The sequence below is a fragment of the Rhinoderma darwinii genome, chromosome 4 (assembly GCF_050947455.1).
Source record: "Rhinoderma darwinii isolate aRhiDar2 chromosome 4, aRhiDar2.hap1, whole genome shotgun sequence".
Classification (NCBI taxonomy): Eukaryota; Metazoa; Chordata; class Amphibia; order Anura; family Rhinodermatidae; genus Rhinoderma; species Rhinoderma darwinii.
In genome coordinates, this window is record NC_134690.1 from 84,125,051 (window position 1) to 84,269,229 (window position 144,179).

The 144,179-nt window shown below is 43.7% G+C and overlaps 1 protein-coding gene across 1 annotated transcript; it reads left to right on the forward strand.

Annotated features, from left to right (window-relative positions):
• The first annotated feature begins 7,249 nt into the window (after positions 1 to 7,249).
• LOC142760763 (G-protein coupled receptor 35-like) lies at positions 7,250 to 110,826 on the forward strand. Its single transcript, XM_075863942.1, has 2 exons — positions 7,250 to 7,379; positions 109,673 to 110,826. The coding sequence occupies exon 2, from the start codon at positions 109,848 to 109,850 to the stop codon at positions 110,769 to 110,771; it is 924 nt and encodes a 307-aa protein (XP_075720057.1). The 5' UTR covers positions 7,250 to 7,379; positions 109,673 to 109,847; the 3' UTR covers positions 110,772 to 110,826.
• The last annotated feature ends 33,353 nt before the right edge of the window (positions 110,827 to 144,179 follow it).

Consider the following 144,179-nt stretch of genomic DNA (forward strand, 5'->3'; position numbering starts at 1 on the left):
TTGTTGGTACCCAGATGCATAATTTTACATTTATCTAGATTAAACTTCATTTGCCAACTGGACGCCCAAACACTTAGTTTGTTTAAATCCGCTTGCAATTCACGAACATCTTCCATAGACTGAACTACATTACATAGCTTGGTATCATCTGCAAAAATAGAAATAGTGCTATTAATCCCATCCTCTATATCATTAACCCCTTCAGGACCCAGCCTGTTTTGGCCTTAAGGACACAGCCGATTTTTTCAAATCGGACATGTGTTACTTTATGTGGTAATAACATTGGAGTGCTTTTACCTATCCAAACGATTCTGAGACTGTTTTCTCGTGACATGTTGTACTTTAGGTTAGTGAAAAAATTTGGTCGATAATTTTGGTGTTCATTTCTGAAAAACACCAAAATTTAGAAAAAAATTGCAAAAATTTGCATTTTTCTAAATTGTAACATATCTGCTTGTAAAACAAATAGTAATACCACGCAAAATAGTTACTAGTTAACATTTCCCATATGTGTACTTTATGTTTGCATTGTTTTTTGAACGTCCTTTTATTTTTCTAGGACGTTACAAGGCTTAGAACTTTAGCAGCAATTTCTCATATTTTAAAGAAAATTTCAAATGGCCATTCTTTCAGGGACCAGTTCAGTTCTGAAGTGGCTTTGAGAGCCTTATATATTAGAAAATCACCAGAAGTCAACCCATTTTGAAAACTGCACCCCTCAAGGTATTCGAATCAGCATTCACAAAGTGTTTTAACCCTTTAGGCATTTCATAGGAATTAAAGCAAAGTAGAGGTGAAATTTACAAATTAATTTTTTTTTGCCAAAATTCATTATTAATAAAAATAAATTTGTAACACAGAAGGTTTTACCCGAGAAATGCAACTCAATATTTTATTGCCCAGATTCTGCAGTTTTTAGAAATATCCCACATGTGGCCCTAGTGTGCTAATGGACTGAAGCACCGCTCTCAGAATCAAAGGAGCACCCAGTGGATTTTGGGCCTGAAAAAGCATCGAAATTTTACATTTTTAAAAGGAATAAAGGAAAAAAAGAACCACAACATTTGTAAAGCATTTTCTTCTGATTACGGCAATACCCCATATGTGGTAATAAACTGCTGATTGGACCGATGGCAGCGCTCAGAAGTGAAGGAGCGCCATTTGGATTTTGGAGCATGGATTTTGCTGGATTGGTTTTCGGTGCCATGTCGCGTTTGCAACGCCCTGCAGGGACCAAAACAGTGGAAATCCCCCAAGTTACCCCATTTTGGAAACACCCCTCAAGGAATTTTTCAAGAGGTCTAGTAAGCATTTAGACCCCACGGGTCTTTTGCAGGATTTATTAGAATTAGGCCGCGAAAATTAATTTCAGAATTTTTTTCCACTAAAATGTTGAATTTTCTCATTTTCATAAGGGATAAAGGAGAAAAAAAACAACCAATATTTGTAAAGCAATTTCTCCCGAGTACGGAAATACCCCACATGGGGTCATACATTTTTTTTCATTAGAAATTAATTAACCCTTTCAGGACTGATCCATTTTTTGCTTTGTTTTCACTCCCCGCCTTCCAAGGGCCATAACTTTTTAATTTTTCCGTGTGAGTGCTTATTAGGAATTGAAGTTTCTATTGACACCATTTAAAGTGGCATAAAATGTACTGGGAAACTGAAAAATAATTATTTGCGGGCTGATATAGGAAAAAAATCTGATTCCATTTTTTGGGGTTTTCATTTTTACAGCCTTCACCGTGCGGTAAAAACAAAAACTTTTTACTTTATTCTGCGGCTCAATACATGCGACTTTTTGTTCACTTTTTTTCTCTATGTTGGGAGGGGTGGTGAACATAAAATAGCGATTCTGGTGTAGTTTTTTATTGCTTTTTTTGGGGTGTTCATCGTGTGGGAAAAATAACATTATAGTTTTATAGTTTGGGTCGTTACGAACGCGGCGATACCAAATATGTGTACTTTTTTTAACGTGTTCATTTTTTTCCTTTGATGAAAGTCTTATTATAGGAAAAAAAAACATTTTTTGTTTATATAACTTATAACTTTTATTTTTACACTTTTTTTAAAACATTTTTATTACTTTTTTTTTACTTTTTATCTTGTCCCACTAGGGGACATTTAGACTTGCAGATTTGATCGCTGCTAGAGTACATTACACTACCTACATTGTGTAATGTATTCTAACTGTAATTGTGACGTGACAGTCACACTGACAGGAAGCCTCGAGGCTGCTCCTCCGAGGCTTCCGTACATGGCAACCCGGAGGTCATTGTCTGGCCTCCGATTGCCACGACAAGCATCGGCAGCCCCAACAATCACTTTGTGGGGGCTGCCGATGTTCTTCAAACCCCTTAAATGCGGCGATCGCAATCAGTCGCCGAATTTATGGGGTTAATTGCCGAAATCAGCAGCAATGGTCCGCGGACCGGCAATACTGGAGTGTCAGCTGTCGGGAACCGCTCCGCAACTGTACGTCCTGGTGCGAGAAGCAAGCCCTCTGCAGGACGTACAGTTGCGGCGCAGCGCATGAAGAGGTTAATAAATAAGTTGAATAATAGTGGTCCCAGCACTGAACCCTGGGGTACACCACTTATAACCGGGGACCTATTAAAAGACCTAATCCCGCGAGGTCTTAGAATCCAAATTTTCCCCTCCTTTTTGATTGAGGATTCGACTTTTAAACAAAGGTGGGAAGAATCGTGCAGAGTGTGCTCTAGGAATTTCTTAGAGTTATTGATTGGGTTGGACGTGGCCACTCTGAAATCTGTTGAAACAGAGATAGAGATCCTCCAAGAGAGATTGAAAGGTGAATTAACCGAGAACTCACTTAAAGAATTTGAAAGTGAGCTTGATCAAGAATTTAAAAAGTGGGAGAGTGAAGTACAGGCCAATAAGGTGAATAAACTCAAAAGAGATATCTCGGATTATCAGACCAATACAGTATACAAATGGCAGAAAACTGGAAGATTATATTCTTCGTCACGATCTTCCTCTGTGTCATCGGTCAGAAGTACCCAAGGGGATCATTTTTTAGACAGACAGACCCCCGTACTAGATCGGGAAGGAATTATAGAACAACCCCAAATATACACTCGGAGTCAGTACAACAAAAAGAAATATGGAGGGGTCAGAGAGACCAAGAAAAGGACAAAGAAATATTAGAGGTAATCAATCTTTCCAAACGACAGTTCACGGTTAATGAATTATCAGTTTTGCAAAGGGGGTTGACATTTTGCCCTACAGCTAATTTTGATCTTTTTGAAACTGTAAAAGATGTGCATTTGTTTGCTAGAAGGTTGTTACTAAAACGACACTTTTGGAACCCAGACCAATTTAATCCCGGTAGTTACATTGAAAGGGAAGCACTGGTGGCATTGGAGTCTTTATTAGACGAGAATCAAGGGGTGGATGAGTCTGAATCTACGTTCCCATCATGTATAAAGAAAAAATCCAACACTTTTCCAGCTTTGTCCCTTTGTCCGCAGGTTGATATTTTTGTGCGGTTGGTTACTAAAGATTTGAGAAATATACAAACAAATTTTGGTGACAATTTGAGTCAGGGTGAACGAAAGGCCTTGAAAGATCTTAAACAGATGAAAGACATTATATTTAAACCTGCGGACAAAGGGGGAAACATTGTAGCATGGCCGTGTGACATGTATGAAAAAGAGGCCAACAGACAGTTAAATGATGTACAAACCTATAGGATCCTAGATCATAATCCTACCTCCATATTCAGGAACCAACTTGAAGAAATACTAGATAGGGCTTTCCTAAAGGGAATCATCACCAAGGGTGTATATGAGGGACTGATGGTGAAGGAACCAAAAATCCCCACCTTATACCTTTTACCAAAGGTTCATAAGGATGTTCAATGCCCCCCAGGTAGACCAATTATCTCCGGGATAGGAGGTTTAAGTGAGGTCTCATGTAGATTCATAGACTTCTATCTTAGACCTCATGTTGAGACCCTCCCCTCCTATACCCGTGACTCCACTGATATTTTGTTATCCCTTGAGGGCTTAAAATTTGAACATGACATGTACATAGTCACAAGTGATGTCGAGTCCCTTTATACCTGTATCCATCATAGCCATGGCCTGCGGGCATGTAAATTTTATTTAGAGGCTGGGAATCTGGCATCTGATCTTGTCGAACTTGTCCTTGAGTTACTGGAGTTTGTGCTTTGTCACAATTTTTTTGTTTTCAAGGACAAATACTATCTCCAGACCCGTGGCACGGCAATGGGGGCCACTTGTGCCCCATCTTATGCCAACCTATTTATGGGTTTCTGGGAACGGCATATGATTCAGGATGAACAGAACCCTTATGAGCTCTCTGTTATATCATGGAGGAGATTTATAGATGATGTTTTGTTTATATGGCAGGGTTGTGAGAGGGACTTGACATCATTTCTTGACTATTTGAACACCAATGACATGAATGTTAAACTCATCAGTAAATATAGCCAAACAGAGATTGACTTTTTGGACTTGAAGATCTCTATCACATCAGATGGTCAGGTGGTTACCGATATTTTTAGGAAAGATACCTCTGTAAACTCCTATTTGAAGGCTGACTCCTCACATCCTAAACATGTGATCAAAGCCATTCCACGGGGACAATTTATACGTGCAAGACGTATTTGTTCTTCCGATACATGTTTTGATAACAGATCTAGGGATCTAACTGACAGGTTTCTTAGAAGAGGCTATGATAATACCCATGTCAAACGGGAATATGAGTATGTGAGAACTTTGAATAGAAATGATCTTTTAAAACCTAAAATAAAAGAAAAATCCAACACTACTGTGAGATTTATCTCTAGATATAATAAAAATTGGAATTCCATTTGTGATATTTTTCAGAAACACTGGTCTGTATTACATACAGATAAAAGATTAAGTAAAATATTGACCGATAATCCGGCTATGACACCACGTCGGTGTTCTAATCTGCGGGATATGCTAGTCCGAAGCCATTATGTTCCTCCAATGAATAAATACATATTTGGCTCCAGGGGACCCAGATGGGGTAACGTACCCTGTGGATCCTGTGGGGCTTGTCCAGTGATGGAGAGGGCTAATTCCTTTATGGGCTCGGATTTAGGTAGGTCATACAAGATAGTGCATTTTGTAAACTGTAATGTCCGGAATGTGATCTATCACGCGCAATGTCCCTGTAATAAAATCTATGTGGGGATGACCACAAGGGAGTTGAAAGTGCGCGTGATGGAACACATTCGTGACATTAAAGGGATAACCAACAGTGATCATGAAGAATGTTTTGGTGATCGGAGCAAACCTTTGGCTAGACACTTTAGGGATCACCATGACAGGAATTGGAGGCTACTTAAGGTGAAGGGGATTGATCGGATCTATCAGGGGAACCGTGGGGGTGATATCTTTAGGGACCTTTTGCGGAAGGAGACTAAATGGATTGTTATTTTAGATACTATGTCTCCGAAAGGCTTAAATGAATCTCAAAGCTTTGCATCCTTCTTGTAAGTATTGTTCTATGTTTTTTAACTTTTTATATTTGACTCTACTCTGATTAGATCCGGTGTGACCATTTCTGATCTGAATCGTATCTTCAATGATTAAAATAAACGTGTGACCATCTAAACGAAGGATATCATGGATGATGAAAATTGCCATTATGAATCTACATCAACAATGTGTATTTATTGAATGACTATATATGCACAAGATTTGTTATTATTATTTTCTAATTATAATTTATAATTTTGTATTAGCACATATATGTATTATGTATAATAATCTTTGTTTGAATTATTATTTTTATTGGTGTTCATGTTTCCATGTATGTATATGTTTGTATTTGTAATGGGTCATGTATATATATATATATATATATTATTTTATATATATTTTCACTCTTTTATATTAACCATGACATTGGTCTGAATATATTTAATAGCACAATTGTTATTTATTATATATATATATTTTTTATATAGGTGTTGGGATTATTAAATATATATATTTTCTGGATATATGTTATAGGGTTTTTGAATATATTCTTTATATGTGTTTAGGTATGTCCATATGTGTGTGTATATATATATATATATATTATTTATTTTTATTATTTTTTATTATATTTTTTATTTTTTATTATTCATTACACATTATATATTCACGGTGTAATCTTGGCGAAGGCTTGGTTTGTCTTGCGTTGGGCAGGACTCGGTGTACTTTCCAGAGTGGAGGGCCCCCGCTCGGTTTGTGCCCTGTGTGTCCGCCCCTCGTCTGACTTACATGTGCTTTCGCTTTGATAATTATTAGTTTTAATTAACATATATAATAATTTTTATTATGGATCACTTCATTTTTTGGTGATCCCTTATTCATCACATATAATCAATTAGTTTAATATGTTTTGCACGCACATATGGATGTATATATGGATATATATACATGCTCTTCAAGTATGATTGGGTTCTTATAATTAATGTATATGTATATGTAATTTGTGTATGTCTCTCATGTATTGTTATATATTCTTTATAGATGTATATATATATATATGTATACGTTTTCTACTGGATATTGGTTATATGGATATTTGGTAATATATTTGTTGGTGTGCAAGTGTATTGTGCAGGTATTCATGGCACAAAGGAGATGTGGATTGACATTTGGTTTCTGTTGAATTATGTTCGCGATATGAATTTGTTTTGTTTATGATAAATGATTCAGTTCAGTTACTTAACCTACTAAGTGTTTTTGGGTAACACTGTTTATGTGTAATGCGATACTCACTACTCCCTGGCCGGGATTTATCCAGTTAAACTTTTTTTGCTTTACTGATGCCTTTGACACGCATTGTTAATGTGCCTGACACGCAGTGATGCGTGACCAGATGTCAGGGGGTGTGAATGGCCTGCTATACATCATAGGTTTAAGTGCTGTGCACTGTGATATCCACTACTCCCTGGCTGGGATCAATCCAGTTAAACTTTTTTGTTTTGCTGATGCCGTTGACACGCATCGCTAATGTGCTTGACACGCAGCGATGCGTGTCATGATTTCTAAGATCAGATGTCAGGGGGTGTGAGTGGCCTGCGACACACCATAGGTTTAGATGATTTGTTGCCTCCCTGATTGGCTTGACGTGCATCTCTATTATGTTTGACACGCAGCGATGCGTGCCACGACCTTGATGATTGAACGTCAGGGGGTGTGAGCAGCTTGGTGCACACTATTGGTCTATGACTTCCCTCTAACACCGTATTTAAACTTGAGTCTTCAGAGTAGTTATTACACCTCCTGACGAAGGTTGCGAAACGCGCGTCGAGGTGCTTGGTGTCCAGGTGTCCTATCCCACCAGTATCATGTCCTCAACAGGTATTTTGTTCTATTTTTAACTGCCTATAGCTTGTTTCTGATTAGGTCTCCATTATCTTAAGCATGGTTGCTATACTTTACTGTTTGGAGGGACCTGTCAGTCTGATACTCATATACATGATATAAGCTATTACTTACCTGGGATGTGATTCTCTATTGGGAGGAATTATTCTCTATATATAACTATTTTTGATACTGTATTCTGTGAACCTGGTACATTTTCTTTTAATTATTTTTTATATGTCTATAGTATATACTTGGGAGGGGGTTAATTTTGTATGTTTTGTATTTATTGATGTTTAATAAAGTAAAAATAAAAATATTTTGATATAATATTATTATGTCGAGATTTTTCTTTTCGGTTTAAAAAAAAAAAAAAAAAAAAAAAAAAAAACCGTTCAGAGTAGGAATCATTGACCACAACTCTCTGGATACGGTCCTTGAGCCAATTCCCAATCCAATTACAAACTATACTATCTAAAGCTATAGTCCTTAATTTACCCATTAGACGTCTATGAGGGACAGTGTCAAATGCCTTTGCAAAGTCCAAAAATACTATATCCACAGCGGCCCCTCTGTCTAGGCTTCTGCTCATCTCTTCATAAAAATAGATCAGGTTAGTTTGACAACTTTTGTCCCTAGTAAATCCGTGCTGGCTGTCACTTACAATGCTATTTTTTGTCACATAATACTGTATATAGTCCCTCAATAGCCCCTCAAGCATTTTCCCCACGATGCATGTTAAGCTTACTGGTCTATAATTACCCAGGGAAGACGTAGAGCCATTTTTGAAAATAGGCACCACATTTGCCCTGCGCCAGTCCCTTGGCACTATTCCAGTCACTAGAGAATCTCGGAATATTATGAAGAGGGGGACTGAAATAACTGAACTAAGCTCTTTAACCCCTTCCCGCTCCTGGACGTACTATTAGGTCATGGTAACTGTATCGTTCGCGCTCCATGACCTAATAGTACATCGCGGGAGTAACGGCCATTTCGGCCGTCTTCCCGACACAAACAGGAGCTGTGAGAGCTGCTGTCTCGTACAGCAGTTGCCGCAGCTCCTATAGCAGGGACCGATTGCTGTGCCCCCGCTGATTAACCCCTTTAAAGCCGCGTTCAATAGCGATCGCGGCTTTTTAGGGGTTAAACCACCATCGCCGGCCCGCTACATGATAGCGGGCAGCGATGGTTGCTATGGCAACCGAACGCCTAATAATGGCGTCCGGCTATGCCATCTACGGAAGCCTAGTGGGTCCTGACTTTTCAGGACCCACCATTCTTGCTGTCAGTGAGTAGATGACAGCTCTAATACGCTGCACTACGCATGTAGTGCAGTGTATTAGAATTGTGATTAGGGCCTCCTGCCCTCAAGTTCCCTAGTGGGACAAAGTAATAAAGTAAAAAAAAGTAAAAAAAAGTTGTGAAAAAATAAGAAAATAAAAGTTTTAAAAGTAATAAAAGTAAAAATCCCCCTTTTTCCCTTATCAGTCCTTTATTATTAATAAAAATAAATAAATAAACGAATAAACCATACATAATTGGTATCGCCGCGTCCGTAACGGCCTGAACTACAAAATTGTTTTGTTATTTATCCCGCGCGGTGAACGCCAGAAAAAGAAATAACACTAAACCATACCAGAATCACAATTGTTTCGTCACTTCACCCCCCAAAAAATTGAATAAAAAGAGATCAAAAAGTCGCATGTACCTAAAAATGGTTCTGATCTAAACTACAGTTCGTTACGCAAGAAAAAACTCCTCGCACGGCTTTCTTGATGGAAAAATAAAAAAGTTGTGGCTCTTAGAATATGGCAACACAAAAAGAAAATGATTTTTTACAAAAAGTATTTTATTGTGCAAACCTTCATAAAAAAACTATAAACATATGGTATCGCCGTAATCGTATCGCCCCCCAGAATAAAGTGAATATGTCATTTATAGCGCACGGTGAACGCTGTAAAAAAAATAGAATAAAAAACAATAGTAGAATTGCTGTTTTTTAGTCACCACGCCACTTAAAAATAGAATAAAAGCTGATCAAAAAGTCGTATGCACCCCATGAAAACTGCAATGAATTCCTCAAGGTGTCTAGTTTCCAAAATAGGGTCACTTTTGGGGGGTTTCTACTGTTTTGGTACCACAAGACCTCTTCAAACCGCACATGGTGCCTAATAAAAAGGAGGCTTCAAAATCCACTATGTGCTCCTTTGCTTCGGAGGCTGGTGCTTCAGTCCATTACTCCACTAGGGTCACATGTGGGATATTTCTCAAAACTGCAGAATCTGGGCAATAAGTATTGAGTTGCGTTTCTCTGGTAAAACCTTCTGTTTTACAGAAAAAAATGTAATAAAAAGGATTTTCTGGGAGGGCGTGGCTGGGCGCGCAACGAGACTGGTCGCATGATACAGTAGCTCCGTACTGAGCCCATGATTTCTTGATCCTGCTGACATCCTACCTGTACTATAATATATCCGGACGGTCGCAGGTCGATCTACTATCCAGAGAGACGGTAATGGGTCCTACACGAGGTCAGTCGGCGGCGGAAAAGCTGCAGGAGTTTGCACGAGGCGAGGGCCAAGATGGCGGGCGCTCGCCGATGCCACAGCGTGCGCGAGGGGCGGACAAGCCGGCGGCAGTGGGAAGCTCCACTTCTGTGGAGCCTGTGGCGCCTGAACTCACCCTGAAGGAGGTCTCTGACAAGCTGCTGCAGGCAATTTCATCCTGCAAAACCTCGCTCACAGGTAAGCTGGAGGAGGTTAAGATTGATATAGGCCTCATAAGGCACGACATGCAAGCCATGAGGGAGCGCATATCTCACGCTGAGGAACGAATTTCTGGCCTGGAAGACCGGCTTGATCCGATACCCCGGACCCTGTCCGCCTTAGAGGAAGCAGCCGAAATATGGAAGCAGAAATCCGATGACCTAGAAAATCGCCTGCGCAGAAACAACATCAGAATATTGGGACTGCCTGAGAAAGTGGAAGGTCAGGACTCTATTGGCTTTATGGTCAAATGGCTGCACAAGCTGTTTCCTGATGCGGTATTTTCTGCAGCTTTCGCGGTGGAGAGGGCTCATAGGGTGCCGGCGCGTCCCTTACCACCTGGGGCGCCTCCTAGGCCTATGCTGGCGCGCTTATTGAACAGCAATGACCGGGATTTGATTCTAAGGCAGGCTCGGAAGAAGCAGGATATCAGATATAATGGAGCTGCAGTGTCAATATTTCCTGACTTCAGCGCGGAGTTACAGAAAAGGCGCGCTTCATTCATGTCGGTGAAACGGAGGCTTCGGGATCTACAAATCCCATATTCCATGGCGTATCCTGCTAGGCTGCGAATCGTGGATGGAGATCGGTCGCTTTTCTTTGCAACCCCGAAGGACGCAGACGACTGGGTGAACCGCCAGAGACCTCAGCCGCGGAACTGAGATTCTCCATTGTGCTATGGGCTGCTGATATGCTGATCACCGGAGAGATGGCTGAGTGAGCTTCTACGCCCTAATTATTTGTATCCTTGAACTGGTTATTATCATTGTGTCAAGATGGACGCTGCGCTGCATTGCATTGCCTGTGTTTTACTTCTCTCTGTCATATTCTAGATAATGTTCAAGGTTTACAAGGCTCCTGCTAACCGTCACAACATACATTTTCTTTCATGTTTTAAATATCTTGCTTATATAGATACTAGGTGTATATTCATATACTGACACATGGGTTCTCCCCCGTATATGTTAAGCCACTACGGCACAGGTACAAAGTCGTCACTGTTGACGCTAAATTGCCTTCTTGAGTGCTGCACTCATATGTTATCTGGTACGTGTGTTCCATTTCCGTACCACAGCTTTGAAAAGGTTCATAGTTTAAGTCTTACACACCTATATCGGCTCAGTCCGCAGCATGACCATAAGTCTTTAGGGGGCCCTCCCCTCACTCACCATATATGTAACATGTATAATGGCTAATATAACGGTAATGTCATGGAATGTGAGAGGGTTGGGTACGGCTAGGAAAAGGGCAATGGTCTTTACACAGGTTAGGAAATACTCCCCGCATATTTTGTGTATACAGGAGACTCACCTAACCATAGATAAACTACGTGTGTTGAACAGACAGTGGGTTCAATGGTCCTGTCACTCCTGTTATTCGTCCTACTCACGTGGGGTATCCATATTTGTGCAAAAGTCTCTCAGGTGGGAGGTGGATACAGTACGGATTGATGATAATGGGAGATATGTGTTTGTACATGCCTATATAAATAATGTTTCTTATGTACTGCTAGGGGTGTACATCCCCCCCCCCCAGCTTCAGTGTCGGTAATGCACCAGGCGGTTGCTTTTTCTGCGGCATATCCGGGTGCTAGGCTGCTTTGTATGGGGGACTTTAATATGACCATGGATAGTGACATGGATAGACTTCGACACAGCCAGAGGCCGGTGACTCCACATTCTTCAGACACCCACCTTCGCGTACTGATGGAGGAGGTGGGATGGACTGATATTTATCGGTCTCTATTTCCCTACACCAGAGTATACTCATGCTCCTCCTTGGGGCACAGCTCATTGTCACGGATAGATTATATGTTTGGCAACGCCCTGTTAATGGTAATGTCACCCCAAATTGTGTACAAGCCTAGGGGGGTGTCAGATCACTCTCCTGTCTTGGCTCATTTTCAACTCCCTGATATCCTTAGACCCAGAGGGTGGAAGATTCACCCCTTTTGGTTGACGGCTATGGGAACAAACGATAGAATACCCGACCAACTACAGGTCTTTTTGCAGGATCACCAGGATTTTGAGAATGCGGGTGTTCTGTGGGATACGTCTAAGGCCTATCTTAGGGGCTGCCTCAAGTCATCCATATCGTATGTAAAGCGCTCTGCTTCTAAAATGGAGGATGATCTAGCTGGGAGGTGCTCGGATCTGGAGGCGATTTATGTGGCAGATCCTACAGATGCCAATAGGCAGACTTGGCTAGACTCTGGGAGACAATATTTGCTACTATTGCAGGAACGTGCACAGCATAAACAATTCTTCTACAAACAGACTCAGTTTGAACTTGGGGGTCAGTCCAGTAAGCTTCTGGCGTACCTAGTGCGGCAGAATTCCCAATCTCCTTCTATTCTTAAAATTAAAGGGCCAGATGGTGATATTATAATGGATAATAAGGGAATTGCGGATAGGTTTGCGCAATACTATAGAGAGCTGTATTCCACTAAGATGCAGTATGACATGGGGGAACTCTCGGGTTACCTGGATGGAATTACTTTTCCCACTTTGTCTGACCATGATAGACAGTCCCTAGAGGCAGACATTACAGAGGAGGAAGTCACTCGGGCACTCCAGGATATGGCGAAGGGCAAGTCCCCGGGCCCTGATGGGATACCTGTGGAGGTCTATTGTAAATATTCTGAAGAATTGACCCCAGTGCTGCATAACATGTTTTTACATTCCCATTCTCAGGGTTGTCTGCCTGAATCGCTCAATGACGCCACGGTTGTGATATTACTCAAACCAGATAAGGACCCTATGGAGTGTGGGTCATATCGGCCAATATCGCTATTGAACAGCGACTATAAAGTATTGACTAAAATACTGGCGAATAGATTGAACGCTGTAATTCTAAGCATAATCCACCCTGATCAATCAGGCTTTATGCCTGGAAAGTCGACATCTGACAATATTCGAAGAGCACAAGTTATAATGCAAGTTGGACTGGCATTGGAAGAGAAGTGGGCCATGGCTTCACTAGACGCAGCTAAGGCCTTTGACTCGGTCGAATGGCCATACCTGCTGGCAGTACTGCAGAGATTTGGTCCCGGGTTCATCGGATGGATATCCACGTTATATAGATCCCCTAGAGCTCAAATTTTGGTTAATGGACTCTTGTCCCCATATTTTCACTTGGCAAGGAGAACCAGACAGGGATGCCCTTTATCCCCCCTCCTGTTTGCAATAGCAATTGAACCACTGGCACTGGTCATAAGGCAACATCAGTCGTACCAGGGCATACAGCTGGGTGGTAGAGAAGACAGAATCGGCTTGTATGCTGACGATATGATCCTATTCATGTCTAAACCTAAGGATACTTTGCCGGTTGCGATAGAATCGATAGACAGGTTTGGGAGGTATTCTGGACTATGCATCAACTGGACTAAGTCCTATTTTCTTCCCTTGCAGGAAGCGGGTTGGGCTCTGGTGGAAAGTGGGCTGAAGGTGGTACCGAGTTTCAAATACCTGGGCATAGTAATAAGTAAAGTTCACGGCTCAGATTTGCAAAATAACATCTATCCTCTATTGGATTATATCAAGGATAAATTTAAAGTGTGGGGCTCACTTCCTTTGGCAGTGGTGGGTCGCATTAATCTGGTCAAAATGATTATACTCCTTAAATGTCTCTATTTGCTAGAACATATAGCGGCACCAATACCACTGTCCTTTTTTAAGGCCGTACATGCTCTTTTACCTTCCTTCATTTGGGGATCCGGTAGGCCGAAACTCAAGCTAACTTCTTTACAGAGACCTAAATTAATGGGGGGCACATCCCTTCCAGACTTCTACCTGTATTACTTATCTGGTCAACTGCGATATCTTACCACATGGGTGAATATGGAGGCATTGCCTAATAGAGAATACTATCTAGCATTCTACTTAGATTTACCTAACCTTTGGCCTGTACTGGAGGGTATGCCTCTCTCACGTAGGAAGCTCTTACCTCTACATAGAGTGGCTGCGCAGGTCTGGCAGGCAACCAAAAAACTCATATCATTCACGGAGGTGGTGGCTGAACAATCTTTATGGCATAATCCATCATTGATACACCTGACAGCCTCGCTGGATCCACAATTCTGGATAGGACATGGAGTCACGTGTGTGGGGGACTTATATATAGAGGGGGATGTCATGTAATTTACACAAATACAGGAGGCATTTGCTATTCCTAGGAACGCTTTTTACAAGTTTTTACAAGTTAGACATGCGCTTCGCTCTCAATTTCCTCACACTGGGAGGAGCATATCAAAATTCCCTCTCATAGGAGTTTTTAAATCACAAGGCCCTAGGGGTTTAATTTCTGCTATATACTCCTTCCTCATACAGGCGAAATTAACGGGTGCTCCGCTGGCAGTCGAAGATAAATGGAAAGGTCTTATCCCTAATTTGGACAACGAGATGTGGAACGATATTTTACAATCTCACTTAATGGTGTCTCCGGCCGCCAATAACAGAATGACGCAGCTGTTCATAATACATCAGAGCTATTTAACTCCGGTTAGACTCCATAGGATGGGTAGGTGTCCTACGGCTGATTGCCACAGATGCGGTGCCGGGGACTCTGATTTCTGGCACATGATATGGATGTGTCCAAGGATTCAAACATTTTGGAAAGAGGTTATAGATTTACTTGATGGGATTATACAGTTTCCACTACCACTCTTGCCTGAATTGTGTCTGTTCGGACTTACGTCTGAGGAAATATGGTCAAGCCACACTAGAACATTCTTGAGGGAAGTGTTGTTCATGGCCCGCAAGTCAATTGCCCTTCGATGGATGGGCCCTAAGCCCCCTACTTTATCCCAATGGAAGGCCTTGGTAATCTCCACACTAGCCTACGCTAAAGTGGTGTACCGACATAGGGGTTGCGCAGAAAAATTTATGAAGGTATGGGGTCCTTGGTGTGAGTCACCACTTACACCACATAGATATACTGACTTACGTGACTCCTTGCTGTTGACACAGTGATAACCTTGTACTGTTAAGATATATATTGTTTCTGGTGTAACATGCTGTGTATAGTAACAATGTAACGATACCAAGGCTGATTTCCCTCGGTTTCCAATCTCAAGTATTGTAAAAAGCGGACTGTAAATTACCGAATTGTGAATGCAATGTCAATGTATATTTTATAATTTCATAATGATACGCTTTATTTTAATATGTAAGACTATGTTACTCTTTAATAAAACGAGTTTAAAAAAAAAAAAAAAGGATTTTCTGACAAAAAAAAAAAGAAATATGTCAATTTCACCTCTACTTTGCTCTAATTTCCTGTGAAACACCTAAAGGGTTAATAAACTTTCTAAATGCTGTTGTGAATAACTTGAGGGGTCTAGTTTCTAAAATGGGGTGTTTAATAGGGGTTTCTAATATATAGGCCCCACAAAGCAACTTCAGAAGTGAACTGGAACCTAAAAAAATAATAATTAGGCAATACTTTGCTTCTTACATTATACTGATAATAAGCCGTGCCCACCCCTAGATGACCCCAGTTTTGACCGTTTGTATAAACTGAGACCCCTATTAGACTGTTTCAGTGCCCGGTTTTCCCAAACATACACCCCCGAGAAGTTTATTTCTATTGATGAGTCCTTGGTAGATTTTAAAGAGAGGCTTCAATTCTGTCAGTACCTGCCGAGTAAGAGGGCAAGGTATGACGGGAAGATGTATAAGCTGTGAGAGAGTGCATCAGGGTATACCTACAGATTTAGGATATATGAAGGAAAGGACACCAGTATTCAGCCCCCAGAATGCCCCCCTTACTGGGAGTTAATGCAAAAATTGTGTGGGATTTGGTGCACCCACTGCTGGACCAAGGTTACCACCTCTATCTGGATAATTTTTATACCAGCGTCCCACTCTTCAAGTGCCTCACTTCCAGAAGTACTGCGGCATGCGGCACTGCTAGAAGAAATCTGAGAGGCCTCCCTAAGACTCTGCTTGGGCACACACTCAGAAGGGGTGAGCGCAGGTCACAATCTAGCAGCAACATATTGTGTGTCACGTACAAGGACAAGAGAGATGTCCTTGTATTGACAACAATACATGGCCACACCAGTACCCATCTACCTGTACGAGGTACCAGTACAGAGACCCCCAAATCAGACTGCCTCATTGACTACAATAGGTACATGGGAGGGGTGGACTTGTCAGATCAAGTCCTGAAGCCCTACAGCGACATGCAGTGTGGTATAAGAAGATGGCCGTGCACATCATACAGATGGTATTGTACAATGCGTACGTGCTACATCGATGTAAAGGCCAGAGGGGAACTTTCCTGGAATTTCAAGAGTTGGTTATCAAAAACCTAATCTTTAGGGACCAAGAAGGGGGGGCATCCAAGACTTCTGGAAGCGAGGCCACACGCTTCGTACCGGAGCCGCACTTTCTAGCAGAAGTTCCCCAGACTGGCAAGAAGGGAAAAAGTCAAAAGAGGTGTAAAGTCTGCCCAAAGAGATTTAGAGATCGCGGTATAGTGTATTCCATGATGTATCCGGCTCGTTTACGCATTCTGCATGGTGGATCATCCGTGTTTTTCAATACTCCTGGGGAGGCCATGGACTGGCTCCAATTTCATTCACACCCACCAAGAACTTAACCAGCAGGGGATATATGCTCGAGACGGCTTCTTCAACATATCCTTTTGACTTTTTATTTTTATCTGTTTTGCTTCTTCAATGTATATGCTGCATTCATATTGTGTCTACACAGATATAAATCGCTTGATATGCCTAAGGACGGGAGCTCCGGATATCGTCCATATGTGCATCTTTACCTCCCGTTATCTATAGCGGTGGTAACCCCTGTATTTCTAAGATGGTCCTTTCTGTAAAGGATACTGTTACTTTTCGCAATGTTGCGAGTTATATTTGTTTCTGTGATGTTTTCCCTTTTCTACAGGACCTAGGTGCTCATGAGCAGTGCTCTGAGGGAGCTTCTTCCCTCCATATTTCACATACGGTACTACTACTGGTATTTTGTTTCAGCACGGGGTATCAGGGCGGTGCCGTGATCCTCACATTGTCTATATACTCCAATGACTGATAACATTGTATGTATGTCCTGGAATGTCAGGGGGTTAGGTACACCACTTAAGCGAGTGAAGGTATTTTCTCATATTAGGCGATTTTCACCTCATATCCTCAGTCTTCAGGAAACACATTTGACGTTGGAATCGGCTAGATGGCTGAATAAGCCGTGGGTTCAGTGGTCTGCACATTCATTTCATACATGTTACTCTAGAGGGGTGTCCCTGCTGGTTCACAGATCGCTGCGCTGGGAGGCTAAGGTGACTCGTAGAGACTCTGAAGGGAGGTTTATCTTTACCTATGCGGAGATTGACTCTAAGGGCTATGTCATTATATGTATTTATAACCCACCTTCGGCCTCTTTGGAAATTTTACATTGGGCGATTAGTTTTGCCCTTGACTACCCAGACGCTTCTGTTATTTGCATGGGGAACTTCAATCTCTTAATGGATAGCAATTTAGACAGATTTCGTGATTCCATGCCGTCTAGTGTGGGCAGCGTGACAAATACCACTTTATTCACATTCATAAATGGTACTGGATGGGTTGACCTATGGCGCTTTAAATGTCCTGATTTGTTCGAATATACCCGCCATTCCTCAACAAGACGTACACTGTCACGCCTGGATTATATATTTGGGACACCTGATTTGGTATTGCGCATGGCCTCTATAACACATGGTCCCCGGGGAATATCGGATCACAATCCAGTTATTCTCACTCTCCGATCTCTGTCCAGTAGAAGTAGGCCCCTGTGGAGGGTGAGCCCCTTCTGGTTATCTTTAATCGGCCCATCAGATAGGATCCCAGATCAACTAGATTGCTTTATATCCACTAATGATATACAGATGGGTGCCTCTATTTTTTGGGATACCCTTAAAGCATACTTGCGGGGCTGTTTATCCTCTACTATTTCTTACATTAAACGCACGTCAGCCCAGGATGAGGAAATTCTGACAAATAGGCTAGCATTAGCTGAAAGGTCCTATGTCTCTGACCCTTCTGATGCACACAGGTCTGAATGGTTGAGCTTTTAGAGATCATACTCCCAACAACAACACGTTAAATCTAAACGGAAGTTATTTTTTTCTAGACAGTCATACTTTGAACTGGGGAATCAGTCCAGCAAACTATTAGCATTCATGGTAAAGCAAAACTCTGCCTCGAATGCGTTCTTGAAGCTTAGGGCCCCTTCCGGGGATATACTTGTGGAAGCAGAACTTTTGACTCAATGCTTTCAGGATTATTATACTTCCCTTTATAAGACTACATTGGCTATAACTGATATGGATATTTCTGCTTATCTCTCAGATTTATCTTTCCCGCAGCTCACAGACACTCAACGAGCATTTTTGGATGCTGATATAACAATAGACGAAATCACCCTGGCCATCAAAGCTATGGCTAAAGGTAAAGCCTCCGGTCCAGATGGCCTGCCTATAGAGATCTATAGTAAATACAGCGACCATTTAACACCCCAGTTACAGAAGGTCTTTGAGTCTGCCATTGCTTCTGGGGCATTGCCATCCACATTTTATGATGCCACCATAGTGGTTCTGCTTAAACCCGGAAAGGACCCCTTGGACTGTAGTTCATACCGGCCCATATCATTGGTAAATGCCGATTATAAGATCCTGACTAAAATCCTTGCTCAAATACTGAATACGGTCATCTTGGATTTGATACACCCGGATCAAACCGGCTTTATGCCGGGCAAAAGCACATCTATAAGTATTAGAAGGGTTCAGACGATAGTCCAATATAGTGCATTGCAGGACAACACTTGGGCTTTGGCGTCCCTGGACGCAACAAAGGCTTTTGATTCCATTGAATGGCCCTTTTTATTTGCTTGCCTAGAAAACTTTGGTTTCGGTCCCGTTTTTTGTAAATGGATACAAATAATATATGCTTCACCCCGGGCTAATGTCTTGGTGAATAATATACTATCCCCGTCATTTGCTCTTCAAAGGGGTACACGTCAGGGATGCCCCCTCTTGCCCGCTTTATTTAGTTTGGCAATTGAGGCTTTAGCATTGCGGATACGCTCCTCTCCACATATTACAGGTATAACCATAGCAGACCGTACGGACACCATTGGTCTCTATGCAGATGATATGGTGCTTTTTATGGATAGAGTGCAGGATACCCTTCCCTCTGTAATTAATATAATTGAACGTTTTGGACAATATTCCGGTCTTTCTATTAATTGGGGGAAATCATCTCTTATGTCCCTGTCCAAAGTACAGCCCCCGGGCCTGTCTGAGCTGTCGCCGTTGCCTCTAGTAGATAATTTCAAATATCTGGGCATATTCATCACTAAACTTCCAAATGTTGACCTTTCCTTAAATATGTTACCGCTATTGGGCTTCACACGGTCTAAATTTCATGCATGGGGTAAACTGCCTTTATCAGTATCTGGCCGTATAAACCTGGTTAAAATGATTTTGTTGCCTAAATTTCTATATGACCTTCAGCACAGTCCGGTTGTCGTACCTAAATCCTTTTTTAAACAGCTCAACTCCTTGTTATCACCGTTTATATGGGGGAATTCTAGACATAAACTTAGGTTGTCCACTCTCCAAAGGCCTAAGGCACTGGCAGGGACGGCTCTACCAGATTTCTTTGTATATTATTTAGCAGGTCAACTGAAAACTTTAAGTTCCTGGATGCCTGAAAAGGACCTTCCCAACTCAGAGCACCATTTGGCACATGTACTTGGGAGTCAATGTTTGCTCGGCTCCCTTGATGTAAATGCTCTCCCTGCTCATATTAAACCCCTGCCCTTATACAAGTTGGCCCGTGTGGTTTGGAGACAAGCGAAAAAGCAGCTGGGTTACAATGATAATGTGTCTGAAATGCCTCTATGGAATAATGCTTCTTACTTTCCTTTAATGCCCCCACGGTTATCTCCAGCTATTGGAACTATAGGGGACCTATATGAGGATAATGTCCTACTTTCATTCACTCAGCTGCAGACTAAGTATGACATACCACGCACCCATTTTCATAGGCATCTACGGACCCGACATATTTTACAAACCCAATTCCATCACTTGAGAAATAACTTAACAATCTCTTCCTTTCCACTGATAGGGATTCTTAACTCCCAGGGTCCACGAGGCCTGATATCCGCTCTATATACCCATTTGTTATCCGTCACGGTGAATTCCACTCCACTAGCTATAGAGAGTAGATGGAAACGATGGATTCCTACCATTCAGACAGATGAGTGGGATGATATTTTGGAGTCTCATCTTCAGGTTTCCCCATCCGCAAACAATAAAATGATCCAGCTATATATAATACACCAGGCATACTTGACCCCGGTTAGGATATACAAAATGGGATGTTTGCCTTCTTCAGAATGTCTGAGATGCCATGTTCCAGAGGCAGATTTTTGGCATATGATATGGTCATGCACGGTCATAAGGGACTTCTGGAACGACATACTATCCCTGTTATCGTCCTTATTGCATGTAGGCATCCCTTTATGTCCTAAGATATGTTTGTTTGGTATACTGGATGGGGAGACATGGAATCACCACACTAGAATTTTCTTGAGAGAAACTCTGTTTCTAGCACGGAAAACAATAGCACAACATTGGATGAATGATCGACCTCCATCCATTGGTCATTGGAAGGGATTGGTAAACCAGATACTGTGAGATAGTAATATAGGTGACCCACAAATTTTTATTATGTATCTCCATGAACTTGATATACCAGATTTATCAGTTGCTCGTGGGTTACATGGGTCCTAGGTTGTTTTGTTTTCCTTTATATCTGTTTTTGGTTTTTGTCTTTTTGTTGCAATTGTCATACATACGTCCTAGCAAACCAGTCTAAGTGCCATTATTTGTGGGAAATCATCTTTTTGAAATGCTTTATATGTACTCATTACTTGACTTGCTATTTGTACATCTCCTTGATCCAATATGCCATATATTGTAATTAGTGATGTGTGACTGATTTTTTACTTGTTACTGTAACAGTTCTTAATAAAACGAGTTAAAAAAAAAAAAGTCTGCCCAAAGAGGGGGATAAGGGAGGACACAATGTATCAATGTGACACGTGTCCCGAAAAACCAGGGCTCTGTATGAAAGAGTGTTTTAAAATTTATCATGCATCCCTTAAATTATTAATCTACCCTGATGCACTCCGCACAGTTTATCCCCCTCATCCTTCCCTTCTGAGCCCTGCTGTGTGCCCAGGCGGCTGATTAAAGCCACATGTAGGGTATTGCCGTACCCAGGAGAACCCACATTACAGTTTAAGGGGTGTATATCTCCGGTGGCGCATGCTGGGCACAATATATTGGACACTGAAATGGCATAGATATACAGTGAAGGAAATAAGTATTTGATCCCTTGCTGATTTTGTAAGTTTGCCCACTGTCAAAGACATGAACAGTCTAGAATTTTTAGGCTAGGTAAATTTTACCAGTGAGAGATAGATTATATTTAAAAAAAAACAGAAAAACACATAGTCAAAATTATATATATTTATTTGCATTGTGCACAGAGAAATAAGTATTTGATCCCTTTGGCAAGCAAGACTTAATACTTGGTGGCAAAACCCTTGTTGGCAAGCACAGCAGTCAGACGTTTTTTGTAGTTGATGATGAGGTTTGCACACATGTTAGATGGAATTTTGGCCCACTCCTCTTTGCAGATCATCTGTAAATCATTAAGATTTCGAGGCTGTCGCTTGGCAACTCGGATCTTCAGCTCCCTCCATAAGTTTTCGATGGGATAAAGGTCTGGAGACTGGCTAGGGCACTCCATGACCTTAATGTGCTTCTTTTTGAGCCACTCCTTTGTTGCCTTGGCTGTATGTTTCGGGTCATTGTCGTGCTGGAAGACCCATCCACGAGACATTTTTAATGTCCTGGTGGAGGGAAGGAGGTTGTCACTCAGGATTTGACGGTACATGGCTCCATCCATTCTCCCATTGATGCGGTGAAGTAATCCTGTGCCCTTAGCAGAGAAACACCCCCAAAACATAATGTTTCCACCTCCATGCTTGACAGTGGGGACGGTGTTCTTTGGGTCATAGGCAGCATTTCTCTTCCTCCAAACACGGCGAGTTGAGTTAATGCCAAAGAGCTCAATTTTAGTCTCATCTGACCACAGCACCTTCTCCCAATCATTCTCAGAATCATCCAGATATTCATTTGCAAACTTCAGACGGGCCTGTACATGTGCCTTCTTGAGCAGGGGGACCTTGCGGGCACTGCAGGATTTTAATCCATTACGGCGTAATGTGTTACCAATGGTTTTCTTGGTGACTGTGGACCCAGCTGCCTTGAGATCATTAACAAGTTCCCCCCGTGTAGTTTTCGGCTGAGCTCTCACCTTCCTCAGGATGAAGGATACCCCACGAGGTGAGATTTTGCATGGAGCCCCAGATCGATGTCGATTGACAGTCATTTTGTATGTCTTCCATTTTCTTACTATTGCACCAACAGTTGTCTCTCTCTCACCCAGCGTCTTACTTATGGTTTTGTAGCCCATTCCAGCCTTGTGCAGGTCTATGATCTTGTCCCTGACATCCTTAGAAAGCTCTTTGGTCTTGCCCATGTTGTAGAGGTTAGAGTCAGACTGATTAATTGAGTCTGTGGACAGGAGTCTTTTTGTACAAGTGACCATTTAAGACAGCTGTCTTTTATACAGGCACCAAGTTGATTTGGAGCGTGTAACTGGTCTGGAGGAGGCCGAACTCTTAATGGTTGGTAGGGGATCAAATACTTTTTTCTCTGTGCACAATTCAAATAAATATATATAATTTTGACTATGTGATTTTCTGTTTTTGTTTTTTTATATAATCTATGTCTCACTGGTAAAATTAACCTAGCCTAAAAATTCTAGACTGTTCATGTCTTTGACAATGGGCAAACTTACAAAATCAGCAAGGGATCAAATACTTATTTCCTTCACTGTATATAAAATTGCAAATCTCAAACGGCACCATCTGCGGCGCGTTACCTTTCGGACAGTACCTGTGGGGTCAAAATGCTCACTACACCTCTAGATGAATGCCTTAAGGGGTGTAGATTTTAAAATGTTGTCACTTCTATGGGGTTTCAACTGTACTGGTACCTCAGGGGCGTCTGCATTCATGACTTAGCACCACAAATGCTCTAGTAGGCCAGATTGTGGTCCTTCCCTTCTATGCGCTGCCATGTGCCCAGGCAGCAGATAACAGCCACATGTAGGGTATTGCCGTACCCAGGAGAACCCACATTACAATTTATAGGGTTTATATCTCCGGTGGCGCATGCTGGGCACAATATATTGGACACTGAAATGGCATAGATATATAGAAAATTGCAAATCTCACACTGCACCATCTGCTGCGCATTACCTTTTAGACAATACCTGTGGGATCAAAATGCCCACTACACCTCTAGATGAATGCCTTAAAGGGTGTAGATTTTAAAATGGGGTCGTATCTTGGGGGTTTCCATTGCTTAGATACCTCTGGTTTTCCGCAAATGCAACATGGCACCCGAAAACCAATCCAGCAAAATCTGGACTCCAAAGAACACATAGCACTCCTTTCCTTCTGAGCCCTCCCATGGGCCCAAATGGCAGTTTATCACCACAAATGGGGTATTGCCACACTCAGGACAAATTGAGCAACAAAATGAGGTATTTTATTTCTTGTGAAAATAAGAAATTGTGAGCCAAAACTACATATTATTGGGAAAAATGTCATTTTTTTTAATTTACAGCCCAATTCAAATAAGTTCTGTGAAAAAACTGTGGTGTCTAAGTGCTCACAACACCCATAAATAAATTCCTTGAGGGGTTTAGTATCCAAAATGGGGTCACTTCTGCTGGGTTTCCATTGCTTTGATACCTCTGGGGCTCTGCAAATGCGACATGGCACCCGAAAACCAATCCAGCAAAATCTGGACTCCAAAGATCACATAGCACTTTTTTTCTTCTGCGCCCCCATGGGCCCAAACGACAGTTTATCACCTTAAATGGGGTACTGCCACACTCAGGACAAATTGGGCAACAAAATGGGGTATTTTAATTCTTGTGAAAATAAGAAATTTTGATCAAAAATGACATCATATTGGAAAAAATGTAATCTTTTAAATTTCACAGCCCAATTCAAATACATGCTGTGAAAAAACTGTGGGGTTAAATTGGTATCAACAACCATACATGATTTCCATGAGGGGTGTAGTTTCCAAAATGGGGTCACTTTTGGGGGATTACTACTGTTTTGGCACCTCAACACCTCTTCATACCTGGCATGCTGCCTAAAATATATTCTAATAAAAAAAGAGGCCCAAAAATGCACTAGGTTCTCTATTGCTTCTGAGGCTTGTGTTTTAGTCCACGAGCACACTAGAGCCACATGTGAGACATTTCTAAAAACTGCAGAATCTGGACAATACATATTTAGTAGTGTTTCTCTGGTAAAACCTTCTGTGTTACAGAAAAAAAATGGAATAAAATTGAAATTCAGCAAGAAAAATGAAATTTGCAAATTTCACCTCCACTTTGCTTTAATTCCTGTGAAATGCCTAAATGATTAAAAAAAACTTTCTAAATGCTATTTTGAATACTTTGAGGGGCCTACTTTTTAAAATAGGGTGATTTATGGGGGTTTCTAATAAATAGGCCCCTCAAAGCCACTTCAGATCTGAACAGGTACCTTAAAAAAAAGGCTTTTGAAATTTTCTTAAAAATGTGAGAAATTGCTGTTTATGTTCTAAGCCTTGTAACGTCCAAGAAAAATAAAAGAATGTTCAAAAAACTATGCTAATCTAAAGTAGACATATGGGAAATGTGAACTAGTAACTATTTTGGGTGGTATAACCATCTGTTTTACAAGCTGATGCATTTAAATTCTGAAAATGCTATTTTTTCTAAATTTTCTCTACATTTTGAAATTTTTCACAAATAAACACTGAATATATCAACCAAATTTTACCACTAACATAAAGCCCAATGTCTCAAGAGAAAACTATCTCATAATCGCTTAAATAGGTTTAAGCATTCAGAAGTTCTTACCGCATAAAGTGAAATATGTCAGATTTCAAAAATGGGCTCTGAGCCTTAAGGGCAAAACAAGGCTGAGTCCTTAACCCCTTAATGACCAGCCTATTTTAGACGTTAATGACAAAGCCATTTTTTAAGTTTTTCCATCGTCTCATTCAAAGAGCTATACACTTTTTATTTTTGCGTCGACATAGCTGTATAAGGTCTTGTTTTTTGCGGGAGAAGTTGTACTTTTTAATAGCACCATTTTGGGGTACATAGAATTTATTGATTAACTTTTATTAACTTTTTTTTGGGGGTAATAGAAAAAAACCCAGCAATTTCGCCACTCTTTTTGCATCCTAAATTTATGGCGTTTACCGTGTGGTATAAATAACACAATAACTTTATTCAGCGGGTTGTTGTGATTGCAACAATATTACTTTTAGGGGGGATTCACACGAGCGTGATTTGGCAGCGTGTAGGCCGCGTGGTTTTCGCGCGGCACGCAATGCCCTATAGAAGTCTATGGGGCAGTACACACAGTCCGTGTATTTTGCGCAGCGTTTGTTCGCTGCGCAAAATACGCGACAGGTTCAATAACTCTGCGTATTTCACGCATCACGCACCCATTGAAGTCAATGGGTGCGTGAAAACCAGGCAGGTCGCACGGAAGCACTTCCGTGCGAACCGACTGAAACAGCGCACGAGCTGTCAAAAGGATGAATGGAAACAGAAAAGCACCACGTGCTTTTCTGTTTCCAAGCATCCAAACGGAGTGTCTTTGCGTGGAGCGAACCCCGACAACCGAAGCTAACTTCACCGGGTTCGGCCAAACTCGTTTTGGCCGAACCCGGCAAAAAAATTTCCGGTCCGCGACGTCGGGAGACATTCACTGTGCATGGTGCTGAAAGAGTTAAACTGTTTCAGCACCATGGACAGTGACTTGCGATCCCAAAATACATGAACCTGTAAAAAAACCCGAAGTTCTAACTTACCGATTACTCCTGTCTCCTTCCTGCAGTCCGACCTCCTGGGATGACACTTCAGTTCAAGTGACAGCTCCAGCCAATCACAGGCCAAGCACAGGCTGCAGCCAATCACAGGCTGCAGCGGTCACTTGGACTGCCGCGTCATCCAGGGAGGTGGGGCCCGATGTCAAGAGAGGCGCGTCACCAAGGACGCGTCACCAAGGACGCGTCACCAAGGCAACGGCCGGGAAGTTCTCGGTAAGTAGGAACTTTATCTTTTTTTTTTACAGGTTTTTCGCTGTTGTGTTCGGCATTCACTGTCGAGGGTGCTGAAAGATTTAGCTCTTTCAGCACCTTGGACAGTGACGGGCGTCGACAAGCCTCATCTCTATGATGCCGGCTGCGCGAAAATCACGCAGCCGCGCATCAGACACGCATGACACACGCAGCTGTCAAATGTTTTTTGCGCTAGCAAAACGCTGCGTTGTTTGCGCGCGCAAAAACGCAACGTTCGTGTGAATCTGCCCTTACACAGTGAAAACACTTTGTTTTCAAACTTATTTGTTTTTGTGTCTCCATGTTTGAAGAACCATAACGTTTTTATTTTTTCGCCGATGCAATTGTAGGAAGGCTTTTTTTCGCGGGACGACTTGTAGTTTTTATCGGTACCATTTTGGAGTAGATGCGACTTTTTGATCACTTTTTATCACATTTTTTTTAAGGCTGGATTCAAAGAAAACAGCAATTTTTGCATGTTTTTTTATTTGATTTTTTACGACGTTCCACGTGCGGGTTAAATGATGTAATAAGTTTATAGTTGGGGTCGTTACGGACGCGGCGATACCAAATATGTGTAACTTTTTTACTTTATTTTGTTTGTTAATAATAAAGCAGTCTGTAAGGGGGAAAAAGTGGGTTTTTAATTTTTTTTTCACTTTTTTTTTTATCACTTTTTATTCAACTTTTTTTTCACTTTTTTACTAGTCCCACTAGGGGACTTCACTATGCGATAATCCGATCGCATTTATAATGCACTGCAATACTTCTGTATTGCAGTGTATTATGCCTGTCCGTGTAAAACGGACAGGCATCTGCTAGGTCATGACCTGGCAGGCATTCGCCACAGTCAGACCTGGGGGCCTTTATTAGGCCCCCGGCTGCCATCGGAGAAACAGACACTTGGCGATCTTATCGCCGGGTGTCATTTAGATGAGAGGGAGCTCCCTCCCTCTCTGCAAAACCACTCAGATGCGGTGCACGCTATAGTCTGAGGGGTATAGTCAGAGGCTACAGTTGATTCTGCAGCAGTATCGGTGTTTGCAGGTAAGCGACTTACCTGCTAACGCCGATGCTGCTGCAGAATCAACTGAAGCCTCTGGTGCCGATTTGTCCTCGCTCGTCTGACACGATGCAGGACCTGTGAGTGACGTCACAGCGTGATCTGGCAGAAGCGTTCTGAAGAGAAGTGGATGATACTTCTCATCAGAATGCCCAGCTAGTAAAAGTATTAAAAACGCCCCGATGTACGCACATAATACACACCCACTTGGACTTTTGCAAGCCTCATTTGCATAACTACAAAAATGGTCATAACTTGGCCAAAAATGCTCGTTTTTTTAAAATAAAAACGTTACTGTAATCTACATTGCAGCGCCTATCTGCTGCAATTGCAGATAGGGGTTGCAAAATCTGGTGACAGAGCCTCTTTAAAGCCGAACCAAGACACCAATTAATATCTCGGTAATTAAAATCTCCCATTATCACTACCGTACAAGCCTGTGCAGCCCGCTCCATCTGTTTATATAGCTGACCTTCCATCTCCTCATTTATATTGGGAGGTCTATAGATTACACCAAAAGTAATTTTTTCAATGTTTACCTACCTTTCTAGTTCCAAGCAGCAGGGTTTAGAACACCTCACAATCTTCACCCTCTAATGTCTCTTTCACAATCGCCTACATATCACTTCTCACATACAGACAAACACCACCGCCTTTCCTGTTTGTCCTGTCTTTCCAAAAAAGTGTAAAACCCTGTAGATTTACAGCCCAGTCATGAGAAGAGTCTAGCCATGTTTCAGCAACACCAACTATATCTATATTTTCTTCCAGTATCAAGGCCTCTAGCTCCCCCATTTTGCTTGTTAGACTTCTAGCATTTGTGAACATACACTTTAACTTGCCTTTCAATTTTTCACTTTCAGTATCAGAAATGTGATTATTTGGGCATCTTTATTTTCATATTCCTTGCTGTTTTGTAAGAAAAGGATCTAGTTGTCTAGTTCTCTCCCCACAGTCTGTGTCCCCCCCCCCCACCAATATAGTCTGACCCCTCTCTATCCTGACTACCCCTTTATTTTCTATATTGACCTCCCTCCTCAGCCCTAGTTTAAATACTCCACCACCCCAGCTAGAATTCTCTCCCCCAGCACAGCGGACCCCCTTCCATTTAGGTGCAAATCATCTGCAGAATACAGTTTGTACCCCAATGAATAGTCAGATCAGTGCTCTAGGAACCCAAAGCCTTCTCCTCTACACCAAGACTTAAGCCATGCATTTAACTCCCTGAGCTCCCGCTGTCTTTCCTGTGATGCGCATGGCACAGGCAGTATTCCTGAGAATACAACCTTGGAGGTCCTTCCCTTCAGCTTGTAGCCTAGTTCTTTAAAATTATTCTTAAGGCTCCTCCACCTACCATTTATTCTGTCATTGGTACCCACATGGACCACGACAGCTGGATCATCACCAGCCCCTCCCAGTAGTCTATCCTCCCGTTCCACCACATGCCGAACCCTGGCACCAGGGACAGAAAACCATTCGGTTGAGGCGGTATTGGCGACAAATTATTCTCTCCGTCTTCCTGATTATAGAATCCTCTACAACTACCAATTGTCTTGCCTTACTTGCATTTCCATCCCACCGACTACTAGCTGGGCTGTTCTCCTGGCTGTTAGGAAGATCAGTATCCACTAGGCCTCCATTTCTGAGACCGACACCCTTCCATCATCACACAAATAGGCAATTTTGCTTGGAATATCAGAAACAGGATTGGTGTAATGGCAGGAAGGAGGTGAAGGGAAAGTGAGCCCTAATCTACCCACCGCCCTGTCCCTGCCTACTTGCAACGACCCGCCCTAGGCGACGGGGTACAACTGGGCGGCGGTCCCTACGCTGTCTAAGTGCATGGGAGAAAAAACAGGGAACACGCAAGGGAAGGGGCAGTAGCCCACGGAACGCCGCGAGGAAACGGAGCGGTGAATGAGTAGTAGGACCAGGATGAAGTGGAGTATACCAACGTGAGCACGGAGAAGGAAGCAAGCCAGGGGCAAAGCGAAGCAGGTTAAGCGGAACTGCAGCAAGGCAGAAGCACGGCAGAAGCAGGCTGGAGCAAGCAGCAGTGGGGCCAGGAATCCAGAAGAATTACAAGCACTGAGGAAGAGAACACGGCAGGTAATAATGGACAGGGGGCGGAGCTAACTCCGACTGACCAGGCCGCGATAGGCTCTCCCACTCCTGAGCCTGCCACCCTGGTTGGTGGGAGCCGGTGTCAGTCTAAGAGGTCTGGCCTCAGGTGTGGATTGATTAATCCCAGGAGTATACCTAGACGTAGTACCTGGCAGATCCCTAACAGTACTCCCCCTTTTATGAGGGGCCACCGGACCCTTACTAAGAGGACCCGGTTTAGTAGGGAAGAGAAGGTGGAACCTCCTGATCAATACCCCAGCGTGAACATCACGAGCAGGTACCCAAGTCCTCTCCTCCGGCCCGTATCCTCTCCAATGGACCAGGTACTGGAGGGAGCCCTGGACCATCCTACTGTCCATAATCTTGGCCACCTCGAATTCCACCCCCTCAGGGGTGAGAACGGGAACAGGAGGTTTCCTCGAGGGGGACCAGGACGGGGAGCAGCGTTTAAGGAGGGAGGCATGGAAGACGTCATGTATGCGAAAGGATGGGGGCAGCTCCAGACGGAAGGATACAGGGTTGAGGACTTCAATGATCTTATAAGGTCCAATAAATCGGGGAGCAAACTTCCTGGACGGGAGCTTAAGGCGCAAGTTCCTGGACGACAACCAGACCAAATCCCCGACGACAAACCGGGGGTTAGCAGAACGTCTACTATCAGCCTGAATCTTTTGTGCGCTCTGGGACGCCTCTAGGTTCTTCTGAACCTGGGCCCAGACTGTGCACAGTTCCCGATGAACATCCTCTACCTCAGGATTATTTGAACAACCAGGGGAAACGGAGGAGAACCTTGGGTTAAACCCGAAATTACAGAAAAACGGGGAGACCCCTGACGAGTTACTGACCCGTTTATTCAGGGAAAATTCAGCAAGGGGAAGGAATGAGACCCAATCGAATTGACAGTCAGAGATGAAACACCTTAAATATTGTTCCAGGGATTGGTTAGTCCTTTCCGTTTGGCCATTAGTTTCGGGATGGAAGGCGGAGGAGAAGGACAGATCAATCTCCAACTTTTTACAAAAAGCTCTCCAAAATAAGGAAACAAATTGTACCCCTCTGTCAGAAACGATATTGACTGGGGCCCCATGGAGACGCAGGATGTGTTTCACAAACAAAGAAGCTAACGTCTTGGCGTTAGGTAGCTTCTTAAGGGGCACAAAGTGGCACATCTTGCTGAAGCGGTCTACTACCACCCACACCACCGACTTGCCCTGAGATGGGGGCAAATCGGTGATAAAATCCATGGAGATATGGGTCCAAGGTCTCTGGGGAATGGGCAAGGAACGTAGCAGGCCCGCAGGTCGGGACCTAGGGGTTTTGGACCTAGCGCAAACCTCACAAGCGGCGACGTAAGCCCTAACGTCTTTAGGCAACCCAGGCCACCAATAGTTTCTGGTAATGAGGTGTTTGGTGTCCAAGATGCCAGGATGACCAGATAGAGCGGAGTCATGGTTTTCCCTGAGTACCCTTAGCCGGTATTGCAGGGGAACAAACAGTTTGTCCCCAGGGACGTTCCCGGGAGCTGAACCCTGATCAGCCGCGATATCAGAAGCTAAATCAGAATCCGTGGCAGAAACGATTATACCAGGGGGTAAAATACAAGCAGGATCCTTCTCGGAAGGAGGATTGGCCATGAAACTACGTGACAGAGCATCAGCCTTAATATTCTTGGACCCAGCCCTATAGGTAACCAAGAAATTAAATCTGGTAAAGAATCGTGCCCACCGAGCTTGTCTAGGATTAAGCCTCCGGGCCGATTCTAGGAAAACCAGATACTTGTGATCCGTAAGGACCGTTACCTGGTGTCTGGCCCCCTCCAGGAAGTGCCGCCACTCTTCAAAAGCCCATTTAATGGCTAGAAGTTCGCGGTTGCCAATATCATAGTTACTCTCCGTGGGCGAAAACTTCCTAGAGAAGTAAGCACAGGGGCGGAGATGGGTGAGGGAGCTGGTACCCTGGGACAAGACGGCCCCCACTCCCACCTCGGATGCGTCAACCTCCACAATAAATGGCTCCTCTTGGTTGGGCTGAATCAGCACGGGGGCCGAGATAAAGCACTTCTTGAGGGTCTCAAAGGCCTGGACGGCCTCAGGGGGCCAATGGAGGACATCAGCACCCTTGCGAGTAAGGTCCGTAAGAGGCTTAGCGACGACCGAGAAGTTGGCAATAAATCTCCTGTAATAGTTGGCGAACCCTAAAAAACACTGTAACGCCTTAAGGGAGGCAGGTTGGACCCATTCCGCCACAGCCTGAACCTTGGCAGGGTCCATGCGGAATTCATGAGGAGTGAGGATTTGACCTAAAAATGGTATCTCCTGTACCCCAAATACACATTTTTCAGTCTTAGCAAACAGATTATTCTCCCGAAGGACCTGGAGCACCTTCCTGACATGCTCCACGTGGGAGGACCAGTCCTTGGAAAACACCAGTATGTCATCAAGGTACACAACAAGAAAATTACCCAGGTAATCTCTCAGGATTTCATTAATAAAATTCTGGAAGACAGCAGGGGCATTACACAACCCAAAGGGCATGACCAGGTATTCGAAATGACCCTCGGGTGTGTTGAACGCAGTTTTCCACTCATCCCCCTCTTTGATGCGGATAAGGTTATATGCCTCCCGTAGATCGAACTTAGAAAACCATTGGGCTCCCTGAACCTGATTAAAAAGATCCGGAATCAAAGGAAGTGTGTACTGGTTCCTTACGGTGACCTTATTCAGGTTACGATAATCAATGCACGGCCTAAGACCACCATCCTTCTTCCCCACGAAGAAGAAACCAGCACCTACAGGAGAAGTCGAGGGGCGAATGAAACCCTTGGCCAGGCATTCTTGGATATACCCCCTCATAGCTTCACGTTCAGGACATGAAAGATTAAATATCCTACCCTTAGGAAGCTTGGCACCAGGCACCAAATCGATGGCGCAATCGTAATCTCTATGGGGGGGCAACACCTCGGAGGCCTCCTTAGAAAACACATCGGCGAAGTCCTGAACAAACTCAGGAAGCGTGTTTACCTCCTCCCGGGGAGAAATAGAGTTAACAGAAAGACATGACATCAGACATTCACTACCCCATTTGGTGAGATCCCCAGTATTCCAATCAAACGTGGGATTATGCAACTGCAACCAGGGAAGACCTAATACCAGATCAGACGATAATCCCTGCATCACCAGTACAGAGCACTGCTCCAAATGCATGGAGCCAACCAGGAGTTCAAAAACAGGAGTATGCTGAGTAAAATAACCATTAGCAAGGGGAGTGGAGTCGATACCTACTACAGGGATAGGATAAGGTAAATCAATAAAAGGCATTTTTAGAGACATAGCAAATTCCACAGACATGATATTAGCAGATGAGCCAGAATCCACGAAAGCACTGCCCGTGGCAGACCGGCCAGCAAACGAGACCTGAAAGGGAAGCAAAATTTTATTGCGTTTCACATTAACGGGAAATACCTGTGCGCCCAAGTGACCTCCCCGATGATCACTTAGGCGCAGAAGTTTTCCGGCTTTTTATTCTTGCGCCTGGGACAGGTGTTCAGTAGATGCTTGTCGTCCCCACAGTAGAAGCAGAGACCATTCATTTTGCGAAACTGCCTACGTTGTCGAGGGGACATGGAGGCCCCGAGTTGCATAGGTACCTCCGAGTCCTCCGTGGAGGGGCGAGGAGACGGGACCTCGGGGGGGATCGCAGAAAAGTCAGAGGGGAGCACATTGAAACGTTCAAGCTGACGTTCCCTGAGACGTCGGTCAAGTCGCACTGCTAGGGCCATAACCTGGTCAAGGGAGTCAGAAGAGGGGTAGCTAACCAGCAGATCCTTCAGGGCGTCAGATAATCCTAACCTAAACTGGCACCTTAGGGCCGGGTCGTTCCACCGAGAAGCTACGCACCACTTTCTAAAATCAGAACAGTATTCCTCAACCGGTCTCCTACCCTGACGTAAGGTCACCAGCTGACTCTCGGCTAAAGCAGTCCTGTCAGTCTCGTCGTAAATGAGTCCGAGGGCAGAGAAAAAACGATCCACAGAGGAAAGTTCAGGGGCGTCAGGAGCCAAGGAGAAGGCCCACTCTTGGGGCCCTTCCTGGAGTCGGGATATGATGATACCCACCCGCTGGTTCTCGGAACCTGAGGAGTGGGGTTTTAGGCGGAAATACAGTCTGCATCTCTCCCGGAAGGAGAGAAACGTCTTACGGTCCCCTGAGAACCGGTCAGGTAACTTGAGGTCGGGTTCTAGAGGTGAGGTGAGGGGTACTACCAAGGCAGCGTCACCCTGGTTGACCCTCTGGGCCAGGGCCTGGACCTGTAGGGAGAGACCCTGCATATGCTGGGTCAGGGTCTCAAGGGGGTCCATGATAGCGTCAGCGTAGGAGAAATGGTAGACTAGGTATGGGCTTGTAATTATGTAATGGCAGGAAGGAGGTGAAGGGAAAGTGAGCCCTAATCTACCCACCGCCCTGTCCCTGCCTACTTGCAACGACCCGCCCTAGGCGACGGGGTACAACTGGGCGGCGGTCCCTACGCTGTCTAAGTGCACGGGAGAACAAACAGGGAACACGCAAGGGAAGGGGCAGTAGCCCACGGAACGCCGCGAGGAAACGGAGCGGTGAATGAGTAGTAGGACCAGGATGAAGTGGAGTATACCAACGTGAGCACGGAGAAGGAAGCAAGCCAGGGGCAAAGCGAAGCAGGTTAAGCGGAACTGCAGCAAGGCAGAAGCATGGCAGAAGCAGGCTGGAGCAAGCAGCAGTGGGGCCAGGAATGCAGAAGAATTACAAGCACTGAGGAAGAGAACACGGCAGGTAATAATGGACAGGGGCGGAGCTAACTCCGACTGACCAGGCCGCGATAGGCTCTCCCACTCCTGAGCCTGCCACCCTGGTTGGTGGGAGCCGGTGTCAGTCTAAGAGGTCTGGCCTCAGGTGTGGATTGATTAATCCCAGGAGTATACCTAGACGTAGTACCTGGCAGATCCCTAACAATTGGCCTTCCTTTTCTTTGACCCCTTTCTACTGCCCCTAACTACAATAACCCAGCTACTTGCCTGATCCTGCTGACCCATGTCTTCACCCTCCAGTTCTACCCCACTAACTGCTTGATCATTCAGCAGGATGCTCCGCTCAAGAGTGTCTATCGCCCTCAGTGTTGCATTTTGCTCCTCCAGATCCCTAATGCGAGCTTCCAGACGAACAACATGCTCACATCTGCCACAGAAGTATGTTGCACATGATAGTTATAGCGCATTTCCTTCTGAAATACAGGTGAAAACCCAGACATTGTTCTGATGAAAAACCTACTTTGATTAAAAAGTACAATCAGAAGACGATTAACTGAAGCCAAGCTACCAGCAAGGTCACCACAAAGTCCCATTGTTGGGAAAAAAGACGTCCTGAATAGCTTAAAATTTGCCAAGGAAAACATTGACTGGCCCAAAGAGAAATGGAGCAACATTTTGTGGACTGATGAAAGCCAAAATTGTTCTTTTTGTTACAGTATGTCAGATGACCCTGAGCACTGAAGTTAAGCCACAGTACACTGTGAAGACAGTAAAGTGTGGTGGTGTAAAAATTATGATATGGGGATGTTTCTCATACCATGGTGTTGGGCCTATTTATCGCATACAAGGGATTATGGATCAGTTGGCATATATAAAAATACTTGACGAGAACATGTTACCCTATGCTGAAGAAGAAATGCCCTTGAAATGGGCGTTTCAATTCTCTGACCTTAATCCCATAAAGAACTTGTGGGGTGACACAAAAAATGTAGCAAACCCCAAAAATGCAGAACTGTGTAATGGTGAGGTAGGGTGAGGTAGAAAAAAGAAACACGGCGCCGCAAATAAGATTCTGATAAATAGTAATAAAATTGGGTCGATGAGACAATTCCGCTCACCTCGGGTGATGGACACCAAAGTGGTGTCGACAAAACTTAGGAAGCTGCAGCCAGGTCCACAACACAGCCAAACGAGGTTTGCTGTCGGTTTGTAGTAGTTTAGGAGTAGGAAAACGGAACCACCGGCGCTGCTTGAATTTTTGGTCGATACAAAATACACAACCAGCGAAATGGGTTAAGTGTATAGAGTTTAATGTTGATAGGCTACGCGTTTCGACGTCGAACTGACGTCTTCCTCAGGCCAATACAGACTGTGCGGTTCCTGCCTTATTTAAGCATCAGGGCCAGGAAAAAGACCGCCAGTTATAATGGGTCAAAGGTCACATGAGATACAGAAATAAAAAAACAGAAGGAAGAAGCAGCATTAAAAGCAATTACAAGTATCATAATACGATAAGAATGAACGGGATTAACAACATGTTTAGAAACTGTTTTAAAACTCTTAGTTCCACTGACAGATCAGTACCGTATTTTCAAAGAGAAATTTATATAACAGCCAAAACCTCTATTTATGTATAGGACTGTGGGTGAATAAACGATAATATATTAAATATTTGCTTATGTCTGAGTTTTAATGTGTTTTAACTAATGTTAACGGAAGAACCAAATGAAGCCCAAGAACTGCTGAGTCATAGCGTCCTTGGTTACTAGGAGTAAGAGAAAACTACGGGGAGCCGTAGGGGAACAAAAAGGTTTCAATGGACCGCATATTTGGACCGCACGGGTATACAATAATGGTTGGGAGCATCCTTGGTTACTGGTAGTCAGGAACACAAAGATGTCAAGGGGGAAAGAAAGGCTTACGCTGGATCGCACAGTAAGCTACATCAGGTCACGGGACTCCGCGCTAAGAACATTGAAAGAGGCACCTGCATCGGAGCTGGTGAGTGACAGGACGTCATGTTAATGGGATATTGGTTATTAGTGATTACTATGGATCTCTTTCATTAATATCCGATTAGGTAAATGGTTATTACTTAAAAACCATCTAAAAGGTTAAAAAGGTGGCAAATAGGTCTGAATTGGTATCGATTAAATTGATTTTGTATGCCGATATCATATATGTTTATAGAAGTTTGTAGATAGACCGACAAATTCTTTTTATATAAATAAAAATAAAAATAAAATAAAATAACCTTTTAAGAGAATTTGTACATACACTGAGGAACGGGGGTCAATCTCATTAATATTATGGACTAGAGTTATTCTAATCATAGATGTCAAAGGTAGATAGTTAAAGAACCTCTTAAAGTTGCGGTAATGTTTGCTGATTGGTTATTTATTTATTTTTATTTTTATTCTAAAGATGACTCAGTAAGGTCATTCAGACCATTTGGATGTAGGGTTTCCAATTTAAAAATCCAATAATTCTCCCTTTGCTTTAGCTTGATAAATCTATTTGGTAGGTCCACTGATATCTGTTCGATTGGGGTGACCTTAATCTCGGAAAAATTGCACTTATGTTTATACAAACAGTGACGGGACACACTTTGTTTTAAAAAAACCCTCGTGACATTAAACCTGTGGTTATTAATTCGGTTCCTTAGGGTTTGCGTGGTTCGGCCCACATATTGCAGATTGCAAGTGCACTGCAGTAGATAAATGACATAGGAGCTACCGCAATTTAAAAAATCTTTAATCATAAATTTTTCCCCTGTTTTTATGGAGTAATAATCCCTGCAATTGTTTGAGATGTTATTACAACATAGGCATCTGTTTTGGCCGCATCTAAAGGAACCTTTCAGATTTGGGAGTAAACCGTGATTTATTATTTTGACATTCCGCAGTTTGCTCGGGGCTATTAGGTTTTTTATTGTTTTAGCCCGTCTATATGTAATAATAGGTTTCCCTGGTATTAGGGGTTTTAAAAGAGGGTCGTTTGTTAAGATATGCCAATGTTTTTTAAAAACGGTGGCTATGGTCTTACTCTCTTTATTGAATGTGGTTATAAAATTGGTTTTAGCCCTCTCACTACTTGATTTTGGCTTAGCATTTGTAAGTTTCAATTCGATACATTCTTTTTGTGTTAGACTTTGGGCTTTTAGTTCGGCACCTTTGATGAGACTTTTTGGAAAACCTTTTTCATGGAATCTCTGCTTTAAAATCCCACATTCCTGGTTAAAGGTTAGATTGTCTGAGCAGTTCTTTCTAATTCTTCTATATTGTCCGAACGGGATATTTTTGAGCCACGGGGGGTAATGGGCACTTTTAAAATCGAGATAACTATTCACGTCCACCATTTTGAAATGGGTTTTGGTTGTAAAAAGGCCATTTTTCTTACCAATTGTCAGATCTAAAAAGTCAATGTTTGTGTCTGAGAAATTATGAGTGAATGAAAGGCCAAAAGTGTTATTATTTAAAACATCCATAAAATCATTGGCTGTACTGGCGTCGCCATTCCATATAAAAAACAGGTCATCAATGAATCGCTTATAAAATAGAATTCTGTCTCTAAAAGCATGCTTACTTAGAATGAGGGCTTCCTCGAAAGCCCCCATATACAAGTTTGCATAAGAGGGTGCGAATCTTGTCCCCATTGCACATCCCTTTATTTGTTTGTAAAATTTCCCATCAGAATTAAAAGTATTATGGGTTAATATAAACTCTACGCATTCCATGATAAAATTAATTTGTGTGTTGGGATACCGTAGATCAGTTGCAAGGTAGTCTAGGGTGACTTGTGTACCCTGTGTGTGTGGGATATTGGTGTATAAAGACGATACGTCCGCCGTGAGAAAGTTGATATTAGAAATATCGCAGGTTGACTGTAATTGGAAGAGATCTCTTATGAGATGTGTTGAATCTTTCAAAAAAGATGGCAATTTGGAAACTAGGGGTTGGAGGTGGATGTCTACGAAATGTGATAGGTTGCTTGTTAAGGAACCTATTCCTGAAATTATTGGTCGGCCGGGCGGATTATGAAGAACTTTATGGATTTTGGGAAGATGATACATGAATGGGATGGATGGAAACGGAACGGTCAAAAACATTTTTTCTTTTTTGCATATCAGGTTTTCGGTGAATGCAGTTTCGATCAAGGCTTTATATTCTATTTCAAATTCAGGGATTGGATTGTGTTTAAGTTCCTCGTAATATAAAGTGTCTGATATTAATCTCTGTGCTTCCTTCAAATAATCGGATCGGTCTTGTATGACAATGCCTCCCCCTTTATCTGCGGACCTAATTACTATGTCCTGGTTGTTCTGTAGATTTTTTAGAGCTCTACGTTGGGAAAAGGATAGGTTGTCCCTTGAAGTGCTAGTCTGTTGGATGGTTTTCAAATCAGAGCTTACCAGGTTGGAGAAGGTTTCTATGGCTGGACCCCTATGATGGAGGGGATAGAAAGAAGATTTAGGACGAAGATCAGTTGTAACAGGTGCGACAATATCTGATATAATTTGATTTGGTACAGTTACTGATGGGGTGATGGCAAAATGACGTAGTAGGGTTATTTTCCTCATGAATTTATTTAGATCCATGAATAGATCAAAACTGTCGTGTGATGAGGTGGGACAAAAGGAAAGTCCCTTAGATAATAGGCTGATTTCGTCTATATTCGGGACAAATTTAGATAGATTGAAAATTTTGGTTAGATTATTTTGTGTTTTTTCTTTAGTGATAGCGGTGGAATTCTTGGTGTGGTGTCTACCTCCTCTACACCCTCTATGTCTAACCCTAATTTTCTTTTGGATTGTGTTCTTTGTATAGGTAGGAAATAAGAGTGGATGGTTTGGGACGGAGTAAGATTCTTCTCTTGGGACTGACGAAGGGACATAATAGGAGGCATTGTAGGGGCAAGGGGACGGTCTAAAAAAGGAGGGAGGGGGTTGTTACTACTGGTTGACCTTAGGGAAGGAGGATAAATTTGGGGGGTTAAGACCGGGGAGGATCCAACGAAATGGGTGGTAAGATCCAAAAGAGAGGGTGAATGGTCAGGGGTAATGGTTGTGTTGGTAGATCCATTAAAAAAGGACTGGTTTGGGGAGCGATCAAGGGGGGAAGAGGGAAGGAGGTTGTGAAGAAGGAGATGTGCATCTAGATCGCAGGATTTGAAGGCAAATTGTGGGATAGGGCCTGGGGGTTTATGATTGGGTGTGATGATATGGGGGGAATCGAAGGTCGGAGGTATAGGGGTGGTAGGGACTGCGGTGGGTGGCCTATATTGGGTTGGTAATAATGGGTTGGAAGTTTTTGGATGAGCAATGTTTAGGGGTGGGTTTGGGCCGCGATGCGAAGGAGTGTGGATAACGGATTGTGTGCCCAGGAGACTCGTGGGTAATAGTTTGGACCTAGAGGCTAATTTTGTGGAGTGTAATGGGAGAAAAGTTGTTTTATTCAAATTGGTATTACTGTTACTTTGGGGTTGAATCGATGTCCAACCTCCAAATTTGTTGATAGTGTAGTCATTTCTATCTCGTGTGAGTTTGCGCAATTTTTTGGAGATGGTTGTTTTTTCAAATAATTTCAAACGATCAAATGTGGATTTTTCAAGTTTCTTGAAATCCGAGTGTGGGAGAAAAGGAATAAGCTGGTCATTGAGACTTTCGATAGTGGATGCTGAGGATAATATTAATTCTGATCTTTTGTAAATTAAGCGGTCAATGAAACCTAGGTTACAATTTTCCAAATATTTGAACCAATTGGTGCTAAAATCAATATCTGTTGGAAAGGGGGAATCAAAAATTATTCTGAGGCCTCTAGGGGCCATTCCCTCACATACATAGACATTTAAAAAATGACAATCGATGCTCTGGAAAGCTTCCTCTTTAAGGACGTCCTCCAAACGTAGAAAGAGATCAGTCATAGTTCTAGTCTGTTCCTCATTAAAAAGGTTGTTCAGACTAGTCGGAATATCCTTTACTGAATTCCTATTTGTCATTTCAGACAGTAGGGATTCACGGGATTTGGTCCTTTCCGATATTAATTCCATCATCGTTGATGTGTAGGATGACTACCACAGGTAGGGATGAGCTTTGTGGCAGCAACTGTCTGAAGTGCCTATTCGATACAACCGTAAGGTGGCAAGGTAATGACAGGAGTAGTAGGGCAGCCAATGTCCGAGGTTCCCAAACAGTAAGGATACTGTGTCCAATGTGGGAAATACTCGATTGCCAGCACACGGACACTTCAAAGGACTGCGTGTCCACGTCCAGCCAGATTGCTAGGTGAGGTAGAAAAAAGAAACACGGCGCCGCAAATAAGATTCTGATAAATAGTAATAAAATTGGGTCGATGAGACAATTCCGCTCACCTCGGGTGATGGACACCAAAGTGGTGTCGAAAAAACTTAGGAAGCTGCAGCCAGGTCCACAACACAGCCAAACGAGGTTTGCTGTCGGTTTGTAGTAGTTTAGGAGTAGGAAAACGGAACCACCGGCGCTGCTTGAATCTTTGGTCGATACAAAATACACAACCAGCGAAATGGGTTATGTAGTCCAATATTCCTGGACTGCAATAAATGTGCCAGAAGTTGGTTGACTCCATCAGTGATGGATTAAGTAGACCATAGGCCCTGGGCTGTTACCCAAACTTGGGCCCGCTTCTCTGTTGCGCCGTAACTATTGTTAACACTACCGTTTTGTGCAAGCATTAACAAATGTGTGTTACGATACCCCTTGTATCTCACTGTGCAGGGACACATTCTCCTGTCAAGGGGAATGGTAACACACATTTGTCTATCAGTCCTGGACTGCACAAAGACTTTTTGTGAAATACAAGGTTTTCCTATAATAAACATGTCAGGAGAGGTGACAGATTCTCTATAAATCTAGTGACTCACAGGTGACGACGTCTGAGATTCTAGTAGTTTTTTTTCCTCTTTTCTTCTCCATCCGGTCCAGACTTCATGACGACTTCTCCCGGCCATACCCCATTTCTGCAGAATTTGCTGCTCAGATGTCTTTGACTCCTCACTTGTCTAACATTTCCTCACCTATAAACACAGATAAAATGATCATGGTGCCACACACTGTGCCCCTAAATATAATAGCACCATACACTGTGCCCCTGAATAAAATAGTACCAAACACTGTGCCTCTGAATATAATAGTGTCAAACACTGTATAGTAAAGCACCACATACACACAGCCCCCTGTAGATAGCTCCACACACTGCCCCCTGTAGATAGACTCACACAGCCCCTGTAGATAGCGCCATACACCCCCCCTGTAGATAGCACCACATACAGCCCGTGTTGATAGCAACACACACACTCAACCTGTAGATAGTGCCACACACACTCCCCCTGTAGATAGTGCCACACACACGCCCCCTGTAGATTGAGCCACAACACCCCCTGTAGATAGCATCACACATAGCCCCCCTATAGATAGCGCCACACAGCCTCCATGTAGATAGCGCCACACACAGCTCCGTTAGATAGCATCACACATAGCCCCCTATAGATAGCGTCACACAGCTTCCCTGTAGATAGTGCCACACACAGCCCCTGTAGATAGCATTACACACACTCCCCCTGTAGATAGTGCCACACTCCACCTGTAGATAGTGCCACACACAGCTCCCTGTAGTTAGCGCCACATACAGCTCCCTGTAGATAGCGCCACACACAGCCCCCTGTAGATATCGCCCCACACAGCCCCTGTAGATAGCATCACACACAGCCCCCTGTATATAGCATCATACACAGCCCCCCTGGTATATAGCGCCACCCCCCCTGTAGATAGCATCAAACACACCCCTGTAGATAGCACCACACACACCCCCTCTAGATAGCGCCATACACACCCCCTGTAGATAGCGCCACACACAGCCCCCTGTAGATTGCACCACACACTGCCCCCTGTAGATAGCATCACACACAGCCCCCTGTAAATAGCGCCACACACAGCCGCCCTGTAGATAGCATCACATACAGCCCCTGGTAGATAGTGCCACACACAGCCCCCCTGTAGATAGTACCACACGCAAGCCCCCTGTAGATAGCGCCACCACACCCCCCGTAGAGAGCATCACACATAGCCCCCCTATAGCTAGTGCCACACAGCCCCCTGTAGATAGCGCCACACACAGCCATGGGCCGTCTGGGAGCCTTGGGCCCCGGGCGGCCGCTTGAACCGCCCTAATCATGATCCACCACTGGACTCCATGCAACACAGATGTCAAGCAGTTCTCAGAAACAATGGTTATGCCACTAAGTATTAATTCAGTAAAGTGAAATTTGAATTTTTTTTTTCCGTTTATAAATTACATTTTTGAGTTGTTAATGAAAAATGCTGGCACTGCTATTTTTTTTTTAATAGCTTAATATTCCTTTTTCTGTACTTTCTGTAAAGGATTTACACAAACTGGATACATTTTGTTATTGTTTTGCTTTGGAATTGAATGTGTAGTATTTCCAGAGCATTTGCATTTAGGCAAATAGAAGTTATTAAAATGATTTTGCTCTTTTTTTGATTTTTAAATTCACTACTTTTTTTTTTTTTTTTAAATTGTATGTTTTTATTTTCATTTGCAACAACATAAAAATACAAAACAGTAGCAAATACAGACGTGTAGGTACAACTTGAATGAGCAAAAGAAAAATTTGTACATTACATTGATCATCCATACATAAGTCACCACATTATTACCACAATGTAGTACAAGGACTGAATGGGCGGACTGTCCACTGTCTGTTTATACATTATGAAGGCGTTGATGAGGCTACTGTCCGCTCGGAATATGCAGTAAGAAATACGAAGCTTATCTTTATGTCATTTCACATCTGCATCCACCGCCTACACGAGTTAAGAGATGATTCTAACAATAATAACATGACAATAGACAGATACACTAGGGTAGGGAGAGGGTAAGGTAAAGATGGATCTTAGGAGATATCATATTCTATACATTAGACTTAAATGTACTTTGGGAGCAATGATCCCTATCATGGTGGTCTAGAGGAGTCATACATGTCCCAAAGCCTCCACACACTTGTAAAGCGATCTACGCAGTTATTCAATGAGGCCGTCAGTGATTCCATTCTCTTGACTTCCCTAATTCTGTTATGAAGGGTATTCAACGTAGGAGGAGTATTGCGTTTCCAATTGGCCGCAATAAGACATTTTGCAGCTGTAAGTATATGGAGAAGCAATCGGGATTGGACCTTCCCCCACCCCCTCGGTGGCACATTTAGAAGATAGGTCAACGCTTGCTTCGGGGGCCTAACCCCCAAGACCTCCTGAATAAGGTTTTCCACTTCCCCCAGAAGGGTTTTATTAGTTGGCAGTCCCAAAAGATATGAGGAAGTGACCCCACGTCGCTGTGGCATCTCCAACACCTATCCGATACCAACGGGAAAATGCGATGGAGGAATTCCGGTGTATGATACCAATGCATCAAAATTTTATATTGGTTTTCTTTATAAGCCGCACATATAGAGGATTTCGCTGCCTGGGACCAGATGATTTGCCACAACGACATGGGGAGCTCCCTGCCCAGGTATGCCTCCCACCTGGCCACATATCCTTGTCTGGCCGTCTCCTGGAGGGGTGAAATAGCAAGAATAGCATATATCCCCGATATTAACCCCCTAGTTGAGACAATCGTTTTACAGAGCCTTTCAAGGGCTGTGGGTTTAGAAAAACACGGTTCCGCTCGCATAGAGTTAGCAAAGTGTGTGATTTGCATATAACTGAAGTAGGAGTTTTTTGGTAAGTTATATTTAGCTTGCAACGTCGGGAACGGTAAAATAGTTAGTTGACAGGGATCTACTATATCAGCAAAGTAAAATAATGCGGCTCTCGACCATGGCTGGGACATTTTTGTAGTAAGGCTCACCGGTAAGGAAGGGTTATATGGGAAGGGTGTCATTAGGGATTTTGAGGAAGACAGTGCATATTTCGCTGTTGATATCCTCCAAATATTCCTAGTGAAGGTCATTGTGTGTAGGAGGGGGGTCGCTAGGGTGTCCGCCGTTCCAGACCACAACAAAGCATTTGGGTGTGTAGGTGCGATCCATAATTTCTCAATCTCAGTCCATTTATTATATGCCCTTAGTGAGGTCCAGCATGGGATCCTTCTTAAATGTACCGCCAGATAGTACCGATAAACGTCTGGGACAGCCAATCCACCCGCCGTAACGGACGAGAGCATGACTGAGCTTGGGATTCTATGTCGTTTACCCGCCCAAATGTATTTTAACAGGGTCGTTTGAAATTTGCATAGGTCTTTTTGTGGTATAGGGACCGGGAGGGTTTCCAAAAGGTATAAATACTTTGGTAGGATAGTCATTTTAACCGCCGATATTCTACCGAAAAAAGACAAGGGCAGGACAGACCATCTGGACATGAGTTTGTTTATGTCTTGAAAGAAGGGGACATAATTATGTTTGTACAGGGAGGCATATGAACTAGAAATCTGAGTGCCTAAGTATTTTATTGTATCTGTCTTCCAAGTATATTTAAAGGAAGACTGCAGGGTCGCTATAAGTGATGGGGCCAGATTGATCGGTAAGGCTTCTGTTTTAGAGTTGTTTATTTTATAACCCGAATGTCGACTATATTCCTTTAGGACCGAATGTAGGTTGGGCAAGGAGATTTGTGGGTTGCGCAGAGTCAGGAGGACATCATCGGCAAAGAGGCATATTTTAAATTCCCTATCTCTTACCATGATACCTTGAATGTCCGGATTACTCCTGATATAGGAAGCCAGTGGCTCTACGCAAAGCACAAAAAGGAGGGGAGAGAGCGGGCACCCCTGACGGGTACCATTGAAGATAGAAAGGGTTTGAGATGTAGCATGTGGCAATTTTACCGTTGCGTTCGGGGAGGAGTATAGTGCTCGTATCGCTTGAAGGAAAGGGCCAGAAATGCCAATCGTCTCTAGGGTGGCGAAGAGGAAGGACCAGTCTAATCGGTCAAATGCTTTCTCAGCATCCAGGCTCAAGAGTAGGCCCGATGTTTCTGATTTATTGATAACATCTATAAGATCTATAGTTCTTCTAGTATTATCCCCCGCCTGTCTATGCATGACAAATCCCACTTGATCCTTTTGGATCAACCCGGGTAGAAGGGAACCCAGCCTATTGGCTAAAATCTTGGTGAATATTTTTAAATCTGCGTTCAGCAGCGATATCGGTCTATAGTTAGAACAATCAGAATGGTCCTTCCCCGGTTTAGGAATGACCGTGATAAAAGAATGAAGCATTGAGGAGGGTATCCGCTCCCCCATCAGGAAGGAATTAAAAAGTTCTATCATTTGTGGAGTTAGAGAATCCTGAAAGACTTTGTAGTAAAGATAAGAGAAGCCATCAGGGCCCGGCGATTTACCATTAGGGAGTTCTTTGATCGTGTCTTGTAATTCCTCTAACAAGATGGGTGCGTTGAGCATGTCAATGTCCGATGTTGTAAGAGTGGGGAGAGAGCAGGGTTTTAGATATTCCACGAGACACTGGGTTCGGGTCGTGGGGTCGGTAGGGAGTTGAGACGGTAGGGAATATAATTTTGTATAATATTGGTGGAATAGATCGGCCTGTTGCTTAGGGTCAAAGAGGAGCTGACCTTGTGAATCTTTAAGCGCCGATGGGGTCGAGTTTAGTTGGTTGTTACGTAATTGCGCTGCCAGTAGTGAGTGTGCCTTATTTCCCCGCTCGTAGTACTTCTGTTTAGTATATAATAATAATCGTTCCACCTTGGCTATGGAAAGATCTTTCAACTTACCCCGCGCCTCAATAATGCGACGGAGATTGGATGTAGAGGGAGACATGGCCATTCTACGCTCCAGCGAAGTAAGAGTCGCTGTCAAGTCTATCTGTTGTTGTTTCGTGTCTCGCTTGAGACGGGAGGATATGGAGATACAATGCCCCCGGAGAACTGCTTTATGGGCTTCCCATATTGTAGATAACGTAGGGACTGAGTTCTTGTTAAGGGTAAAATATGAGTCAATGTGGTTCTTAAGAGCATCTCGGTGTATCGGGTATTTAAGCAGCCTTTCGTTTAATCTCCAGTGGCATTTTCTTGTAGTCCGTAAATCTGAACGGAGGTCAAGCATGATCGGGGCATGGTCCGACCATGTGATAAGGCCAATGTCCGCCGAGGATGTAGAGCGTAAGCTCGGCATGTTACCCAGAAAGAGGTCTATCCGTGTATGAGTATTGTGTGGATGGGAATAGAAAGTGTATTGTTTAGCCGAAGGATTAGCAACCCTCCATAGGTCATATAGATTATATTTACGGATCAGGCGACGAAAGGCTAAGGTATGTCTGCGTAGGTCTGATGATGGTGTGGGCGTAGTGAGGGACTGTCTGTCCCTTATGTCGGACACCGGGAGATTAAAGTCCCCACCTATGATGAGAGTGTTAGACGGAAGGCGCGAGAGTTTGGCAAACACTTTCTCTAGAAAAGGGATCTGCAAGGTATTCGGGGCATATATATTACATAGCGTGAGAGGGACACCTCTCATTGTCCCCACCAGGATAACATACCGACCCATTGGGTCCATAATGGACTTACTAACTTGCAGGGGGCAATCTCTAGAAACCAGAATCGCAACTCCCGCTTTTTTCTTAGTTTGTGTCGCCGTGTATACCATAGGAAAGTGGGGCCGGGCAAATTTAAAGGAACCTGATCTGTCATGGTGCGTTTCCTGGAGAAATGCAATATCCGCTTTCAAGTATTTTAATTCTTTGAGCGCTAATCTCCGTTTGACATTGGGGTTCAGGCCCTTAACATTTAGAGAAACTATGCGCACCATGACAGATCTATAGTCAGCAGATCAAACATAAATATAAACCCCCATAAGGGGCCCAACCTGCCTCTATGATGGGACGGTAAGAGACCGTAGTTCCTCTTCATCTCTCCAGAGCCATGTTCTCGAAGATATCTCCTAATAGACGACCAGATTCCGAGGAAAGAAGGGGGAGTATAGGGGAGACATAGACATAAAAACACGTAAAGTAAAAGCAATAAACATATACAGTAACGGTGCATTATCAAGTCATACGATTGACTATGAATGGAAAGTGCCTTCCATATGGAGACATAATAATTCAAGTGATTGTTATGCATAAAGAACAGTGAAAACACTAGGTGCATAAAATGCCCTAGGAAAATGAGTCGTCTCCGTAGGGAATAATTGTCCCTAGAAGTCGACGTAGCCGGAACCCATCCTAGCAACTTCTGCTCCAGGGTCAGCCAAATCTGGTGACTCGGTCTGGGAGCCCCCCACCACCACCTATATGGGTGTAATACAGTTTAAAAGAAATTAACACATAACATAAGAATAATGAAAACATTCAATGCGGCTTGTGCACTAGATAGTGCATATACGATTAGTAGCCTCCCGCAACAGATTCTTTTATCTTCGGATTGGAGACTTGCGACCTCTGCCGATAGTAGGGTCCCCCGTTGAGGTGGATTTCTTTTTTTGCAGGACTATGTGCCAGACGGGCGGAGGAGGTGGGGGGGGGGGGTAGAACAAGATCCCAACTAGGCAATTTTCGGTGCAGGAATATCCAGTATGGCACAAAATGCTTGTACATCCATAGGCGACCTTAGGACTGCGGAGCGTCCCTCTCTTCTGACTGTAAGACTGAAAGGAAAGCCCCAGCGGTACAGGATGTTAGCATCTCTCAGGATGGAGAGTAGCGGGCGCAGTTGGCGCCGCTTATGTAGGGTTATCCAAGATAAATGAGGTAGAAGTTGAATCGTAGCATTTCCATATTCAATGGCCCGTTGGGTTCTGGCCTTGGTAATTATGGTTTCCTTCAGCTCAAAGTCCGTAACACAGCAGATGATATCTCGTGGCAGGGTATTGGCCCCTTTTGGTCGTAGGGCTCTGTGAGCTCTGTCCAATTTAATAGGATGATCCATGGCTGCGCCTATAACTTTGTTAAAAATGGTCGTCAGGATCTGTTTCACATTTTCGTCTTGTTTAGGTTCAGGTACACCCCTGATTCTAATGTTGTGGCGTCGACCCCGATTATCAAGATCTTCCAGATGGTTATGGTAATCGCTGAGAGCCGTGTTTTGGGCCACTACCGTAGACTGCAGCTGGGAAATATATTGGCGGGTGGAGTCGTGATCGTCCTCCAACGTCTCCACTCTATTTGCTACATATTGTATGTCCTGCCGTACAGCTGCAATGGCGGCGTTACAAGTATCCTTTACCTCCGCTATAAGAACCTTAAAGTCCTCTCTAGTAGGAAGCTGACAGAGGATGGAATGCAGGTCTGTCCTTTTAGGTGTAGGGGACTCGGAGTCAGAGGATGAGAGCTCTGCCTGGGGATCCAGGCTTCGGTCACATGAGGATGATTGTGCCAAAATGGAGGGAGCTTCCAGCTCCGCGTCACATGTCTCCCTTCTCCGGTCTCTAGAACGTTTCGAGGAGGGAGAGGGGATCTCGTCCCTCAGGGGCCTCGGAGCCATGGCCGGCCTTAACTATGTTCGACCAGTGCGGTTGCACAGGGCGCCAGCCGCCACACGGCAAGAGGGGCGCCAGCAGGTGTGTGTATCCCCGCGCCGTTGCAACTACCAGCGGGGATACAGACACTAACTGCAGTCGCACTCGGGCGCTTCTTCACTTAGTGGCTACCGCTGCAGCAGCCATAGCGGCTGCTAGCGGTGACACCTGGCATGAGGGCGGTGGCGCCGCTAGCAGCTGCTGTGGCTACTATAGCGGTAGCGACGGCACTATAGCAGAGCAGGGACATATCTCCCTGCTCTGCTGTCTACTAGTGCCACTGTAGCTCCCGTCAGCTACAGCGGCGCTAGTAGACAGCAGAGCAGGGAGACACCTCCCTTGCTCTGCTATAGTGCCCCCTGTAGATATCAACCCCCCCCTTCCAGGATAGCGCCACCGTAGCTCCCTGAAGGAGCGGAATCCCCGTGTGGCCAGGGATTCCGGTCCTGGAGCGCTGCTTGATGCCTCTGTCCATATATGGACAGTGACATCAGGGAAAACTCCTGAAGCGGAATCCCCGGTCACAGCGTTGCAGACGCTATGATCGGGGATTCCACTTCAGGAGAAGCCAATGACGTCATGGACACAGACGTCAGGAGCTTCTCCTGGAGTGGAATCGACGGTCATAGCGTCTGCAACGCTGTGACCGGGGATTCCGCTTCAGGAGTTTTCCCTGATGTCACTGTCCATATATGGACAGAGGCATCAAGCAGCGCTCCAGGACCGGAATCCCTGGTCACACGGGGATTCCGCTCCTTCAGGGAGCTACAGTGGCGCTATCTATACTGGAAGGGGGGGGGTTGCTATCTACAGGGGGGGGGCACTATAGCAGAGCAGGGAGGTATCTCCCTGCTCTGCTGTCTACTAGCGCCACAGTAGCTCCCTGAAGGAGCGGAATCCCCGTGTGGCCGGGGATTCCGCTCCTGTAGCGCTGCTTGATGTTTCTGTCCATATATGGACAGTGACATCAGGGGAAACTCCTGAAGCAGAATCCCCGGTCACAGCATTGCAGACTCTATGATCGGGGATTCCACTCCAGGAGAAGCCAATGACGTCATGGACATAGACGACAGGAGCTTCTCCTGGAGTGGAATCGACGGTCATAGCGTCTGCAACGCTGTGGACGCTCAGGAGTTTTCCCTGATGTCACTGTCCATATATGGACAGAGGCATCAAGCAGCGCTCCAGGACCGGAATCCACGGCCACACGGGGATTCCGCTCCTTCAGGGAGCTACAGTGGCGTTATCTTTACTGGAAGGGGGGGGTTGCTATCTACAGGGGGGCTGTGGGCTTTGTGGCACTACCTACAAATGACAACTGTGCAGGAGCACACAAAATACCCAGCTTTCCCGGGTATAAAAAAAAAAAGTGTGGAAATAAACTTAGATATAACTTTTATTTAATCTAGCTAAAAGGATTAATCCTTTACTCAGACTAAATAAAAGTTATAATTTAGTTTATTTCCACACATTTATTTGATAGCTGGGAAAGCTGGGTATTTTGTGTGCTCCTGCACAGTTGTCCTTTTTTTAATCCTTTTTTTCACTCCCTACCAGGGGGCTGTGGGCTGTGTGACACTTCCTACCAGGGGTCTTTGCGACACTTCATAATAGGGGCCTGTGTGGCACTCCCTACAGGGGGCTCTGCGGCACTCCCTACAGGGGGCTGTGCGGCACTCCCTACAGGGGGCTGTGCGGCACTCCCTACAGGGGGCTGTGCGGCACTCCCTACAGGGGGCTGTGCGGCACTCCCTACAGGGGGCTGTGCGGCACTCCCTACAGGGGGCTGTGTGGCGCTATCTACAAGGGGGCTGTGTGGCGCTATCTACAAGGGGGCTGTGTGGCGCCTTCTACAAGGGGGCTGTGAGGCGCCATCTACAAGGGGGCTGTGTGGCGCTACCTACAAGGGGGCTGTCTGGCGCTACCCACAAGGGGGCTGTCTGGCGCTACCCACAAGGGGGCTGTGCGGTGCTACCCACAAGGGGCTGTGTGGCGCTATCTACAAGGGGGCTGTGTGGCGCTATCTACAAGGGGGCTGTGTGGCGCTATCTACAAGGGGGCTGTGTGGCGCTATCTACAAGGGGGCTGTGTGGCGCTACCTACAAGGGGGCTGGCGCTACCTACAAGGGGGCTGTCTGGCGCTACCCACAAGGGGGCTGTCTGGCGCTACACACAAGGGGGCTGTGCGGTGCTACCCACAAGGGGCTGTGTGGCGCTACCTACAAGGGGGCTGTCTGGCGCTACCCACAAGGGGGCTGTGCGGTGCTACCCACAAGGGGCTGTGTGGCGCTACCTACATGGGGCTGTGTGGCGCTACCTACTGACCTCCAATTGAAATTAATAGGAGGCAGAAGATACCTGCGGCGCTCGTTTGGAGCTTTTTTTTTCTGCGTCTTTTGCATTCGCTTCAACAGCTTAAGAAAAAACACAAAAAAAAGGTCACACAACGCTGTCAGTTGCTGAAGGAATTTTGAGGCAGATTTTTTTTGCCTTACAAAAAACGTGTGTGAACATGCCCTACGAGTGGAGTGCTTGTTCTTAGCCGTTTTCTGTCTTTCTCAAAACAATTTTTGGTAGGGGGGCCCTGAGGAAATTTTGTTTTTCCAGTGCTGCCTCGAGTCCGAAAAGGTTGGTAAACTCTGTACTAGGGTCCCGTCATGGAGCAGCTCAGTTCGTCATGGGAACGGGGCCCAGGTGAGTACAATTTTTGTTTTTGTTGGGGGCACTGTCTACAAGGGGGAGGTGCGGGGACTGTATGGCACGATCTACAAGGGGGAGGTGGGGGGGGCTGTATGGCACGATCTACAAAAAGGAGGTGGGGGATTATGGCACTGTCTACAGGGGGGCATTATACTGTGTGGGGGCCACTAAGCGGACATTATACTGTGTAGGGGTACTACAGGGGGCATAATACTGTGGGCACAATTAGAGGACAAAATACTGTGTCCTTGAAGGGGTTGTAATATATTATATTATTAAATATTATTATTATACTGTATGGGGGCACTAAAGGGGCATTATAATTTTTTTATGGGGCATTTTTTTTTAATGGTGGGGTGGGGCGCCGGAAGTTCATTTCGCACAGGGCGCCATCTATCCTAGGGCCGGCCCTGCTCGGAGCCTTGGGTAAGAGCGGGAAATTCTCTAGGGTGAAAGGTAAGTCACCAACCTGTGAGCCTTTATGCTTTGGAGAGGGACTCGTCAGGAAAGCGTGCTGTCTCTCTGGGTGCGGTAATGAGGCATCCAAAGATGGCGGGTTGTCGTCCACGTGGCTGTCCTCCCTTCCCCGGTCATGGCGTTGGTCGGCGGATACCAAGCCAAGTATCCCCGGTGTCAGGGACTGTACCTGATCATCAAGCGGGTCTCCCTCCAGGGATTCTGATGGGCACCAGGAGGCCTGTGATGTTGTGTCTAAGGAGGGCGCCAATATAGGCGCTTGTTCCGCCTGTGTATCTGCGCGGAGGAATGAGTCCCAGGATTCGGCACTTTATTCTCTGGCTTCTTGGGCATACGTCTCACCATCTTGCGGGTGCATTGGGAGGCTAAATCCAAGATCAACGGCAGTTAATAGGGTGGTTAGTGGAGGAGCTCTGAGCCGCGCGTCCTACTCCATCGACATCCGGTCACGCCCCCCACTACTATTTTTTTTAACACTATGGTATGTCTACAAAGTAAGGTTTTTTTCCACCTTAGATATTTATGGCATATCCACGGAATATGCCATAAACATCTGATAGATATGGGTCCCAGCTCTTGAACCCACACCTATCTCCAGAACGGGGGTCGCAGCGTCCAGGTGGAGAATACATTGAGATTCTCCACAGATTCCTATGGGAGTTACGTAAGCAGCCATGCAACATGACCCCCATGCTGGAGATAGGTGTGGGTCTCAGTGTGGATCCCGTGGATTTGCCATACATGTCTAAGGTGGGAATACCTCTTTAATCTATCATCAATGAGGCCTGGCAACTGCCATATTATCAGATATTCTGAGTAATTGACAAGAGAGTGAGAAAAAACTATCAATATCTACAGGGAGTAGTGTGTGGCAATATCTACAGGGAGCAGTGTATGGCAATATCCACAGGGAGCAGTGTGTGGCACTATCTACAGGGAGCCGTGTATGGCAATATCTACTGGGGGCAAAGTAAAGCACCATCTACAGGGGGCTGTGTGGAAATATCTACAGGGAGCAGGGTGTGGCAATAGCTACAGGGAACCTATAGAAAAAAGGGGTCAAGTACACACAAGATATTGCAATAGAAAAAATATATTTATTAACAAATTCAAGAGACAGGACAATTTAAAAAATGAGTCATACAATGTAAGTTGGCGTCAGCCCATGTTGTATGTAAATATTGATGGTAACACAATATCATAAATGGGTAACAAAACCCGGGACCAGTACTGTTGTATATAAAGAAAAATATATAATAAATGTATATGGCTATATGTAAAGTATCATGAATAGGTGATGCAGGTAGTGCAGATCCTCAGGTTGAAACCAACATTTGCCTATTATATAAAGGTTATAGATATATGTAGTCAATATATATAGGTGAAATCAGTTCATAAATGCTGGAGAATGTGAGTCATGAGTGTAATTGGCAGCACTAAAGCAAATATAGGTAAGAGTCAAAGACCTGAATCATGATACTAGCAGATAGCCAGATGCATGGGAAGAAATGTTACGTACCCGGATTCATATAGCCAACATGGGGGAGACGCCAGTCCCGACGCGCGTTTCGGCTGATGCCTTCGTCCGGGGATGGCGTCTTCCCGGCGGGCCCCTTCCTTAAATATGGGCATAATTAGACTGTAATTGGTGGCAATGGGTAAAGTCGGAGGTACTCGGCGACAGGCCGGGGGTAGCAAGATGGCTACTCCCCACTTCCGGTGCCGAGTCATCCAGGCGGAAGTGCGCGGACGCTGTCTGACAGCGCCGCCCACGTCCAACCAGGATCAGAGACTCGGCCGAGAGTGAGTGAGCCACTCCCCCACCCCCCGCCAGCGCACACCTCCTCCTCCCAGAAAGTACTCAGAGCGGAGATGCAAATTTGGAGACACTGATGACATTGGCGGTGAAGATATGTAAGTACATTGTGGAAACTTAAAAATGATAAAACATTATTTGTAGGGGATTCAGCTGCGATCTATGTGCAGGTAGATTGGCAAAAAACAAAAAAAGGAAGAAACAAAACAAAGAAACGAAAAAAGAAAAAGAAGAAGAAAAAGAAACGAACAATAAAGGAAGATTATAAGAAGAAAACACAAGTATATGTGATGTGACATGAAAAACGGTCCATAATAAATAAGGATGATACGAAATGTAAATAATTAAATACAAGAAGAGGACCGAAGAGAAGTGAATAAATTAATAAATGAATAAAGATGTGAAAGTTGTGTGGAATAATAAAAAAGTGTTATATAAATATATATCCAACCAGTGTACAGTGTATTGTACGTATGTACAAAAAAATATATATATGAATAAATAAAGTGGAACAATGATTTAATGACAGTGTAAGTGGTGATTAAATGAATTTAATAGTGAACATATGAAGAATAAGAGGACCGAAGAGAAGTGAATAAATTAATAAATGAATAAAGATGTGAAAGTTGTGTGGAATAATAAAAAAGTGTTATATAAATATATATCCAACCAGTGTACAGTGTATTGTACCTATGTACAAAAAAATATATATATGAATAAATAAAGTGGAACAGTGATTTAATGACAGTGTAAGTGGTGATTAAATGAATTTAATAGTGAACATATGAAGAATATGTTAAATAATATGTGAACAAATCTTGAAAATACAAAAAAGTGTTTACAAGTGTGTATATGCAGAAATATACATACACAACATATTACATAGTTATATTAATAAATAAATAAAGTAATATAATAATATAGTGTGAACACAGATTTCATATAAATACAAGTGCATGTTCACCAATACTCATGTATATAAACATCATAGATAAATAAATGCAGATATAGATATATATATATATACACATACACATACAAAACATACAACCAAGGTACAAAAATATATATATATATTAGATATCATGAAAAAGATACTGTATGTACATATAAATAAATGGGGAAGTGTCCGCAGATACAGGTATATCACTAAATAATATATGCATGCACGAGAAATATACAAAAAAATAAACAAAAAAATATATACAAAAAAACATATACATAAAAATATTATATATATATATATATATATTAATTAACAAATATCAGTGCAAAAAAAACCATGCATCCATATATTAGAATCTCTGTGCATGAAATATAAAAACAGACCAGTGCGGAATAGTATCCATAATAGTACCTGCACACACATACCAATAAAAATAATACATGCATACATACAATACATTACAGTATATGAAATCAATTTTACACAGACATATATATCAACATATGGTTCCACAAGAAACCAATTTAAACAGGTTTTTTACCCCCCGTTGTACATATACAATAAGTCATCCCACCCGTAAATAACATAGAGTTAGTCAGGCACGTATGTATTGATAGCTTCATTTCCACGAATCCATGACCTCCAGTGTCCCCAATGTATCCGTCTCCGACAGATAACTGTATTTTCTAAATGCCTTCAAAACATGAGAAAAATCCCAAAGGAGGGTAGTTAACAAAGCAATAACTATACATATATATAAAAATAGCAACTTAACGAAGCTATGTTAAACAATATAATAAAAACATAATTAAAAACTAGACCCGCAGAGAGTCAGTGGTTCAGAGGAATGGAGCGAAACTAAGGGATTCATTAAGACCTAGAGGCTGCATTGACCCAAGCGTCCAAATCCAGCGTGCTTCGCATTGTGCCAATTTTTGTTTGATATTCCCCCCTCTCATGCTTGCTACAATGTGATCAATGCCTCTCACCTTTAGCTTCGTTGGATCACAGGAATGGTATGTTTTAAAATGGCGCGGTATAGGTTTTAAAGTTTCCACGACTTCCTCACTCGCTGCTCTTCTGATGTCAGACATGTGCTCTCTCACCCGCACTTTTAGTTCTCTTGAGGTAAGGCCGACGTATACTTTAGGGCATGGGCACGTTGCGTAATATACTACAGCTTTCGTAGTACAAGTTATTGCATGTGTAATAGTATATGTTTTCGTGCCTGTAACATTAGGGAAAGTTGTTATACTCTCTACGTTAGGACATGCCACACAATGCCCACAAGGGGAACATCCCCATTTGGCTCCCTTTGTCCCAAACGGATATTTTCTCATACCTGGATCATAGTGACTCCTCACAAGGTGATCTTTTAAATTTTTCCCACGTCTTGCTGTTATGCTGGGATACCTAGTCACATAATTAGTGAGAATTGGGTCCGTAAGCAAAATTGGCCAGAACCTTTTGACAATTTCCTTCATTTGTGGCCATCTAGAGTGAAAATTGGTTATAAACCTCACCTTGGTCTGTGTATCTTTTTTCCTTTTGGTGAACAGAAGATCATCTCTGTTAGCATGTTTGGCTCTATGATATGCTTTCTTAATGGACCGCATGCTGTAGCCTCGTTCAACGAAGCGATTTTTTAGGTCCTTAGTTTGTTCCTCGAATATGATATCAGAGGAACATATCCTCCTTATCCTCAAAAATTGCCCAATAGGAATTGCCTGTAGGGTCTGTGGTGGATGAGAGGATGAGAAGTGCAGTAAAGAATTAACAGAGGTCTCTTTTCGAAATACGTCACTCTGCAGAAATCCATCCGAGTCCTTGGTTAGTTTAATATCCAAGAAATCAATGTACTGGCTGTTTGATTTGTATGTAAATTTGAGATTGATCTGATTATTGTTAAGATCCAACATGAATTTATCCAATTCAGATAGGGTGCCCTTCCAGATGACCAGGATGTCATCAATGAACCGTGCCCAAAACAGGACCCGGTCCATTGAATCATCCTGGCCATCTGTAAAAAGGTCCCTTTCCCACAGTCCAAGGAACAAATTGGCGTATGAGGGCGCGCAGGCTGCCCCCATCGCCGTTCCCTGGAGCTGTAAGTAAAAATTGCCATTGAAGGTAAAAAAGTTATGCGTCAATGTGTATTCAAGCAAATCAACAAGAAAATCACACATAGGTTTTTCTAGATTGGTCGTGGACAAAAAGAATTTAGTGGCCCTGATGCCATCAGCATGTCTGATGCTAGTATACAGAGATTCAACATCGATCGTAACCAGTAGCATATCGTCATCAATGCTGATGCCACTGACTTTTTGGAGGAGATCTGCAGAGTCACGAATATATGAAGGGAGGTTGATAACCAAATCCTTCAAATGATGATCAATGTATCTACAGCACTTCTCTGTGATACTGCCCCTACCTGAGATTATTGGTCTTCCAGGCGGTATTGTGTCGTTCTTATGCACTTTAGGGAGCAAATACAGTGTAGGGACAATGGGTTCAATCGTTGTAAGTGCGGTTAGTAAGTCCTTATTGATAACATCTTCTTGTAAAGCTTTTGATAGTATCTGCTGTAATTTAGATCTAAAAGAGGATGAGGGATTAAATGTGAGTTTTTTGTAGCATTGTCTATCTCGTAATTGTTTATAGGCCTCAGCCTCATACATATGGCAAGGCCATACCACCACATTCCCGCCTTTGTCGGCAGCTTTAAACACTACATCCTTCAATTTTTGCAAATTATTTAAACTTTCCCGCTGTGCTGTAGTTAGATTGTCATGTCTAATATTAGCAGGAATATTTTGAAACTCTAGTGTGACCGCCTTCACAAATGAGTCCACAGCTGGGCACAAACTAAGTGGGGGAAATTTCTTGGATTTCATACGGACACACACTGGGATTTTACCTGGTATAGTAGTGTCCTGTTCTTCCAGTAAGTCCTCTAAAATACCTAATGCTTGTTGCTCTTCTGCAGTTGGGAAAAGGTCCGCATGATTGGATTTGTGGAACCATTTTTTGTGTATAAGTGATCGACCAAACATATTGAGATCTTTTACTGCAGAGAAAGCATCAAAGCGATTACAAGGTGAGAACGTAAGACCCTTAGCAATAACTTCTCTGTCTGTATCTGAAAAAAAATGCGTAGATAGATTGATCACCTTTAGGCGATGGGTCGGATCCTGCATATCTGGTCTTTTCTTGTTTGCCATTTGTCTCTGCGTGAGTTTTCTTTTAGGACGTGAGCCAGATGGTTGGTTATAGCGAGAGAATGCATTTTCTGTTTCACTAAGGGAGGATATAGAAGAAATGGAGGGTGTGCGACTCCGTCCACCTATTCTATTCCTCCTCCATCTATAGACCCGATTTTGTTGGAAATCTCCAACATCTCTGGTGAATTTTTTAGATTTTGTGGCTTGTATCTCTTTCTCCCACTCAGAAAATTGAGCTTCAAGGCCCAATTTAAATCTAGACATATTCTCTACAGATAGAAGTGCAATCAACTGAGACTGTACCTCTTCAATTTCTGTGTCCAACAAGACGAGTGTGTCTTGATTGAGTCCCACCAACAATTCCATAAACCTTTTTGAACTATTATTGCAGACAGCTTCCCATCCAGTGATGACATTTTCATCACTGATTGGAAATGAGGGGAAAATTTGGATCCTGAGACCTCTAGGAATAAGACATCTCTGAATGTAGTTTTCTAAAAACACTTTATTCCACCAGACTTTCATTCGTCGATGGAGTAAATTTTTATATTTATGCTGAAGTTCGCTCACATTCTCTGAACCACTAAAACCAGACACTGTAGACTCATCCTTAAAAACTTGATCCATCAAGGATCGCCAGGCGCCATCTCTGGCTTTGTAGTCCATGGGACCCACGGTACCTGATTCTGTGTGGAACACAGAGAGAATTAATGTAGACAACCAATATGTACACAAGCAGGAATCGTATGACCTCCAGAAGAATATTTTTATGATATATATATCTTTATATGTCTATAACGGTCAAGGTGACACACATAGTTATATCTATAGACTGAGGAGAACACACATATAACCCAATATGACCTGGTACTCTGACCATAGCATTACTAGAAAACCTATAGAAAAAAGGGGTCAAGTACACACAAGATATTGCAATAGAAAAAATATATTTATTAACAAATTCAAGAGACAGGACAATTTAAAAAATGAGTCATACAATGTAAGTTGGCGTCAGCCCATGTTGTATGTAAATATTGATGGTAACACAATATCATAAATGGGTAACAAAACCCGGGACCAGTACTGTTGTATATAAAGAAAAATATATAATAAATGTATATGGCTATATGTAAAGTATCATGAATAGGTGATGCAGGTAGTGCAGATCCTCAGGTTGAAACCAACATTTGCCTATTATATAAAGGTTATAGATATATGTAGTCAATATATATAGGAGAAATCAGTTCATAAATGCTGGAGAATGTGAGTCATGAGTGTAATTGGCAGCACTAAAGCAAATATAGGTAAGAGTCAAAGACCTGAATCATGATACTAGCAGATAGCCAGATGCATGGGAAGAAATGTTACGTACCCGGATTCATATAGCCAACATGGGGGAGACGCCAGTCCCGACGCGCGTTTCGGCTGATGCCTTCGTCCGGGGATGGCGTCTTCCCGGCGGGCCCCTTCCTTAAATATGGGCATAATTAGACTGTAATTGGTGGCAATGGGTAAAGTCGGAGGTACTCGGCGACAGGCCGGGGGTAGCAAGATGGCTACTCCCCACTTCCGGTGCCGAGTCATCCAGGCGGAAGTGCGCGGACGCTGTCTGACAGCGCCGCCCACGTCCAACCAGGATCAGAGACTCGGCCGAGAGTGAGTGAGCCACTCCCCCACCCCCCGCCAGCGCACACCTCCTCCTCCCAGAAAGTACTCAGAGCGGAGATGCAAATTTGGAGACACTGATGACATTGGCGGTGAAGATATGTAAGTACATTGTGGAAACTTAAAAATGATAAAACATTATTTGTAGGGGATTCAGCTGCGATCTATGTGCAGGTAGATTGGCAAAAAAACAAAAAAAGGAAGAAACAAAACAAAGAAACGAAAAAAGAAAAAGAAGAAGAAAAAGAAACGAACAATAAAGGAAGATTATAAGAAGAAAACACAAGTATATGTGATGTGACATGAAAAACGGTCCATAATAAATAAGGATGATACGAAATGTAAATAATTAAATACAAGAAGAGGACCGAAGAGAAGTGAATAAATTAATAAATGAATAAAGATGTGAAAGTTGTGTGGAATAATAAAAAAGTGTTATATAAATATATATCCAACCAGTGTACAGTGTATTGTACCTATGTACAAAAATATATATATATGAATAAATAAAGTGGAACAATGATTTAATGACAGTGTAAGTGGTGATTAAATGAATTTAATAGTGAACATATGAAGAATAAGAGGACCGAAGAGAAGTGAATAAATTAATAAATGAATAAAGATGTGAAAGTTGTGTGGAATAATAAAAAAGTGTTATATAAATATATATCCAACCAGTGTACAGTGTATTGTACCTATGTACAAAAAAATATATATATGAATAAATAAAGTGGAACAGTGATTTAATGACAGTGTAAGTGGTGATTAAATGAATTTAATAGTGAACATATGAAGAATATGTTAAATAATATGTGAACAAATCTTGAAAATACAAAAAAGTGTTACAAGTGTGTATATGCAGAAATATACATACACAACATATTACATAGTTATATTAATAAATAAATAAAGTAATATAATAATATAGTGTGAACACAGATTTCATATAAATACAAGTGCATGTTCACCAATACTCATGTATATAAACATCATAGATAAATAAATGCAGATATAGATATATATATATACACATACACATACAAAACATACAACCAAGGTACAAAAATATATATATATATTAGATATCATGAAAAAGATACTGTATGTACATATAAATAAATGGGGAAGTGTCCGCAGATACAGGTATATCACTAAATAATATATGCATGCACGAGAAATATACAAAAAAATAAACAAAAAAATATATACAAAAAAACATATACATAAAAATATTATATATATATATATATATTAATTAACAAATATCAGTGCAAAAAAAAAACCATGCATCCATATATTAGAATCTCTGTGCATGAAATATAAAAACAGACCAGTGCGGAATAGTATCCATAATAGTACCTGCACACACATACCAATAAAAATAATACATGCATACATACAATACATTACAGTATATGAAATCAATTTTACACAGACATATATATCAACATATGGTTCCACAAGAAACCAATTTAAACAGGTTTTTTACCCCCCGTTGTACATATACAATAAGTCATCCGACCCGTAAATAACATAGAGTTAGTCAGGCACGTATGTATTGATAGCTTCATTTCCACGAATCCATGACCTCCAGTGTCCCCAATGTATCCGTCTCCGACAGATAACTGTATTTTCTAAATGCCTTCAAAACATGAGAAAAATCCCAAAGGAGGGTAGTTAACAAAGCAATAACTATACATATATATATGTTTAAATTGGTTTCTTGTGGAACCATATGTTGATATATATGTCTGTGTAAAATTGATTTCATATACTGTAATGTATTGTATGTATGCATGTATTATTTTTATTGGTATGTGTGTGCAGGTACTATTATGGATACTATTCCGCACTGGTCTGTTTTTATATTTCATGCACAGAGATTCTAATATATGGATGCATGTTTTTTTTTTTGCACTGATATTTGTTAATTAATATATATATATATATATAATATTTTTATGTATATGTTTTTTTGTATATATTTTTTTGTTTATTTTTTTGTATATTTCTCGTGCATGCATATATTATTTAGTGATATACCTGTATCTGCGGACACTTCCCCATTTATTTATATGTACATACAGTATCTTTTTCATGATATCTAATATATATATATATTTTTGTACCTTGGTTGTATGTTTTGTATGTGTATGTGTATATATATATATCTATATCTGCATTTATTTATCTATGATGTTTATATACATGAGTATTGGTGAACATGCACTTGTATTTATATGAAATCTGTGTTCACACTATATTATTATATTACTTTATTTATTTATTAATATAACTATGTAATATGTTGTGTATGTATATTTCTGCATATACACACTTGTAACACTTTTTTGTATTTTCAAGATTTGTTCACATATTATTTAACATATTCTTCATATGTTCACTATTAAATTCATTTAATCACCACTTACACTGTCATTAAATCATTGTTCCACTTTATTTATTCATATATATATTTTTTTGTACATAGGTACAATACACTGTACACTGGTTGGATATATATTTATATAACACTTTTTTATTATTCCACACAACTTTCACATCTTTATTCATTTATTAATTTATTCACTTCTCTTCGGTCCTCTTCTTGTATTTAATTATTTACATTTCGTATCATCCTTATTTATTATGGACCGTTTTTCATGTCACATCACATATACTTGTGTTTTCTTTTTATAATCTTCCTTTATTGTTCGTTTCTTTTTCTTCTTCTTTTTCTTTTTTCGTTTCTTTGTTTTGTTTCTTCCTTTTTTTGTTTTTTGCCAATCTACCTGCACATAGATCGCAGCTGAATCCCCTACAAATAATGTTTTATCATTTTTAAGTTTCCACAATGTACTTACATATCTTCACCGCCAATGTCATCAGTGTCTCCAAATTTGCATCTCCGCTCTGAGTACTTTCTGGGAGGAGGAGGTGTGCGCTGGCGGGGGGTGGGGGAGTGGCTCACTCACTCTCGGCCGAGTCTCTGATCCTGGTTGGACGTGGGCGGCGCTGTCAGACAGCGTCCGCGCACTTCCGCCTGGATGACTCGGCACCGGAAGTGGGGAGTAGCCATCTTGCTACCCCCGGCCTGTCGCCGAGTACCTCCGACTTTACCCATTGCCACCAATTACAGTCTAATTATGCCCATATTTAAGGAAGGGGCCCGCCGGGAAGACGCCATCCCCGGACGAAGGCATCAGCCGAAACGCGCGTCGGGACTGGCGTCTCCCCCATGTTGGCTATATGAATCCGGGTACGTAACATTTCTTCCCATGCATCTGGCTATCTGCTAGTATCATGATTCAGGTCTTTGACTCTTACCTATATTTGCTTTAGTGCTGCCAATTACACTCATGACTCACATTCTCCAGCATTTATGAACTGATTTCACCTATATATATTGACTACATATATCTATAACCTTTATATAATAGGCAAATGTTGGTTTCAACCTGAGGATCTGCACTACCTGCATCACCTATTCATGATACTTTACATATAGCCATATACATTTATTATATATTTTTCTTTATATACAACAGTACTGGTCCCGGGTTTTGTTACCCATTTATGATATTGTGTTACCATCAATATTTACATACAACATGGGCTGACGCCAACTTACATTGTATGACTCATTTTTTAAATTGTCCTGTCTCTTGAATTTGTTAATAAATATATTTTTTCTATTGCAATATCTTGTGTGTACTTGACCCCTTTTTTCTATAGGTTTTCTAGTAATGCTATGGTCAGAGTACCAGGTCATATTGGGTTATATGTGTGTTCTCCTCAGTCTATAGATATAACTATGTGTGTCACCTTGACCATTATAGACATATAAAGATATATATATCATAAAAATATTCTTCTGGAGGTCATACGATTCCTGCTTGTGTACATATTGGTTGTCTACATTAATTCTCTCTGTGTTCCACACAGAATCAGGTACCGTGGGTCCCATGGACTACAAAGCCAGAGATGGCGCCTGGCGATCCTTGATGGATCAAGTTTTTAAGGATGAGTCTACAGTGTCTGGTTTTAGTGGTTCAGAGAATGTGAGCGAACTTCAGCATAAATATACAAATTTACTCCATCGACGAATGAAAGTCTGGTGGAATAAAGTGTTTTTAGAAAACTACATTCAGAGATGTCTTATTCCTAGAGGTCTCAGGATCCAAATTTTCCCCTCATTTCCAATCAGTGATGAAAATTTTATCACTGGATGGGAAGCTGTCTGCAATAATAGTTCAAAAAGGTTTATGGAATTGTTGGTGGGACTCAATCAAGACACACTCGTCTTGTTGGACACAGAAATTGAAGAGGTACAGTCTCAGTTGATTGCACTTCTATCTGTAGAGAATATGTCTAGATTTAAATTGGGCCTTGAAGCTCAATTTTCTGAGTGGGAGAAAGAGATACAAGCCACAAAATCTAAAAAAAAAAATTCACCAGAGATGTTGGAGATTTCCAACAAAATCGGGTCTATAGATGGAGGAGGAATAGAATAGGTGGACGGAGTCGCACACCCTCCATTTCTTCTATATCCTCCCTTAGTGAAACAGAAAATGCATTCTCTCGCTATAACCAACCATCTGGCTCACGTCCTAAAAGAAAACTCACGCAGAGACAAATGGCAAACAAGAAAAGACCAGATATGCAGGATCCGACCCATCGCCTAAAGGTGATCAATCTATCTACGCATTTTTTTTCAGATACAGACAGAGAAGTTATTGCTAAGGGTCTTACGTTCTCACCTTGTAATCGCTTTGATGCTTTCTCTGCAGTAAAAGATCTCAATATGTTTGGTCGATCACTTATACACAAAAAATGGTTCCACAAATCCAATCATGCGGACCTTTTCCCAACTGCAGAAGAGCAACAAGCATTAGGTATTTTAGAGGACTTACTGGAAGAACAGGACACTACTATACCAGGTAAAATCCCAGTGTGTGTCCGTATGAAATCCAAGAAATTTCCCCCACTTAGTTTGTGCCCAGCTGTGGACTCATTTGTGAAGGCGGTCACACTAGAGTTTCAAAATATTCCTGCTAATATTAGACATGACAATCTAACTACAGCACAGCGGGAAAGTTTAAATAATTTGCAAAAATTGAAGGATGTAGTGTTTAAAGCTGCCGACAAAGGCGGGAATGTGGTGGTATGGCCTTGCCATATGTATGAGGCTGAGGCCTATAAACAATTACGAGATAGACAATGCTACAAAAAACTCACATTTAATCCCTCATCCTCTTTTAGATCTAAATTACAGCAGATACTATCAAAAGCTTTACAAGAAGATGTTATCAATAAGGACTTACTAACCGCACTTACAACGATTGAACCCATTGTCCCTACACTGTATTTGCTCCCTAAAGTGCATAAGAACGACACAATACCGCCTGGAAGACCAATAATCTCAGGTAGGGGCAGTATCACAGAGAAGTGCTGTAGATACATTGATCATCATTTGAAGGATTTGGTTATCAACCTCCCTTCATATATTCGTGACTCTGCAGATCTCCTCCAAAAAGTCAGTGGCATCAGCATTGATGACGATATGCTACTGGTTACGATCGATGTTGAATCTCTGTATACTAGCATCAGACATGCTGATGGCATCAGGGCCACTAAATTCTTTTTGTCCACGACCAATCTAGAAAAACCTATGTGTGATTTTCTTGTTGATTTGCTTGAATACACATTGACGCATAACTTTTTTACCTTCAATGGAAATTTTTACTTACAGCTCCAGGGAACGGCGATGGGGGCAGCCTGCGCGCCCTCATACGCCAATTTGTTCCTTGGACTGTGGGAAAGGGACCTTTTTACAGATGGCCAGGATGATTCAATGGACCGGGTCCTGTTTTGGGCACGGTTCATTGATGACATCCTGGTCATCTGGAAGGGCACCCTATCTGAATTGGATAAATTCATGTTGGATCTTAACAATAATCAGATCAATCTCAAATTTACATACAAATCAAACAGCCAGTACATTGATTTCTTGGATATTAAACTAACCAAGGACTCGGATGGATTTCTGCAGAGTGACGTATTTCGAAAAGAGACCTCTGTTAATTCTTTACTGCACTTCTCATCCTCTCATCCACCACAGACCCTACAGGCAATTCCTATTGGGCAATTTTTGAGGATAAGGAGGATATGTTCCTCTGATATCATATTCGAGGAACAAGCTAAGGACCTAAAAAATCGCTTCGTTGAACGAGGCTACAGCATGCGGTCCATTAAGAAAGCATATCATAGAGCCAAACATGCTAACAGAGATGATCTTCTGTTCACCAAAAGGAAAAAAGATACACAGACCAAGGTGAGGTTTATAACCAATTTTCACTCTAGATGGCCACAAATGAAGGAAATTGTCAAAAGGTTCTGGCCAATTTTGCTTACGGACCCAATTCTCACTAATTATGTGACTAGGTATCCCAGCATAACAGCAAGACGTGGGAAAAATTTAAAAGATCACCTTGTGAGGAGTCACTATGATCCAGGTATGAGAAAATATCCGTTTGGGACAAAGGGAGCCAAATGGGGATGTTCCCCTTGTGGGCATTGTGTGGCATGTCCTAACGTAGAGAGTATAACAACTTTCCCTAATGTTACAGGCACGAAAACATATACTATTACACATGCAATAACTTGTACTACGAAAGCTGTAGTATATTACGCAACGTGCCCATGCCCTAAAGTATACGTCGGCCTTACCTCAAGAGAACTAAAAGTGCGGGTGAGAGAGCACATGTCTGACATCAGAAGAGCAGCGAGTGAGGAAGTCGTGGAAACTTTAAAACCTATACCGCGCCATTTTAAAACATACCATTCCTGTGATCCAACGAAGCTAAAGGTGAGAGGCATTGATCACATTGTAGCAAGCATGAGAGGGGGGAATATCAAACAAAAATTGGCACAATGCGAAGCACGCTGGATTTGGACGCTTGGGTCAATGCAGCCTCTAGGTCTTAATGAATCCCTTAGTTTCGCTCCATTCCTCTGAACCACTGACTCTCTGCGGGTCTAGTTTTTAATTATGTTTTTATTATATTGTTTAACATAGCTTCGTTAAGTTGCTATTTTTATATATATGTATAGTTATTGCTTTGTTAACTACCCTCCTTTGGGATTTTTCTCATGTTTTGAAGGCATTTAGAAAATACAGTTATCTGTCGGAGACGGATACATTGGGGACACTGGAGGTCATGGATTCGTGGAAATGAAGCTATCAATACATACGTGCCTGACTAACTCTATGTTATTTACGGGTCGGATGACTTATTGTATATGTACAACGGGGGGTAAAAAACCTGTTTAAATTGGTTTCTTGTGGAACCATATGTTGATATATATGTCTGTGTAAAATTGATTTCATATACTGTAATGTATTGTATGTATGCATGTATTATTTTTATTGGTATGTGTGTGCAGGTACTATTATGGATACTATTCCGCACTGGTCTGTTTTTATATTTCATGCACAGAGATTCTAATATATGGATGCATGGTTTTTTTTTTGCACTGATATTTGTTAATTAATATATATATATATATAATATTTTTATGTATATGTTTTTTTGTATATATTTTTTTGTTTATTTTTTTGTATATTTCTCGTGCATGCATATATTATTTAGTGATATACCTGTATCTGCGGACACTTCCCCATTTATTTATATGTACATACAGTATCTTTTTCATGATATCTAATATATATATATATTTTTGTACCTTGGTTGTATGTTTTGTATGTGTATGTGTATATATATATATCTATATCTGCATTTATTTATCTATGATGTTTATATACATGAGTATTGGTGAACATGCACTTGTATTTATATGAAATCTGTGTTCACACTATATTATTATATTACTTTATTTATTTATTAATATAACTATGTAATATGTTGTGTATGTATATTTCTGCATATACACACTTGTAACACTTTTTTGTATTTTCAAGATTTGTTCACATATTATTTAACATATTCTTCATATGTTCACTATTAAATTCATTTAATCACCACTTACACTGTCATTAAATCACTGTTCCACTTTATTTATTCATATATATATATTTTTGTACATAGGTACAATACACTGTACACTGGTTGGATATATATTTATATAACACTTTTTTATTATTCCACACAACTTTCACATCTTTATTCATTTATTAATTTATTCACTTCTCTTCGGTCCTCTTATTCTTCATATGTTCACTATTAAATTCATTTAATCACCACTTACACTGTCATTAAATCATTGTTCCACTTTATTTATTCATATATATATTTTTTTGTACATAGGTACAATACACTGTACACTGGTTGGATATATATTTATATAACACTTTTTTATTATTCCACACAACTTTCACATCTTTATTCATTTATTAATTTATTCACTTCTCTTCGGTCCTCTTCTTGTATTTAATTATTTACATTTCGTATCATCCTTATTTATTATGGACCGTTTTTCATGTCACATCACATATACTTGTGTTTTCTTTTTATAATCTTCCTTTATTGTTCGTTTCTTTTTCTTCTTCTTTTTCTTTTTTCGTTTCTTTGTTTTGTTTCTTCCTTTTTTTGTTTTTTGCCAATCTACCTGCACATAGATCGCAGCTGAATCCCCTACAAATAATGTTTTATCATTTTTAAGTTTCCACAATGTACTTACATATCTTCACCGCCAATGTCATCAGTGTCTCCAAATTTGCATCTCCGCTCTGAGTACTTTCTGGGAGGAGGAGGTGTGCGCTGGCGGGGGGTGGGGGAGTGGCTCACTCACTCTCGGCCGAGTCTCTGATCCTGGTTGGACGTGGGCGGCGCTGTCAGACAGCGTCCGCGCACTTCCGCCTGGATGACTCGGCACCGGAAGTGGGGAGTAGCCATCTTGCTACCCCCGGCCTGTCGCCGAGTACCTCCGACTTTACCCATTGCCACCAATTACAGTCTAATTATGCCCATATTTAAGGAAGGGGCCCGCCGGGAAGACGCCATCCCCGGACGAAGGCATCAGCCGAAACGCGCGTCGGGACTGGCGTCTCCCCCATGTTGGCTATATGAATCCGGGTACGTAACATTTCTTCCCATGCATCTGGCTATCTGCTAGTATCATGATTCAGGTCTTTGACTCTTACCTATATTTGCTTTAGTGCTGCCAATTACACTCATGACTCACATTCTCCAGCATTTATGAACTGATTTCACCTATATATATTGACTACATATATCTATAACCTTTATATAATAGGCAAATGTTGGTTTCAACCTGAGGATCTGCACTACCTGCATCACCTATTCATGATACTTTACATATAGCCATATACATTTATTATATATTTTTCTTTATATACAACAGTACTGGTCCCGGGTTTTGTTACCCATTTATGATATTGTGTTACCATCAATATTTACATACAACATGGGCTGACGCCAACTTACATTGTATGACTCATTTTTTAAATTGTCCTGTCTCTTGAATTTGTTAATAAATATATTTTTTCTATTGCAATATCTTGTGTGTACTTGACCCCTTTTTTCTATAGGTTTTCTAGTAATGCTATGGTCAGAGTACCAGGTCATATTGGGTTATATGTGTGTTCTCCTCAGTCTATAGATATAACTATGTGTGTCACCTTGACCGTTATAGACATATAAAGATATATATATCATAAAAATATTCTTCTGGAGGTCATACGATTCCTGCTTGTGTACATATTGGTTGTCTTCAATAGCTACAGGGAGCAGTGTGTGGCAATATCTACAGTGAACCGTGTGGAGCAACATATACAAGGGGCAATGAGTGTGGCAATATCTCCAGGGCACAGTGTGTGGCAATATCTACTGGGGGCTGTGTGGAGAACCATCTTCAAGGGACACTGAGTGTGGCACTATCTACAGGGAGCAGTGTGTTGCACTATCTACAGGGAGCAGCGTGGAGCCCCAACTACAAGGGGCACTGAGTGTGGCACTATCTACGCTGGTTTTTATGCTACCAGTAGTGGTCAACACATATCCCCTAGCCCTAGTGATAAAGTGAGACATGACCTGCCTGTAAACAACCAGATAACCAGAGAGATACTGGCCACCAGAGTAGTTGTCAGCCAAACTAGTGCAGACATTTTTGTTCGTTTATTTGTATGCAGAAATTCTCAAAAGAATGCCATGCCCACTAGCCACACCTACAAGATAAGCATGCCCCCATAAGACGCACCCACCAAAGATGCCACACCCTAAGTACCCCTGGAATTTTTTTTAAAATGTTGGCAACTATAGTGACTTCACAGGCCCCACGCTGGGCTTTGAAGATAAGTGGCCATTACAGTATATCTGACTACAGTGTGCATCTGCTTATACCTGTGCTTAAAGCAAAACCCTCAAGTCTTTTTCATACAATGTCTCCCTCTTCCTATGGACTGATATTTTTATTGTCACAGTCTCACTGTCACCTAATGGACTTGTATTCCCACTGACCCACTTATATGGAGTCTTATGGGCTGATATATTTACTGACACATTCTGATACATTCTAGCAGACTGATATTTCTACTGACATACTGTCATACTTTTTGGTGGGTGGCCTCCCCACATTCTCTATTTCAGGTCGGTTGATATTTCCACAGCATTAATTTTCAAGTTGTATCCTTTGAAATTTGAAGCAACCATTTGCTGCCCTCTAGTGGTCTTTTTGCATTTTGCACTGTTTAATCTACTGTGAAACAGGCATCTTGCCTACTTTGCTCTTCCAGACCCTACTCAATAAATTATTGCTCCTGTAGACATTGTGCATTCGTAATTAGCAACACTGACCCCAAGTTGGGGGCCCAGTCAGATATACAAACCCTGACCACTATGTAGATATATATATATATATATATATAGCAGAAAAAGAATGGCGACAGCACACTGTGACACTAGTGCCACCTAAACCACTAAATATAAATAAATATGCACTAAAGCTAAATCTACTGATAATAGGGAGGTTCTTAGTGCACATTTTGATCAAAGAGTGTTTGCCCACCTGCCACGACAAGGCGACCTCTGTAAGGTGGGAACCTACGCTGCACATACACCCAGAACTGGGACTAAGCCTACATATATACCTGGGGATGGTAGGATCCAGCATTGAACTAATTAAAATCACCCAGGGCAGAATGGGAGGAGTGCAAGAACAAAAATGGAGGCAGTCACTAACCCCACATATATGGATCACATAAACATCAAAAATTTTAACAGCACATTCCAACTAAATGATATAAAATGTGTATGCAGGTGCAGGACACCTGTGACTGCAAATATACAGCAGAAAAAGAATGGCAACAGCACACTGCGACCCTAATGCCACCTAAACCACTAAATATAAATAAATATGCACTAAAGCTAAATCTACTTATAATAGAAAAACATAGAAAAACAGCAGCACTCACCCCACGACAAGGTATATGTATATGTAAAAGACTGGGTGCTCAGCAAGTAGCCCTGATCCTTGGACTAAATACAGGTATTTCAAAAAAGAAGATCTTGCAGCACTCCAATAGACAAAAAAGTGTGATTAATTCAATCCACATCAAGTAAAAGTGCAACGTTTCAGTCCTGCAATAGGACCTTTCTCAAACATAGTGATACAATAGTATGGTAGTGATATAAATAGCAAGTGTGCTCTGACATCATCAATCTCATTAAAATATTACATATAGTGTAAAAAATGTTTCATCAATAAGTAAGAGTATCAACACAGGGCAACATTGATACAGAAGTGAAAAAGTGACAAGTGCATAGTATTAAAAACATTAAAAACAGATATATAATCTCACATACAGTGAAGGAAATAAGTATTTGATCCCTTGCTGATTTTGTAAGTTTGCCCACTGTCAAAGACATGAACAGTCTAGAATTTTTAGGCTAGGTTAATTTTACCAGTGAGAGATAGATTATATTTAAAAAAAAACAGAAAATCACATAGTCAAAATTATATATATTTATTTGCATTGTGCACAGAGAAATAAGTATTTGATCCCCTACCAACCATTAAGAGTTCAGCCTCCTCCAGACCAGTTACACGCTCCAAATCAACTTGGTGCCTGCATTAAAGACAGCTGTCTTACATGATCACCTGTATAAAAGACTCCTGTCCACAGACTCAATTAATCAGTCTGACTCTAACCTCTACAACATGGGCAAGACCAAAGAGCTTTCTAAGGATGTCAGGGACAAGATCATAGACCTGCACAAGGCTGGAATGGGCTACAAAACCATGAGTAAGACGCTGGGTGAGAAGGAGACAACTGTTGGTGCAATAGTAAGAAAATGGAAGACATACAAAATGACTGTCAATCGACATCGATCTGGGGCTCCAGGCAAAATCTCACCTCGTGGGGTATCCTTGATCCTGAGGAAGGTGAGAGCTCAGCCGAAAACTACACGGGGGAAACTTGTTAATGATCTCAAGGCAGCTGGGTTCACAGTCACCAAGAAAACCATTGGTAACACATTACGCCGTAATGGATTAAAATCCTGCAGTGCCCGCAAGGTCCCCCTGCTCAAAAAGGCACATGTACAGGCCCATATGAAGTTTGCAAATGAACATCTGCATGATTCTGAGAGTGATTGGGAGAAGGTGCTGTGGTCAGATGAGACTAAAATTGAGCTCTTTGGCATTAACTCAACTCGCCGTGTTTGGAGGAAGAGAAATGCTGCCTATGACCCAAAGAACACCGTCCCCACTGTCAAGCATGGAGGTGGAAACATTATGTTTTGGGGGTGTTTCTCTGCTAAGGGCACAGGACTACTTCACCGCATCAATGGGAGAATGGATGGAGCCATGTACCGTCAAATCCTGAGTGACAACCTCCTTCCCTCCACCAGGACATTAAAAATGGCTCGTGGCTGTTTCTTCCAGCACGACAATGACCCGAAACATACAGCCAAGGCAACAAAGGAGTGGCTCAAAAAGAAGCACATTAAGGTCATGGAGTGGCCTAGCCAGTCTCCAGACCTTAATCCCATCGAAAACTTAAGGAGGGAGCTGAAGATCCGAATTGCCAAGCGACAGCCTCGAAATCTTAATGATTTACAGATGATCTGCAAAGAGGAGTGAGCCAAAATTCCATCTAACATGTGTGCAAACCTCATCATGAACTACAAAAAACGTCTGACTGCTGTGCTTGCCAACAAGGTTTTTGCCACCAAGTATTATGTCTTGTTTGCCAAAGGGATCAAATACTTATTTCTCTGTGAACAATGCAAATAAATATATAAAATTGTGACAATGTGATTTTCATTATTTTTTTTTTATATATAATTTATCTCTCACTGGTAAAATTAACCTAGCCTAAAAATTCTAGACTGTTCATGTCTTTGACAGTGGGCTAACTTACAAAATCGGCAAGGGATCAAATACTTATTTCCTTCACTGTATATATATATATATACACAGTACCGTTCAAAAGTTTGGGTTCACCCAGACCATCACATTACCTCCACCATGCTTGACAGATGGCGTCAGGCACTCTTCCAGCATCTTTTCAGTTGTTCTGCGTCTCACAAATGTTCTTCTGTGTGATCCAAACACCTCAAACTTCGATTCGTCTGTCCATAACACTTTTTTACAATCTTCCTCTGTCCAATGTCGGTGTGCTTTTGCACATATTAATCTTTTCCTTTTATTAGCCAGTCTCAGATATGGCTTTTTCTTTGCCACCCTGCCCTGAAGGCCAGCATCCCGGAATCGCCTCTTCACTGTAGACGTTGACACTGGCGTTTTGCGGGTACTATTTAATGAAGCTGCCAGTTGAGGACCTGTGAGGTGTCTATTTCTCAAACTAGAGACTCTAATGTACTTGTCTTGTTGCTCAGTTGTGCAGCGGGGCCTCCCACTTCTCTTTCTACTCTGGTTAGAGCCTGTTTGCGCTGTCCTCTGAAGTGAGTAGTACACACCGTTGTAGGAAATCTTCAGTTTCTTGGCAATTTCTCGCATGGAATAGCCTTCATTTCTAAGAACAAGAATAGACTGTCAAGTGTAATGGATTTGCCTGACACAGCTTCTTTGTCGACGCCCGTGATTAATCAGCCTTCATCTGTGCCTAGGTCTGTTAGAGTGACTCGATCTGCTACCACTCAGGCTGGGAGGCTGAGTAGTGGGAGAACCTATCACAGCCTGGCCAGACGGAGCTAGCTCCCGCCCTCTGTCTATTTATACCTTTATTTCCTGCTCCTCCTTTGCCTGTGATTCTGTTCTGTTTCCTGGCTCTGTTGCTCCTGCTTGTTCTATTGTCCTCTGCTTCAAATTGACCCTGGCTTACTGACTTCTTTCCTGCTCTGCGTTTGGTACCTCGTACACTCCTGGTTTGACTCGGCTCGTTCATTACTCTTGTTGCTCACGGTGTTGCCGTAGGCAACGGCCCCATTTCCCTTAGCTTCTGTGTACCCTTGTCTGTTGGTCTGTCGTGCACTTATTGAGCGTAGGTCGCCCAGTTGTACGCTGTCGCCTAGGACGGGCCATGCAAGTAGGCAGGGACTGAGTGGCGGGTAGATTAGGGCTCACCTGTCTGTCTCCCTACCCCGTCATTACATCGAGTTTCACATGAAAGCTCTCTTTTTCTAGCCATTTTGAGAGTTTAATCGAACCCACAAATGTAATGCTCCAGATTCTCAACTAGCTCAAAGGAAGGTCAGTTTTATAGCTCCTCTAAACAGCAAAACTGTTTACAGCGGTGCTAACATAATTGCACAAGGGTTTTCAAGTGTTTTCTAATCATCCATTAGCCTTCTAACACAGTTAGCAAACACAAAGTACCATTAGAACACTGGAGTGATGGTTGCTGGAAATGGGCCTCTATACACCTATGTAGATATTGCATTAAAAAAACCAGACATTTGCAGCTAGAATAGTCATTTAGCACATTAACAATGTATAGAGTGTATTTCTGATTAATTTAATGTTATCTTCATTGAAAAAAACTGTGCTTTTCTTGCAAAAATAAGGACATTTCTAAGTGACCCTAAACTGTTGAATGGTAGTGTATATATATATATATATATATATATATATATATATATTTTTTTTTTTTTTTTGCCTGGGCGATCCTATCCGATAGAATTCTTCCTCGACTATTCCCATGATTGGGGGATGGACAAATTTCTTATGCGTTCCCAACCTTAGAGACTTTCTCTGCTTTACCAGCGACTACACCACAACTGAAGAGCGCTATAAAGGACAAATCTCCTAAGAGCACCACTGGAGGGCCCAGCTCAGGACCCCTCAGTTCTCACTGGAGCTGTTAACCCAAGATGACCTCACTCCCCACCATGTTGTTCCCAGCCTTTACCATCACCTGGCCATTTACAGGCTACCACAGTGCCGCAGAAGGTATCCAGACCCCTTCTACCTCTATTTGACAAATCACGTACTACATACCTCCATCAATTCTGCTTTCAAATGACCAGAGGTTCGCGGAACTGGAAACCAGAGTCAGCAGCGGTGAATCCACTATTACAACTCTGACCACTTCACTCCAACAATGCGAGACCTCGGAGACAGCTCTGAGGCAGGGGCATTACTAGGAAACACTGGGCCCCATAGCAAACTTTTGACTGGGCCCCCCTCCCCTGGGTGCCACACACAGCCTGGCCTTGTAGATAGTGCCCCCCACGTATATAGTGCCATACAGCCCCATCCTTTAGACAGTGCTATACAGCCCCCCGTAGACAGTGCTATACAGCCCCCCTGTAGACAGTGCCATACAGCCCCCCATAGACAGTGATATACAGCCCCCCCTGTAGACAGTGTTATACAGCCCCCTCGTAGACAGTGCTATATATGGCCTCCCCATACAGTGCTATACAGCCCCCCTGTAGAGATTGCTATGCAGCCTCCCCATACAGTGCTATACAGCTCTCCCTGTAGACTGTGATATACTTTCAAGTATCACTAAGAGGGACAATCGATGTGGCGTGCAGCGGCAATTTTTTTTTCTTTTAAGCCACGACTCTAATCCCACCCAATGCCCGCTCATACACATACCCGGTTCAGCCCACACAGTATAATGCCCAACAGCTGCCACCATACAGTATAATGCCCCCATACAGTATAATGCCCACACAGATGCCCCATACAGTATAATGCCCACACAAATGCCCCATAAAGTATAATGCCCATCCAGATGCCCCATGCAGTAAAATGTCCAAACAAATTCCCCCATACAGCATAATGCCCCTTAGATGCCCCATGCTGCATAATACCCCCATAGCTGCCCCCACAGTATATTGCCCCCATAGCTGCCCCCACACAGTATAATGCCCTCATACTGCCCCCACACAGTATAATGCTCTCCATCGCTGCCCCCACACAGTATAATGCCTCCCATAGCTGCCCCCACTTAGTATAATGCCCCCATAGCAGTCCCCACAGTATAATGCTCCCATACAGTATAATGCCCCCATAGCTGCCCGCACATTATAATGCCCCCATAGCTGTCCCCACACATTATAATGCCCCCATAGTTGCCCCCACAATATATTGCCCCCGTAGCTGCCCCCACAGCATAATGCCATCCATACCTGTCCCCACAGTATAATGCCCCCATACAGTGTAATGGCCCCATAGCTGTACCCACAGTATAATGCCCCCATAGCTGTCCCACAGTATGCCATCCATATCTGTCCCCACAGTATAATGCACCCATACAGTATAATGCCCCCATAGCTGTCCGCAAGGTATAATGCCTCCATAGCTGTCTTCACAGTATAATGCCTCCATAGCTGTCCCCATAGTATAATGCCCCATAGCTGCCCCCACAGTATAATGCCCCCGTACTGTATAATGCCCCCCATAGCTGTCCCCACAGTATAATGCCCCCATAGCTGTCCCCACAGTATAATGCCCCCCATATAGTATAATGCCCCCCATAGCTGTCTCAATAGTATAATGCCGCCCCATATAGTAAAATGCTCCTATAGAAGCCACCATATCAGCCCCCCTCCCCTACCCAGTATAATGCCCCATAGTGCCTAATAGAAAAATAATCACATAATTACTTACCTATCCCCGTTCCCACGACGGGTGGAGGATCCTTCTTCTCCAGTCTGTGCTGTGAGTGACTCGGCGCAGACAGGTGATGATGTCACTACATCGCACCTGCCTGCGCCGAGCCACTCATGGCAGAGTGAATGCTGGAGCACGGAGCTGTCAGCTCCTTGCTCCAGCATTCAGGAAGCGGGACCACCGCTGTGAGCGCTGTGGGGCTACGGGGGCCCTGTGGGCCCCCCAGGTTTAGGGGCCCATTCGCTATTGCAACCGTTGCGACCCCTAGAGCTGTATACAGTAGCCTATGGCAGAGCAGGGAGATGCCTCCCTGCTGTGTCATAGTGTTCAATAGTATCTGCATCTGAAGGACGCAGACACTATTGAATGTGGTGTCGCTACCGCTGTAGCAGCCATAGCGGCTGCTAGTAGAGCCTCCGGGCCTGGGGGACCCGTGCCGGCTGGCAGAACGGGCCCCCTCATTCCGCGGGCCCCATAGCAGCCGCTATGGCTGCTACAGCGGTAGTTACACCACTGCTCTGAGGGACAAGCTACTGAGGTTTACACTGCAGTGTTTTCCCGCAGCATGGGCATGAGATTTTCTGAATCTCATTCGCTTTGCTGCTACTATAAATGATGCGAAATTTCCGCACAGCATTTGTTGCAGAAATTCTGCAGTGTTTACGCTACGTGGGAACTCCTCGGCCTTAGTATTCCATTTTTTAGTGTGCCTGTGCCGTATGCTAATGAGCATAAAAGAGTTATATTTTCGTTCGAAAATAATTAACTCCGCCTCCTTACTTTTGATGAATAACTCCTCGCCTCCCCACAGCACACACGAAATCCTGCGCTTGCGCATCGAGGTACTGTTCTGGTGCGTGCGCACAACGGGACACCATAGTGGCGTATGCGCAGTAACTAGATTTGATGCCTGGACGAAGCAGGGAAGGGTATCGGACCATACATGACAGCCGCATGCGCGCTATCTAAGACGAGATTTTGGCATTTAGACTGGGCCTGTTTTCGGTAGGGGGCGGGCATGGAAGAGGAAAGAAAGAAGAGGCTGGACGGCAGCACGGAGGGCTTAACGGTAAGCCTCCATGACTGCCATAGGAGGGACAGCCAATAGGGGAAGAGAGGGTTAGTTGAGGCAGGGAGAGGGAGGAGATGGAGCGGGGAGGAGCCGGGGGTGTTATCCGTTCCTCCCGCTGTTTTTGGCATTGAGCCGGAAGCAGCGGGAGGAACAACAAGTAAGATAATCAGCTCCCCTGCTCCGGCTTACATGATGGCGTCTCTGGGCATGCTGCTTGAGCAGCTGCGAGCAGCAGCTGCGTATCACGATCTGGGCTGGCTGGAGGAGTCAGTGGCGACGCTGGCCCGGATCCTTCAGGCGGGCCCGGCGCTCTGTGTCGGCGGCCCGCATGGATGCGCTCCCCGGCCCCTTTCTCAGACGCTGGTCACAGGGCGGAGGGGGGAGAGATGATGATCACTGCCCCTGCTCCGATAAAGCAGGGGGTGTCGGGGGAGCGGCGATAGCTCAGGCTAGGTCACGCCACCTGATCGGTTGAGTCCGGATGTGGCCCCGCGGGCCCGGCATCGCAGGGGCAACCCTTCTAGGGATGCTGTAGGCCAGGCTGCTGGGACGGGCGCCTCCTCCCAGGGCCTTCGTCCTGGCAGGAATCCCCAGCCGCGACGGAGCTCGGCGGTTAACAGGGAGTCGCAGGCCGGGCTCCCTGTCACACCTCCACCTTCAGAGGCAGTTTTCGGCATGCAGTCCACGGCCGCCCCGCATGGTGATGTTCCGGCCAGGGGGCAGGCTTCCTCGAGAGCATCGGTGAGGACGTCAAGATCGGCAACGACGACGCGGCAACAGGTTCGGTCGGGAATCTGGGTCCCTGAGGTCGGGCCCTCTGCCAGCGTGCCTGGATCCCCGTGTCGGAGATGTCGGTGCGAGTACCAATCGGCAGCAAGAGAGGATCTGGAAGATGGAGAGCTGGATGAGTCGCAACGCGGTCAGAATTTTCCGGCTGGCGGGAACACAGCACCTGGGCAGCCTGGTGAGTGTATAACTCCTACTCTACCGTATTCAGCGATTTTCATGTCGGGTGTTGGGGGTGGGGGCAGCGAGCGCGGAAGTATCGGCTGTAGGTGGCGCGATGGCTACCAGTTTTAGTGGGTTGTTTGCGCGGGTTGGTCGGGCGCTTAGATAGGGCAGCGGCGCCTGTAGTTCCGGCGGAGTCCCCGGTGGTGGTTTGGGAAGGTCCTTGGTTACAGTCGCGGTCCGTGGGTGGTGACGTTCCGGGGGTGGCCAAGGACGCGGTAGCAGTGTCTGTCCAAAACGAGGCGCCGAAGGATGGGGATAGAATTCGGCTTGACGATTGGGCTTGTGGCGAGGTTTATGTCTGTTTTGAGGGCCCTTTAGGGGCTCACCTTAAGCAGGAGGTCCGTGACTGGATTTGGAGGACAAGTACGTGGAAATTTTTCTCTTCTGCCGTTTGCTAAATTCAATTTGGAAGGGCAAGCGGGATGAGAGTAAGAAGCGGGAAGAGGAACGTCGGCGGTATAGGCTTATCCCGCAGACGTTCGTCAATTGGTCGCAAGTTTTGCTATTTTGGCAAGCGTGATCGGAGAAAAGGCGCCGGAAAATTGCTCGGCGTTGTTTTGTTATTGGGATGCCATCGGGTAGGCCTATCGGGCGTACGGGGGTCAGGCTTGGTTGCGGTACAATGAGCAATTTCGCCAGCGGAAGGCGGTCCGGCCGGCGATCAGGGGGGATCAAAAGGATATTGCGCTGTGGTTACGAGTTACGGCCCCGGTTAAGCAGTCCTTTCCCGGGAGCGTTGGCCAAGGTGGTCAGTCTAGTCAGTCCGGACAGGGTTCGGGGTCAAAGTTGGGGTTCTGCTGGCAATTCCACGATGGCCAATGTAAGTTTGGTGCCACGTGTAGATTTAAGCGTGTCTGTTCGGAGTGCAACGGGTCCTCGCATTGGGCCGAAAAAGGCATGCGGAAAGGTAGGCGGTCGGGCACTCAGTCTTCTGCCGTTGGTCCAGGGGCGGTCGCCGGTGAGGGTGGAAAGGATGGCCCGGTATCTAAGTGAGTGTCCGGATAGAGTTGCAGCTAGGATAATTTATGAAGGGTTTTTGTGTGTTTTTTGTTATCCCTCCTCCTCCACATGAGGTTCCGGTTACACGACGCAACCTTAAATCGGCTTATTTGCACTCGGCGGTCGTCACGGGAAAGCTTTTGAAGGAAGTGTCGTTGGGTCGCGGGCCGGGCCTGTTGCCGAGCCGCCGATAGAGAATCTAGTGGTATCCCCCTAGGGATTTGTGCCAAAGCGGGATCCTCATAAATTCCGCCTGATTCAGCATTTGTCTTTTCCCAGGGGATCGTCCGTGAATGACGGGATAGATAACGACTTATGCTCGGTTGTTTACGGGTCATTCGACACGGCGGTGCATTAGTGCGGTAGGCGGGGCCCGGGGCATTGTTGGCAAAGACTGACATCGAGGCGGCTTTCCGGTTGCTGCCTGTACATGCAGAGAGCCAACGGCTGTTGGGTTGCTTCTGGAATGGGGGGTTTTATGTCGATAGGTGTCTTCCAATGGGATGCTCTCTTTCTTGCGCATGCTTTGAAGCATTTAGTAGTTTCGTGGAATGGGTGGCGAAGGGCATAGCTGGGGTGGATTCATTAATACATTAGCTTGATGATTTTGTGCGTCGGCCCTAGCGGTTCCCCTGTTTGCGGTAACGTATTGTATTCATTGCAGAAGGTTGCAACGGATTTTGGAATCCCTCTGGCGCCTGGTACAACTGAGGGCCCGGTTTCTACCATTTGTTTTTAAGGGATCGAAATGTATTCAGTCGCAATTCAGTGCAGGCTTCCTGAGGAAAAATTACTGCCATTGCAGCAGGAGGTGAGGCGGGCCTGACGATTGAAGAAGATCACTTTGCGCGATCTCCAGTAGCTGCTGGGGAAGTTGAAATTTGCCTGTCGGATTATGCCAATGGGTAGAATTTTTAGTATACGATTGGCGGCAGCGACGGCGGGTATCCGGGCATCCCGCCATTTTGTGAGGATTGGTTTGGATCACAAGGCTGATCTGCAGGTCTGGGATGCGTTCCTAGGGCAATATAACGGGAGATCGCTGTGGATGTCACCGGTACATGATATGGGCAAGTTGGAGCTGTTTACTGATGCGGCGGGGCCGGTGGTTTTGGTGCATATGCAGGAGGTCAATGGTGTGCGGGGAACTGGCCGGATAGCTGGGTGACCAGTGGTCTTACGCGGAATCTGGCCCGGCTTGAGCTGTTCCCCATGGTGGTTGCGGTGACCATTTGGGGGGGACAGGCTCAGGGATAAAAAGGTTCGGGTCCACTGCGATGACACGGGGGTGGGTTAGCAATTAACAACTTATCAGCTTCTTCTCCACCTGTGGTTTCAGTTTTGGGTCACCTAGTTTTGGTGTCCTTGTTTTTAAACACGCAGGTTGTTGCGCTGCATGTACCAGGGGTTTCCAATTGTATTGCTGATGCTCTTTCTCGCTCGCAGTGGGATTGATTTCGTCAATTGGCACCGGCAGTGGAGCTGTTCGGTTTGGTTTGCCCGGAGCATCTCTGGGATCGGATTTCGGTACCGGGGAACGGTTGATTGGGCGGTCGCTGGCTAGTGCGACTTGTAGCGCTTGTTCGGCTTGTTGGCAGCAGTGGGAGGAGTGGGTAAGAGTTTGGGTAACGTCAGCACGGAGAAGGACAGCTTGGTAGCATGGTTGTACTGGTTGGGGGGATGATGGGGAGGCAGGGTTTTTTCCCTGGCTAAAGTGAATAGTTTGTTGCTGGTTGGGCGTTTTGATTTAAATCACGGGGTTTCCAGGATGTTTCCAGGATGTGTCCAAGATATGACCCAGATGTGGGTCTGTGGGGGGATAGACTAGAGTTGTTTTGCGGCGGTCCAAGACTGATCAAGTGGGTCGGTAGTGTTTTGCCCTTCCGGGGTCGGCGATGTGTCCGGTTGCTTTTATGGTTGCTTTTCAGCCACGCGGTGGGGTGCCGGAGTCACCATTACTCCGTCATAAGAATGGCTCGTTTTTGTCCGAGTATCAATTTGGTGCTATATGTTAAAAATGCTTGGCTGAGGTTGGCGTGGGGCAGGGGTATTACCCGTCCCACTCGTTCAGGATCTGCGCTGCTACTGAAGCGGGGCGTTGGGGGTTGGATGATGAGGGTGTTCGTCGCAGTGGCCAATGGGAGTCCGATAGGTTACGCGCGCCCTCATTTGTTGGGTGTGGGTAATGGTGTTTTGATTGTTTTCATATGAGGTGCTTGTTTTTCTTTTCAGATCATCACCCTTGTTTAGTGGGGCTTTCTAGGACACTCTTTTGGGCACTGGGGGATGTCTGGGGGTGCGCCCGTTTCGGGAGTTGGTGCGGGATATTAAACACGATTTATTGTGTTTATGGGCATCTTATCCTCACCTAGTGATTGTGTGGTCGGACATAGTTCCGAGGAAGTTTTGCCGTTTAGCGAGAAGGTGAACAAAGCCCGCAGTAAGGTAAAGCGGGCGGTGTCACGTTTGTTGCCAAGAACGGGGGCATTTGTGTTCGTCACAAGGACCTGGAGTCAGGAGTCGGAAATTATTGGAGGAGTGATGGGGTACATTTGACCGAGGTTGGAATTGATCTGTGGAGCCTGGCCTTAGCAGACGGAATTGAGAGGGCGGTGGTGGTTTGGAGGGACTCACAGGCTTAAGGTGGTCAAGGCCTGTTTCGCTGTGGCGGGGGGAGTCCTTGAGGTTGGTCAGTACAAAATGGTGGGGGGGTCGCATCGGGGGTATGCGTCCCCCAAAACGGTAGATCATTTGAAGACTTCATAGGGTGTTATCCCTTTGAAGTGGTCTTCTGGTGGAAGGTATATCATTTGAAGACTTCATCGGGTGTTATCCCTTTGAAGTGGTCTTCTGGTGGTTGGAGCCATCTGCAGAGGTGAGCGGTGCCTCCGAGCTGGTTTACGGCTGGAGGTAAAGAGTTGGTGGTGGTTTGCAGATGGCTAACTTAAAGGAAATCCGGTGTTAAAAGGGCTTCAAGGACTTCCCCTGCTCTGTTAAGTGTTAATAATGTTGATTGTTATTTCATGTTGGGTCATGTGAATTATAGGAGGAATTCTCTGGTCGAATTCCTAAAGGAGTTATCCGAATGTTTCGGATTAAATTGCATTAAAAAATAATGTCAATTAATAAACGGCTGCTGTGGCCATTTCACATCCAACCTCGGTTGTCACGTGTCTTTATTGGAAGGGAAAGGGGAATAAAAGGTTAACATGGTCAATTAGCACAGGACTCTACTTAGGCCAGTCATGAGACTGCCGGATTACTACCATAAAAGGCGCAAAATATTTGCAGAGCATTATTTACAGTTGGAGAAGTTTTAGGAAAGGGGATAACGCCAATGAACTTTCAACGGCAGCGGCCAGCGAGGGCTGAGTAGAGTTCAATAGGTGAAATGCTGGTGACAAACCAGGAAAGGATCACAGTCTTCCTCAGTCATATAGACCCATTAACTAAAACATTGTGCAAGTTAGTCTTCCAATTCTCATCCATCCATCCATCACAATTAGGTTTCACACGAGGCAGACATGCCCTGAAGAACATTAGGAGAGCTGTGGCAGCAACTGTCCTTATTACTTAGTTTGGACGCAGAGAAGGCATTCGACACTGTTTCCTGGTCCTATTTACAAATGATCCTTGCCCATCTCAACTTTGGCCCTCTGTTTAGAAACTTTATCTACGTGATTTACACTGATGTCACATCCACGCTCACTATTAGGGCTTGTTTACACGAACGTGTATTACGTCCGTGCAACGCGCGTGATTTTCACGCGTGTTTTACGGACCTGTTAGTCTATGGCGCAGTGCAGACAGTCTGTGAGTTTTGCGCAGCGTGAGTCCGCTGCGAAAAACTCACGACATGTGCTATATTTGTGCGTTGTTCGTGCATCATGCACCCATTGAAGTCAATGGATGCGTGAAAACCACGCATGTCACACGGAAGCACTTCGGTGGGACAAGCGTGATTCGCGCAACAGCACTGAAAAGGATGAATAAAAACAGAAAAGCACCACGTGCTTTTCTGTTTACAAACATCCAAACGGAGTGTCATAATGATGGCGGGTGCGCGAAAATCACGCAGCCGCGCATCATATGGTGATGACACACGGAGCTGTTAAGTGTCTTTTGCGCACGCAAAACGCCACTTTTTATGCGTGCGCAAAATTCACACGCTCGTGTAAACCCGGCCTTAATGGTAGAAACAGAGCCTTGTTTAGATTTATGTCGGTTAACAAGACAAGGTTATCACCTTCCCATGAATTTTATTAAATTTATGGCTTGACCCACTTTTATATCACCTACACACAACCTCCAGCTACAAGGGACTAGGCACGGGATACATGCAGTTAAGGCTGGCTGCCTTTGCAGATGACATATAACTTCTTATAGCTATCCCCAGGGAATCCTTGGAATGACTTCTTCGGGAGCTGTAGGAACTGGGCTTCTTATCAGGATACACCATTAACTTAGATAAAACAGAAGCTTTACTTCTGTGGGGCCCGAAACGACCTTCGTGCGCCACAAGATTCCAGTTTTGGTCAAAAGATTTTTCCCTTAAATATCTAGGAGTCACTATAACACCCTTCCAGTCCACACCAATCAAATATACAACCATATATTAATTATTTAGAGTCCACGTTGGATAGCTGTGTATCATGGGGTGTAGCTTATCTGGTGGGTGTGGCAAATTGGGTGTGGATTTCTTCCCAGAATTTCTGCATACAAATAATCAAACAAAATTTTCTGCACCAGTTTGGCTGACAACTACTATGGTGGCCAGTATTTTTGGCTTCTAGTGCTGCATCGATGGGTCACTTAAGGGACCCAGTGATGCAGCTGATAGGTGCGGGCCGTTGGCCATGAAGAGGGGTTGGGGGTCCCCATGAAAAACTTTTGCACGGGGGCCCATGAACCTTTGGCTACGTCCCTAGTGGGGACACTGATTATTAGTCTAATGATGGGATTGCAGCTGCCATTTGTATGGGGACACTGTTGAATTGGTATAGGGAGACTGGCTGATAGTCTTTTGATGCAACTGTGGCTGGCACTTGTATGATCTAATAGTATGGGCGTGACTAATAAGCTGTTATACAGCATGGTACGCTACGCCGTGCTACTGGCACACTTTTAGAAGCTTTGTCTGTGTAGAATGATAATACTAAGCAGCCAGCCCCCTCATGAATAGTGGGCGTGAGAGTGGATATCATCAGTATATTGCACCAGAGCACTCTACCTCGATGTAGCATTTGTGGAATGTCTGCATCCTGCAGGGAACTGGTGCTAACCTGCCTTTATATTAGTAAGTATGGTCTTTTTTGTGTTTTTTGCACACCAAGAAGGAAAAGGTTTGGAATTGTGGAAATCACAGGATCGATAGACATGTTAAGGATATGCAAATGATAAAAAAATGGAAACAAAATATTCCAAACATCTTGATTTATTAAGTATGAGTGCCACGCCCAGAAATACAAGCTTTTACATGCATGCTATCAATGAGGTTATTAATGGTTGTCTGAGGAATGTTATGCGACGCTGAATGCACTTCGGCACGCAAATCATCAAGACTAGCTGCTGGCAGCTCCCTTTGCAATTGCCAACCAATGACGTCCCAGATGTGCTCAATGGAAGACAAGTCAGGAGACGCTGCAGGCCACGGTAGCACACTTAGTCCACGCAGACTGCTCACAGTAGCACGAGCAACATGCGGCCTAACATTGTCCTGTTCAAAAACAGTTTCTGGAACACTTTGGAGTAATAACCATACTACTGGCTCCACGACCAAATAAATGTAACGCCGAGCTGTTAGTGTACTTGAAATGAAGACTAGAGGGGCCCGACTACGGTACATTATGCCACCCCACACCATAATGCCGGGAGTAGGACCGGTGTGATGATCCCTTGTGAGGGCCTCTTAATGGCATTGCCAGCGTAGTCTCCAGACCAATCTCCCGGACATCATTGTGTCCGAGATAAAAGCGTGACTCATCTCTGAAGAGGATAGATCTCCATTCCAGTCTAATTTGCCGTCTTGCTGTGCACCATGATAGCCTTTGAAAGTGGTGGTGTGTGATCAATGGGACACCTGAAGCTGGGCGTCTGACTCGTAACGCAATGACGTGCAAACACCTTCTGATGGTTTGCATCGTGTCATGCCCATGGCCGCGGGCCGTCAGGCCCACTCACCTCCTGACGCCCGCAGCCATAGATCTGCGAGCGCTGGCCCCAGTCTCCTCCTCAGTAGACGCCAGTGCTCACTTCCGCTCACCTCGGCCGGGTCCCGTAGGGTGCGCGCGCACGCTTGTGCCCGCTCTTAAAGGGGCAGTGCGCGCATCGGACTTTTATGTTTAATTAGCCCATAGCACTCTGGACTATAAGAAGGGACCAGCCCCTTCCTCCCATGCCTGAGTGTTGTTGTCGTACCGTAAGTTTGTCTATGCAAATGGTCTCCTAGTGTTTCCCAGTTCCCAGTGTTCCCTGTTCCTGTATCCTGTTACCTGTATCCCATGCTATCCTGGTCAAGTGCCATGCTGAGCTGAAGTCGTGCTGTGCTCTATGTAACTATGAATCTATGGAATAGCCTACCGCAGGAGCTGGTCACAGCAGGGACAGTAGATGGCTTTAAAAAAGGGTTAGATAATTTCCTAGAACAAAAAAAATATTAGCTCCTATGTGTAGAAATTTTTCCTTCCCTTTTCCCGTCCCTTGGTTGAACTTGATGGACATGTGTCTTTTTTCAGCCGTACTAACTAACTAACTATGTATACCACGCCTGTCCTGCTACACCACGCCTGACGTCTACCTGCTGCCTAGTCCCAGCCGAGCCAGTTCTCCCAACCTCCAGGACATGCAACGTTGAACAGTGCTGGCACCTTGGCCTAGGTGTGTAGGGATCTGCCAGAGTGATAAACCAAGGTCTCTTAGTACAAGGATTCTGTCCCTCTCGGTTTGCAACAAGGGGCGATAACTGGCATGTCGATGAACAGGAGGCATCGCGCCATCATCCCATGCCACTTTATTTTTGACATTTCATGTTGCAAAAAAACATTGCTTTCAATCTAGCTTTTATGCCTCCCCACATGCCACAGATTAGAGCGAGATGCTTGAAAATTTGATCATTTGCAGATCTTAGCGACACCTGCTACTTTACGGCTTCTTAACCTTATGGCTTTCACTTCTTGGTGTTGCAATTTCAGTGCATGAAGGAATGACTCTGTTTTCACTTGTATAGGGACTCTGTGGCTGATAGTCTTACGGTGGGACTGTGGCTAGCAATTTTATGGGGCCACTGTGGCTGGCAGACTTATCATGGGACTGTGGCTATCAGTTGTATGGGGACACTGTGGCTGGTAGAGTAACGATAAGACTATAGCTGTACTTGTATGGAAATACTGTAGCTAGTAGTCTTATAATGGGACTGTGACTAGCAACGTTTGAAGCATAGGCTATCTGAAAAAGGATTTGTCATATTATGTAAAATTCTATGCACAACAGTTTCTCACTCCCTCCGCCCTATCTACAGTGAGAGTGAAACTATTTACACATACTATAGGACCTTTTAGATGAGGAACTGAGGCAAGAAAGTTGTTTGAAAGGGTTTCCTATTTTAAAGTTTCGTGCACACAGACACACTTAAGAACAACTTAGGTAAGTGCTTTATATTATTCTCTTTAGTTAATTTAATATATTGAAATAAAAATTAAAAAAGCCGTAAGTGATCTTTCATAAAGTCAAGAAACCTTTTTGCCCTGCCCTCTATATTGTCTTTGGCTACCAACCTAACGGTATTCTCCTAAAAGTGAATGAACTACAGCTATTGTGCTCTCACCACAACTATTTACTCTCGAGCGCATTGTCTCATACTGTAAACTAAAAGCCTATTTACACAGGAAAATAATCGGCCGAACAAGGGTTTTATTACGAATGCTTATTCCTGTTGACTAGCCTGAGTAAACACTCGTTGTTTGGCTGGTTTTATATTTTAGGCTGCCCTGAAAATCATTATTGTCGGCAGCACATCTCACTGTGTAAACGTTGGTCAGCACTTGATGTGGGCAGAAAACTGCCCGTGTAAACTCAGTTTATGTCTCTGAGCATATCTCATTTCCTGATATCAGATCTACACTATACTGAATGTCTGTATACCAAAAATGAAGTATACAGATGTGTTCTGTAATGTTTCCATAGGCTTCTATTGTCCTTTTAATATTTTCAGATTGCTGCTTTTTTTTTAACAAGGATACTGAAATTGGAAGCAATGATCTATGAATGGACTCCAAATCATAATCCGTAATCTACAGACAACTGACAGGGAATTGAAATTCCTCAATCAATATGTTTTTATCAGAATATTCCTATGGCTAAATGGAGTGATTTCAATATAGATTTGTATACCTTTATTTTACAGGGACGTACATAGAACACATAGGGACCCATAGCAATAGTCAGAATTGGGTCCCCCAAAAAAATACAAATATTGTAACTTAACTTTCCAACACGCTTTCCAATGTTCAAATAGTGCCAGCCACTGTTAGCCCCCTTTATTGCATAATGTGACCATCATAGTGCCAGCCAAAGTTACTCCTTACCGACAGTTTCCCCATGCCCCAACAGTGCCAGCTACAATAGCCCTATTTTTTCAAAATGTTTCCCTCAGTACCAGCCATGCCACACCACTAGTGCCAATCAGTTTCCCAAACATCAATAATGCAAGCAACAATTAGCAGCTTTATTGCTTAATTTTCTCCTCATAGTTCTCAGAGTACCAACCATGCTACTTGCTTATTGCCATCCAGTTTTCTTACATACCCCAATAGTATCAGACACAATTAGCCCCTTTTATTTCAAAATTCTGCCCTCATAAGGCCAGCCATTCCACTAGTGCCATGGAGTTTTCCCATGCACCAATAGTGCCAGCCACAATAAGCCCTTTTTATTTGTAAATGTTCCGCTCATGATCTCAGCCGGTTCCCTCCTTTATTGAAGTCCCAAGCTCCTTCAAAACCCTCCCCCACACACACATACATACAAAGAAATACCAAGAAAAAAAAAACAGAATCTCAGCAATACAGTGAGTGACTAAATACAGTGACGCTGCTTGCCATATGTTACCTAATTCTTACAACTTACATTTGTTATAGGAATTGTAAACACAAAATGATAAGAGATTTTCAATAAAAGGGTACAGGATTAGAAAAACATGACTGCAGTCTTCAAAAAAGAGCACCACACTAGTCCACAGGTTGCGTGTGGTATTGTAGCTTGAAAGAGGCTAGGGCTGGGTTCACACGACCTATTTTCAGACGTAAACGAGGCGTATTATGCCTCGTTTTACGTCTGAAAATAGGGCTACAATACGTCGGCAAACATCTGCCCATTCATTTGAATGGGTTTGCCGACGTACTGTGCAGACAACCTGTCATTTACGCATCGTCGCTTGACAGCTGTCAAACGACGACGCGTAAAAATACAGCCTCGTCAAAAGAAGTGCAGGACACTTCTTTCGGACGTAATTTGAGCCGTACTTCATTGTACTCAATGAAGCACAGCTCAAAATTTACGGCTGTCAGAGAAGCCTCGCAAAATGCGAGGAGGAGCAATTACGGCTGAAACGAGGCAGCTGTTTTCTCCTGAAAACAGTCTGTCATTTCAGCCGTAAAAGCCTCTCACCGTGTGCACATACCCTTGTTCTTCAATATTCACAGAGGGTTGTTTTTCAACAGGTTTTCTTGAATGAAGTGGCACGACAACTAGAGTGGCCATAAAGCAAGGTTGGGGATCTCAGCTCAGCAAGCGTGCCCACCAAGACTGTTTACGCCAAAGTAACTAAAAGCTCTGCAGCCTGTTCTAACCGTGCTGCTAAGGGTCGCTGATGGGCTGTCCTCTACCACACTGATTGTCCTGCTGCGCGTAGGGTGCATCTGCATCAGTCACTTTGAAGGGAGAATGTCCTGCACCTCCATGGGTCACAGTGGTCACTACAACATTGCCTTTATGGATCACAACATCCTCGACCATTTTTCGAGCAACACTCAGATTACAGTCTCAAGCCACAGAGTGGCGCATACAAAGTCCTTTGTTGCAGTCTTTTAATGACGGATAGCGTCCAGTACTAAGGCGAGGCTTAATGTTAGCCGGTGAAAAGGTTAAAACTAACCCCCCATTATTACCCCGGTACCCACCGCCATCAGAGGTGCCGTTAAGAGCCGGGTACGATCCAGTACATGACTATCTGTAGTGATGGATGGCCACTGGGGCGGCCGCAGGCTGGTACCATTAGTCTGGGAAAGCCCAAAAACAGTGGGCCTTCCCACCCTGGAAATGCTAGCCTGCTGCTGCTATGTTGTATCTGGCTGGTTATGAAAAATGAGGGGGACCCAACATCGTTTTTCTAATTATTATTATTTTTTTTTAAATTACATGGTATCCCCCCTATGTTTCATAACCAGCCAGATGCAACATAGCAGCAGTATGGCAGCCTTAGCAGGGTGGGAAGACACACTGGTTTTGGGTTTTCCAACCTAATAATACCAGCCTTCGCCCGCCTATTGCCCAACCATCACTACAAATGGTTAGGTACTGGATCATACCCAGCTCTTCCCGAAACACTGGTGGTGGTGGGTACCCGGGTAATAATGGGGGGTTAGTGTTAGCTTTTTCACCGGCTAACACTAAGCCTCGTGTTATTAATGGATGCTGTCAATCAGCCGGTGGCCATTACTAAGGCGGTAGAAATAATTTAAAAAAAAATACAAAGACATAGAAAAAATGTTTTATTGAAATGAAAAATCCCCACACAACCCTCATTAACCATTTTATTGAAAATAAAAAAGCTGTCCTTGAAGTAGTCCTCGAGTTCGACATAGTCCAACAACTGAACCTGTAAAAAGAGCAAAAAAAACATAAAAAATACATTAGTAACACATGTGGTAGGCTTAGAGACAGGGCCCATGTGTGATACTCTCTGTTGGACCCGGTATCAAAGCCTACCACATGTTAAGGTTAGACACAGGACCCTAGCAGACAGTAGTCTTATACAATATAAGATTACTGTCTGCTGGGGCCCTGTATCTAAATTTACTATGTAGTAAGATTACATACAGGGTCCATCAGACAGGATCACACATGGGCCATGTAGCATAAGTAGAAAAGAGGCTTTTTTTCTGTAAAAAAATAAATATTACAAAGCTTCTTATATTTGTTTGTACTATTGATTCTTGCAAAGTTTTTTTTTAACCACTTCCCGACCCATGATGAAAATACATGTCATGGAGCGGGGGGAGTGATGTTTGAAGCAGGCTCATGCACTGAGCCTGCTCTATACGCTGACACACTGCTCTAATGGCCAGGAACAGCGATCAAGCTGTTCCTGGCCGTTTAACTAGTTAAATGCTGCGGTCAATAGTGACCGCGGCATTTAAACCGTTAGAAGGAGGGGTGGCCCCCTCCGACAGCCCAACGGCCCCTCCGCAGCACGATCGGGAAGCGCCGATAGATGTTATGGCAGCCTGGGACCTAATAAGGGTCCACAGGTCTTCCTGTGCTAAGATATGCCTCCGGCAGGGCTTATCAGAAGCCTGTAAAAATGACAATACACTGCATTACATGTGTATTGTATTAGCGATCCAACGATCGCTGGTTCAAGTCTCCTAGGGGAACTAATAAAATGTGTAAAAAAGTTAAATAAATTTTTCAGATGTGTAAAAAAAAATACAAAAATATTAAAAGCTCAAATTTCCCATTTTCCCCCAAGCACAATATAAAAAAGATAAAACAGAATTTGTATCACTGCGTCCCCCAAAGTCCAAACTATTACAAGAAACCATTATTTAACTCACACGGTGAACGGCGTAAATTTTTTTTTATTAAAATGGCCGAATCGTTGTTGGTCACCTTAGCGCTAAAAAAGTGAAATAAAAAGGGATAAAAAAATTGTATGTACCAAAAAACTACAGCTCGCCCCGCAAAAAGTAAGCCCTCACACCGCTCAATTGACAGAAATATAAAAATGTTATGGCTCTCAGAATGTGTTGAAACAGAACAACTTTTTTATTATGTTTTTCGTTCCAAATCTTTTTTTCTTTGTAAAAGTAGTAAAATATACAAACCTATATGAATTTGGTATCACCATAATCTTATTGAGATTCAGAATAAAGTTAAGTTTTTGTTTTTACCACAGAGTGAAAACAGTAAAAGCATAACCCAGAAAAGCTTTTTAGCTGGGGTGGAATTTTTTTCCAATTCCACCCAACAAAGATTTTTTTTTCCGTTTCCCAGTACATTATATGGTACTTTAAAAGGTGCCAATAGAATCTACAACTCCTCCCGCTAAAAAATAAGCTCTCACACCACCCTATTGACGGAAAAATAAAAACGTTATGGCTCTTAGAAGGCTGGGAGTGAAAAACGAAAACGTAAATATGAAAAATTGGCTGGGTCGTTAAGGGGTTAAACAACAGTGACCATTTAAGTTTTATAGTGGTTCTAAAAATCATTGACAGTCTGTGATCACAGCTTTTCAAACGTCTATTCACGAGTATTAATAACATATGAGAAGATTGTTTTAACTGGATTTCCAGATCTATAAGTCCACCAGGGTTTGCCAAACTGATTTTTTTCAGGACAATTTATCCAAAATTCACAGACATTGTTTATAGACAAATTTGAAAACAATAATGAATCACAAAGATTATAAGTAATATATGTCTATAGCTTAGAATAGTGATATGAACACACTCGCAACATGTACGTACCAGGAGCTCTAAAATAATAATAATTACAATCCCAATAATCTGTACAAGCTACTCCAACTTAAAAAAAAATTACAAATGCATCATTTTCTATGGACACTAAAACCTATTTATACAGACAATTCAGGAATTTATGGACGGTTGGCAACCCTAATGTCCAAAATGTGCTTATCAATTGGTTGGTAAGAGCTACCATTATAAAATTCCAAAACCACCATGGGGAGGGCAATTGGTTGACTGTGTAAGGCATTCAACTGAAAGGAGCATTTAAGAGAAGAAAACCAGAGAACATTGATGATTGGTCAAGAGCAGCTGACTGATAAACAGGAGTTCATAATATTCTACCCAAAATGTCCTTTTCAGCTAGATGCCAGGCACAGTGGGAGCTCTTATCGGCCACTAGCTTGTCTCTTTATGTGTACATGTCTTTGTTTAAAGTGCCTCTCTCTTATCAATATGATTTTATTAAATGAGTATTCTGATGACAGACTTTTATGGTATTTTTGCTAGAAGATGGGAGTCCCAGCAGTGTCTCCTGATGTTTTTGTTTTTTTTGAGAATAGCAGAAGGGGGAAGAAGAGAGTCACCCGAGAATGTGCGAGTCACTCCAATATAATCTATAGTGTATCATACAACTCTGATGTGGTTTTGGAGAAGAGAATATCATTGGCACTTGTAATGGCAGGGGGGTAGGGAAACAGACAGCGAGCCCTAATCTACCCACCACTCAGTCCCTGCCTACTTGCAACGACCCGCCCTAGGCGACGGGGTACAACTGGGCGACGGTCCCTACGCTCAGTAGGTGCACGACAGACAAACAGACAAGGGCACACAAGCAAAGGGAAATGGGGCAGTTGCCCACGGCAACACCGTGAGCAACAAGAGAGGTGAACGAGCTGAGTCAAACCAGGAATGTACGAGGTACCAAACGCAGAGCAGGAGAGTAGTCAGTAAGCCGGGGTCAGTATGAAGCAAGGTCAAATAGCTAGGAGCTGCAGCAAGGCCAGGAAACCACACGAGAAGAATCACAAGCAAAGGAAAAACAGGAAAGGCAGGTATAAATAGACAGAGGGCGGGAGCTAGCTCCGTCTGACCAGGCTGCGATAGGCTCTCCCACTCCTAAGCCTGCCATCCTGAGTGGTGGAAGATGGAGTCAGTCTCAGAGACATAGAACCAGGTGCAGACTGATTACCCATGGGCGTATACACAGAAGTTGTGCCTGGCAGATCCTTTACAGCACTTCTGGAAGACTCGACTGCAAATTTTTAAAAACTGACTTTCAAGTGTATCACCTAGCTTTATGTGCATAGAGTTTTTCTCTGTAAGAAAAACTTTTTTTCTAGGGAAGGCCAGCATCTGAAAGTTACAAAAGAATTGGCAACCTTGGCTTACTTATTTGGATCCCGTTGACACTTTTTAATTAATTTACTCAAATACCTTATTTTTTTGCTGGGTCTCAGGAGGGGGATGGCTTTGCATTATTTTTAATTAAATTAGGGTAGAGTTGGAAAGTGTCTCATGTCAAAATAATGTTGGACGGATGTAATTTTATTTTTCTGTAAATAGGGTTTTGTAATTCCCCATTTACTTGCATTGTACTGTACTTTCTAATTCTGCACCCAAAAATCCATAGCAAATACTTCATGTGTGAACTTAACGGTCCTGGAAATGATGAATAGGTAATAATTATTTATATTATTCTGGCATCACATCATGACAAACAATGAGCGACACTAAATAAAAATGACACATTTTATACAATCTCCAAATGTAATCCAGATAGAGAGAGGCCAAAAAGAGACATTTTTAGTAGAAATGATTACTATTGTACAAAAGCATAGATGATCAACTCAGATAGAACTTCTAGGTACAAAGAAATGCAAATTTATATTATCGTGATGAAAATATTATTCTTATTTATGATCGTTTTTATGCACTTTACACAATATTATCAGAAAGATAAAGTGAAGAGACATTTACCTTCTCAAAGTGACAAAAAAAAACCTCACACAAAAAGGTCATAATAATCTCATGTGCCATCATAATATCTGCTTTATTTTAACTCTCTGTGGGAACAAATGCATAGTTTCCTCTTCTACTATAAGACAGAGTAATAAGCTGGCATAAAACACTGTTACGCTGACATTGGATATGACTACGAAACTGTTTTAAAACCACATTTGACTGATTGCCCGGTCATCTTCCAAAAAGTCTTGGGTACTTCCAAAAAATCTGGACTCACATTGGATAAAGGTGTGGTGTAGGACTAGTAGGAGAAAAAAGGGTTTGCCAGGGGAGCTGCAATTTTATTGTACTGTATGATAATGCTGGACAATACATCTTTCTTGTGCTAAATTTATGTAAGGCAAAATACAATTTTGAACTGCACTCTATTCTACGATTCTAGGAGTTCCTTACCAGGTCTTAAAGTTTCTTCAAAAGGTACAGTACTTTTACCTAGTTTTTTTTTTACTACCATTAATCTGCGAATATGGTATATTATATATACTGTGTGTGTATATAGGCAGCACTTCCATAGATAGTGGAAAAAGTGATGAATTTATTCACCACATGAGCGACATTTCAGCCCTACTCCATGGGGCCTATCTCAAGCAATACAATAAGTAAGCAGTGCACATAAAAAAATTTCACGTCATCAGGCAGTAATTAAATAAAAAAATTATATAATTTAGTCATGTCAGTGCGGTATACAATAGTGCAATGCATTTCTGTGCAATACATTCAAGAGTAGCAATTTACAGTTATAGGTGAACATCATTATGACTGTATACATTTAAAAGAGTGTCAAATGGCAATTAAATCAATACATGTGTTAACAATAAAACAATATTTCTCAGGCTCACCACTTTCCGGATCCCTTCATAGATTTTCTAAATGCCGAACTTCTTGGTGTCTAGATAATCCTACTGCACTTGCGTTAGTGCTGAATTCCATGCATGCCCATACCCTACATGCATCCGAGACGTGATACGAAAACAGTCAGACCAAGCTCATGCTCATTATGGCTGGGGCATTCTCTTAGCCATATGAGCTACCCGCATTCGCTATACGAGCTATGTTACGAGTGGAATATAAATATAATAACAATGTTTCTCATCTCTTTCTTCGCTATACAGCAGAATATATATAGTATACTTGAGGAGCATTTTTTACCCTTAGGGACAGGTTTTGCTCTACTAGACGGTCGTCTACAAATGAATGGAGGCGTCCCGTTCATGTCGAGGATAAGCGCGTCACACGGTGCGTAGAGAACACTCTCCACACGATGAGCCAAAAAGTCTCCTTTAAGGGCGCAAAGGCAGTTTTACCGCAGCGCTATCTCCTAGCGTTACTGCATTCAGTGTGAATTTAATTTAGAGAGTTTGAATTGAATACTTACAAATAAATATAGCCTTTATAATCACTGCCTGACTCATGCATGTTAGAGAATAAAATGCATTAGAATAAGTTTTCATATATACATATATCATTTTTTAAAAAACCATATACATAATGTAAAGTACGGAATTATATATGTATATATCAAAATTTCAAAATCAATAGAAGAAAAGAAAAACAAGCTGCACCTCAGAAATAGAAGTAGGGTGCAAGTCCTCGCTGGACATGTGACCAGTGTACCACAATGTTAACAATGTATCCCCAGACAAGAGGCAGCACTCTGTAAATAGTGAAAAAGTTATGATCAGTTTATTTACCAACCACGAAAGGCCACCTTGAGTAGGGCTAAAACGTTGCGGTTGGTGAGTAAACTGATCTTTCCATTTTCGCTATTTATGGAGTGCTGCCATGTGTCCGGGGATACCTTGTTTCATATATATATATATATATATATATATATATATATATATATATATATATATATATATATATATATATATATACTTTGTGAAAGTTATATATAACTTTGTGAAAAAGTTTTAGGCAGTTGTGGAAATATTTTGCAAAGTAAGTATGCTTTCAAAGATAGAGGAGTTAATCGTTTACTTGATCAATTAAATTACAAAATGAGTGAACAGAATAAAAATCTAAATCAAATCAATATTTGGTGTGACCACCCTTTGCCTTCAAAACAGCATCAATTATTCTAGGTACACTTGCACAAAGTCATGGATTTTGTCTGATTATAGTCAGGTGAATGATTAATTGAGTATACCAAACAGGTGATAATGATCATCATTTTTATATGTAAATTGAAACACAGTAATTAATATGACATATTGTATATTGACATACACTTATGATCAGAATTCTTTGAAGAATTTGTTAACGACTTGTGAGTTGGATTGTTGGACCACAAGATAAAAATTAAATACAGAAATATGTTTTATATATATACTGCCGCTTTGTGTTGATTAAATGCACTTACTGTGTCCTGTACAGACATTATAAGATATTTGGGAGGCGGTCTGGGGACCGAGATTTTGGATCTGGGTCGTTTTTGTTTACAGTATTTACACCTTCCTTAAGATTATATGCCCAGGACAAGAATAATCCCGTTCACTGTAATCAAATGGGCACAAATTCCCTAAACAAAGATGGCAGTTTGGTGATATATTGTTTTCTTTTGCCATGCACCCGCTATAACGATAGTGTGACGTAATATAATTACCTCCACGCATGCACGAGACTCTCGTTATCCAGTGCGTTCCAATGAATAACTTAGCTCAGTGGACATGCGCAGTGCAGCGGTGAGAATGCCGCTATGCACTGTATTCATTCCATGTGATGTCCAACCTGTCATGCATAATGGTGAGTGCTGTTTTGTTTTTAAGTAGAATATGGGTCTTACACATGTGGTTTTGTAATGATGCACTTAACAAGTTTTATGTTTTCTAATAACATTTATATATCTATAACACATGAAATTTTGAATATGACACTTTGCACTTTATTACTGTATCAATCATACCGTTGTTTGATATATTGCATACTGAGATTGTATTGTATAATGAATTTTTTGATAATTGACCACTTTTATTGTTAATGAGCTATCAGCTCCTTATATACACCCTGTATACAGTGTTTTTTTTATTGCTTGAAAAAGCTCTCACTGAGAGAGTGAATTGTTGCTGCTGTTTGTTGTGGTGGTTACATTTCCTTTTACTTCAGTGCTGCTTCCCATCATCTTCTATGCATTACATTGGGAGAAGGTCGCTCCCTTGAAGCTCTGCACCAAGCGCAAGGTTTTTTTCTTCCAAGCCACAGTGCTGCTCCTTACAAATTGCTATCTATCTATCTATCTATCTATCTATCTATCTATCTATCTATCTATCTATCTATCTATCTATCTATCTATCTATCTATCTATCTATCGTGAGGGTTTAGCATCAGGAGAGGTTGGTACAGCGGTTTCTTCGTAGCCAGAGACAGGGACACCGTGCATTAAAGTTCATAACAGGGCTTTGCCTGTGTTTGTGTGTTTTATTCTTGTCAAAGAAACAGCCTCTTGTACAACAAGGCAAAATACAAAATAAATCCTGCTCGTCTGAGCACTAACTAAACAAGATATTATCTAACTATACCAAGTGCCTTCCTACCAGGCACTGGACACAAAGTAACACAGGTCTTTACTCACATAGAATACAGGCTACTCCAGACTTAGTAGTCTCCGGTCTCAGTCAGGGGTGAGACTGACACACACTGTGTCTGCACCTTTTTATACACAGGCAGCTAATTGAGCAGCAGCCTTGTCCTACAAACAGAGATGGACTAGGGATTGTGGAACCCGCCCTGCTCTTCCCCAATCCAACTCCAGGCCCTTTTTCCGGCTTTTCCTTAAGCCGAGATTGGAAAGCTAGAGCTTTCTATTGCAAAAACTACTCATTCCCTGGAGCCTAGGATACATATGACAGGATTCTAGGGGAAATGAACCTTCCCTCAATGACTTTACCTGTCACTGTCTCACATACCCTCTTCCTCTGTTCGAGCCCGTGGGATCGGACACATTTAGCTACAAGGCAGTGTGTCCTAGACAAAGCGTCAGCATTGCCCTGCAGTTTTCCTGCTCTGTGTTCCACAGTATATTTGAAGTTCTGCAAAGTAAGAAACCACCGTGTAACTCTTGAATTTCTCTCTTTAGCTTGACACATCCACGTAAGAGGAGAGTGGTCTGTAACCAACCTAAACCAACGACCCAATAAATAATATCTCAGGGACTCAAGTGCCCACTTAATTGCCAAGCACTCACTTTCAACTATGCTATCGTTTTTCTCAGCCGGGGTAAGCTTTCTGCTCAAATAGGTCACAGGATGTTCCTCACCACACACCTCTTGTGACAGAACTGCTCCGAGCCCCACATCAGAAGCATCAGTTTGGACAACAAACTCCTTTTTGAAGTCAGGAGTGACTAAGACTGGTTGGTTACACAGGGCCAGTTTCAACTCTTGAAAGGCGCTTTCAGCCTTCATGTCCCACTTTACCATGACAGACTTACTTCCCTTGGTAAGATCTGTCAGGGGCGCTGCTGTGCTGGCAAAGTTTGGAATGAACCTGCGGTAATAACCTACAATTCCTAGGAAAGCTCTGACCTGCTTTTTGGTTGAGGGCTGGGGCCAGTTTTGGATAGCCTCAACTTTGTTGACCTGTGGCTTTATCACCCCTCTCCCAATTATGTACCCCAGATACCGTGCTTCCTCCAAGCCTAAGGAACATTTCTTTGGGTTTGCTGTTAACCCCACGGCTCTGAGGGAGTTTAGTACTGCTTGTACTTTTGGTATGTGGATTTCCCAGTCATCACTAGAGATTATAATGTCGTCCAGATATGCCGAAGCATACCGACGATGGGGTTTGAGGACTATATCCATTAACATTTGAAAGGTCGCTGGAGCCCCATGTAGCCCAAATGGTAAAGAAATATATTGAAACAGACCATCCGGGGTGATGAACGCAGTTTTCTCTTTGGCGCCCTCCGTGAGGGGTACTTGCCAATAGCTTTTGGTTAAATCAAGTGTTGAAAAATACCTTGAATGGCCCAGTCTCCCTATTAACTCGTCAACTCTTGGCATTGGGTATGCGTCAAACTTTGACATCTCATTTAACTTGCGGAAGTCGTTGCAGAAACGTAATGACCCATCTGGTTTCGGAATCAATACAATGGGACTTGACCACTCACTTTTTGACTCTTCAATAATCACAAGGTCTAGCATTTTCTTGACCTCCTCAGATATGGCTTGTCTGCGAGCTTTAGGGACTCTGTAAGGTTTCAAGTGGACCCGAACCTGAGGCTCGGTCACAATGTCATGTTTTATTATACTAGTCTGTCCTGGCAGTTCTGAAAACACGTCTGTGTTTCTCTGCACAAACTCTTTTGTCTCCTGTTTCTGTGGCTTTGCGAGGGATTCTGAAACATACACATCTGGCTTAAGACTATAGTGGGTACTTACTGCCACGAGAGTTTCTCTTTCTTTCCATGGCTTAATTAAGTTTACATGGTATAACTGCACTGTCTTCCTTTTACCTGGTTGGTAAACTTTATCATTTACATCCCCCACCTTTTCAATTATCTCATATGGCCCTTGCCATCTAGCAAGAAATTTGCTTTCTACGGTTGGCACTAAGACCAACACTCGATCACCAGAGTTAAAATTTCTAACTTTAGCAGTTCGGTTATACACCATGCTCTGAGGATCCTGAGCTTGCTCCAAGTGTTCCTTAGCTATCGGCATGACCGCAGCGATTCGGTCTTGCATCAACGTGACATGTTCAATTACACTCCTATAAGGTGTGAACTCTTGCTCCCAGGTTTCCTTGGCTATGTCCAGGAGACCACGGGGTTGTCTGCCGTATACAAAGTTCAAAAGGAGAAAACCCTGTGGATGATTAAGGAACTTCACGCACAGCGAACATCAAATAGGGCAGAAGACAGTCCCAATCCTTCCCATCCTTACTAACAACTGTCACGGACACTGGGTTTGTTGACCCACTAGGCCGCTCCACCGTAGCGGGGAGGCAGCTGACCAGGTCACAGTCTATGTGAAAGTAAGATAGCAGACAGTAATGCTTAGGTACCTGAAATAGTCCGGACGGTGACTGTGGCTTCAGCACGGATGGAGGCAGGTGCGGAAAGTGGCGCCAGACGTGGCAGGCAGTATCCGATGAGCAGATGGCACTTGACGTGGCAGATGGCACTTGACGTGGCAGATGGCACTTGACGTGGCAGATGGCACTTGACGTGGCAGATGACACTTGAACACAGGTAGGCACAGGAACAATGCGGAATACAGGAACGGTAACAGGGCACGGGTAACAGCTGGAACGGGAGACACTAAGGGACCATTTGCGAGACAGACAGGGAAAGACTAACAACGCTCAGGCAAGGATCAGAAGGGCTGGGGCATTCTTATAGAGCAGGGAATCATGTGGGTTAATGATCATTGTTTTCATGTGCGCGCGCTGGCCCTTTAAGAGCGGGCGTGAGGGTGCGCGCGCACCCTACGGGACCCGGCCGGACGGAGCGGAAGTGAGCGCTGGCATCTCCTAGGAGGGAGACGGAGGCCAGCGCTCACAGATCCATGGCTGCGGGCATCGGGAGGTGAGTAAACCCGACGGCCTGCGGCCATGGGCGCTACAGTATCCCCCCTCTTACACCCCCTCTTCTTGGGACCAGAGTGAGAGAGGAACTTTTTAATAAGAGCAGGAGCACTGAGGTTCTCTTCTGGCTCCCAGGACCTCTCCTCAGGACCAAACCCTCTCCAGTCCACCAGATAGAAAGTCCTTCCTCCTACCCTCTTGCGGTCCAGGATCTCCTTTACCTCGAATACATCAGAAGGACCGCTGGAAGCAACTGTGGAACTAGAGGTCTTGCTGTAGCGGTTCAGGACCACTGGTTTCAGGAGGGACACATGGAAGGAGTTAGGGATTCTGAGGGTAGGGGGCAGCCGCAGCTTATAGGAAACAGGGTTAATTTGTTGCAGGATCTCGAAGGGACCAAGGAACCTGGGAGCAAACTTGTATGAAGGCACCCTCAAGCGAATGTTTCGAGAGGACAGCAAGACTTTAGTCCCAGGAAGATACTGAGGCGGCTCTCTTCTTTTGGTATCTGCCTTACGCTTCATGCGATCTACCGCCTGCAAAATAGAGGACCGGGTCTGTTGCCAGATTTGCAGGAAGTCCCCATATGCAGAGTCAGCAGCGGGTACCTGAGATGAAGTCGACACTGGAAGAGGAACTCTGGGATGTTGACTGTACACGATGTGAAACGGAGTGGAGGTGGTGGACTCACTTGTGTGGTTATTATATGAAAACTCCGCCCATGGTAGAAGCTGTACCCAGTTATCGTGCTGTGAAGAGATGAAGTGGCGAAGGTAATTTTCCATGATCTGGTTGATCCTCTCAACTTGCCCATTGGACTGGGGGTGATAGGCAGAGGAAAAGTCCAAACTCACATCCAGGAGTTTACAGAGGGCTCTCCAGAACTTGGAGGTAAACTGAACCCCCCGGTCGGACACAATGTGAAGAGGCAAGCCATGCAAGCGGAAGATGTGCTGAATGAAGAAGCTTGCCAGTCGAGGAGCAGAGGGTAGGCCGGTTAGCAGGATAAAATGTGCCATCTTAGAGAACCGGTCCACCACCACCCAGATGGTGTTGCATCCTGCTGAGAGAGGAAGGTCCATGACGAAGTCCATAGCGATGTGCTGCCAGGGGGCACTGGGTACAGGCAGGGGTTGAAGCAGGCCGGCAGGCTTGCTGTGAGCCACCTTGTTAGAGGCACACACCGTGCAAGCAGAGACAAAGTCCAGAACATCTTTAGGTAGCGTGGGCCACCAGAAGTGACGAGCGACCAGGTCTTGGGTTTTACGGACACCAGCATGCCCAGCCAGTTTAGAACTGTGTCCCCAGCGGAGAATTCTTTTTCTGTCAGCCAACCGAACAAAAGTTCTCCCTGGAGGGATATTTCTAAGCTGCAGAGGATTGGCGGTGACAATGCAGGATGGGTCTATGATCATCTGAAGGGACTCCACCGTGTCTTCCGTTTCGAATGATCTGGACAGGGCATCGGCCCTCACGTTCTTGTCCTCGGGACGGTAGTGGAGCAGAAATTGGAAACGGGTGAAGAACAGTGACCACCTGGCTTGACGAGGATTCAGTTTTTGAGCGGAGTGAAGGTAAGTGAGATTCTTGTGGTCGGTGAAGATCAGGATGGGGTGAGCAGCGCCCTCCAGAAGATGTCTCCACTCCTCCAGGGCCAATTTGATAGCCAGTATCTCCCGATCTCCAATGGAATAATTGCGCTCAGCAGAGGAAAACAGTCTTGAGTAGTAGCCACACACTACTGCCTTTCCTTTGGAGCTCCTCTGGAACAGAAGTGCGCCTGCACCAACAGAGGAAGCGTCCACTTCCAGTGAGAACTGCCGAGATATGTCAGGGTGATGGAGGATCGAAGCTGAAGTGAAGGCTTTCTTGAGGCTAATGAATGATGACTCTGCCTCCGGAGTCCACACCTTGGCGTTCACACCCTTCTTGGTAAGGGTAGAGATGGGGGCCGTCAGAGAAGAAAAGTTCGGAATAAACTGCCGGTAGAAATTGGCGAAACCCAGGAACCGCTGTATGGCCCTTAGGCCTTGAGGACATGGCCATTCCAGGACAGACTTTAACTTCTCAGGGTCCATCTTAAGGCCTTGATCCGAGATGACATAGCCCAGGAAGGGCAGAGACCTCTTTTCAAATGTGTATTTCTCTAACTTGGCATACAAGCGATTCTCTCTTAGTCGCAGAAGAACTTGACGAACGTGCCTCCGATGGGTCATCAGATCTGGGGAGAAGATTAGAATATCATCGAGGTAAACTACAACACACGTATAGAGGAGATCTCGGAAGATGTCATTAACGAACTCCTGAAATACTGCGGAAGCGTTACACAGTCCGAAGGGCATCACTCGGTATTCGTAGTGCCCATCGCGGGTGTTAAATGCCGTCTTCCATTCGTCACCCCGGCGAATCCGGATTAGATTATAGGCCCCCCGCAGATCTAGCTTGGAAAAAATGTTGGCTCCTCGTATGCGATCGAACAGCTCGGAAATGAGTGGCAACGGATATTTGTTCTTGACCGTGATCTGATTGAGACCACGGTAGTCAATGCAGGGTCGGAGAGATCCATCTTTCTTTTTAACGAAGAAGAATCCTGCCCCGGCCGGGGAGGAAGATTTTCGAATAAAACCCCTCTCCAAGTTCTCCTTGATATAGGCAGACATTGATAACGTCTCTGGCAAAGAGAGAGGATATACTCGTCCACGGGGAAGAGAAGCATTGAGAACCAGTTCAATGGGACAGTCATAACTCCGATGTGGAGGCAACGTCTCAGCCTCTCGTTTGCAGAAGACATCCGCAAAACTGGCATACTGAGAAGGTAGATCGGAGAGTGACTGAGGCAGAGGGGGCACAACAGGACGGACTTGTGACAGGCAATGGCTATGGCATCTGGAACCCCATTGAAGAACTTTTCCAGAACTCTAGTCGAGTGTCGGGGCGTGTAGACGGAGCCATGGCAGACCCAGCAGGATAGGATTGATAGCCTTGGGTAGTACCAGGAAGGAGATCTGTTCTGAGTGAAGAGCTCCGACCCGTAATGTCACAGGCTCAGTGTTGAGCATGATTGGATCAGGCAGCGGTAGACCATTCACAGAGGCAACTGCCAGGGGTCTCTCCAGACGGACTGTGGGTAGTTGAAACCGATCCACTAGATCTTGGTGGATAAAATTAGCAGCCGCTCCAGAGTCAAGATAGGCGGAGGAAGGATGTGATGCCTGTCCGGTGACGATGGCCACAGGTATCGATAATTTGGAAGAGGTTTTAACGTTTGGAGACGTTCCACCTAGAGTTGGCTCTCCAACCAACCCTAGGTACTGGAGTTTCCCGGTTTCTGTGGGCATTGACGCACGAAATGACCCTTGAGGCCGCAATACATGCAAAGTCCAGAGGAGCGTCTGCGCTGCTTCTCCTGTTCAGATAACCGGACTCCGTCTTCCTGCACGGGTTCCTCAGGTAGCGCACTAGGAGTGGACAATTGTGGTCTCTGGGCAGGGGGTGCTGGTCTGTGGGCCCGGCTCTCCTGACGAACCTCTTGAGAGCGCTCCCGGATTCTCATATCAACCCGGGTGGCTAACAGGATGAGGGCATCCAAGGTAGAAGGAAGGTCGCGGGCTGCCAGTTCGTCCTTGATATGAGAGGACAGTCCCTGCCAGAAGGTCGCCACCAGTGCCTCATTGTTCCATGCCAGCTCGGCTGCTAGGGTACGGAAGGAGATCGCATACTCCCCTACTGTGGAGCCTTCTTGCTTGAGGGTCAACAGAGTGGCTGCGGCAGAGGATGTTCGACCTAGATCCTCGAACACGGCACGGAAGGACTGCAGGAACAAGGCTAGGTCCGCGGATACAGGTCCTTGTTGCTCCAAGATTGGGTTTGCCCATGCGAGGGCCTTGCCAGCGAGGAGGGAGATAATGAACGCTACTTTAGCCTCCTCGGAGGGAAAGAGATGAGGCCGTAGCCTAAAATGCACCGTGCATTGATTAAGAAATCCTCTGCATGCTCTGGGATCACCGTCGTAGCGAGGAGGAAGAGGCAGAGGAACTGAGAATCCGGAACAAACAGGGGGAGCAACAGGCAGTGGCACGGCAACAGCTTCTGGAGGAAGAACCGGGGGTGGAACAGCGAGTAGATCCAGGCGGACCAGAATAGAATTCACCGCCTCAAGGAGTTGATCCTGACGAGTGCGTAGGTCATGCATCTCTGTCTGAATCTTCTGTACTGGGGTCTTGGGCTGGCCAGCGGGTTCCATGGCCAGAGCGTACTGTCACGGACACTGGGTTTGTGGACCCACTAGGCCGCTCCGCCGTAACGGGGAGGCAGCTGACCAGGTCACATTCTATGTGAAAGTAAGATAGCAGACAGTAATGCTTAGGTACCTGAAATAGTCCGGACGGTGACTGTGGCTTCAGCACGGATGGAGGCAGGTGCGGAAAGTGGCGCCAGACGTGGCGGGCAGTATCCGATGAGCAGATGGCACTTGACGTGGCAGATGGTACTTGACGTGGCAGATGGCACTTGACGTGGCAGATGGCACTTGACGTGGCAGATGACACTTGACGTGGCAGATGGCACTTGACGTGGCAGATGGCACTTGACGTGGCAGATGACACTTGAACACGGGTAGGCACAGGAACAATGCGGAATACAGGAACGGTAACAGGGCACGGGTAACAGCTGGAACGGGAGACACTAAGGTCCATTTGCGAGACAGACAGGGAAAGACTAACAACGCTCAGGCAAGGATCAGAAGGGCTGGGGCATTCTTATAGAGCAGGGAATCATGTGGGTTAATGATCATTGTTTTCATGTGCGCGCGCTGGCCCTTTAAGAGTGGGCGCAAGGGTGCGCGCGCACCCTACGGGACCCGGCCGGACGGAGCGGAAGTGAGCGCTGGCATCTCCTAGGAGGGAGACGGAGGCCAGCGCTCACAGATCCATGGCTGCGGGCGTCGGGAGGTGAGTGAACCCGACGGCCCGCGGCCATGGGCGCTACAACAACCTTCCTCAACATGCCTTTTAATGTTTTATTGAATCTTTTGACTAGACCATCAGTTTGAGGGTGATATATAGAGGTACGCAGGTGTTTAATTTTTAGCAGTTTACATAATTCCTTGGTGATTTTGGACATAAAGGGAGTTCCCTGATCGGTAAGGATTTCCTTAGGTAAACCAGTACGGGAAAACATGTAAAACAACTCTCTTGCAATGGCTTTTGAAGAGGAATATCGCAAAGGGACTGCCTCAGAGTAGCGTGTGGCATAGTCCAACACCACTAGGATATATTGATGTCCTCTAGAGGATTTAACTAATGGGCCGACCAGATCCATGGCAATTCTTTCAAAAGGGATCCCAATGATAGGCAAAGGCACCAGCGGACTCCTAAAATGTGGCATAGGAGCCGTTATCTAACACTCCGGGCAGGACTCGCAATACCTCTGAACTTCCGTATATACCCCCGGCCAGAAGAATCGTTGTAAGATACGCTCTCTGGTCTTTTCGCAACCTAGATGTCCACCCAGCACATGTTTATGAGCCAGGTCCAACACCATTCTACGATATGGTTGGGGTATCACCAGCTGTTCAACAACCTCCCCACGTACGTTATCTATCCGATACAGCAAATCCTGGTTAACCGCCATGTGTGGAAACACCTTATCAGCCCCTGGATGTTGAGGCACTCTATTTAATACCTTAGTATTTTCCCTGCCTTTTACCAATGTGGGATCGCTAAGTTGAGCAGTCCCAAAATTGTTACGTGATACATTTAACTCTGGTATATCAGAAATTTCCTCCTGCTCATCTGTTTCACCAGCAAAAACAGCCAGAGGAAATTTGTCAGGCTCAGTGGTCACCCCTACTGCTGGCACCTCAGCATCCTCGTTAAAGGGTTCTGGGCTAATCACAGCGCACACATTAATACCATCATTAACATTTACAGTGGAGGTTACATCTTTCTTCCTCCACAAGTCCCAGAACACTGGGAAGTCTCTCCCCAGGATCACACTGTGCATCAGGGACTTGACCACACCCACTTCATGGCAAGCGGTTCCACAGGAAGTCTCTAGAGTGACCAAAGTGGTGGGGTATTCTTTAGTGTCCCCATGAATGCACAGGACCCCTATACTATGTCCTCTGAATGTTCCAGGGTCTATCAGGCTGGCATGCACCAGGGTAACCAGACTCCCAGAATCCAGCAAGGCACTCACAGTACACCCTTCCACTTTTACGACACACATTTGTTGTTCAGTCTCGTAAACCGTCTCAGCAGAACAAACAGGACGTGCAAACAAGGATATTCGTCTTGCTGCATCACACTCCATTGGCTCAGTAGTCAGGGGACAATTGGCAGCAATATGCCCAGGTCCATAACACCGCCAGCACTGTATGCGGCCCCGGTCCCCAACTTGAGACCCTGGTCTGGCCTTCAGTGTCTCTCTGGGATTTCTTCCCTCCGTCTGCTCCCCTTCTGAGCCACCTCCCTTAAAGACATTTCTCACCCCTCTAGTAAATGGAACAGACTTACCGGGTGCTCCGCACGATTTGCTGTTCCTGGGGTTAGAACATCCAGGCGGTACTTTTTGGAGTAGATCCTGAGTAGCTCTGTACCTTTCAATCAGGTTCACCAGCTGTTCCGCATCTGTAGGATCTCCTTGACCGACCCAACGCTGAACCTTCGGTGGTAAGGAGCGGATGTATTTGTCAAGCACCACTCTCTCCACGATCTGCGCAGGGGTTGATTCCTCTGGCTGTAGCCATTTCCTTGCAAGATGGACAAGATCATACATTTGTGATCGGGCAGGTAGGTGTTCCACAAAAGTCCAGTTGTGCACCTGTCGAGCACGCACATTCATATTAACACCCAGACGGGCAAGGATCTCACCCTTCAGCTTGGAGTAATCCTTGGCATCCTGCTCATTGAGATCAAAGTACGCCTTTTGCGGCTCTCCGGTTAGGAAAGGTGCCACCACTGCTGCCCACTGATCTGAAGGTAATTTCTCTCGTTCTGCCACTCACTCAAACACCATGAGATAGGCCTCAATGTCGTCGGTGGGTGTCATCTTCTGCAGAGATGTCTGTACCGCTGCACGAGTGGTTTGGCGCAAACCATGAGGCCCCCCTGACCTCTCCACTGAGGCCTGAATTTGGTCTTGCAAATGGCGATTAATTTGCTGCTGTTCTTTTAAGGCCAGTCTGTGGGCTTCACCCAGCAGAATATTGGTTTCAGCCCGTGCACGCATGGCTTCCTCATGCACCATTCGCTGAGTCACGCTGGCTTCTTGCAGAGCTGTGCTTATCTTCCCCTGGTTGATATTAGCCTGAATCAGCTGTTTAAGTATTTCATCCATTTTAACAGTCTCTTTTCCTAGCCCTGTTGCCGCCTTCACCCAAGACATACGCTTTCAAGCACTCTCGGGGGAAAAAAATTGTGTTGTTGCCCCTAGCAACGATTTTCCGCTTGGAGCAGCAAAAGTCCTTTTAAATAGGTGTATGTCTCTTTTAAGACCGTGCCCGCATCGGCCACCATATGTGAGGGTTTAGCATCAGGAGAGGTTGGTACAGTGGTTTCTTCGTAGCCAGAGACAGGGACACCGTGCATTAAAGTTCATAACAGGGCTTTGCCTGTGTTTTATTCTTGTCAAAGAAACAGCCTCTTGTACAACAAGGCAAAATACAAAATAAATCCTGCTCGTCTGAGCACTAACTAAACAAGATATTATCTAACTATACCAAGTGCCTTCCTACCAGGCACTGGACACAAAGTAACACAGGTCTTTACTCACATAGAATACAGGCTACTCCAGACTTAGTAGTCTCCGGTCTGAGTCAGGGGTGAGACTGACACACACTGTGTCTGCACCTTTTTATACACAGGCTGCAGGTGCAGCTAATTGAGCAGCAGCCTTGTCCCACAAACAGAGATGGACTAGGGATTGGGGAACCCGCCCTGCTCTTCCCCAATCCAACTCCAGGCCCTTTTTCCGGCTTTTCCTTAAGCCGAGATTGGAAAGCTAGAGCTTTCTATTGCAAAAACTACTCATTCCCTGGAGCCTAGGATACATATGACAGGATTCTAGGGGAAATGTACCTTCCCTCAATGACTTTACCTGTCACTGTCTCACTCTATCTATCTATCTATCTATCTATCTATCTATCTATCTATCTATCTATCTATCTATCTATCTATCTATCTATCTATCTATCTATCTATCTATCTATCTATCTATCTGTCTGTCTGTCCCTCTCTCTCTCTCTCTATATATATATATATATATATATATATATATATATATATATATATAATACATGTGTGTATGTGTGTATAAAACATAAAAAAACTAAATAATAACATTTTTGGGTATAGTCGTACTGGTATTATCCGTATAGTAAAGTTAACATGACGTTTTTACTACCATTATATGCTACATTAAATGGTGTCATTAAAAACTACAGTTCATATTCATATAATTTATGGTAAATATGCTGACCTGCTGATTTCTTTTTCAGAGCAAGGACAGCGCCAGTAAATAGTGACTTATAGTTGAATTGTGAACATTTTTTAATGGTGGCTTCTTATGATCACACAATTCAATTGAAAACTGGAAGAAAGATGCTAACTATGGGACTTCTGTCAATGTAAGAACAACACATACAAGCCGGCTGGTGATATCTGTGATATTCAATGGAGGTAGAAAGAAGTAATTGCTCCTTTACCACTCTAAGGTTATCATTTCAGACATTCAGCCTAATTACTTATATTCCGCTTTTTTTTTTCGGCATTTTATGCAATGCTCTGGCTCTTTGGATTTTTTGTTGCAAAATGCCAAAATGGACAGAAACTACTGTTTTCATGGTGAACCTGATGGTCGCCGATATCTTGGTTGTTTTGACCTTTCCATTCAGACTTTATGCTTTCCTACATAAATGGGACCTTGGAAGTGGATTGTGTAAAGCCCTAATGTCCTCCTACTTTGTGAATATGTACATGAGTATTTTCACTATCACAGCTATTGCATTTGACCGCTACTTGGCAATCAGACACCCACTGAAATACAAAAGCTGGATGTCAGTAAGGAAAGCGTCCGTCACTTGTTGTATCTTCTGGATCCTTTTCATCACAGTTGGTATACTGAGGAATTTGGAAAGCAGAGACTACACATTAACCACATGCTTTCAGAAGGACAGCCCTGAGCCCTTTAATTTGTCCCCAATCTTTATCGTGTTTGGATTTGTCCTACCTTTGCTAGTTATAAGCTTTTGCTCTGGGAATGTCATCATGACTCTTAGTGTTAAAATAACATTGGATACTTATAAGCAGTGTTCTGTTAACAAAGCCGTGAAGATAGTTATTGCTAACTTAGTGAGTTTTATAATTTGCTTCTTGCCCATCCACATGGGATACACCATCCGTTTTGCAGCCGAAAGCCTTAAGGCTTCTTGTTACATACTTGAAAAAATCAATGACTTTGTTCATGTGGCAAACTTCCTGGCAAACGCAAACTGTGTCCTAGATTCAGTGGTCTACTACTTTGCCGCCAGTGAATTTTGGCATGTTCTTTTCAAACAAAAGTTAACTTTACCTAAATACAAATCTTCATGTGTGTAATAAACATATAAACAATCCATTAATGGTACAGAATAGCCGGCTGAATGGAATACTAATAAACATACCATATACATTTTTGCAGATGATGCTAAACTTTGTAAAGTAAGGCTAAGTACACCTTTGAAATATCTTCTTTTTTTTTTTTGTATTATTAAAATTGTGTATCAGTGTTATTGGTGCAACTTCCTAAATACATTTTATTGAAAATTCTTCTTACTTTTTGAGATGCAGCTGCTTTTTTCTGTAGTCCGTGGAAATGACAGGTTCAGTGACGTTGGCTTCTGTATGTCTCTCACACACTGGATCCACCTGTAATTGATCCCTTCTAAGTTATCAACCTAGATGTGATTGATAGCAGCTCGATCTGGCATGTGAGAGACACACAGGACTGGCTGACACTGAACCCGTCAGTGCCGCTGACCTGACAGATAAAGGATTCAGCGCGAGATACAGCTGCTCGGAAAAATAATTTTTAAAATGTAAAATGTATTTAGGAAGTTGCACCAATCACACTGATTAAAGGCTATGGAAATCTTTGTGCATGAAAAATGCATGTCACTAAGTTCCTGCAGGAAAAAAAAGTTGCACTTATCTGTTTTATGCATTTAGCTTTCCATTTTATGCCTTCAGCCGCTGTCATAAGCAGTTTGCAACCTTTTCTCCATTCAAACTACTTGTCTAGGTGCATTCCCCAGCACTGGTCACATGCTCTCTTCTCTGGGGGCGTTCCCCAGCACTGGTCACATATTCCCATCTCTAGGGGCGTTCCCCAGCACTGGTCACATGTTATCTTCTCTGGGAATGTTCCCCTGCACTGTTCACATGTTCTCTTCTCTGGGGGCGTTCCCCAGCACTGGTCACATGTTCTCTTCTCTGGGAATGTTCCCCAGCACTGGTCACATGTTATCTTCTCTAGGAATGTTCCCCTACACTGGTCACATGTTCTCTTCTCTGGGGCGTTCCCCAGCACTGGTCACATGTTCTCTTCTCTGGGAGCATTCCCCTGCACTGGTCACATGTTCTCTTCTCGGGGGGCGTTCCCCAGCACTGGTCACATGTTCTCTTCTTTGGCTTTGTGGACTTCTCATGCACAAGCAGGGAAAAGGCATACCACTATTTGCCTGGACACACATAAAAGGAAAATAGGAGGTTTCCCAGTCCCCAGCTACAGGATCAAGATGGACTTGGATCCACTATAGAATGGGTAGGGGGGTGGATTACCCCAAATATACATTTTGAAAAACCTCTTCCTTATGCAGTAATATATGGAGCTTTGCATTTACTCTGTACAAACAAATAGAATGTCAGTTTTCTCTCACAAAAAAGAGCACATTTTTAGCTTATAAATTTGTCCTGTGTGTATGTTTTTGCACATTTTTAAACAAATAAGAAGTAAAAGTTATATTTTATAAGCTCTATCCTTATTCCAGTGATTTTTTATTAATTCTAAATAGAGTATTTATACTATAAAAAACCTTTGGTGGAAGGAATAAAAACACCACCTGACATCTATCCATGTACAAGCATAGCCTTCTCTCTGCTCTCCCCCCTCTCATTTGCTGCTTATGAGGCTGTTTTTCATAACCACCTCCACACAGTTACACAGCGTGTCTATGTATTTTCCATCCTCCCCGCTCCCCCTCTGAGCTTCTGCTCACGATCTTCTCCCTACACTCTAAGGCTATGTTCACACGGGGTCTTTTGCCGAGTTTATTGACGCGGAAACCGCGTCGCAAAACTCGGCAGAAACTCCCCGAGAACGCCTCCCATTGATTTCAATGGGAGGCGTCGGCGTCTTTTTCCCGCGAGCAGTAAAACTGCCTCGCGGGAAAAAGAAGCGACATGCCCTATCTTCGGGCGCTTCCGCCTCCGACCTCCCATTGACTTCAATGGGAGGCAGGAGAAAGCGTGTTTTCTGCCCGCGGCGCTCAATGGCCGCGGGCGAAAAACGGCGCGATCATTGCTATTCACACGGAGTATTTTGGGGGAGGAATATCTGCCTCAAAATTCCGTTTGGAGCTTTGAGGCAGATATTCCTCCCCCAAAATACTCCGTGTGAACATAGCCTAGCTCTCTGCTAACACAGGGGTCATGTTGCATCACCGCTATCTGTGGTTGTGAGAGATTGTTGGGCATGCAATGTAGTTCTCAGTAAAGAGGAGAATGTGGCTGCTGAGTAACTGAAGGGGAACTGTTCTCATCTGCACAGCACACGCCGGTGAGTAGGACCTTGCACGTGCGCAAATGTCACACTAAATGCTCGTACATGAGTCCACAGAGGAGGAGCTGCTGAGTTTGCTGTCAGGGAGCTGACTGACGGATCAGAGAGAGAACTGAGTACAGTAGCTGGCCATGTACTGAAACAGCAGTTACAGAAGACAAATGGTAGATTATTTTAGAAATGTGTTTTATTTTGCAAAAAACATACAATGCAATTTTAAAAAAAACAGCGCAAAGGGGGACATAGCCTTTAAGGGTACCAGTGCACAAGAAAAATTAGGATTAGTTCATTTAGAAAAAAGATGGCTGAGGGATGACTATGTACAAAAATATCAAAGATCAATACACAGCAGAGACCTCTCTCATGATCAACATATTTATACCCAGGACTTTAAGGCTATGTTCACACAGAGTATTTTGCAGGAGGAATATCTGCCTCAAAATTCCGTTTGGAAGTTTGAGGCAGTTTTTCCTCTCCCTGCACGCCGATTTTCGCTGAGTTTTTCGCTGCGTTTTTCGCCCGCGGCCATTGAGCGCCACGGGCATAAAACACAGCGAAATACGCTTTCTCTGCCTCCCATTGAAGTCAATGGGAGGTCAGAGGCGGAAACGCCTGAAGATAGGGCATGTCACTTCTTTTTCCCGCGAGGCAGTTTTACTGCTCGCGGGAAAAAGACGCCGACGCCTCCCATTGAAATCAATGGGAGGCATTTTCGGGCCGTTTTTGCCGAGTTTTGCGACGCGGTTTCCGCGTCAAAAAACTAGGCAAAATACTCCGTGTGAACATAGCCTTTGTATAACATGGGGGAATCCACTATGTCGATAGGAAAAAAGGTTTCTACACAAACATAAATGGATATTGTTTACTGTAAGATCAGTGAAACCATGTGACTCTGCTAGAGGAAATTGTTTATGGTGAATTCATTGAAAGAGTTCGTTATGGTTACTAGATTTCTGGAGATGGGTCATTGATCCTGGGATTTATTCTGATTGCCATATTGCAGATGGGAAGAATATTTTTCCTTAAGATGAGGAAAATTGGCTTTTGCCTCATGAGGGGGATTTGCCTTCCTCTGGATCGAAAAAATCACTAACTCTATGGTGGATAATCAATTTTATTTTAAGACTTCACTTTTATTATATAAATATAAAAATATTCCTCTACTACTAAGCATCCAATTCCACCAAAGATGATTGCTGTGTGAATTGCTGTGTTTCACACAGTAATTATCTTTAGTGGAATTGAATACTTAGTAGCAGAGGAATATTTTAGTATTCATATAATAAAACTGAAGTCTTAGTTTAGAATTGATTATCCACTAGAGTTAATGATTTTTTGTTGTTGTAGAGAAGTGAATAGGGACATCTGTTTTTTCAGGAACTTGTCCCTCTATATCAGGGGTCTCAAATACGCAGCCCCTGAGGCTGTCAGCTGCGGCCTGCGATGCACAAGGAGGAGAGCCACACCCCCTTGTAGATAGTGCCACCCTTTCCTATACGTAATGCAGGGCCGGCATCAGCACCCGGGCAAGTGCCGGGGCCCACTACCCTTGGGGGGGCCCACTCGGCTGCCATCATGGCTCCTCCAGGAGTGAAATCCCCGTCCAAAGCGTTGTCGACGCTCTTGCCGGGGATTCCGCTCCTAGGGGGAACCCCTATATAGGAGCAGAATCCCCCCTCCCTGGTAGTGCCATACATCACCCTTCCCTGTTAGTGCCACCCAGCCCACCTTCCTGTAGGTTGCGCTTTTGGGGCTCCCACTAGGAATGGAATCCCCAGCCAGAGTATTGCCGACACTCTGGCCCGGGATTCCGCTCCTGGAAAAGCCGCTGATGTCACTGTCCATATATAGTTAGTGACGTCAGGGGCTCCTCCTGAAGTGGAATCCCCTGCCAGAGTGTTGCCGACGCTTTGGCCTGGGGATTACACTCCTAGAGGGAGTCCCTGACGTGACTGTCCATATATGAACAGTGACATCAGGGGTTTCTCTAGGAGTGGAATCCCAAACCAGAGCATTGCCGACGCTCTGGCCCAGGATTCCTCTCCTAGAGAAGCCCTTGATGTCACTACCCATATATGGACAGTGACGTCAGGGGCTCTTCCTGGAGGGGAATCCCCAGCCAGAGCGTCGGCAATGCTCTGGCTGGGGATTCCACGTCGAGAGAGAGCCCCAAAGGCGCTACCTACAGGGAGGGTGGCTGTGTGGCAATACCAGGGAGAGGGCTGTGTGGCACTACCAGGGAGGGGGGCTGTGTGGCACTACCAGGTATGGGGACTCAGTGGCACTACCAGGGAGCAGGGCTGTGTGGTACTATCAGGGAGGGGGGCTGTGTGGCACTACCAGGGAGGGGGGCTGAATGGTACTACCTGGGAGAGGGTCTGTGTGACACTACCAGGGAAGGGGGCTGTGTGGCACTACCTGGGAGGGAGGCTGTGTGGCTGTACATATGAGGGGGGCTTTGTTGCACTACCTACGAGGGGGGCTGTGTAGCACAACCTGCAGGGGGCACTGTGGCACTATCTACAGGGGGCATTGTGGCATTATCTACAGGGGGCATTGTGGCATTATCTACAGAGGGCACTGTGGCATTATCTACAGAGGGCACAGTGGCACCATCTACAGAGGGTACTGTGGCATTATCTACAGAGGGCACTGTGGCATTATCTAGGGGGGGTTGTGGCATTATCTACAGAGGGCACTGTGCGATATCAACAGAGGGCACTGTGGCATCATCTACAGAGGGCAGTGTGGCACTATCTAAAAAGGGGCTGTCCAATCTTGACATTCTTGTGTCTGCCAAACGCTGCCAACTGAGTAGTCAGACTGCATTTAGTGACACTTAAACTAAACTGGATTGTTAAAATAAGCACGTGGAGTAAGCTCGCAAGTTTCCTGTAAATTTAAACCTAGCAGTCTTATTATAGTAATGTAGTATTATTATTGTAATGTAGTATTATTATTATAGTAATGTAGTATGTAAAGGGAAGTGTCCATATATATGTGTGTGTATATATATAGTATACAGTGTATGTGTATATATATATATATATATATATATATATATATATATATACACATAAATATAATATATATGTGTATGTATAGTACATATAATGTATCATGAAGAAAAGGACCTTTTTCAAAACAGCGGGTGACAAGGAGGACAACGCAGACGGAGATGACTTCTGCAACAGTGAGTATGGACTTCTCCACACTTAAACACCTCGCCAAAAACAGTAAATTTAATCCAGTAACACCCACGACATACAAGTCAGCAGGAATGCTGTGGTTCACTCTGCTGGACGAGGCTAATGCACATGATAAGTTGTGTATTAGCAAGAGGAGTGTTCTTAACAAAACCTCCAAACGTCTCCACATGCTCGCTAAATTAATCTGTGTGTATGAGGAGACGTGGAAGCCTGATCACTCAGAAATGAAGAGTGATTCCCCAAATCTTCACTGCCAGTGTTGTGTCAACAATATGAAGCAGGTTTGTGATTTGCAGACACAACTGGCAGAGAATGCCCAATGTAGAGATCAGCAAATTTGCATGCTAGAATCGCAAGTGATAGCACAACCTGCTGGGGGCACTGTGGCACTATCTACAGGGGGCACTGTGGCATTATCTACAGAGGGCACTGTGGCATTATCTACAGAGGGCACAGTGGCACCATCTACAGAGGGTACTGTGGCATTATCTACAGAGGGCACTGTGGCATTATCTAGGGGGGGGGGGTTGTGGCATTATCTACAGAGGGCACTGTGCAATATCTACAGAGGGCACTGTGGCATCATCTACAGAGGGCAGTGTGGCACTATCTAAAAAGGGGCTGTCCAATCTTGACATTCTTGTGTCTGCCAAACGCTGCCAACTGAGTAGTCAGACTGCATTTAGTGACACTTAAACTAAACTGGATTGTTAAAATAAGCACGTGGAGTAAGCTCGCAAGTTTCCTGTAAATTTAAATCTAGCGGTCTTATTATAGTAATGTAGTATTATTATTGTAATGTAGTATTATTATTATAGTAATGTAGTATGTAAAGGGAAGTGTCCATATATATGTGTATATATATATATATATATATATATATATATATATATATTATGTATGTATACAGTGTATGTGTATATATATATATACACATAAATATAATATATATGTGTATGTATAGTACATATAATGTATCATGAAGAAAAGGACCTTTTTCAAAACAGCGGGTGACAAGGAGGACTACGCAGACGGAGATGACTTCTGCAACAGTGAGTATGGACTTCTCCACACTTAAACACCTCGCCAAAAACAGTAAATTTAATCCAGTAACACCCACGACATACAAGTCAGCAGGAATGCTGTGGTTCACTCTGCTGGACGAGGCTAATGCACATGATAAGTTGTGTATTAGCAAGAGGAGTGTTCTTAACAAAACCTCCAAACGTCTCCACATGCTCGCTAAATTAATCTGTGTGTATGAGGAGACGTGGAAGCCTGATCACTCAGAAATGAAGAGTGATTCCCCAAATCTTCACTGCCAGTGTTGTGTCAACAATATGAAGCAGGTTTGTGATTTGCAGACACAACTGGCAGAGAATGCCCAATGTAGAGATCAGCAAATTTGCATGCTAGAATCGCAAGTGATAGATTGGAGAAATCACGGTGATGATATTGATGCACAGCTGACTGGGTCTTATGCTGTGATCAATGCGTTTAAGGATAAGGCGGCCTCTACGGATGCCATCATTGCCAAGTTGAATGATGAGCTTGCTACTAGGTCACAATTGGTTGGCAGTATGCAAAACATCATAAAAGATTTCTCAAAAAATGTTACCGGCCTTGTCTTTTTCAAGGCCTGATTCTGCTGTAAGTTTGCCCTCTACAGGGCAAAAAGGGGGGAGTAGTAAGAGTGATGGATCAGATGTCACAAATCGTGATCCCATCCGGAATCCTGAAGGTAACATTGTTACGAAAGTGTTACGCAGATGTAAGCGTACGATATTTAGAAGTGCGTCCCTAGCCATGCAGAACTTTAAGAGATCATGCACTGCTGACTGCCCTAAGTCCAGCAGAGCATGTACTGTTAAATGTTTTGCATGTGCCGGATCAGGCCACATTGCGAAGTACTGCGAGTCTTTGAGTACTAAGAAATGTGGTCCTGTTAAATGCTTTAAATGTGGTCAGATGGGACATATTGCGAGGAACTGCCACGGCATAAGCAACCATGGAAAGCCCAGTGAAATGGCAATAGAAAATGGCCACGTCACAACAAAACGTGGGTTTAGACAAAATGGCTGCATAAGAGTCTCCTTACAGCCTTATGCGCTCCGCCACGTGCTCAAGGGTCTAAATGACCAACCACAACTAGGGAGGAGTTTAGGAAGTTGGCCGTAAATTGCATGTTCAGTCTGATGTTACGTCTGTAATGGTTGTTTATGGTCTGTTGTGTTTGTCCCCAGTTGTCCGTTTGTTTTCATTTGTGTTTTTATTTTGTGGTTCTTTCACATATTCTATTGTGGTATATACCTGGTTATCAGTAATATGTATTTATACTATATGGGTGTTTCCTGTATTTATAATGCATAATTAGAATACCACTCCAGGAAAACAACTGAAGAATCAACCATTGGATAGTGGTGTATTTGCACCCAATGTTTTAATTGCTCTCTATTAGGATAACGTTGAAGTTGTTATTATACTATGAACTCAGGTTGGGCGGTGCGAACAGGTAACATAAGTTCACGGTGTAGTGTTTTATGTTATTCTGTGCACCTAGACCTGGGGGGTTCAGACAGGTAACACAACTTCATCTGAGGCCTAATGCGAGTGCAATTAAATACAGCGAATAACAGTATGGTTGATTCTTTTGTGTTTAACTGGAGTTAGGAAACTTTGGACAGGGGGAGGTAACCCTGGCATTACACCCATATCTTGATTTTAAGATAATGGGTTTGGTTAGACAGGGATATAGTTCCACAAACCTGAGAATTGTGAGGAACCACAAAAACAGTGCTTCATCCACAGCTCCCCTCAGATATCCTGACCTACACCAGTGTTGGGATACCGAGGGGTCCTGTGATATGAAGGCTAATCCAATGCCCTCCTCAAGACATGGGTCAAGGATATTGGTGCTGGTATCTAATGCAGAATGCCACACGACTAACTGCACCGAAAGAGGCATACTCCTCCCCGGAGCATACTGTACCCTTAATCCCGTATTAGACGTTGACATGGCGGATCAGAAGGGAAGAACTCTGGTGACACCTGAAAAAAGGCTCGACATCCGTCCAGACACCACTGTGAGACTCCAGACGATTCCTCTTGGGGTTGGCATCGAACTAAGAAATCTCCTGCTAGACTTCAATGAGGAAGAGGATGTCGTGGAGAAACTGAAAGATTCCCAACACCAAGCCACTATTCAGTTGGAACATGACACTAAAAAATATCACAGGAATTGTGAACAACCTTGAGGCGGACGCGGAAGTGTCTTGGTGGGAGAGCTTGTTCGGATATAGTCCCAAGGCCACTTCCTTCTTCAACTTGCTCATCCACCCAGTGATAATCCTTCGAACTCTTGTGGCGATTATGTACGTTGGACTGTTCTGCGTGTACCGACGAATGAAAGGACTGGTTGACCAAATACAACGAGGTCAAGCAGAAAGCCACATATATATATTTGTAAAGTGTAAATCTTAATCAATGGGTCGTACAAAATTTTCAAGGTGTACATATAGACATTCTAGGTGTTGATATGTGTCCGCAACATAGGCATACTCAGTGAGGATGTGCTCGTCCCACAGCGAGTGAGTATGTACATGGAGGCGGGCATATATTTATAGCCTGTAGTCACCTCATTTACATGTGTATCTTGCACGTGTTTATGGAGGAGTAGTGTGAGATGCTGTTTGAGCATGAATCTCTATATGTACATATACCTATGGTTGGTGGGGGAATATTTTTGTATGTTTGGTTATTTTTCACTTTGTTGGTATGATTGGGTAGTGTGTAGGAACCCTTAGGGACAGGTAAGGTATTCACACACCCTTGTAGGTATTTGCCACCTCAACCTGAGAACTGGTATGGTCAATATGATGATGGATTGAATGTCAGAGGGGAAATGGAAGGCGATGCTCCACCCCACCTCCTCCTCGGGGATGATAACCTGCCATGATAAAGACCTGGATATCGGCCCACAAAGATTGTTTCGTCTTCAATCAAGATGCTGGGAAAAGTTGGCACGTACAAAAGGTTGTTGAAAGGTGGGCTAAGCCATTCCAAGGCTGACCATATGAGGGCACAAGTAGCCTTACACGGGTCGGTATGCTAAAATTGGATCGGCCACTGGAAAGACCTGCTGACGCCACTTAAGAGGAAGAAACAAGAAATCTGCGGTTCATGGACTTTGAGGTTTTCATATGAGCTTTGAGGCTTCGTTCTATGGACTGTGAGTTTATTTCAACCCCGTTCTATGGACTATGAAGGTTTCTTCATTCTATGGACTATGAAGGTTTCTTCATTCTATGGACTATGAAGGTTTCTTCATTCTATGGACTATGAAGGTTTCTTCATTCTATGGACTATGAAGGTTTCATTTCAACTTTGTCTGATGAGCTTCGAGGCTTCGTTCTATGGACTGTGAGTTTTATCTCAACTTCATTCTATGGACTAGGAGATTTAATTTCATCTTCATTCTGTGAACTTTGAGGTTTCGTTTCTTTGGACACTAGACTCCAGAGTCAGAGGACTGGCGGGAAGGTGTCCTTGAGGAGATAGCTGATGTCAAATATCTAGGTCTAATAGTATACTTCCTTCCATCTCAGACCATTACCAGTAACCGGGGAGGTTGAGGGGGTAAATAGAACCCCACAAACACTTCCCCAAATTGCATTGTCGAGTCCCCGACAACAGGGGGATTGTAAAGGGAAGTGTCCATATATATGTGTGTGTGTATATATATATATATATATATATATATATATATATATATAAGCAAAAGAGAAGGCAGAAGCACTCACACAGAAATCAATGACCAGGTGCCCAGCAAAACGTCCCAATCCTCGGACGGAATGTAAGGTACAGCAAAAGAAAATTTGCAGCACTCCAATATGAAAAAAATAGTGGTTTATTCACTCCAGATACATAATATATATGTGTATGTATAGTACATATAATTTACCATGAGCCAGGGCTGTAACAACAACAGCCCTGGTCATGAATACGGTTGGAAGCAGAGCAGGACAATTAGCATTGCCCTGCTTTGTTAGGAAACCATGGAGACAAGGGATGGTTATCCCCTGTCTCCATTTCAAGTCTCCCGCGCACACGGACTGTCTCGTGCGGGCTCTCATGAGTCGGCTGGTGATACATTATCACCATGCCGACCCATGCTAGCCTGGGGCAAGCGCCACATTCCCCGCTGCTAGCGTACCGACAGGGTTAAATAGCCCTGCGTCGGTACGCTCAGGAGCCGAAGCTAGCTGAAGACGATCAGCTGAGAGCTGCCTGCCTGCCTCACACACCACCGACGGCTCACCTCTCTCTCCTCCAAAGACCTGGGCTCCTGCTCCTGCCTCTGCTGCTCCACAAAGTCACGCTAAGTATCAAGTGTAGCAGCAGCTACACTTAACCCTGTCTCTCCCTGTCTCCTCCTGCTGTAACCCTTGCTTCCCTGAGTTAACCGCTTGATCTCCCTGAGTACTGTCCCAGAGTTCCCTGAGTTAACCCCTTGCTCTCCCTGAGTCCCTACTGTCCCAGATTTAACCCCTTGCTCTCCCTAAGTTAACCCTTGCTTCCCTGAGTCCCTGAGTTAACCCTTGCTGTCCCAGAGTCCCTGAGTTAACCCTTGCTGTCCCAGAGTCCCTGAGTTAAAGGAACAGTGTCATCACAATTAATTTTTTTATATGTTAAAGATGTTAGTGCCTTAATATAAACGTTTATTTTCATTTGTGTGTTTGTGTTTTACTGTTTCTTATTTTTACACTTTTTCTTCCCTATGGGGGCTGCCATTTTTTGTTCCATTTCTGTGTGTGTCGATTAACGACACACCCAGACATGGAATACGGCAGCCACAGTCCCATAGGGACTGTGAACGGCTCCCGTCCCATTGACTGCCGTGTACGGCGTCTGTGTGGGAACTGCGCATGCGCCGCTCCCACACAGTCCTATTCGAAATTGGCGCCGTCCGGCGCCATTTTCCTGTGGACCGGAAGTCGCGGCCGGACAGTAATAGTACTACTTCCGGTCGCGGCTTCCGGACTTGTGCACATGGAACAGCGGCAGCAAAGGGAGCGGACGGGCCGGAGGGAGCCGCGGCGGCAGGAGCAGGTAAGAAATTTCAATGTATGTTAGTGTTTGTGTGTGTTTACTACTGTATGTAAACCTACTACACTGTGGGTTACCTCAAAAAATGGCGACACACAGTGTAGGAGGTTAAACCTTTCAAACCCCTCGTTTATCCCGGCACTAGCCAGGATAAAGGAGGGGGGGATGCTGAGAGCTCACTAGAGCGAGGGCTTTTAACCCAATGTTGCAATGCTGCAATTTTGGGAACTAGCTCCATCTAGTGACCAAAAATGGGTAGTATTATAAATTAGAAAAAATTTATAATATTTCCTGACTCGCGAAAAAAATAAAAAAAATTTGAACAATGTTTAATCACCCACACACTAAATGTTTAATTTTTAAAAAAAAAACATGTTTTTCTGGCAACACATTCCCTTTAACCCTTGCCGTCTGTTTTACACAGTAACCCATTCCCCTTGTTCCTCCTTATCCCGTATTAACCCTTAGTGTATAGGGAAAGTTATATTAGGAGGGAGTGGGATAGAGATAGGGAGCGTGTGAGAATCACAAGTAACTTATGTGTATTGTGTTGTAATGTAACTGTATTCTGTGTATGTTTAGGTAAGTGGGTGGCGGTATAATATTGTGATACTGTGTTTATACTGTACTGTGATTAGTTACTGTATTATATATATGAGAGTGATTACTGTATGTTAATAAATATTACCTTTATTTACTATACGGCCTTATTCCCTTGAGTAGCCGCTAAAGCAATTAGATCGACGTTCGTATAAGGAAAAGGTAGGGGAACTAGGCATAACCCTAGTGACCCTGATTATAAAGGCGGTAGTAATAGTGGGTGCCACTAACCAGTGAATCCCGCTATTACCCCACCCCCTTTAACATAGTATTATAGTAATGTAGTGTTATAGTAATATAGTATTGTTATAGTAATGTAGTATTATAGTAATAATAATAATAATCTTTATATAGCGCCAACATATTACGCAGCACTTTAGAATTTAGAGGGAACATGAAACAAACAATAACAGACATTACGTAGTGACAAAGTTAATTTACAATTCAAACCAGAGGAGTGAGGACCCTGCTCGCAAGAGCTTACAATCTATGAGGAAATAAGGGAGACACAAAGTGTAACAGTGTTTGTTCTGTACAATAGTCCAGCCATTTTTTATACACATGGGGTGGTACACATAAATCTGCATAAGACGGTCACCAGCCAGTATCCGTGTATGACGAACATGAAGAGAAGGAGTGTGAGGGAAGCTTATTCTGATGACTAATCCAAAAGGGGGGCCATGGAAAGGAGTCCAATTGGGGGATGTTATAGGCCTGTCTAAATAGATGTATTTTCAGGTCACGTTTAAAACTGGATATTGGGAATTCATCTGATTGTCTGGGGTAGCACATTCCAGAGGACGGGTGCAGCACGAGAAAAACCTTGGAGACGGGAGTGGGAGGTTCGGATTATGGAGGATTTTAATCTAAGGTCGTTAGCAGAACGTAGAGCCCGAGTAGGGTTGTAGACAGAGATGAGGGAGGAGATGTAAGGAGGTGCAGCACTGGAGAGCTTTGTGGATAAGAGTAATAAGTTTGAATTTTATTCTGAAGGGGATGGGCAACCAGTGCAGTGACTGGCAAAGATTAGAGGCGTTGGTGTAGCGGTTGGTTATAAATATGAGCCTGGCTGCTGCATTAAGGATAGATTGGAGAGGGGAGACTTTAGTGAGGAGAAGACCGGCTAGTAATAAGTTACAGTAGTCAAGACGAGAGTGAATCAGAGCAACAATGAGAGTTTTGGCTGTTTCCTCAGTAAGAAAAGGGCGGATTCTGGAGATGTTTTTGAAGTGAAAATGACGGGAGCGTAAAAGTAATTGAATGTGAGGAGTAAAGGAAAGATCTGAGTCAAAAATAACCCAGAGACAGCGGGCGTGCTGCTTAGGAGTTATGGTAGTTCCACACACTGAGATGGAGACATCAGGTTTAGGGAGGTTAGTAGATGGTGGGAACACAAGGAGCTCAGTTTTAGAAAGATTCAGTTTCAGATAGACAGAGGACATGATGTTAGAGACAGTGGACAGACAATCACTGGTGTTTTGTATTAGAGCAGGGGTGATGTCATGGGAAGAGGCATATAATTGGGTGTCATCACTGTAGAGATGGTACTGGAAGCCAATTCTGCTGATGGTTTGTCCAATACGGGCTGTGTAGAGAGAAAAGCGGAGCGGACCTAGGACTGATCTCTGAGGAACCCCGATAGCAAGGGGAAGAGGAGAAGAAGTAGAACCAGCAAATGACACACTGAACGAGCGGTCAGAGAGATAGGAAGAAAACCAAGAGAGAGCAGTGTCCTTGAGGCCAATAGAGTGGAGCATGTTAAGTAGGAGTTTTTGTGGTCTACAGTTTCAAAAGCTGCAGAGCGAGCCAGAAGAATCAGGAGAGAGGATTTACCGTCCGATTTAGCCGCCAAGAGATCATTTGAGACTTTAGTAAGGGCAGTTTCTGTGGAGTGTAGAGGGCGGAAACCAGATTATAAGGGGTCTAGAATGGAGCTAGCAGAGAGATAGCAGATAAGGCAAGAGTAGACCATGCGTTCCAGGAGTTTGGAGATGAAGGGCAGATTAGAGACTGGTCGGTAGTTAGCAGCGCTGGATGGGTCAAGAGTTTATTTTTTTCAGTAATGAGTTTTTAATGGCATGTTTAAAAGAGGAGGGAAAGATACCAGAGGAAAGAGAGAGGTTAAATATTTTAGTCAGGTGACTAGTGAGAGCCTGGGAGAGGGACTGGAGGAGGTGTGAGGGGATAGGATCACTAGGGCAGGTAGTAGGATGAGAAGTAGAGAGGAGCCTGGAGACTTCTTCTTCTGTTATTGGGTCAAATGCTGAAAGTGAAGAAGAGGGAGTACGGGAGGGAAGGGGATCGATGTTACTAAGGGACTGGGAGATAATATCATGCCGGATGTTGTCAATTTTAACTTTAAAATAAGTGGCCAGGTCTTCAGCACGGAGATCTGTGATTGGCGTCTGCACTTTAGGACTAAGGAGGGAGTGGAAAGTATCAAAGAGGCGTAATGGATTATTAAAAAGTGTGGAGATGAGAGAAGTGAAATAGACTTCTTTGGCGTGGTGAAGGGCAGAGTTGTAAGTTTTGAGCATAAATTTGTAATGGAGGAAGTCTGCAGCCAAATGCAATTTTCTCCACAGTCGTTCGGCACATCTCAAGCACCACTGTGGGAGTGGGATTGAGGCGTGTGCCAGGGTTGTCGTCGTCTTTGTTGGGTGGTTCGGAGTGTAGGGGTGGGCTGCTTCATCCAATGCATTTTGGAGAGTGTTATTGTAAAGTTTGGCAGCCAGATTGGGACGGGAGAAGGAATAGATAGGGGACAATGAGGACTGTAGACTGTCTATGAGTTTCTGAGTGTTAATGGCATGTAGATTTATGTATGTCTGATACTTAGGCATGACCTGAGGAGGCAGAGAATATTTGATAGTAAAGGAGGGAAGGTTGTAGTCAGAGAGCGGGAGGGGAGAGTTAATAAAGTCAGAAACTGAGCAGAGACGGAAGAAGACCAGGTCAAGTGAATGCCCATCTTCATGTGTAGGCAGGGGCGTAACTACTGCTATAGCAGCCGTAGCGGCTGCCACGGGGCCCGCAGCATGAGGGAGCCCGTGCCACCCGCCGGCACGGGCCCGCCATGGACGGAGGCTCCGCTAGCAACCGCCATGGCTGCTACAGCACGACGCCACTGAAGGGGTTGTTCCTACAAAAGACATGCATCCCCTATCCACAGGATGGGGGATACATGTGTGATCGCTGGCATGCCCAGCAATAAGGAGAACGGGGGACCGAAAGCCCCCCGAAGTTCTCCATGACAGACCTCGGACTTCCGGGGTCTGTCTGCAGCTCCATAGAAATGAATTGTGCACTGGTCGCGCTTGTGCGCATGCGTGACCAGTGCACCTTTCATTTTTATTGAACTGCGCAGACTCCGGAAGTCCGAGGTTTGTCATGGAGAACTTGGGGGGACTTTCGGTCCCCCGTTCTCCTTATCGCTGCCAGCGATCACACATGTATCCCCTATCCTGTGGATAGGGGATACATCTCTTTTGTAGGCCAAACTAGAGTTTTGTAGGACAAAGTATATTTTTTGGGGGGGGACCTACATATGGCGTCATCTACAAGGGGGGTCTGCATGGCGTTATCTACAGGGGGGGTCTGTATGGCGTTATCTACAGGGGGGTCTGTATGGCGTTATCTACAGGGGTGGTCTGTATGACGTTATCTACAGGGGTGGTCTGTATGGTGTTATCTACAGGGGGGGTCTGTATGGTGTTATCTACAGGGGGGTCTGTATGGCGTTATCTGCAGGGGGGTCTGAATGGCGTTATCTACAGGGGGGTCTGTATGGCGTTATCTACAGGGGGGTCTGTATGGCGTTATCTACAGGGGGGGTCTGTATGGCGTTATCTACAGGGGGGCTGTATGCCGTTATCTACAGGGGGGATTGGGGCTGTAAGACGTTATCTACAGGGGGCTGTGTATGGTGCTATCTATAGGGGGCGCTGTGTGGTGGAATCTATAGGGAGGCACTATCTACAAGGGGGGGGGTTGTGTGATACTCAGTAGAGGGGGGGCCCCAGTCAAAAGTTTGCTATGGGGCCCAGTCTTTCATAGTTACGCCCCTGTGTGTAGGAGAGTTAGTAAGTTGTGACAGACCTAGGGACGAGGTTAAAGATAGAAACTGGGAGGCAGATGGGGAGATTGGGTTATCAATGGGGATGTTGAAGTCACCAATTATGAGAGTGGGTGTTTTAGAGGATAGAAATTGTGGAAGTCAGGCAGCAAAATGATCCAGGAATTGGCGGGGTGAGCTGGGGGGGGGGGGGGGGTGAAAGAGTCTGAGGGTTCGGACTTCAAAGGAGGGAAATGTGAGTGAGGGGACCGGGGGAATGACCTGAAAAGTGCAGTGTGGGGAAAGTAATGTAGTAATGTAGTATTATTATAGTAATGTAGTATTATAGTAATGTAGTATTATTATAGTAATGTAGTATTATAGTAATGTAGTATTATTATAGTAAGGTAGTATTATAGTAATGTAGTATTATTATAGTAATGTAGTATTATAGTAATGTAATATTATTATAGTAATGTAGTATTATAGTAATGTAGTATTATACTCAGGGGCGTAACTAGGAAAGACTGGGCCCCATAGCAAACTTTTGACTGGGGCCCCCCCTCCCCTGGGTGTCACACAACTCCCCCCCTTGTAGATAGTGCCTTTTTTACAGCCCCCCCTGTAGATAACGCCATCCATACAGCCCCCCCTCTGTAGATAGCGCCATACATCCCCCTGTAGAGTACGCCATACAGCCCCCTGTAGATAACGCCATACAGCCCCCCTGTAGATAACGCCATACAGCCCCCCTGTAGAGAACGCCATACAGCCCCCTCTGTAGGGAACGCCATACATCCCCCCCCCTGTAGAGAACGGCATACAGCTCCCCCCCCTGTAGGGAACGCCATACAGCCACCCTCCCCTGTAGGGAACGCCATACAGCGTCCCCCCTCCCGTTTTTTTTGGGGGGTGGGTATTTTATGTGTATTTATTATTTACATTTTTTTTGCACTTTACTTTATTATTTTTTTATTACTATTGTCTGTCCCCCAAAGGTCAAAGAAGACCTTTGGGGAACTTTATATATATTTTTTCTTTCTTTTACACCATGTTTTTCCACTGTAACTGGAGCTGCACAGCAGCCCCAGTTACAGGGGAAATCAGCCCTCTCATAGTGATGATTGTCACTAATAGGGCTGTGTTGGGTCTAGTAAGACCCAGCAGCAGTCTGCCACTAACGGCACCCGGCGATCATGTGACCAGTCACATGATCACCGGGAGGAATAGAGACAGCGACGCTGGAGCTGTAGATACACCATGTGCCACATGTGGTGCTCTGTAGGGTGCCATATTATGTGGTTATCGCTATAGAATAGCTCCATAATACAACATCTGATGGAGAATGCTATCTCTGTATGCCTCAGTATGAAATTGTATACATACGAAGATACATTATGGCCCCATAGGAGTCAAGGGGTGCCATAGAACCATTACGTACACTTTGGATACGGCCATGTACATAAGCACTTATATCTGTTCTCCCCTTTATAAATACAAGGATGTCACTTTTGAGCTAGTACAAACTAGACAACAAAAAAGTGTTTTATAAGGTGTCTGTGAAACAGGAAACTACATTTCCATGATCAAAATCATTTTCTCATTTATTATCTGCAGAACAAATTCTTACTGTTGCAGATTCTACAAATAATCTCTCTAGTCCACACATGGCAGGAAATGGTTTAGTAAACTTTTGTGATGCTGCCTTTTCACTTTGCTCTCCTTATCGTGCAAATCAAGACATACTTGTGTAAAAACACCAATATAGAGAAATGTATTACGCCTTGGTGGTTTTGCATATTTTAAGTTATTTATATTGAGTTTAAAATGACTGCATAGCAATATATTATATATTGACTTGTTGGTGGGAGCCCCTTCTCTTCAGACCTTCTGGATGTTTTCAGAGCACACAAATAAACTTTTCTTCTTGAAAACACATTATTCATCTTTTCAGTGGGAAACATATTGCAAATATGTTTTATAATAATAATCTTTTTTTTATGTAGTGCCAACATATTCCGCAGGACTTTATGTTGAAGCAAAAAACATAAAATAACAAGTAATAAAAACAAATGAACATACAACTAGACAAAAGGAGAGAGGTCCCTGAAAGCTCCCTACACTTGGGATGAAAATGCTTCTGATTTTCCGTGCGGAATTGTGCACGGAAAATTGCCAGTTGCTTACAGTGTCAGTCATGTGCAGGGCCGCCATCAGGAATTTCAGGGCCTCAAACAGCTACATTTTCTGGGCCCCCCTACCGTGGAACCGCCTGTTAACGGTACTCCGTCCAGCACTATATCATGCTACCCAGGACCGCCATCAGGGGGGTATTAGGGGTACTGATGTGAGGGGCCCGGCCAAAACTAATTGAAAGGGGGGCCCGGCAACTGCTGCGACTTACCTTTGGTAGAAAAAAAACAGGCCCCTGCAATGGGGCCTGTTTTTTTCACCAAAAGAATGTTGTGAGCTGCGGGCTCCGCCTCTCGTCATGGGGGCCGTCAAACACCGCCCATGCGACCGATCGCGCGCACCCGCAAACTCCCGCGCGTGCGCACTCGCGAGCGTCCGCGAGCGCGCACCCGCGACCGCACGCACCCGTGACCGCCTGGAAGCGCGCACCGAATTTTGAGGCAGATTTTGACTTGCCCACACTATCTTGCTGTGTTTTTTTGCTGCGCTTTTTGCCCGCGCCGATTGAGGACAGCAGACAAAAAACGCAGCGAAAAATGAATTTTCTGCCTCCCATTGATTTCGATGGGAGGTCAGAGGCGGAACAGCGGCAAGAAAGGACGTGCTGCTTTTTCTTTTTTCCGCGACTGGCTCCCATTGATTTCAGATTAAATCAATGGGAGGCGGTTTTGGAAATTGTTTGGTGCTGATTCTGACTCAGTGTCTGAGTCAATATCAAGGCCCAAAAACTCTGAACTGTGCCTTATTGTTAGGGCTTATTCAGACGAACGTGTAATACATCCGTGCAACACGCGTGATTTTCACACGCATCGCACAGACCTATGTTACTCTATGGGGCCGTGCAGACTGTCCGTGATTTTCATGCTGCGTGTGTCCGCTGCGTAAAACTCACGACATGTCCTATATTTGTGCATTGTTCGCGCATCACGCACACATTGAAGTCAATGGGTGCGTGAAAATCACGCCAAGCACTTCCGCAGCAGTATAAACTATGAATGAAAACAGAAAAGCACCACGTGCTACAAACATACAAACAGAGCGTCATAATGATGGCGGCTGCACGAAAATCACGCAGCCACGCATCATACACTGCTGACACATGGAGCTGTTATGGACCTTGTGTAAATCCAGCCTTAGGGTAGGAACACACTAGGCATGAACACTGCGGATTTTATGCGACACATTTTATTGCGGAAAATCCGCAGCGTATTACAGTCGCAGCAGAGTGGATGAGATTTGAACAAATGTCATTCACACGCTGCAAACAAAATTGACCTGCAGTGTGGCTTTTTGAGCCGCAGCATGTCAATTTATTCTGTGGAATCGCTGCTCCTCTGTTGCGGAAATGCTGCGGTTCTGCCGCAAAAGTCACAAATGCGTTTTTTGTCTGCTGTCCTCAATCGCTGCGGGCAAAAAACGCGGCAAGATAGTGTGGGCAGGTCAAAATCTGCTGAGGCAGATTTTTTTTCTGCCTGCAAAATACTCTGTGTGAACAGGGCCATACTTAAACAGCACTTTGATAAACTTTACTCACTGTGTCAGAAGAGCTGCTGCTCCCACTCCAGTCCTCGTCAGGCAATGTCTTCGGTCCAGACGTCCAGTCCTTCACCTCCAGCCAGGCTCCAGGTAAGTTGTGTCCATGTGTGTACGCGGCTGCGCGCGCTTCTTTCGCGGGTGCGCGCGAGCTGTCACTTCTGCGAGCGCCCGGGCTGTCGCTGGTGCGCGCTTCCGGGCTTTCGCGTGTGCACGCTCGCGGGGGGGCCCGCAGCTCACGACATTCTCTTGGTGAAAAAAACGGGCCTGTTTTTTTCTACCAAAGGCAAGCCGCGGCAGTTGCCGGGCCCCCCTTTCAATTAGGTTTGGCCGGGCCCCTCGCATCAGTACCCCTAATACCCCCCTGATGGCGGCCCTGGTCATGTGGATAAGATATGAGCAATCCACATATTGCAGAACATTATCTGCACAGAATACAGAACATGCTCATTGTGTTACGGAGGTTCACGGTGGATTTCATCCTTTTTAGTGTAGGAGGGGTGAAATCTGTGGTGAATCCGCAGCAAAATCCACACGTAACACATGCCGACTATCCTGTGGAAGAATCTGCTGTGTGTGGGCATCCTAAGAGCTTACAATCTAAATGGAATCAGAGGAGTGACACAATAGGTGCATAGCACCAGTGCCTGACTGGGGTTCCTTGAGCCCAGCAGAGGAAATTTTTCTGGGGGCCCATCCATCCTCCACTTATTCAGAACATGTACACAACTTTAATTTGCATTGTTAATGTTGTTATCATTGTACACACAGGACATATCATTGATAAAGTCTAACAGGTTATTTCTAAAACAACTCAGAAGAAATAAACTATGGGGCAAGCGATTGTCTCAAAAGTCAGCTCTACTGTATCTTCATGTGCTTTTCAATTTCATATGGAGGCAAACAAAGGTAAAAATTCTGCATAGAGCTTATCTAATACCAGTAAGATAAAATAAAATTTAGCCTTCAAAGTACATTGGGAAGAAGTTGATACATAACATTGTGGGATTAAAGTTGGATTTAGTACCCTCTGTTTTTTTCTTTGATGAAATGGTAGAAATGGTTTCCATGAGGTAAAATAAGTATATTCAACATATTATTTCAGAGTTTACCTAGCAAGGAAGTGGAAAAAATAATGATTTAAGAGTGGAGAGAATAAATATGATTAGATGTGGAGAAAGAATAGATGCACTGAGGTTTGATAAGTTGAGCCAATTCAGATGATTTGGAGTACTAGGATGAAATATTTAGAAAGTAGACATACAGATGTGTCCACCATTAACTTTTCTTGAATTTAAAGTTGCTTCTGGGGAATAATATCTCTATAACATTGCTCTGTACTACAGCTCCGAGTTCCAAGCTCAGCATCTATACATGGAACCTCATGCTACTTTATTAAGGATAAATGTAGAAGTAAGGCCCTATTCACTTTTCTATCATGGTTTCAGTCTATAAGGTTTCCAATGCCCCTGACAGGCAGAATAGCACAGTCAATTGCACTATTCTACCAGGTATATAAAAAAAGGAAACCTAAGGATATATGTGCAAGTTTGTATTTTGGTAATGTTGATAATGTGATATATTTGGAGTTTAAAAATAATTTGATGCTGTACCTTATCGTACCGTACTGAAGCTACACTTGTAGGAATTAGGGGGCAATGTATATGGGTAAAGAATAGATTATGGGATAGAAAACAAAGAGTATTTTTAAATGGTACAGTACACACTGAAAATGGAGTAAAGTCAGCAGAGGGATACCACACGGCACAAGTTGTACCTAATTCTTATAATATTTTCATCAATGACCTTGTGAATGGGATAGAAACTCAGCTGTCAGTTTTTGCTGATGTCACAAAACATTGTAGTATAATCTAAACAGCATTGGTAAGAATGTGGCAGATGACATTTATATATGTAATGCACCAGGCTGCATCAATAGCATTATTCCATATACATTAAAAAATACAAGTGGGGATAACAGAAAAAGAGAAAGACTTGGGTAGTCTGGTTACATGTGTCATGCCCATGGCCACGGGCCGTCAGGCTCACTTACCTCCTGACGGCCACAGCTATGGATCTGCGAGCGCTGGCCCCAGCGCTCACTTCCGCTTACCTCGGCCGGGTGCCATAGGGTGCGTGCGCATGCTCGTACCCGCTCTTAAAGGGCCAGCACGCGCACCTGAGTTGAAATCAAAATTAGGCCATGAGCCCCCTGGACTATAAAAGGGGCCCAGCCCCTTCCTGCTTTGCCGGAGCCTTGTTGTCTTACCTTAAGTTTGTCTAAGCAAATGGTCTCCTAGTGTTTCCCAGTTCCCAGGGTTTCCCGTTCCTGCTACCTGTAACCTGTATCCCGTGCTATCCTGGTCAAGTGCCGTGTTGAGCTGTAGTCGTGCTGTGCTGTATACCACGCCTGGCGCCTGCCTGCTGCTTAGTACCAGCCGAGCCTGTCTTGCTACTGTCCGAGCTACCACAGGTACACTATACGAACTACACCGCGTTCCAAATTATTATGCAAATGTTATTTTTCGCTGATTTTCCTAAATAGTCGATGCAAATGACAGTCAGTATAATCTTCAAGCCATCAACCGTTGGAGTATAATGCTAATTTTTTTAACAAATCTCCTAATGATAACAGATTTTTTTTTTAGAAGTAAAAAACTCAAAATGCACTGTTTCAAATTATTATGCACAACAGAGATCAAAACATTTTAAAGGTTGTAAAGAGAACTAAAATGGTAATTTGTTGAATTTGCAGCATCAGGAGGTCATATTTACAGAAATCAAAAGCTCTTTCAATCAAAAAAAACTTAACAGGCCAAGTTACATGTTAACATAGGACCCCTTCTTTGATATAACCTTCACAATTCTTGCATCCATTAAATTTGTGAGTATTTGGACAGTTTCTGATTGAATATCTTTGCAGGATGTCAGAATAGCCTCCCAGAGCTTCTGTTTTGATGTGAACTGCCTCCCACCCTAATAGATATTTTGCTTGAGGAAGCTCCAAAGGTTCTCAATAGGCTTGAGGTCAGGGGAACATGGGGGCCACACCAGGAGTTTCTCTCCTTTTATGCCCATAGCAGCCAATGACACAGAGGTATTCTTTGCAGCATGAGATGGTGTGTTGTCATGCATGAAGATAATTTTGCTACGGAAGGCACAGTTCTTCTTTTTGTACCACGGAAGAAAGTGGTCAGTCATAAACTCTCATTTTCACACCGTCAGGGACCCTAAAGGGTCCTACTAGCTCTCTCCCCATGATTCCAGACCAAAACATGACTCCGCCACCTCCTTGCTGACGTCACAGCCTTGTTGGGACATGGTGGCCATTCACCAACCATCCACTACTCCATCCATCTGGACCATCCAGGGTTGCACAGCACTCATCAGTAAACAACACAGTTTGAAAATTAGTCTTCATGTATTTCTGAGCCCACTGCAACTGTTTCTGCTTGTGAGCATTGTTTAGGGGTGGCCGAATAATAGCTTTATGCACACTTGCAAACCTATGGAGGATCCTACACCTTGAGGTTCACGGGACTCCAGAGGCACCAGCGGCTTCAAATACCTGTTTGCTGCTTTGCAATGGCAGTTTAGCAGCTGCTCTCCTAATCCTATTAATTTGTCTGGCAGAAACCTTCCTCATTATGCCTTTATCTGAACGAACCCGTCTGTTCTCTGAATCAGCAACAGATCTTTTTCACAGTACGATGGTCACGCTTACGTTTTCTTGAAATATCCAATGTTTTCATACCTTGTTATTTCACGCTTTTCGGCAGCAGAGAGATCCTTTTTCTTTCCCATATTGCTTGAAACCTGTGGCCTGCTTAATAATGTGGAACGTCTTTCTTAAGTAGTTTTTCTTTGATTTTGCACACATGGCAAACTAATTATCACAGGTGTCTGAGATTGATTACAATGATCCAAAGAGCCCTAAGACACAATACCATCCATGAGTTTAATTGAAAAACTAATAATTAAATGTTTATGACACTTAAATCCAATGTGCATAATAATTTGGAACACGGTGTATAGACTGTGACCTGTGTCCTGTTGGCCAGCTGCCATAGCGCCAAGGCGGCACGACCCAGTGGGTCCACGAACCCAACGTGACAAAATGTAAACTAAGCAGCAGAACTCAATGTCAAGCAGCAGCTGCAAAAGCAAATAGGATTTTGGTGTTTATATAAAGAGAGATAAAAACCTGGGATCCAAATGGAATATTGCTGTTCTATAAATCCCTTGTAAGATCACATGTTGAATATGGAATTAAATTTTGGACTCCACATTGTAAAATGAATGAAGAGCTAAAGAGGGGGGTGACTAGATTAACAAATGGGATGTGAAGTCTCTCTCAAAACGAAAGACTGGAAAATTTGGATTTGTTCAGATTGGAAAAATACATCTTAGCAGTAGTCTTATTAACATGTATACCTATATACATGGTCAATACAAAGAACCAAAGGACGAGATGAAGGAAAGGTGATTCAGAAATCAATATAGGAAAGAGTACTGTTAGGAAACATCCATCAATTTAAGGTTGTCATGATTACTAGCCAAGCTTCTGGGTGGCCCTGGTTTTTGATGCAGAGCCAATATAATTTCTCTGTCTGCAATCTATCAGGACCAAGGGTGGAGTATTTGAATTTGTTCAGTTTGTCTCATTGTTGCTTGTGATTTCTTCTGTTTGCATGTGTCTGATCAAGCCCCTGGTTACACCCTGTATCACCTTGACTGTTTGGACTCTTTGAACTGGACCATGGCTTTGTCTTTGGATTTTCCCTCTGCTCACTGATTCGGGCATTCTGCTCTCAGCTGATTTTGACCTCTGCAAGTCCTGGTACTCTACTGTTTTGTGATTTGGACTTTTAGTATTTCCCGGTTGTGAACTCTGCTTGCTGATTACCCCTCTGGCGTGTCTGGTGGGCTCTGGTGTAGCCTTAGTCTCTGCTGACCAGTGTGGTGACGGACTTGAGGTAGCTGATCCAGATAGTCTCTAGCTGCCTTTGGGGAATTGCTCACATAGCAATTCCATAAACTTGCACTCTGTGGAATTTCTCAAGTGGTGATTCCTTGACAAGTACTTTAAAGTAGAGAAGTCAAATTATGTAATACCCTACCACACGAGATAGTATTGAAAGGTACAATGACAGCATTTAAAAACAGGCTAGATGCTTATCAAATTGCTTTGAAGGTTAGAATGAATTTAGCAATAAATAATACATAATTGATCTAAGGAAATTGCTGTGAGGCAACATTGGCAACAGTTGGCTGAGAGATTAGTGTTTTGAGTTAATATACGTAATGCCCAAGTTATATGTACTAAATGACTTGAGACGATTAAAGGATATATTCTGATTACTATATTTGGAGTACGCCAGGATTGGTTTTATTCCCTTATATTGAGAACATTTTTCAATAATGTTAGATTGTTGCGATTGCTGCGATTCCTGAGGTTTAAGGCTTTAAGCAGAGTTAGGCTTTAATAAAACAGAACCAGTCAATGCATAAATGTGATAGTATACAATGTTTGCAACCACAGGAAATGAGTATGCCAATGTTGTGGCTGACAGTGAGTGACATGACTGCTTGTGTGATTGAGAAATTGTTTCTTACTGGAATACAAAGTTCTTTTTTGCTCTATTAAATGGAAACCTCATAATTTGTACTTGATGGGGGGGGGGGGGGTTCAGCATAGAGAGCTGGTATGAGGACAGTCTCCCAAGTAAATGTGTGAAAATAAGATTTCTGTATCTATATTTTTCAATATGTTACTTTTTTAATATTTATATCATATCTATGATAGTATAAAGCTGTTTGTTAGTTGTCGTTGTTGTTATTTGAAATAAATATATATATATATATATATATATATATATATATATATATATAGATAGATAGATAGATATAGTATAAAGTACTATTTCTTGTTAAACTGAAAATATCAGCCTGTAACTTCAGTGAACTATGACAGTGCTCTGTAAAAAAATAAAAATAAAAAGTTGAAATATAAAATTTACATCACTTGGGAGCAGTTCAATGTTCTTTTATATTAATAAATTGTTTCTTCAAATACCCCTTTCATGTTTTCCTGTCTTGCCGTCTGCTTTAAGATTGCCATTTTATAGTAGGAACATAATGATCAGGTCATTGAGTCAATAAAAAAACAATAGCAACTGATCTTAGTTCCTGGCATAAGACTGAATTTTCCTGTTTTGGCCGTATTAATATTATTAAAATGTCTCTCCTCCCCCGATTACTTTATCTCCTGCAGACGTTTCCCATCTCTATCCCATCTTCTTACTGGTTGCGGCTTCAGCAGTGCTTTGGCTCCTTCATTTGGCCGACTGGTCATCCGCGTTTGAGCCGAGCTCTTCTGACTCGTTCCAGGGATGCGGGTGGGGTTGGTCTGCCGGACTGTCGGCTCTATTATCTTATTAGATTTTTTTCACAATCGAGAATCAAAACTGTGGGTCCGTTTGGCTCAACAACTATGTCCCAGTACCCTTTCTGCCCTGCCGTGGACCCTGCCTGGGAATAGACCGATCCAAACCTCCTTTGTTGTTCACCATACCCTTTTGCCGTTGAGGTCTATAGGGCCTGGAAGTACGCTGGTAGACCCCCTGTGTCCTTTAACTCCTATTACGGATAATCCTACCTTTCCTGCTGGTAAGTCTGGTCGTTCGTTCCTTCCTAGGTAGGTCATCCACCGACCCCATGTATTTTGCCCATGTCCTCTCTGCTTCCTCTCTTCTCCCTTTAACCTCTATCTGCCCCAATGATGTGCCCTCTCCTCGCCGTATGTATGAATACGCCCAGTTAAAGCATTTTTATGGAGCCGTTAATCGACGCGCACATCTCCACCGGTTGTTAACTGACTTTGAACACCTATGTGTCTCCACCCAGCCCGCTACCCATACCATCTCCGCATTATACAAACTACTCCTTACACAGCGATCAAAACAACTCCCCTCCTTCTGCGGGGCCTGGGAGAGAGAATTGCATACAACATTTACGGATGCACAATGGAAGCAGTGTTTCACCCTTTCTCAAAAAGCCTCTATAGCCAGCAGGGCTCAGGAAACTAGTTACAAAATTATCTCTAGATGGTACCGGGTCCCAGCTGCTCTTCATAAATGGTATCCGTCTGTATCTGACAATTGTTGGAGTTGTGGCAATGTGGGAGGTTCCATGTCTCATGTTTGGTGGAGTTGCCCCTCGTTGAGGAGTTTCTGAGAGGCAGTACTTAAATTAATATTGGAGGTTACTGGAGTCTCTGTGCCCAATTCTCCGGAAGCAGCTCTTTTATTTATGTTCCCGATGCCAATACACGTTTATAAAAGTTCCCTAACTAGACATCTCCTTCAGGCGGCAAAATCAGTGATCCCGCGTAGGTGGAAAACGGCAATACCCCCAACATTAGATGAGTGGCTTCGGGAGGTTGCCGTGATACAGCGCAGGTAACACCTGGTGGCTCATTCCCCGGCAGCTGTGGTAAAATATACATCTACATGGTCTCCATGGATAGTGTTCCTCTCTTCCTCTTCATACCTCACGGCCGTAAGCTGAGTTGGCCTATGCTCCTGTGAAGTGTAATGTGGTGCTTATTTTCTGCTGGTTTCATTCATAATACCCCTGAACAGGAGTCCAGGATCCCCATACCCTCTCCCCTCCCTCCTACTCCTCCCTCTCTTGGGGCTTTTTCTATTCTTCCTTTTCCCCTGTCTAGGGTAATGTGCCTCTCCTTCTCCGCTTGAATTCAGTAGCCCCAATGTATGTTCTGATGTTTTGCTTCTTGGCTCATTCATACTGCTTACATATACTGAACAACGTCCTTTGTATTGGGTTGTGATGCACATTTCTGATTTTGTTTTTGTGGTTTTTGCTTTGGTCCTCGACCTTGTTTGTTGTTTTTCCGTTTATTGCGTGGAGGCCTTCCCTCCACTATGTCTTGTAACTCTGTGTATTGAAACTCAATAAAACTTTGAATAAGAAAAAACAAAAAAAAACAACAGCAAACAAAACAGAAACAGACCCACAATGTAGAAGGAGTGCATCATAGCAAAATGATAAACCCTACCACCCAGGGGCATAACTATGAAAGACTGGGCCCCATAGCAAACCCTTGACTGGAGCCCCCCAAGTGCAACACACAGCCCCCCTTATAGATAGTACCCCCTGTAGATTGTGCCATACAGCCCCCCTGTAGACAGTGTCATACAGCCTCGCCTGTAGACAGTGTCACACACCACTTGTAGATAGCACCCCCACCTCCCCCTTGAAGATAGTGCCATACAGCCGCCCTGTAGATATCACCATAAAGCCCCCTTGTGGATAGCGCCATAGTGCTCCCACTGTATATAATGCCACACAGCCACCCTCCCTTGTATATAGTGCCACACATCAACTCCTTAGTAGATAGTGCCACACAGCCCCCCCTTAGTAGATAGTGCCACACACAAACCCCTGTAGATTGTGCCACACACAGCCCCCTGTAGATAGAGCCACAGCCCTCCCCCTTGTAAATAGTGCCATACAGCCCCCCTAGTAGATAGTGCCACACAGCCCCCAAGAAGTACAAGGCAACGGCGCATCCGAGAAAGTTGTATCAGCCAGGGGGATCTCAATCAAACATGGAAATGTGGGATTGGAGGCAGGACTATGTGACTCTTCAAGATAGCGGCACTGCCCCATGACCCTTTAATGAGTAATTAGCATACAGTGTGCACCATTTTAGAAGTGGATTTTATAGGTTTTGCTGCATCTGAAAAAACATATATTTGGAAATATTGTCAGGTCAAATATTACCGCATGGTGGTGGTTCAAGGGGTTAAAACTTCCAGACAGGTTCCCATTTAATTACAATGAATTGAAAGCAATTCCATCTGCCCTGCAATTGTTTTATTATAAATATATCCTATATAATTACAGCTCCAGAACCAAGCTCATACATATACACAGTACCACAACCAAGCTCAGTACATAAATACAGCACTAGAACCAAGCTCATACATATATACGGCACGAGAGCCTAGCTCAGTACATATATACAGCACCAGAACCAACCTCAGTACATAAATATAGCAATAGAACCAAGCTCTGACATATATACAGCACCAGAATCAACCTCAGTACATAAATACAGCACTAGAACCAAGCTCAGTACATATATACAATACCATAATCAAGGTCAATACATATATACATTACCAGAACCAAGATCAGTACATAAATACAGCCCCAGAATCAAAATAAGTACATTTATACATCCCCAGAACCAAGTTCAGTACATATATACAGTACTAGAACAAAGCTCAGTACATAAATACAGCACCAGAACAAAGCTCAGTACATATATACAGCCCCAGAACAAAGCTCAGTACATATATACATCCCCAGAAACAAGTGCAATACATAAATACAGCACCAGAACAAAGCTCAGTACATAAATACAGCACCAGAACCAAGCTCAATACATAAATACAGCCCCAGAACCAAGCTCATACATATATACAGCACCAGAACAAAGCTCAGTACTTAAATACAGCATCAGAACAAAGATCAGTACATATATACAGCACCAGAACAAAACTCAGTACATATATACAGCCCCATAACCAAGCTCAGTACATATATACAACACCTTTAATACAAAATACAGCTCAATTCAGTGCAACCCCTGCTGTATAGGTTTGTACGGTTAAAAATAGAGCTCCCAGCATGGCCCGAACAATAGTAAGGATATGCTGGGAGATGCTGTTTCACAAAAAAAAAAATCATACCACCCATCATCTCACTGCAGATCATACAGTGACTTCAGTACTGATTAGAGGCAGAATAAAAATTTACATTAAGTGACTCACCGGTGACGTCTCAGAGTCTAGTTCTTTTTCTCTTTTCTTCTCCCTCCAGTCTAGACCTCTATGATGGATTTCTCCCAGTCAAAACCCATTTTTGTAGTTTTCCACTCAGATGTGCCAATGAACAGACGCTACCAAACCGAGATACAGAACCAAGGCGTTCAACAAGAGAAAACAAAGGTAAACCATCTGTACGTCTCAAAAAAGGCAAGCACCGCCACTGTATATGAACCCACATCTTGGGAAGACGTATCCAAGCTTCCAGAAGGGGAAGCCAATAAATGGATCAAGAAGATGAAATTAGATCCATGATTGACACCAAAACATGGACGCTAACAGTGCTGCCACTAGGTAGAAAAGCCATAGGTTGTAAATGGACTTTTAAAGTTAAATACAATACAGATGGCACAGTGGAACGATACAAAGCAAGACTCGTTGCCAAGGGATAGTCACAAAAATATGGGGAGGATTACGATGAGACATTTGCTCCAGTAGTCAAACATGCTACCGTCAGAATCTTGCTCACAGTAGCAGTTACAAGGAAAATGCAGGTTAAACATTTTGATGTGATAACAGCATTTCTGCATGGTGAACTAAAAAAGAGATAGATCCGGAGTGTATATATATATATAAAATATAACTTTTACTGAATTTTGTTAAAACGTTTGTAATTTACGACATATGCGCATAAAAACTTTTCATATGTCAAAGTTGCATGCAATTTTTTATGTATTTTTCATGATATGCATTTCCAACATGATTTTTAAAGACAGCAAATAAGTCCACCTATGTGAGGTTTCTTAATCTGTATTGTTTTAGTAGTTATTAACTTCAAGAGGTTCTACTTATTTGCTGTCTTTAAAAATCATGTTGGAAATGCATATTGTGAAAAATACATGAAAAATTGCATGCAACTTTGGCATATAAAAAGTTTTTATGCGCATACACTACCGTTCAAAAATTTAGGGTCACTGAGAAATTTCCTTATTTTTGAAAGAAAAGCACAGTTTTATTCAATGAAGATAACATTAAATTAATCAGAAATACACTCTATACATTGTTAATGTGCTAAATGACTATTCTAGCTGCAAACGTCTGTTTTTTAATGCAATATCTACATTGGTGTATAGAGGCCCATTTCCAGCAACCATCACTCCAGTGTTCTAATGGTACATTGTGTTTGCTAACTGTGTTAGAAGGCTAATGGATGATTAGAAAACACTTGAAAACCCTTGTGCAATTATGTTAGCACCGCTGTAAACAGTTTTGCTGTTTAGAGGAGCTATAAAACTGACCTTCCTTTGAGCTAGTTGAGAATCTAGAGCATTACATTTGTGGGTTCGATTAAACTCTCAAAATGGCTAGAAAAAGAGAGCTTTCATGTGAAACTCGACAGTCTATTCTTGTTCTTAGAAATGAAGGCTATTCCATGCGAGAAATTGCCAAGAAACTGAAGATTTCCTACAACGGTGTGTACTACTCCCTTCAGAGGACAGCACAAACAGGCTCTAACCAGAGTAGAAAGAGAAGTGGGAGGCCCTGCTGCACAACTGAGCAACAAGACAAGTACATTAGAGTCTCTAGTTTGAGAAATAGACGCCTCACAGGTCCTCAACTGGCAGCTTCATTAAATAGTACCCGCAAAACGCCAGTGTCAACGTCTACAGTGAAGAGGCGACTCCGGGATGCTGGCCTTCAGGGCAGAGTGGCAAAGAAAAAGCCATATCTGAGACTGGCTAATAAAAGGAAAAGATTAATATGGGCAAAAGCACACAGACATTGGACAGAGGAAGATTGGAAAAAAGTGTTATGGACAGACAAATCGAAGTTTGAGGTGTTTGAATCACACAGAAGAACATTTGTGAGACGCAGAACAATTGAAAAGATGCTGGAAGAGTGCCTGACACCATCTTTCAAGCATGGTGGAGGTAATGTGATGGTCTGGGGTTGCTTTGGTGCTGATAAAGTGGGAGATTTGTACAAGGTAAAAGGGATTTTGAATAAGGAAGGCTATCACTCCATTTTGCAACGCCATGCCATACCCTGTGGACAGCGCTTGATTGGAGCCAATTTCATCCTACAACAGGACAATGACCCAAAGCACACCTCCAAATTATGCAAGAACTATTTAGGGAAGAAGCAGGCAGCTGGTATTCTATCTGTAATGGAGAGGCCAGCGCAGTCACCAGATCTCAACCCTATAGAGCAGTTGTGGGAGCAGCTTGACCGTATTGTACGCAAGAAGTGCCCATCAAGCAAATCCAACTTGTGGGAGGGGCTTCTGGAAGCATGGGGTGAAATTTCTCCCAATTACCTCAGCAAATTAACAGCTAGAATGCCAAAGGTCTGCAATGCTGGAATTGCTGCAAATGGAGCATTCTTTGACGAAAGCAAAGTTTGAAGGAGAAAATTATTATTTCAAATAAAAATCATTATTTCTAACCTTGTCAATGTCTTGACTATATTTTCTAGTCATTTTGCAACTCATTTGATAAATATAAGTGTGAGTTTTCATGGAAAACAAAAAATTGTCTGGGTGACCCCAAACTTTTGAACGGTAGTGTATGTCGTAAATTACAAATGTTTTAACAAAATTCAGTAAAAGTTATATTTTATATATATATATATATATACACTCCGGATCTATCTATTTTTTTGCCATAATATTACGGAGAACGCATTCAAAACTACTATTGTCTATGTGGTGGACTATAAACAATATCACAAATATCTATCTGCATGGTGAACTAACTGAGAAGATTTACATTGAACAACCACCAGGATTTAAAGATGAACAAAGACCAGACTTAGTGTGAAAACGCCATGGAAGTATATATGGTCTAAAGCCGGCTGCAAGAGCATGGAATGTCAAAATAAATGAAGTGCTCACAGATGAAGGCTTCCAGAGGAGTGAGGCCGACCCCTTCCTAAACACAAGGAGACTGACAGACAGATGGATTTTTGCGCTCATATATGTGGATGATCTTCTAGTCTGTTTTGAGCAAGAAGGGGATGAAATAAAAAGACCAAAGATCTTGGCAACATAAATCATTACCTCGGTATTCAAATTGAAAGAGAAGAAGATGGCAGTTTTATTCTGAACCAAAGGCAGAGGCATAGCTAGGTTCTCCAGCACCCGGGGCAAAGATTCAGTTTGGCACCCCCCCCCAACCTATTTCCCGACATCTCCTTCCCCCTCGCCGTGTTTGTTTTCTCTACCAATCGACGTGTCATTTCTTTTCCACATTTCTTTTTATGTAACGCGAGCATAAAAACATTTGTACATTTTACAAGACATATGGTTCTATACACAACACCAGAACCAAGCTCAGTACATAAATACAGCACCAGCACAAATACAGCTCAATTTAGTGCAACCACTGCCGTATAGGTGTGTACGGCGTAAAACTACAGCTCCCAGAATGGCCCGAACAATGGTAAGGATATGCTGGGAGTTGCTGTTTCACAAAAAATAAATCCTATCAATCATACCACCATCTCGCTGTAGATCATACAGTTACTACATTACTGATTAGAGGCAGAATGAACATTTACATTAAGTGACTCACCGGTGACGTCTCAGATGCTAATTATTTTTCTCCATCCGGTCCAGGCCTCTATGATGACTTCTCC

What these genes read in the sequence shown, in the direction of transcription:
- LOC142760763 (XM_075863942.1), top strand. Translation starts at nt 109,848, where the DNA reads ATGGAGGTAGAAAGAAGTAATTGCTCCTTTACCACTCTAAGGTTATCA.